At 38.8% G+C, this 144,179-nt stretch overlaps 3 protein-coding genes across 10 annotated transcripts; all 3 read left to right on the forward strand.

The window, feature by feature from the left end:
• Positions 1–9,277: 9,277 nt before the first annotated feature.
• Positions 9,278–75,241, forward strand: chd6 (chromodomain helicase DNA binding protein 6). Of its 5 annotated transcripts, none has more exons than XM_079840134.1 (39): positions 9,278–9,415; positions 13,354–13,405; positions 33,791–34,299; positions 36,300–36,447; positions 38,449–38,598; positions 38,705–38,770; positions 39,098–39,156; positions 39,620–39,737; positions 40,145–40,231; positions 40,319–40,453; positions 40,651–40,772; positions 41,823–42,066; positions 44,326–44,502; positions 46,780–46,923; positions 49,608–49,863; positions 49,995–50,205; positions 51,788–51,983; positions 52,128–52,292; positions 52,915–53,094; positions 54,819–54,929; positions 55,194–55,396; positions 55,647–55,846; positions 56,839–56,998; positions 57,264–57,353; positions 57,467–57,570; positions 57,808–57,937; positions 58,041–58,116; positions 58,205–58,268; positions 59,792–60,047; positions 61,701–61,909; positions 62,000–63,859; positions 65,126–65,265; positions 65,363–65,395; positions 65,503–65,718; positions 66,717–67,193; positions 67,763–67,996; positions 68,862–69,005; positions 69,095–69,199; positions 71,314–75,241. In XM_079840134.1, exons 2-39 carry the CDS (start codon positions 13,379–13,381, stop codon positions 72,355–72,357), a joined length of 8,850 nt encoding a protein of 2,949 aa, XP_079696260.1. In that variant the 5' UTR covers positions 9,278–9,415; positions 13,354–13,378; the 3' UTR covers positions 72,358–75,241. The 5 variants fall into 5 exon arrangements, with proteins under 5 accessions (XP_079696260.1, XP_079696256.1, XP_079696257.1 ...); XM_079840130.1 differs by lacking the exon at positions 9,278–9,415 and adding an exon at positions 9,630–9,705; XM_079840131.1 differs by lacking the exon at positions 9,278–9,415 and adding an exon at positions 9,630–9,705 and having other exon boundaries at positions 58,220–58,268.
• A 2,537-nt stretch (positions 75,242–77,778) lies between these two features.
• On the forward strand, positions 77,779–105,587 carry rbl1 (retinoblastoma-like 1 (p107)). 2 transcript variants are annotated; one of them, XM_079841876.1, is made up of 22 exons: positions 77,779–78,054; positions 80,837–80,970; positions 84,481–84,681; positions 84,764–84,828; positions 89,223–89,351; positions 90,286–90,431; positions 90,540–90,604; positions 90,708–90,894; positions 92,175–92,341; positions 92,499–92,611; positions 92,705–92,808; positions 93,008–93,145; positions 94,722–94,886; positions 95,004–95,139; positions 96,002–96,238; positions 96,344–96,534; positions 96,634–96,810; positions 98,056–98,127; positions 98,271–98,355; positions 98,934–99,085; positions 99,188–99,349; positions 103,551–105,587. In XM_079841876.1, the coding sequence occupies exons 1-22, from the start codon at positions 77,896–77,898 to the stop codon at positions 103,719–103,721; spliced, it is 3,156 nt and encodes a 1,051-aa protein (XP_079698002.1). In that variant the 5' UTR covers positions 77,779–77,895; the 3' UTR covers positions 103,722–105,587. The 2 variants fall into 2 exon arrangements, with proteins under 2 accessions (XP_079698002.1, XP_079698003.1); XM_079841877.1 differs by having other exon boundaries at positions 77,785–78,054; positions 98,937–99,085.
• A 1,783-nt stretch (positions 105,588–107,370) lies between these two features.
• LOC307140695 (uncharacterized protein) lies at positions 107,371–119,913 on the forward strand. Of its 3 annotated transcripts, none has more exons than XM_079840366.1 (4): positions 107,860–108,379; positions 112,060–112,238; positions 113,515–113,830; positions 118,536–119,906. In XM_079840366.1, the coding sequence occupies exons 2-4, from the start codon at positions 112,064–112,066 to the stop codon at positions 118,837–118,839; spliced, it is 795 nt and encodes a 264-aa protein (XP_079696492.1). In that variant the 5' UTR covers positions 107,860–108,379; positions 112,060–112,063; the 3' UTR covers positions 118,840–119,906. The 3 variants fall into 3 exon arrangements, with proteins under 3 accessions (XP_079696490.1, XP_079696492.1, XP_079696491.1); XM_079840365.1 differs by lacking the exon at positions 107,860–108,379 and adding an exon at positions 111,109–111,227 and having other exon boundaries at positions 118,536–119,913; XM_079840364.1 differs by lacking the exon at positions 112,060–112,238 and having other exon boundaries at positions 107,371–108,379.
• The last annotated feature ends 24,266 nt before the right edge of the window (positions 119,914–144,179 follow it).

The following is a 144,179-nucleotide window of genomic DNA, read 5'->3' on the forward strand; positions in this document are numbered from 1 at the left end:
TGGTGTGAAATCGTGCCCTGTTATGCGTGTCACCAAATGTAGGAACTGTATATTTGTTCTTGGACAGTAATGGTGGAAATGTTCAGTAGCTTTTTAAGTAGTCAAGACCTTAAGGATTGTGTCTGTATAGAAATTTGCACTGGAGTAAAAATTCTGGCAAATGTAAATTCTCTCCTTCCTCAAATAATGTCACATCTGCCCCCTGCTGTTTGTAAACTATCAGCACACTTGTGTCCTGTTCCAGCTGTTTTAAAGATGTTGGATTTGAGGTTTAGGCTTGAGAACACAAAGAAAGAAATAGAAATATGTAAGTTTGAAGTATGACTAGATGAACTGCAGGAGTGGTTATGGTTTGAATATTCTTGAAGCAATGAACTTCTTCAACTCGTGCCAGAGACACTGGGCTCAGAGCCAGTGAAGGAGAGGCAGGGAGCTTTAGGGGTTTGTTACGTGCTCCTAAACATTTCCTTCATGTATGTCATCTTACCTCTTCACCACTCTAACAAAATATGCATATAAACATGATCTGGCCCCTGAAGTATTTGGACACTTGAATTTTATTACTTGAAATCAAGCACCTTTTGCTGCAGGATTATTTCTCTTCATGAGCATTTCTTTCATCAGCTGGTGTGTTTAGTGGAGGTATGAAGCAGGTGCAACCACAGGTGGAGTTCATCAGCTATGAACATGTTCCACAATATGTTTTGTATTCATTTGGATCAGTATATAGGATTAATTTGATTTTTTTTTTTTTATTTGCTTGAAAAGTGTCAGCTGATCTGCATATATGAGCATATATTGTAGCTTGAAATAAAAAAATACTCAAATGAAGGGGGTCACACATTGCATTACTTATTATTTGAATTTGTGCATGGATGTTGTTGTCCACCACTGTGTGTGCTTTTCCGAATAATAAACCCTGGACTACGAGTGATGTGAAGGATCTGCTAAACAGAAAGATGGCGGCGTTCAGAGCGGGAGACAAATTGGAGTTGAATCGTGTTCAGAGGGAGCTAAAATGTCATAAAATGAAGATGGAGCAGAAGTTGAAAGATAAAAAGTTGTGTGAGGTTTGGGATGGTATGAGAGCTATTACGGTGTGCAAGAAGACTAATTGGTGTTGTGCAGGGCGGGGGGTAGAGAGGGCAAACAAATTTAAAGGGTTTGTTCACCCAAAAATTAAAATTACCCCATGATCATTTACTCACCGTCAAGTCATCCTAGGTGTATATGACATTCTTCTTTCAGACGAATACAATCAGAGTTATATTAAAAATGTCCGGCTCTTCCAAGCTTTATAATGGCAGTAACTTGTTGGGTCATTTTTGAAGTCCATAAAAGTGCATCTATCCATCATATAACTGCTCCACACGGCTCCGGGGTGTTACTAAAGGCCTTCTGAAGTGAAATGGTGCATTTGTGTAAGAAAAATATCCATATTTAAAACTTTATAGACTAAAATATCTAGCTTCCGACGGTCGACTTAGAGTATGACGGTGAAAGAATAACCCCTGACGCGATGTACAGGAGCATCTCAAGCTTGGGCAACAAACTCAAGCCCCTCTTCTCTTGTACCAATCCTCCGACATTTCTCTTTAAAAATTCTCATTTTAGACTCTAATTCATGACCAATGTTTTGTTTTGCTCTATCATCTGCGCTTCTGTGTTCCTCAATACGCATACGTCAAGGGTTCAAGGGTTACTCTTTTACCGTAAGTCGGCCTTTATTAACCCCCCGGAGCCGTGTGGAGCAGTTATATGATGGATAGATGCACTTTATATGGACTTCAAAAATGACCCAACCGTCACTGCCATTATAAAGCTTTTTTAAGAGCCAGGACATTTTTTATATAACTCTGATTTTATTCATCTGAAAAGAACGTCATATACACCTAGGATGACTTGAGGGTGAGTAAATCATGGGCTAATTAACATTTTTTGGGGAACTAACCCTTCAATACATTCTTTAATAAGTTTGACTGCCCTGATACTGATGTCACAAGCTGCCAATCTATCACCTCTGCATATTTACCATTAAGTGTAGATCACACCAGCATTCTTACTTCCTTAAATTCCTCAAGTTTTACACCTGTGTTGGACGAACCCCTCCTTCAGACTGCTATTGCAACAGAAAGGAACCCCCCCCCCCCCCCATCCATCCCATCATTACTCTGGAGCAGGTTACCAAAGAACTGAGAAGACTTCATTCCAGCAAGGCTGCCGGACCTGATAGAGTGTCACCAAAATGACTGAAGGCTTGTGCAGCTGAATTGGCAGTGCCTCTACATTATCTTTTCAATCCAAGCCTGTGGGTGGAGAAGGTCCCTTCACTCTGGAAGACGTTGTGTATTACACCAGTCCTGGAGAAGACACACCTAAGCGGGTTGAACGACTATAGGCCGGTTACCTTGACATCGCACATAATGAAGACACTAGAGCGGTTGCTCCATCTGCTAAGGCCCCAGGTCCACCATGCTCGTGACCCCTTGCAGTTCGCTTATCAACTGAAGGTAGGAGTGGATGATGCTATTCTCTATCTGCTACACAGATCTTACTCCTACTTGGACAAAGGGAGTTGTGCTGTGAGTGTCAGGGTCCTGCCCTGACAGCCTTGTCTGTCTTGTCTCTGTTCAATGTTTCTTTGTTTGTCTTGTGTCTGACCACATGGCTCTGTCTTTGTTTGTGTTGGCCATGTGCTCCTCTCGTCCCACCTCCTTGTTTCCCTTTACCACACCCCCTTGTTTAGTCCTTGTTTGCTTAATTGTGTTCACCTGATCCTCATGTGCTCTTCCTTTCCCTCTTGTCCTTGCTGGTTCTTTGTGTGCATTTGTTTTATGCCGTGTGTCTAGCTAAGCTATTCCTAGTGATTCGTATTTGATTAGAGTCCTTTGCTTTATTTTCCCTAGCCTTATTTTTTGGATTTCTCTAGTTTTGATTTTGTTCCTGAGATTTTACTCTAGTCTAGTTCTTGTCTTTATTTTTGGTCTAGTCTCCCTAGACTTATTTTTTGTCTTGCTTTTTGTAGCTTATCTTAATTACTTTATTTTGTTCCTCTCTAGTTTCCTGTAAGAGTGCAGTCTTGTTTTATTTCTTAGTTTCACTCTTTTATAGAGCTCGGTTTTATATTATTTTTCCTCTTTTGCTAGCTTCAGTTATTATTTAGGTTACTTTGTATTCTTTATTCTTACGTGTAAGTTTGTCTGTTCTCTCTCGTTGTGCGTGCGTGCGTGTGTGCGTGCGTGTGTGCTTGTGCGTGTGTGCGCGTGTGTGTGCGCGTGCGCGTGTGTGGCGTGTGTGTGTGTGCGTGCGTGCGCGTGTGTGTGTGTGCGTGTGTGTGCGTGCGCGTGCGTGTGTGTGTGTGCGCGTGTGCGTGTGTGTGTGCGCGCGTGTGTGTGTGTGCGTGCGTGTGTGCGCGTGTGTGTGTGGCGTGTGCGTGCGTGTGTGTGTGTGTGTGTGCGTGTGTGTGTGTGTGTGCGTGTGCGTGTGGCGTGTGCGTGTGTGTCTTGTGTGTGTCCCTGCCCTGTGTCTGGAGTTTCCCCTGGTCATTGACTCTCCTGGCCTGGCTACCAGTCTGGTTCTGCAGCAAGCCACGTCACCAACTGTCAAGCCTGGTTCCCTGACCCGCTTCCTTGTCTCCATCGTTGGCCATCACATCCTTGCTGTCTCTACCATGACCAGCCAGTTCTCCCATTGTGTCCTGCCCCTATTGTTTGGACTTTGTTCCTGTTTCACCATTCTTGTCATGTGTCCTACATTGTTAATACATTTCTGCTCATTCTGCATCTGGGTCCTCACTCTCAGTATCCTGACAGTGAGGATCATATCCAGTGCATTTAACACCATACCGCCCCTACTGTGAGATGGTGGTCCAGTGGGTTAAACCATGGATCTGATGTGCAGAAGGTTGCTGGTTCGATCCCAGAGGTCACCACCAGTGTGTCCTTGAGCAAGGCACTTTACTCCATGTTGCTTCAGGGGGATTGTCCCTGTAATAAGGGACAAAGTAAGTCGCTTTGGATAAAAGCGTCTGCCAAATGCATAAATGTAAATGTACTTCTGAGTGAAAAGCTTTTAGATATGGGGGTGGACCATCACTTGGTGAATTGTATAAGGGACTATACCTCACTGGGAGACCGCAGTATGTCAGGCTGAGTGATTGTTCTTCAGACATGGTGTTCAGCAGTACTGGTGCACCACAGGGAACGGTGTTATCCCCTTGTTTGTTCGCCCTCTATACTACTAACTTTAAGTACAATTCTGAATCCTGTCATCTGCAGAAGTTCTCGGATGATACTGCAACTGTGGCGGGTATTAATAATGATCAGGGCGGGGAGTACAAGAGTTTAGTGGAGCACTTTGTGACGTGTTGCAGGGTTAATCATCTACAGCTGAACACCTCCAAAAATGATGGTAGTGGACTTTTGGAGGCTCACACCGCACTTGCAACCGCGATCTCCATAGAGGGGGGTCGATGTTGAGCTCGTGAGGACCTATACATATCTGGGACTGTATAAGTTGGACTGGTCTGAAAGTGTTGACTCCCTCTACAGGAAGGGGCAGAGCAGACTATATTTCTTGAGGAGGCTGGGCGTCCTTTAACATCGACCATAGACTGTTGGTGATCAGTACCGATCTGTTGTGGCCAATGTCCTCTTCTATACTGTGGTATGCTGGGGGGGAAGGGGTTAAAGGGTTAGTTCACCCAAAAATGAAAATTCTGTCATTAATTACTCACCCTCACGTCGTTCGAGACCCGTAAGACCTCCGTTCATATTCGGAACACAAATGAAGATATTTTTGTTGAAAGCTGATGGCTGAGAAAGGCCTCCATTGGCATTCAGTACACTTATACTCCCAAGACGGATAAAAGGCACTCAAAACATCGTTACAAAGTCCATCTCACCACAGTGACTCTACAATAATCTTACGATGCGACGACAATAGTTTTTGTGCGCAAAAAAAATCAAAATAACACTTTTATCCAACTTGTTACTGCCTTCCGTGTGTGCCTCCACGACGCATGCGCGAGAATATGACGCAGATCCGGCGTTCGGACAGATGACCCAGAAGTGATTTGTTTACAATCAGAGGAAGACGCGCGTATCTAAGCTGTTGGATTCTACATTGATCGTGGTTTAGGTCTCGGCGTAGTTCTCAAAATGGGGTTAGAGTGTGCATTTCATGGAATCCCGAGCCCCGGCGCTACGTCATATTCTCGCGCATGCGTCGTGGAGGCACACGCGGAAGGCAATAACAAGCTGGATAAAGGTGTTATTTAGATTTTTTTTTTGCGCACAAAAACTATTGTCGTCGCATCGTAAGATTATTGTAGAGTCACTGTGGTGAGATGGACTTTGTAATGACATTTTAAGTGCCTTTTATCGGTCTTGGGAGTATAAGTGTACTGAATGCCAATGGAGGCCTTTCTCAGCCATCAGCTTTCAACAAAAATATCTTCATTTGTGTTCCGAATATGAACGGAGGTCTTACGGGTCTCGAACGACATAAGGGTGAGTAATTAATGACAGAATTTTCATTTTTGGGTGAACTAACCCTTTAAGAAGAGAGATGCTATGCGGCTGCTGGTCAGGAAGGCTGGCTCTGTGGTTGGTATACAGCTGGACCCCCTCGTGCCAGTGGTTGAGAAAAGGACTCTGAAGAAACTCTTATCTATAGATAATGCCCATCACCCTCTATTTAGCACAATCTCTAGGCAGAAGAGTGTGTTCAGTGGCAGATATTGTCTCTGCTCAACGGACAGGTTGAGGAAGTCTTTTGTCCCTCAGGCCATAAGGCTATTTAATTGCTCCCAGCGAGGAAGGGGTGTAATTAATTGTGTATAAGGCCAATACAGTTAAGTAGGATCCTCCCTCTCTCTCTTTCTCTATCTCTATCTCTATCTGTTGTTTATATATTTTTTTTATCTGGGGATTTTAGATGGTTGTTACTATTGCTGGTGAGTTTTTATATTTTGTGAGTCTGTGTGTTGTGTTTTCTTGTGTTGTGTATAAGCTACTGGATGCTTTGAATTTCCTTTGGGATTAATAAAGCATCAATCAATATATAGGGGCCTACATATTAGTGCTCTCAAATCGATTAATCGCATCCAAAATAAACGTTTGTGTTTACATAATATACTGTTTGTGTATACTGTATATAACCATTATGTATAAATGCATGAATTTATAAGAAAAATTTATTATATATATATATACAATATATATATATATGTGTGTGTATTATGTAGTTATTTAAAATATATAGTTCAATTATTTTTTGTAATTAATTTAGACATTATACTGTATGGCAGACAGATATTCATTAAACAGCATATGTATATATATATGATATATATACAGTACATGCAAATATTTCTTAAATATATAAATGTGTGTGTGTGTATTTAAATATACATAATAATTATACACAGTACACACACGTACAGTATAATATGTAAACACAAACATTTATTTTGGATATGATTTAAACGCAATTAATCGATTTGAGAGCACTAATGTATTATATATATATATATATACATATGTTTTAAATGTTTTAATAATATAAATTAATAATTATAATATTATTATTGATAAATTATAATAATTTCGTATGCATTTTAATGATTAAAATGTAAACATTTTGCTAGGCTACAAGATTTTAAATGGCCATGGGCAGAGGACATACAGAAGTGAACTCGACTTCTTAATAGTTCAATCGTTCTTTCTTTGCTTCCATCTCTTCCAGTCAGTTTACCATATGTGCAGCGATGGAACAGATGGTTTGGAAATCAGCTGCTGTGAGGAACCTCAATCAGTGTGAAAGTGAGACACGAGGGGAACGTCCTTTCACTGCAGCGCTGAATGAACACTACCCCTTAAAAACAGACTCAACAGAGGTATTCCATGTATTTGCCCTTAATGTTAATGTGCAAAATGTGCATTTGTGTCAATGAAAGTGAGTGGTTCGGAGGTAGTGTTATAAAACACAGGGCTGGTCTGATCTCTGTGGCCTTGAGCGAGAGATTGCTTCAGGTGGATTTGTCCTTGAACGCATACTGTGAAGTATATGCACTATATACCTACAACTTTTTAAAAATAGTATGCGAGACAATATGCATAAACATTGCATACCGTAGTAATGCTCTTATTCAGAAAGTGTCATACCATTATTATTATTATTATTATACCAATATTATTATACAATTTTAGAAGTATCATAAAAAGGTCATGACTGTGGGATGTTGCATTCTGCACTTTTCAATACAATTAGGCTACTCATTTAGTGCACTTCAATATATGTTGAAAAAAATAACTTACATCCTATATGACTTGCTTTGTAATAGTTTATTACAATATTAAGATATGCACTTTCTGTAATAAGAAAGCCTCTGCCAAGCATAAAAATGTCAATTGCATGTAAAAGTAATTTATAAATTAACAATTGCTGAGAGCCTAAGGTCTCTTTACGGTGTGCTCCTCAAAGTCCTCGAGTCATTTCAGCAGAGTTTATCTACAATGCTCTTGGCAGAGTTTTATAAATAAGGTTTTTTGGCTCAGCAGTCCACATGTAACTCAGCCCCGCAAGAACACGATTACAAGCCGAAACGACTGCCAGAAACCTTAAGCGGAAGATGCCAAATTCAGCTTTTCTGTCATTTCCTGGAAAGAAGACAGCACTCAAGTTTGTGCCAGCAGGTTTAATGCTCATAAATGGGACAGAATAAAGTAGTATAGGAATTTAGTCAAGTTAGAGTTAACATCCACACATCCTTTGAGACTGACAAAATAAAAGGTAACACTTTAGTTTAGGGTCCAATTCTCAATATTATCTAGTTGCTTATTATTAACATGCATATTACTAGGATATTGGCTGTTTATTAGTACTTATAAAGCACTTATTAATGCCTTATTCTGCATGACCATATTCTACATAATCCTACCCAATACCTAAACTTAACAACTACCTTACTAACTATTAATAAGCAGTAATTAGGAGTTTATTGAGGCTAAAGTCATAGTTAATAGCGAATATGTGTTCCCCATACTATAGCGTAACCAAATAAAATGTTTTATTACATGCAAAAAGTGCCAACAACTACACTACACAGATTTTTAATACTTTCGAAAGACGTCTCACCCAGGCACATATATTAATATAAAAGCATTTATTTGATCACAAATACATTAAAACAGGAATATTGTGATATATTATTAGCCTACCATTTAAAATGAACTGTTTTATTTAAATATATTTTAGTTTATTCCTGTGATGACAGTCGATCCTTCAGAAATCATTCTAAAATATGATGATTTGAACATTATATGTCTTTACTGCAATTTATCCACCGATTGTGATTCATCCTTGCTGAATAAAGCATTCATTTATTTCAAAACTAACTTACAGACCCCAAACTTTTGAACAGTAGTGTATTTATATGATGGCATTGTTGTCATTCCTAAAAAGTGTCAAGAAGCACCACCGGATTACCAAAGTTTTTATACATGTCATTACCAAGCTATTCTGGACATGCACCATGTGGTACAGTTCAAAGTGCCATAGTATTAACATCTGATACCCGTAGTCTTACACCATGCAATTTACTGTACATGGATGGCACTCAAAGAATGCATAGATGTCCAGAAGACCATGTCCAAACAATGGTACCATTATAGTACCATGGTACTTTTGGGTTAGTGCAAGACTGAATTACAGCAATGGCATATCCTAGGCTGTTCGAGTCACAACGTGTAGATATTTCTGTCTAGATAAGTCAGGATACTCAAAAGAGCTTCAGGAAACCGAGCACATCACAAGGACATATGCAGCTTCACCCACACGCTTCATTATAACCCCTGCTATTCTCACATCCGGGATATGAAACATGAGCAAAGACGTGGAATGTTACATTTTTTTCCCTCTCTCGCTCTTTCTCTCTCTCTCTCTCTCTCTCGCTCTTTCTCTCTCAGGCGCCGTAATGATGGAGTAAAAAGCATCATGATTGGTGGATGCAAGCGAGAAGAAAAATAAAACCCAGAACGTTGCTTTTGCACTCCGGACGCGACGCGACAAACGCGAATGAATCCCAGCGCGTGCTTTCGGTCATCGGTGAAGAACTGAAACAGAAAAACCTCTTGAATTACTGCAAAAACATCCACATCCACACAAGGAGCTAAAAGTACACAATGGTCGCTGGCGATATGTGTCTCTCACACAAGCTTGGCGCAGCGTCGCTTGCGTGACAGCTCGCTGGCCAATAGGAACGTCCAGCGGCCCAGCTGCGCTTAGAAGCGACCAATGGCGAGCCGCGGAATGCGGGCCTAAGCGCAGGTTAGGCTGTTGTAGCAGGCGGCCAGCGCTAAACTTCACCAAATAATAGCTGTTTGTATTTTGGCTGCCGCAGTAGCCATTTTAGGTAAGCACATTTTTAAACTTTTTAATTTTAACGCGTCGCGCGCAAAACTGCATGGGGTAGGTGGCGCACGGACGCGTCAAACTCTCGCATCCCCTCATGAATGAACTGCTCTTGTGCGTTAGGATTAAAGAAATTGCTCTGAGTTTTTTTCCCTTCCCCGACTCCCACCCCCTCTAATTTTTTATGCATTTTTCTAAACTGTCATGGCGTTTAGTGTCCTTGGAAATAAATGCGGAGAGAGGAACGCGTAGGTTTTTGCGCTAACTGATGTCCGGAGCCGGCGTGTCCAGGTAGGTGAGGTCGCGTTTGACGGTCCCTCCGCGGAGTTTGAGTGGCTCTTCACGCGTGTAACGCCTGAAATATAGAGCACCGTTGCCGTGACATTACAGTTAGCACGCTGGCTAGCGCCCTACAGGGGCTAATGTATATGGGACACGATGTTAGTGTTTTTATAAGAGTGTTTTATGAGGCAAGTTTGGCATCTGTTGAGGCACAAAGCATCCCATGACTGCTGGGAACAATGTAACTTCTAGCACTCATGTGGTTTACTTCAACCCCTGGTTTGTGCTACATCCCTATTGAAATGAACGTGTTATTTATTGATTTTTTTTTCTCACTTATAATGTTGTATTACTTTAACAACTTTATGCTTTCCCTTTTTTTTGCATTGAAAAAGCCTCACAGCTTCATTGACACCTGTCTTAACTCCAGGAATGGGTTAGTTAGTATCACCATCTGGCTTATAATGTAACCCCTTTGAAATTAATAAGTTTATACATATACATATTTACATCACTTATGATGCTGCGTTAGTGTCAACACTTATGCTTTTCTTTTTATATAATATAAATGCATCACAGGTAGATTGACAGCTGTCTTACCTCAATCAGTATCTTAGTTTGTATTTGGGGTCCCACGTGATTTATGATGTAATTATGCGATTATTATAGATTAATCTAATTTATAACGTTGCATTACTGTAACATCTTCATATTTTTATTTTTAATTCAATATCAATGCACCACAGGTAGATTGACAGCTGTCTTACCTCAATCAGTATCTTAGTTTGTATTTGGGGTCCCACCTGATTTATGATGGTATTATGCGATTATTATAGATTCATCTAACTAATAACGTTGCATTACTGTAACATCTTCATATTTTTTGGTTTTATTGAATGGCAATATATCACAGGTAGATTGATCGGTCTTAACTCCAGGAATGGGTTAGTTAGTATCAAGGGGCCCATCTGGCTTATAACGTAACCCCTTTGAAATTAATATGTTTATACATATTTACATCACTAATGATGTTGCGTTAGTGTCAACACTTAAGCTTTTCTTTTTATATAATGTCAATGCTTGACAGGTAGATTGACAGCTGTCTTACCTCAATCAGTATCTTATCTTGTATTTTGGGATCCCACCTGATTTATGATGTTAATATGCGATTATTATATATTTATGTCGCGAATAACGTTGCATTACTGTAACATCTTTATAGTTTTATTTTTAATTCAATGTCAATGCACCACAGGTAGATTGATCGGTCTTAACTCCAGGAATGGGTTAGTTAGTATCACCGGGGCCCATCTGGCTTATAATATAACCCCTTTGAAATGAACATGTTTATACTCAATACAATGATGCTGCGTTAGTGTCAACTCTTATGCTTTTCTTTTTATATAATATCAATGCACCACAGGTAGATTGACATCTGTTTTACCTCAATCAGTATCTTAGTTTGTATTTGGGATCCCACCTGATTTATGATGTTATTATGCGATTATTATAGATTCATCTAACTAATAACGTTGCATTACTGTAACATCTTCATATTTTTATTTTTAATTCAATATCAATGTATCACAGGTAGACTGATTGGTCTTAACTCCAGGAATGGGTTAGTTAGTTTCAGGGGTCCCACCTGATTTATGATGTAATTATGTGTTTATTATAGATTTATGTCACTAGTAATGTTGCATTACTGTATAATCTTTATAGTTTTATTTTTAATTCAATGTCATTGCACCACAGGTAGATTGATCTGTCTTAACTCCAGGAATGGGTTAGTTAGTACTGGGGGCCTGGAGCCCTTTTTGGTTTATGATGTATGGCTTTAGAAACGTAGTGGATTTGTCACTAATGTTGCTTTAGTCAAACACTTTCTTTTAAATATATATACGCATCACAGGTAGATTGACAGCTGTTTTACCTCAAGCAATGGGTTAGTTTGTTTCAGGGGCCTCACCTGGTTTATGACGTAACAAATTTTGCAGTACTGTGAGAAAATATTTGTATTTTTAATTAAATGGCAACGCACCAAATGTAGATTGACAGCCAGCGTAACTCAAGGAAAAGGTTAGTTAGTATATTGCTTTATAATGTAACACTTTTGAAATGAACTCGTATGGATTTATCACTATTGATGTTTCATTTGTGTCAAAACTTATGCTTTTCTTTTGTAGATTAGATTGACACCTGTCTTGCAACAAGCAAAAACATAACTGTGATGCACAGTAATTATATTAAGAAGAAATGTATCAAGCTTTGACATTAAAACAACATTATTAGTGGCAAATCCATATTATCACCAGAACCTACCTACGATCCTTGACACTAACTAACTAACTAACTAACTAACTAACAAACTAACTAACTAACTAACTAACTAACTAACTAACTAACTAACTAACTAACTAACTAACTAACTCAACTAACTAACTAACTAACTAACTAACTAACTAACTAACTAACTAACTAACTAACTAACCTTTTCCTTTTCTATATTTCTATATTCATGTTAGTTAGTGTATAGGATCCCACGTAGGTTATGGTGATTATATGGATTTTTGCCATTAATAATGTTGTTTTAATGTCAAAGCTTGATACATTTCTTCTTAATATAATTACTGTGCATCACAGGTAGATAGACAACTGTCTTACCTCAAGCAATGGGTTAGTTATGATCAGGGGTCCCACCTGGTTTATGATGTCATTCTGTGATTTATAATTAATTTATGTCACTAATAACGTCGCTTGCATTGCTGTAAAAAAGTAATGTTTTTATTTTGAATTCAATGGCACGTGTCTAACTAGTATTGTAACAGTCCTTGGGTTAGTTAGCATTGGTTTTAGTGAATGTTTGGAACTATTTTAAATCATTTGAATGAAACCCATTCATTCAAGAGATTGAAGTTAATTAAACTTCTTTCCACTTATGCAGCCTATTAGTTGTTATAACCTGCTATTAATGCAAGTCAAGTCATTTGTTTGTACAAAACGCTTTTGTTGTTATAAAGTAATGCCTTGGGATTAAGGCAAGGCAAGTTATTCAAATAATAATTCAAAGTGCTTTACACAGAAAAGGGAATTAAAATAAACACAAAATAAATGTAAGGAAAATTTTAAAAGGAATTAAAAGAGATACAAAGATGATACAGTAATACAAGGAATTACAAGAGTAAAAGATGATACATAGGTAAACTTCTCATCTGGTAAAATATTTCAGAATAAATTATGTTTGTCTCTTGTATTTAATTAATTTCCGCACTTGCTCTGGGACTTCCTCATACTGGTTGTCTCTTTCTCTGTGGATTTCTTTCAGGTGGAGGACTCATTACTTGTAGTTGTACCCCAATGCAATATGTTACAATAGCTTGAACAATAGTTATGTATAGTTAGTGTTGTGTAAGAATACATTTATTTATATTATATGCATTTGTTATAATCTTAAACATTATTAATGTCTACTGCATTATTCTTCTGATATGCACCTTTCCCACTATTTATAAGATGACTGAGCTGCCTTTTAAACGTTTTACTGTGTATTCTTCTCAATTTAAATCACAATCACTTTCTAAATTATGTTAGCGGTTGTTTTATATGCTTTGTTGCATAATTTCTATATTAATGACTCCTTATGTCTCTGCATTCCAGACGCAGACACAAAGATCAAGAAAAAATGAAAATACAAAAGAAGGACAAGCAGGTGAGTGTATCACGTGTTACTTTCAGACACTGTGTGAGAGTTTCCTCTCCTTGCACTATAGCTACACTTCTTGACTTCAATATTTATAGTTGCTTGAGTTCTTTCCCCTTACTTAGCTTCTCAGGCAGGTAAACTTACCCTAATGATAACTTTCACTAGTGCAACACACTTGAGACTATAGGTTTACGTTTAGGATTTGAAATCTGAAGAAGGCTTGTGACATTTTTTTGATAACACGGTTTCCTCCCTGAAGATAGTTTTGCTGCTCAGAGGTTGTTTTTCACAGTTCAGGGGATTTTTGAGTTCTCAGTTATGTTGCATTGCAGTATCAACTTTGTGATGTGTGTAAAAAGTAAAAATATATTGCATAAAAAAACGCTAGATGGAAATGATTAGAAGACGTGTGCATATACTTTGATGCACATTTACCGAATCCCTCGATGCGCAACAAAACACTCACGTGACTTTGCCTCAACAGAGGAACTTACCAGTGGAACAATCATTGCACAGCATCTCAAATGTTGGTTTGATCATTCGGAAATGCCTGAACCAAAGTCTGTCATCATCAATATGATTTGGTATAATGACCTCCCAGAACTGTCTGACATGATTGCGTTCACAAACACCAGGCATTCGAATGTGAGAACATGACAGTGTTTCGTCTGCGCGCTCTGAGTCATTTATGATGTTGGGAAAAAGAGCCACAGTGGCTTCCCCGATTGCAGCAACTTCTAATTTTGTTACTGATATCCAATTTCCGAGGAAGTGACGAGGGAAACGCTGCTTTATTCGCAAATGTTTTATACATTTTTTGTTCATGCAGAACTTTGGATGGAAACAGTTGTTGCTACCTATAAGTTCTCTTTTGTGTTTTTTTTCATTCTTGTGGGCTATAAAGACACTTTTAATCCTTTTTCACAATTATACCAGGGGCATAAACTTATAGCCACTATGTTAAGACTGTAAAGCCTGTCGTTTGCCTTAAAGTCCCAGTGAACCGGAAGTTGCAACTGATTTTCATTCAGTGATGTGACGTATTTCCAAGTGAAACGTAATATTGAATAGAGGGCAGGGTTTTCAGCGCTCCTCCACTCCATCTCTCGCTCATAGCAGACTAACGGTTGGAGTGGAGAGGTTAAGGATATTCAAACCCAAGCCGTCATCGGAAAGGGAACGCCATTCCAGACCGGAAGTTACTTTTCAGATTTTTATTAATGATTACCACGGCAATACATTTTTTTCTGTGTATTAACTTGCACAGATTAATTGTTCGCCCTAAGACCTGTAATGTGTGCTGACAAAGTAAATAAGATCGCTTTTGATTTCATGAGGACTTTAAGACCTAGTTTGACCAACTAGTAGTTTGCTAAGAGGCAACCAGTCTTACCTTTTTATGTGATCGCTTTATACTTTTTGTTACAGTCTGTTAAAGTATTCTGTCCGAAACTTTGATTTCTGTAAACTCACAAAAACAACAAAACGTTGTGCTTTTGTAAAATAATGAAAACAACCAGGATGCGCTTTTAGGGTTGGGTACTGAAACCTGGTGCAAATATGGCACGGGTATAACCGGTATTTAACCAGACCGAATCAGAACGCAGATTTGCATGACATGTCGCCATGGAAAAAATAAGGCGATGCGTTCTAAAATATTTAGCCAGAGAATATGGTCATAATTCTGCAAAATAAAGCTGAACCTTGAAGCTGGTTTGTAGCATACCAAGAATACAGACGACTGCTGTTATTATTGTAACGGTTATTTAGTGTTAAATTAGGCCTATTGTAGCTGGGTTAGGTGGCTTAGGTTTAACTGTGAATTGTGTTTTGTATCCATATATATTTAAGAATTCTTTAAACTTTTAATAAATTGTTTAATTTAAAGAATAATAATAAAAAATCAATATAAAGCCATTCTTTAATGTCATCCACCATCGTTTTGTGGCTCTTTTTTATTTTAAGTATCCGTTTAGGCACCGGTAACGTTTGAAAAGTATCGGTTTGGCACCGGTATCAACGATACCCAACCCTATGCGCTTTCTGCTGGTAAACCGAAACTCAGCGTATACTTAAAAAAGTATATTAAAAAGATTGAAATGTCTACTTTTAAATGAACCAATTCAAGTGGAAAACAAATATTCTCAGATTATGTAATCCAAATTAAATGTAGGCTACATATAGGCACGTCCACTGCAGAGATGATGAGTTAGCATCGTCGACTTCATCTCTGCTGCCGAAAACACTGAAAACAATATGAATAAATTATTAAAATGTTTCTTTGCTGTTTTTTCACGCCACATACATAATCATTACGTTTGCCGGCTTGCTGTGGCAAGCTTTATGCATGCATTTGATATTATATATAGGCAATTAAAGGCTCATTATTATGATTCATGGCTTATTAATATAAACACACGATTAGTCGACTAATGACTTAAATATATGACTACTAGTCGACTAGAAAAATCTTTGGTTGGGCAGCCCTACTAGGCTAACTTTTAAGACTAGTTAAGACAATGTGCCCTTTTAATTTGAGAAGTTTTACCCTTTAATTCAGTGTAGTTTTTACCCCCAGAATTAGAATCTGATGTGTAAATAAACTCCTGTCAGATTACAGTCTTAATTCTGAAGCCTTTTGACTAGATACATTCAAACTAAATGCTACAAAAGGCCTTTCTTTGCAGTGATTGCTGAGGTGTGTTCTTAAATAAACAATTCTGTCGGCTGCAGGGTGTTATAGTTGTGACGCGTTAAAGCAGGTTGCCGTGTTATCTAGAATGTGCATGTGTTCATATCTGCGTTTCATAAGGCTTGTTTGAATGTGGCTCATTCAATATCAGAATTTGTCATAACTTGGTCACAATTACTGGTGACTTTTGACTTGATAATTCAAGGAAGATCATTTCTTCATAACATAAGCTTAGAAAAACCTGTGATGCATCACACATGTGGAACATTTCTTTGAAAACATTGGAGGTAGTTTTAGAAGTTTTCCTTTCAAGAAGAATCAAAGAGTTTTTATAATGCCAGTTAAACACCAGGCAGGAGAACGTCTGTTTGCCCAAACTAACCACATCACTGCTATTACTCTTGCTCTCAGCTGATGCTTGAGTCAGATGCTCTCTAGAAGAGTAGGTACTGTCAGTGGAGGCTGGATGGTGCAATGATTGCTGTCCTATAGGTAAATGCTAAGATTTTGAATTTAATATCTGTTGGCATGAGCTGCAAATATGCTGTCTGCAGCACCTACATGGTATGACTTAAACTCAGCGTAAATGTTGCGCGCAAAGTTGCAAGAAGTTGACTTGTAATTTGTAATTTTGGCAATACAGTCACATCGGCATTTACTTGACATTACTGCTACATGTCTAATTAATGTGCACCATCTGTGCCTGTCATATTGCAGCGTTAGAATATAACTCTCCTATTAAATATTGGCTCTGTATACACTTGGTATTAACACTAATTTTCTGTGATCCAATCGCATGTGGTCAGTGAAGACCTGGTATTAGCACGCATCTCCAATACATCTCCTTTGACTACATAGTCTACATCACCTACTACTTCAATGTTGTACTGCATATTAAAGGGATAGTTCACCCAAAAATGAAAATTAGCCCATGATTTACTCACCCTCAAGTCATCCTAGGTGTATAGGACATTTCGGTCGGTCGAAACTTTACTTTATAAAGTTTTAAATATGGATAGTTTTCTTACACAAACGCATCGTTTCGCTTCAGAAGGCCTTTATTAACCCCCCAGAGCCTTGTGGAGCAGTTATTTGACGGATAGATGCAATTTTTATGGACTTCAAAAACAGAGCAACTATTACTGCTATAATAACGCTTGGATTAGCCAGGACTTTTGTAATATAACTTTGATTTTATTGGTCTGAAAGAGGAATGGCAACGTTGGCAATGTTTTTCACAGTTCTTCTGTAGCATTTTTGGATATGTATGTGTAGCAATGTTTGTTCGTGTGGGAAGAAGGAGGCGGGAACCGGCGAACGTTCAACATACTTTTAATAAAATAAACAAACACAAAATGAAAGTAAAAGCGGCAGCCCCTCACGGACGACTGCCGCACACATACATAAACAAAACATAAATAAAAATACAACTTAAAGTCCAGGCCTGGTCCTCTCTCGTCCTTCACTGGAGTCGCTCGTCCTTTTATGTCTCCATGCTCCCTCATGAGAGGACTCGAGACCGGTGTGCCTCGCAGGTGACGTTCATTCTCAATCACGCACACCGATCTCGCTCGCTCCTCCCATGTCTCTCGCTCGTCCACCTCCCCACAGTATGAATACTTAATTATTTGAACAATAAATAATTAATGGATATTTGTAAAATAATGACTCAGTTCCTCTTATATTGGAATGTACGATTTAATATAAAAAAATTTTTTTTGTGTCCTGCAAAATGCCAGTAAATATTATTTGATGCAACATTCAATTTTTATATTTACGTTATCAAGTAGTGTGTTTTTTCTTAGATCTGTGAAAGTTACATAAAACATGATAAATGTAGAGCTGCTCTCTATTAGTGGACTAAACGTCAGTCGCAAAGAAGAGTCTTAGTCGACCAAAATTTGTATTAGTCGGTTAGTCAAAGAAGAAAAAAACTCGACAGGAAGTGGTCCGTAAGGGACAGATCATTAGCGGTTTGTCCTTGTTGTATGTCGGGCAGGAAATCCAAACGTTCGCCTATCACCCATCGCCCTCAAATATGTCTTGACATTTGAAACATGCAAGTAGTAGCAACTTTACTTAGACGCTCGCTCTAATGGTAACCTAGATAAATGTGCGCAATTATTAGGCGCATATCCAAGTGTTTGTGTGGAGTGGGGAAGCTAAAGTATCAGCCGGCACGATCACTTGCATTTTTTTCCGGAAACAACTTAAAGAGCCCCTATTATGGATTTTTAAAAAATGACCTTTCATGTAGTGTGTAACATAGCTCTAAGTGAATGAAAACATCCTGCAAAGTTTTAAATCTGAAAGTGCACCGTATTATACAGTTATTGTCTCTCAAAAGTAAGAGTCGACTCTGAGTCAATTAAATTAATTGACTGAATTGTCGTTTCGTTGTGATGTCTAGGGCTCTAATCAACCAAAGAAAATCTTAGTCGACTGAAGTCCTGAAATTTTAGACTAAAAATTTACTAAAAATTACGTTAGGAAAAAAAACGTTAAATGAATTAGCTGCGCACTCTGCACAGTACTTGGTAGCCTTGTTGTCTGCCTAAATTAATTATAAATAAACATAAAAAGCTAGTAGGCTATTTGCAGTATATTAAATCGTTTTTTTGACCTGATTATTTTGCACTGAAATGAGTCTGTCACACGAGTCTGACGGCTCTGACAGCGTTGCATCACGTGCACCTGCACAATATCATAGCCTATGATTTCTGAAAATATAGTAGGCTACTATGTTGTCAACGTCTCCGGTTACGTATGTAACCTAGGTTCCCTGAAAACAGGGAACGAGACGCTGCGTCAGCTTGACGCTACGGGGAACGCCTCCAGCGTGACCGGTGTCTGAACTACTATCGAATCACGGCAATCCTATTGACCGGCGACAGCCTATGATGTCATCAAGGTGCGACCAGGAAGTATATAAGGGCGCCTCACAAACATGACACCGCTTCTTCGTCTGAAGGGACTGTTTGGCAGGCAGGCCCTGAGGCATGGCAAAGCGACGCAGCGTCTCGTTCCCTGTTTTCAGGGAACCTAGGTTACATACGTAACCGGAGACGTTCCCTTTCGAAAGGGAACTCGCGCTGCGTCAGCTTGACGCTACGGGGAACGAAATACCAACGCCGCCATGCCGAGGGGAGTGCATGCCCACTGGCAGTGACAACTGTCAGGACAAGCAAATTCAAATGAAATGCCTGAACCACTCCCCCTCTGGTCACACAAGGCTGTCAGTGACAGCATTCCCTACGGTCATAGCCCGAGCTATAAGCCTCGTCAGGAACCTTAGTGCGGCTGCACGAGGTCCTATTCAGGCCGCTCAAAGGCCTGGATCCAACCCATTCAAAGGAAGGGGGCTCCTTTAAGGGAATGTGGCTAGGGGGCCCTAGGGCGCCCCAGCCAGCCACTAACGCCGCCAAGGCGGCCTAACTTGGTGCCTTTTTCAACGGGCACTTCGGCCGGGCCATCCTTGTCTGTTCGAGAACAGAGCCTCTGGATACTCGCCTCCTGAAGAGGCATCCAGTCCAAGGGACTGCAGAATGGCAGTGTCCTCCTCGAGCCGGATCTCAGAGACGGGCATCCTGGAGAGCAGTACTCAGCATAGCGCTTTCGACCCTTGCCAGCGAGGGGAGTTAATCTGCTCGATCCTAGGATCTACTGAGTTATTATCAAGTAGAAACACTCAGGAGGCCAGACTGGCCTAAAAGCTGATCTAATTGGGAGGCCTCGCGAGGGGCCTACGACCATCTGATCAGGCCCAGGCAGCTTCGGGCTCACAGACGACCCTCAGAGAGAGGGGAGCTTAGGAAGGGGCTGCCCGGTAGGTAAGCCAGGTTGTAGGCTAGATTCCCTCCCATGGGAACCAAGTAGCAGAAGCGACCTCAGTCGCACCAGGGTAAGACCATCCTCAGATGCTGCCAAATAAGGGGCAGATACCACTAGCTGTCAGCATATGCCAGTAAACAGTTCTTGAACTGAGAACCCAACCCCTCAGGGAGGCCTAGTGAGGCCTATTACATGATAGCAGTACATGCCAAATGCTCGAGGAACCAACTCGGGAACTCGACTAAAGGGAGGCCAGATGAGGCCCACCACCATAATAGCAGTCGAAGCCCACTGTCGATGCAGCTGGAAACAGGAGCTCATCCCCTCAGGGAGGCCTGGAGAGGCCCGCTACCTAATAGCAGGCTATGCTAGCCGCCCGAGCATTCTGACTCGGGAATTCCCCCTCAGGGAGGCCCAGTGCGGCCTATCGCCTGGTAGCGAGCTCACCGGGAGGCAGAGTAAGGCCTACCATCTGCCAGCAGTCCATGTTAGTCCACATGACTGAAACCTTGGGGTGTGCCATCAGGGGAGGCCCGGCTTGAAGCCTACTCCCCACGGCAAACCTTCAGGGGGGCCTGGTGAGGCCCGCTACCTGGAAACCCCACATGCCTGCTGCCAGAGGCATCCTGGTCCCGGGGCTCACCCCTAGGGACGGTCAGGAACTCACATCCAGGGGAGGCCTGTTGAGGCCTACTACCTGGCAATCCCACATGCCTGCTGCCAAAGGCATCCTGGTCCCGGGGCTCACCCCTAGGGACGGTCAGGAACTCACATCCAGGGGAGGCCTGGTGAGGCCTACTACCCGGTGGCGAGCCACAGGGAGGCCTGGAAGGGGCCTGCTGCCTGCTCGCAATCCACGCTGACCATCACGGTCGACTGGCGACTGGCGTCCGTGGAGCCCATCTTCAGGGAGGCCTGTCGGGCCTACTACCTTACAGCAGACCTGCGGGGACGGCTTCCTGTTGTGGCAGGCATGAAAAACTGGCTGCTATAACTCCTGGACTGACAGCGGCTTCTCTGCTGGCTGACAAGATAACAAAGAAAGGTTATTAGTTGGTAATTCTGCTACTTGAGGCCGACATCGTTGGGGAGTAAACACATAGCAATCAAAAGGGGCCGACTTTGCAAAAGGCCTACTTTCCAAGGCTGACTACCTATCTAGGTTGCAGCTATTAATCGCTAACCTCCCCAACATCGGGACTCACTCGCAAGGAGGCCTACTGAGGCCTACCACCTGACCCGGAGTCTACTGCCCAGACTGCCCGAGTTGGCTGCTTACAGCCAACTGGCTTCCCCAAGGTCTCAACCTGGGGCTAATCCATCCCAGCGGCCTACTTTCGGGCCTACTGTATGACAGTTGCAGTCTTACCAGCAGCGCCTACAAGCTCTGGAACCTAATTACATTACTCATGACAGGGTACTCGGCAAAAACAACGCCCTGGACCCCCTAAGCGGGGGGAGTACCACGTACGCCACCTACCACATGAAGGACCTAGCTTAAAAGCGGCCTACCATTACTGCAAGGGCGTCAGCCATGGCAATGCTCTGGCTTCAAGGGAGCTCACTACCAAACCAACATATGACAAAGGTTACGAAGTGCTGCTCAACCCGAGCCATGGGTGAGGCAGAATGATACAGAGCTAGGAGTGGGATACTCTAATCTACCCTGTTTTAACAGAGGGGTACTGCCACCTGGGCAGGACATATACACAGGGCCAGAGCCTGCCAAAAACTGGCGGCTTTTAAGAAACTAGCTCTGGAGGGCAGGGTTGAGCTACGCATACAATCTCTTCGTACTCGAACGAAAGATGGCCTAACCCTGCCCCACGACCACTGGCTAAGTCGCTATCAATTCTGCACAGCACCAACCTGCATTACTAGTGAAAAACCCCAGAACGCAGAGAAGGGTGCGGGCCTTGACCGGACGACTCTACATGAGAGGAGGCTTACATTAGGGATATTCAAAAAACCAATTCACTTATTGAATAGCTACCCGGGGCGCCAACGCATTTAGCGGACGCCACCGTAATCCCTAGAAAGCCTAGGCCAATCTAGATCTATACCCGAGACCCGATAGGGCCACAGGACACTCGGGCAGAAGTGCCAGTCATATACTAGATCTGGCCCTAGATCTAACTGTAGTTCTAGCGTAGTCTGATCCTGCATTCTCAAAAAACTTATACTGAGAGAGGATACAAACCGCCTTACCCCGAGGCGGCTACCAGTTACCAGCTTAAAACTAGGAGAAAATACACGCCTAGCAATACGCTACACACCCGCAGGAATGAGCGACGCCTTCCCAGAGATACTCTTTTTTTTTTTTTTTTTTTACTTTGGGAGGTTAAAAACTGTATTCAACACAGCGAGCAGTTACAGCTCTTAAATATAACTCTCGTATCCTTTGCTGGCTCTCTACTAGCAACACTAGCTCACCATGGAGCCCAAGCAACTGGTGTAAAATGACCGTTCTAGCCATCCTAACAGGGGAACTACAGGCCCTACAGAAATATCCAACGATCCACAGCGATCCCCGAAGCCCTCTACAGGGAGCATGAGTCAGAAAAAATATTTATTTTTTTCCCTCTTATAGGGGACTTACCCGCTCGCCTGCGGCGCGCCATGATATCCACCCACAAGTTTAATTCACCACATGAATGCTTAGGTGTACCACTACCATGGGCCAGAGGGGGCGCACTCACAGACCAGCCAGGCGGGCCCTAGCACATCATCGCGGACCCACCTAGGCCGGATATAAGAAGCGCCTGGGGAGAGAGGAAGAAGAGGAGTGAGGGTCAATATCTTTCTTAACTCACCCTCCGGGAGGAGACCCATCATGAACGCTGACTGCGTTTTGTGATACACAGCTCTTACTTCTGCCGGGAGTCTGCCTCTCTGTGCCCCACCCTCGACTGTGGGGGGGGGGGGGGGGGGCGCGAGAGGCAATGCTGGCCCTCGGGCCCCGTCACCGGTCCTCGGACCGTGACGCCTCCCGCCTGCCTGGGACCCGGATCTCAGTGGTATGCAGGTCCTCAGACGCTGCCAAATGCGCTATTCCTCCGCGATGCTGGCCCTCAGGCCCAGTCTCCGCCTGCTGCGCAACCACCGCATCAGGGAAACATCCCCTGATCGAGATCCCTCAGCAAACCAGCCTGGTGCGTATGAAAAACCCTGAGTTTGCACAATAATAAAAGGGAACCATAAAAGGGGATGCCTTAATTGTGGATGGATGCGCCTGCAGTTATAAAACGAGTATTACACTAAAACATTGAAATATTTTGATATGTTCATATAGCCTACTCAAAACAGACAGGGAAACCTAACGCAGACAAGTTAGCTTACCGTTTTTAGGTGATATGACATGTTTGTCGTCGAGCTGTGATATGCAAACTGTTGCTTGCAAAATTTGCATTCGACTTTTTTCCCATTTTCTATTTAAAAAAATGCTGCTACACTGCCGATGTCTTTGTTGATATGGTAGAAGAGGACTGACTAGGAAAACGCTCTCACAACTAAATAAATAATATACAGCAAAGGAGCCTACTTCAATCTGTCTCTCTTCTCCAGTGGATTGGGCTAATCCAAAAGAAGTGAAAACAAAGGGGGTGTTCTGAAGACAGACTGTTACCTGTGAAACAGGGGTGCTCTGAAAACACCCCCATTAGCAATTAGTGCTTTCCACCTGATGAAATGAACGCGGCAAAACTGCAGAAATGAACGTGGCAAAAATCAACCAATCAGAATTTTGGTTGAGCCAGAACATATCGACTAATAATCGACTAATCGACTGGGAGATTACAGCCCTAGATGTCACGATGAAACATTAGCATATTGTCCGTCCACTTATTGCACATGCAGACATCAGGGAAAACTTGAACCACCTCAAACGCAGCAGCGGATACTGGATAGCATCATGTCGAGAAGACGCTGTGCTCTACAATGTGTTTATTGTGTTTCATATTGTGTAGGTCTCCGGCTAACCAGCTAACTCACGTAATTACTGTCTTACTGAAATACTACTGTAAATGGGCTGCAGTATTACCTAAAACTGTGTCTATTAATGCAGATTGTCTGTCATTCTTACTACTACTGAGTAAAGATAAAGGATGGAGCAAGATTTGTTTTGCAAACGTTAATGTTCACATCAGCTGGGCTAATGTATGCACTTATTGATACAGTTCCCACATGTGCACCGCAATGTATTAGCCACACACACACAAATGTTTGTTTTGCTATCTAAGTGAGGACATACCATAGGCGTAATTGTTTTTATAATGCACAAACTGTACATTCTATCCCCCTACACTACCCCTACCCATCACAGGAAACATTCTGCATTTTTACATTTTTAATAAAACATTGTTTAGTACAATAACAACAAAACATGCTTTTGTAAAATAAAGAAAACAATCAGGAAGGGCTTTCTGCCGTCTCGATCTCCGTGAACTGGAGCGCATCACCAAAATGAACCGAAACTCAGCGTATAGGCTACTTTCCTCAGATATTTCTATGGAAAGCTTGAAATGTCTACTTTTAAATGAACCAATTCAAATAAAAAACAAATCTGATTGTAATCTGTATGAAAGGTGCATTTGTCTCTAAAGACGCGAGTTGAGATGGTGAGTCAGCATTGTCTACTTCATCTTTGCAGTCGACTCCGAAAACACTAGTTTATTAATAAATAATTAAAATGTTTCATTGATGGTTTTTCCCAACACATTCATATTCATTACTTTTGCCGGTGCTTTGTTGCAAGCTTTATGTATGTGCTCGAGCGCCGAATACGAAAATACGCATATATTAAAGGGTTCATGAACTGGCTTTTTGAGGTCTATACTATACTGTCTATACTATACTGTTGTCTGAGGTCAACTTATGACGTTTGCGTGGTTTTTACATTCAAAAACATCATAATGAATAAGAAATAGGCTATATTCTACCCTGGTTTTGAGGCGCTCTCAAGAAACACTGGGTTTTGATGGGCGTGCAGCACTGAAGACTTGGAAGTAAACAGTTTTGCATATTTAATGAGCTTCAGCTCCCCTGTGAGTAGGCTTCATGAGGAATTGTTTTGAAAGCATGTGAGAAACGCCAAACAAAATGATTCGTCCCACAGGGCTCGCAACATATCTTTATCAAACAAACACAATGATTTATCTCTCATCCACCCGCGATTGATTGGAATGTTATTTTTGTATTACTTGACCCACCCGATCGGTGGATATAAGTGCAAACCGTGCATCACACACACACGCGCCAAGTGCGTTGTAGACTGCATGTTTAAAACTTCTGCGATTTTGTATTTTTCCTTCAAATATCAAGTCAAGAGAGTGAATGCACATCAAGAAAGGAATGTTATTTCACTATTTAAGATAGCCAGTTGACAGGCCGGGCTTACGTTTTGGTAGCCCGTCTGGAAAACACATAGCCCTGGGATGTTGGGCTGTGCGAGCCCTAGCCCATACATGTCCGAGTCGGATCCCGATTCATAATGAACCAACAACACCACAAATAAAGGATTATTCTGCCTTTGACAGCGTGCTAATGTTCAGTTAGACACGTACACATAATAAATAGATATCAAACAATCTGTAACAATACAATACTGTCACATATAAAACACATTTTTACTCACATAAGTGTGGTTAATTAGCCTGATGTCGTCATACTCAATTCTAGTCAGAATATGAGTCTAATACTGCTCCGTTGGGCTGTGGTTATGGGGCGTGTTTCAACCGAACGTGGAAAGACCTCAATTGGATAGACCTACAACCAATCAGAGCAACGGAGCGACGCATAACGCTAGTTTTCAAATGTCAACAGAACTCAACTGCCCTGTGTTGCCAAGTCCGCGGGTTGAAGCGACCCCAATTATATGATATACAGACCCAGGAATGCGCATTTTAGCTGGCAGCCCTGCCAAAATAACACACATTTTACCCCCCAAATGCTATTTTTTTCCGGAGAACCCCCCGGAAAGCTATTGGGCTTGTTTTTGGCTAGTTTTGAGTAGCAATTGGGCGGGTTTTGTTGTAAAAACTTGGCAACCCTGTCCGCACGCTGGAATAAGTAACGTTGGAAGAAAAAGATGTGTAAACGATCTTTGCCGGTGTTGTAAAAAAAGAATTTAAGGACACACAGAGTACTTACCAACACGATCATCATTTCTGAGAGAAATGGTAAAGGTGAATGCATATACGAACAAGATGATTACGTTACTATTTATCATCTGTCCATCATCGTCTAAAGCCCGCCCTTCAGAACAGCTTCTGGTCGGGCATAATTACTCCTCTATGGATCAAGTCCAGACTGAACTGCCCGAGCTCAAATGTTGTGGACAGGGCTAAGTTCGGCTGGCATCCAGGCTAGTGGTTAATCTCATCCTGTCTGCAAATCCAGTCTCTTGTTTACAAACGACTCAGTGGTTAAATGAACATACGTACATGCAATCATTACGGAATCCGAATGAAGCTTATGCGGTATGTAGGCTTGCTACGATAGTCGGTGTTGCCGGTGTTACCGGTGTCCAGACTCAACACCGGTTACATCACTTGCCCACCGTGGCACCGCCCACCGTCTTTTTGATTTTTTATAGTAAAAAAATAATTTAGTTCAGTTAGAGAACAGACAATACAAATAAAAACTGAACGTATCTGCTTAATAAAGCAGGATCCGACCGTGAGTCTCGGCAGCGGCAGGAGTCATTCATCAGATTTAAGAGTGAGGAGCTGACGGAGATGATCGCGGAAGATTTGGTTTCAAAGCGAAACGTAAAAGCGCCTATTTAAGGGAGTTTGTCATTTGTTTTGTTGTTGTGTTTTTCATTAAAAATAATAGGCTAATGAACCCACAATTCAAGCAACCCGCAGCCGAATTGGCGCTAATTCAAAACCGAAAATAAAATGTGCACGGCCACACAGAGCGCGCATTGTTTACTTTCGCCTGACTCCGCAGTGCGAGCCTCCGCGCTACGCTGACTGCGCGCATTTATTTTTTTCCGCGCGCACCGAGTATAAACAAGGCTTTACGGACGAACTGTTATTCATTCATGGCGTGCATCTCAATCATAGACTGATCAATGCTTGATCAATGCTTGATCAGTGCCCTGACTACTGAACTAGGGAACTGATTGAGACGCACACATGGCCTCACAGAGCGCGCATTTACAGATGAGCTGTCATTCACGGTGTGTGCGCACTTGCACGTTTTCAGTTCAGAGCGGTCGTGTGCATGTTACTTTCGGTTAGATAGAATTAGTGATTTAAAAGCCTTCGGTGATACCGGTATTACCGGTGTTGTCACACATCAATTAACCGGTGGGGAAATTTCCTCACCGTCACATCCCTAGCGGTATGTTTAGAAATGATATCCTGTTTAGCTCCATGTAGGCCTGTGTTATGTTAGTGGCATGAGTCGGTGGGCGGGGCTACAGAATCAGGTGTTGTTGTTCTTCTGTTGAGGCGGTGCTTCGCTACACTCAGACGTCATAGCCGGGCACATTCTGAGGTCGATCGTTTGCTGGGCCTGGTGTCAATAAAAGCTTTTCTTTGACTAACAAGGAAGTTTTCAGCTCTGAAACTTACAGGATATTCTTATATTACCATGACCTTTTATATATCAAAAGCTTAAAGGTCCTGTTCTTCGTGATCCCATTTTTCAAACTTTAGTTAGTGTGTAATGTTGCTGTTAGAGCATTTATACTACCTGTAAAATTATAAAGCTCAAAGTTCAATGCCAAGCGAGATATTTTATTTAACAGAAGTTCCCTTTCAAAGCCTACAGCGAACGGCTGGTTAGGACTACATCCTGGTATTTCCTGCTTTATTTACGTCAGTAGAGCAGTATGCCGACTAACCTCCGCCCACAAGAACACGCGAAAAAGGGGGCGTGGTCTTGTTGCTCCCGCGTGGAGAATAGGAAGTGTTGCGTTCGGTTGCGTTCGTATAGTTTGTTTGTTGCCATGTCGTCGAGACGCTGTTATTTTCATCCCGGAGTCAAGTCACCTTTGTTTGGCTTTCCCAGGGACGCTGTACTTAGAGATCATTGAGCGCATGCATCCCCGTTATGGTGAGAGGCGTGACCTTTCCGGTAACGTGCGCTCTGCGTGCGCTAAGCTGCTGTCGAATCACAACACGGGAACCGCTGGCACAATCAGAACTCGTTACGTATTTCTGAAGGAGGGACTTCATAGAACAGGGAAATCTTTCAAGCCGTTTTGAGGACAGTGAAAACAGCAGTATACAGATAAGTAAATTATGTGAAAAATACTGTGTTTTTTTACACGCGAAACATGAACACATGTTATATTGCACACTGTAAACACAATCAAAGCTTAAAAAAAACACGAAAAACGGGACCTTTAAGGGAAAGTTGATTTCTCAATTCAAGGCTCATTTTGGTGTATTCCCCCATATATTTAAGTAATTAAATGAATATAAACGTGTGATTAGTCAACTAATGGCTTAAATAAATGACTACTAGTAGAGAAAAATCTTTAGTTGGGGTGGGGACAGCCCTAGATATATCATAGTTCTGAAGTCTGAGAGTTTTATGTAACTCTTGTATGTAATGAAATTCATGGAATTGATTTAAACATAGTAAAGTGTTAAACAGAGCTAGGAGCGATTATTGTCTTAGAAAGTGCAAGGAATATGTGTGTGATGTGAGTTTGAAATCGGCGGAAATCCCCATTGTGGAACTGCACATGTACTCAGAAAATTCAGTTAGTTAACCTTCATTCATCTGATACTTCTAGGTGAGGACGTTGAGATGGTGATAATGTTTAACTTTGTTTAAGGTGTTTCTTTGTTAATGTTTGATTGGGAATCAATGATATTCTCTTGCAATTCCCCATGAAATCCAACTTAAGTACTTGTAAAGATGTTGTAGCATTGTGTAGAAAGATATTCATGCAGTTTTTATGATTTCCCTTTCAAGTTGTGTCTCGATGCAATCTCTCTTCCGGCTTGTTTTGATTTTCAGGCTAGCAACACCCAGCTAATCATGCTAATTGTCAAGGAATCATTGGCTGCGCTTCGAAACGTCAGGGAAAAACGAGGTCAAAGTTGAACGTTGCCGCAATATGCTTTGAGTTTGATGCATTGGTGCGTGAAATCAGTATTTAAATTTGTCTTAAAGTGTATTTATCTGTGTAGTCAAGATTTAGGAGAGTTCCCTTGATGAAAATTTAATAAAATAATCCACAATGCATTTTAAATTTTGATCAATTGCCTTTTATCATGGATCAGGCATGTCTATGTATTCCAGTGTGCCTGTCTGTTTCAACAGACCATAGTAATTAGTAAAAAGAATCAGTTGTGACATTTATGAGTTGTGAATAAATTCCAGCCAGCGTTGTGATCATGCATCAGTTAGGCAGAACATAAATCAATGTCAGCATCACTCAAATTCTTCTGTCTCTCGTGCTCCCCCTTGATAACTATATCTGCGTCAGTAAATAAATATCATTGTTATATTTGTCGTGTTGTAGTAAGTCTTTCCTGGTCTCAAGAAAGTTTTCACCTTTATGTGGAAAACCACCCGAGGACTCTTCTGTGGAGCTGTCGGATTGTCAGCCGGATCTCAGAGGCTTTTGGTGTACTGTCAGACACAGAGGATCTAGACTCAGTGCTGGGATCTCTGGAAGTGAAGAATGGTTGTGTGTGTGTGTTTTAATACAGGGATCTGAGTGTGAGGGTGATTTTGTTACTTGTTGTCTTTTTAAGTGATTTGTGTGATGATATTGAATGTGTTTCTTTGTGGTCAAGCCAAAGACAAATTTCCGCTTGTGGACAATAAAGTGACTAACTAAACTAACAAAAAAATCAGTTATTTGATTTTGACCAATTTGAAATCACTGTAGGTTTATAAAAAGTGATTAACAATTCTGATATTTCTGCCCGCTGTCATTAATCTTGTAGAAAAATGACCACTGTTCTAAACACTTCGGTTAAACATGAAATATGATATGAGTGAATTCATGTTTCTCCTGATCCTTTGATCTAAAGACTTTTGTCCAAATACGTGCAATTCATTTAGTAGATTTCAGCAAGGGTGCATTAAATTTATCAAATGTTTTGTTGAGACCCCTGCCTTCTCTTCTTCTCTGTCTGTTTTTTATCACAAGAACACGTCGTCTTTCCATTCAATAGATGGTGTCCTACGCATCTGCCTGTGGCCATCCAAGTGTGCAATTTATTAGTTTTTTGTCTGAATCCATGAGCAAAACAATATGGACCTTATTTAGGGAGGTTTACAGATGTACAGAGCAGTTAAAGGACAAAAACAATGAATTCTTTCATGATTATGCTTTTTGTTATTGCAAATAGCTTGACTGCTGTCGTGCATTTGGTGGAGAGGTGGATGCATGTTAGTAGGAGCGATGTGTGTGCATGTTTTATAAAGCACGTTTGAGCAAGGTGTGTTCGGGTTTGGATCTGGCATTGACTGAACTGCAGCTGTCGCGTTTGGGAGTTGGGAGTTGGTATTGATTCATAGGGAATTTGATTGCAACGTGTGTATGTGTGTGCGCTCGCGGTTGGCAGATTTGCCTGGCAAGCATGCATACTGCAGCACGTCACGGGAATAGTCTGCAGTGTTTGCTTCCGTGCCTTGGTTTTGCGTGCATGTGTGTGTGTGTGTGATGCATAGAGAGAGCATTAAAAAAAGGTCAACGCAAGGGCAAAAGTGAAAAGAGCAGTCCAGTTGCAGGAAGTTGCCGCTTACTCTTCATGTGTCTGTGCAAGTACAAAAAGTAGTGTTTTTTCACCCATGTAGGTATTGCTAATATTACCGTCTTCAAGAACAATAAGGTCGATGCTTTTTAGACCCCAGAAAGGAAAGGGTTACCACGGAGACTGCGTGTTTACGTTCCCGCTTCCCACAGCTTGGTCCCGAGCCTGTTGCCATGACGACGGCCCTGATTCCAGCCCGCTTGCTTTGGAAAGCATGTGATTCATTGACATTATCCCCATACCTGCCTGCAGTCGCATGCTCTGTCGGGGAGTGCGTATGTGTGTGTGTGTGTGTGTGTGTGTGTGTGTGTGTGCCTGCACATGCGCCCGCTGTTCCACGTGTGCACTGCAACACTAAGGTGCAGTTAAAAATAAACGGGCCTCGCGGAACAAGAGGTATGGGGCTAAATGTGTACCAGAAATAAAGAATCACAGACAGCAGTGAATTATGTTTAATTCATAAATGTGTTTTCCTTTAGAAGTAGAAGAACATTTTTAATTTAGTCTGCCCTATAATGTGTAATTTCTTGGGATTATTTTTTATGATAAGGCACAAACTGTATGTAAATAGGAGTGAATAAGGAAAGCTCAATCACTTTTTGCCATAAAATAGCCTGTAATACATACTTTACCCTGCTGATAAAAAGCTTAGGGTGTATTAAAACTTGAGTGCCCTTTAAAAGAGCTGTAAGTGGATTAAAGGCACAATATGTAACACCACTAGAACAATGTTATATATTTTGCTGACTTGTATCCAAGAATGGGTTAGTAAAATCCAGAGAAATTAGCTATTTTAACCAGGACGCTAATCAATGACATTATACCCATGTCACCCTCGATTTCCGGTTTTATTTTGTAGAAACCATGGAAACCCCGAAGACGCTTTAATATATGATGCGTTTTATTAGACAGGCGAGCAACTGTTTGGATCATTGATGGACAGAAACTAATGATTGTTCTCCAGCTCAACACAGTTAGTCTTATTGTTTAAATCTGGTGTTGTTGATTTACCGCGAGTACATGTTTTACCGCCTAATATGATCTCGCTCACTGCAGTGTGAACAAGTGTCTCATAGTAGCGCCGAGTGAACACACGGAGTAGCATTATAACATCACTTTAACACACTCAAATGTGTGTGATATGATAAAACAGCGCTGCGTTCCCCCACACACACATGAGCGGAAGAAGCGGAAGCGCTCGTCTGACAGAGTAAAAGCACTGCTCTCGTCTCTCATTAGCAATCGCTCCAGCGCCTCGTTCAGCTCCACCTGCTTCATACTACAGTAACGCTAATAAATCTGTAATACATGAGCTCATCCATGAATATGATTTCTGCACGAGTCCCGTCGGATTCTTTTCCACCGGCTGTAGAGGTGAAGACAACAACTCCCATGATCCCTAGAAATCAAGGTGTCATCAAGCTACGCCTTTGTTTTGAATAAACCTCTAGCGGTGAAAGTTACATATTGTGCCTTTTAAAAAGTAAACCAAATGGAAAAAAAAACCAGTTCATTTTGCATTCACACTGTCCATTGCCTTGAAAGTGGACGCGGATCTCTAGTCTATTTTAGCTCAGTATATTGGGTGTGAATCTTCATTGCCATTGGTATCAACATTTAATGCGATTATAAGTATCATGTCAACGATTTGATTCGATATCATGATGCGTTGCTTCATGTTATTCCTGAATGTAGCACACATCAAACACAGCAGACGACAGGACCATTTAGAAATAATACACACTAGTGAATACTGCATGAAACTGTCAAGTAGTGTACTTGAGTTTCAATAATGCTTACACGCGCTTGCACGCACACACACACACTCACATGCAGCAAATGTTAAAATAATGGGTGCATTTTTTTATTACTCGCTTTTGTGTTTCGCCTCCCTCCGCCATTTTATGCTAGCACAAGAAGTGCGTATGCAAAGAATGACGTCAGAGAAACGTCAGTAGGCTATAATCAATTGTGGTCTATTACTGCATCCATGCAAAATCGTTCACGTCCGCATCACGGTGCATCGTAGAAACGATTAATTTCAACACCCCTATCAGTATATATAATCAGGGCTTGACATTAACTTTTTTGCTCACCAGCCACTGTGGATAGTGGTTTTCCAAAGTTAGCCACTAGCCACTCAGCATTTTCACTGACCAACATTTTGCCGTTGGGAAATTTGTTGCTGGCTATATGTAAATGACCACTGCACACACCCATCAAGTCTACATGAAATGTATAACATACATGACAGGTCATCAAATAGGCCTATTTAGCTCTGGTACGGTTGTGTGTAAAGCTCCTAATCTAGACAGAGAAACACTAACAGTTGCTTGTCTGAAAAAAAAAAGAATTTTTGGTGTACATTTAATTTATTATATTATATATAGTATTTATTCTCAAGCAATATTCTCATCAGTGTTCTATTAGCTATGACATAGGCCTATTTACATTAGCATATGTTGTGGTTGAGCCCATACAGTAGCCTGTGAAATACATATCCATATTTCATTTGACAGTTTATTTGATTAAATATCAAAAATCTAAAAGGTGTGTATCATACCTGACACCATGCACAGAGGGTTTTCAGTCATTCTCTTCAAATGCTATTGATTTCAGAAACTTGTATACCAATTGACCCTAAATTCGTGAATTTCGCAAGTCCAACGTCAAGCCAACTTTATGCCAGTCACATCAGAAGCGCTATTATTCTGCTGTGATTTTTGTTTGAAACTATTACTGAAGTAGAACAAAAATCACTGTATGATGAATGAATCTCCTACGTATAGCGCACATACATCTCTGCTTTGTTGTTTATGATGAGAGTGCAGATTTCAGTGAGTGAGAGCGCCTCTGATTATTAGACACTGATTATTTGCATTCATAAGCTCGAAAGAATCGCATGGGTTTGGTTATAATGCACAACACGATTATAACAGATGCCTTTTGAGGAAACTCCAATAAAATTCAACCTGTTAATGGTGTTAATGTCAAGCCTTGTATATAATATATGATAAACCAGCATGAAAGTGCCCAAAACATATGTTCTATTGATAACCAGCAGATGGTTTGACTGATTGGGACAGTCTTAGATCTGTGTGTTTCAATAGTGTTTAATTAGGTTTTCTGTTTTTCCAGGTGTCTGCCGCCCATGTACTAAAGCACACTCCATCCGCCGCTGCCTCGAATGCCTCTGACCAAAACGCACAAACTACATTTCCCATCGGCCACTTGGGCAAAGAACAGTTACGGATTATCGGAGGGCCGCCCAATCATTGCATGACTCACACAAAGGCGGGGTCTGCGGCCAGCAGTCACAGTCTCCGGCCTTCATCAATCAACAACGAGGAGGATGATGGAGGGGGCGGGACCAGGGTGAAGAAGAAACGAAGGAAAAAAGACAAGACAGAGTCAGAGTGGAACAAAGATGTAGAGAGCAACGCTAAACCAAAGAGAAGGGAGCAAAAGGAAGGGAAGGAGCTTCTTCCGAGAAAGTCAAAGGCGGTGAAGGAACAAAAGGACCATAAGAGGGAAGCGAAAGGTCAAAAGGAGGTCAAGAAGGTCAAGAAAGGTCAAGATGTGAAAGTGAAATCACAGCCCAAGAACACTGCAACACATCCGCCCTCCAAAAGAGGGAGGAAGCCAAAGTGAGTTGGTTAAATGATAACAGTATTGTCATTTTGGGGTCTGTAAATATACATACACAACGTTTGTACATGACATGAATGTTTTCACTCAGTATTTTTGGTCTAACTCTAGCGTTCTATATGTGCTTTATAACAAGACCATAATAGCAGGTATATGTAACACTAGGGGTGTAACGGTACACAAAACTGACGGTTCGGTACGTACCTCGGTTTTGAAGTCACGGTTCGGTACGGATTCGGTACAGCAGTTTTACAAAATTGCTTTTTATTAATTTTTATTCAACAGTGGTTTAATGAAAAAAAATTGTGTCTGTCCTTAAATTAATTCAGTTATAACAAAAAGTTTCTTAAAGATAATGCTGTAAACTATATAGGGAGCCCTTACTTACATATTGCTATTAAAGATTAACAACAGAGCCCAAACTATTAGCCTAAATTCAGTTGCTATTTATTTTTAGATATAATAATCAACACTCATAAGCTTCACATAAGGCAGTTTTTGCAGTAACTTCTAAATCGAATTATTATAATTTTTTCTCCAATTTTTTGTTGAAATATAATCATTTAGTGGCTGTAATTTTAATGACAGGTTTATTTAAACATACATTAAATAAACAAGACATCACTAACAGGCTAAGTAGTATATAATGAATATATATAGGCTAATATAATGAATATATAGGCTAATATAGTGCATGTATTCAGTGAAAGAGTTAATCTCTCTAACGTTAGTGAGCTAACAGCTGTGGACACTGACTTCTGAGGTAAACGTGATTCTACACGACATTGTTTACCAGCTGTTTTATTGTCTTTCCGCGGTTGAATCACCGATGGAGTGATTACACAACATATGATACGTTTCAGTAAGTTGTAATGTATCCTCAACAAGATATTAATTTATATTTATTCTCTTCCTGATCGCGCCGCGTTCACTCGCGCGGCGCGCGCTGCCGTTTGAAGTTGAACTGATACGCGTCTATCAGTCACGTAACATTAAAGAGCATTAAAATGCATTTATCGTTTGAATTTCGTGATAAAATGGACTGAATACTCAATATGTTCGTGTGGGAACTAGGATTGAAGTGTGTTCCGCGCTTTAAACAAGCCGACTGTTAACTGTTAAAGATTGCATTCATAACCGTTCGGTACACGCGTGCACCGAACCGAGAGCCTTGTACCGAAACGGTTCAATACGAATACGTGTACCGTTACACCCCTATGTAACACACTTGGTGCCTAGTTTACTAAGAGACGTCTTAAGTGAAGGCAGCAAACTAGCTTAATGTCAGTAAATCACTTTTAGTTGCTGACTAACAAATGTTAAAACAGTCTAATTTGAGTAAATTGCATCTTTTGTTTGTGACACAGTTTTGCATGTATCGTCTCAGCGCTGTTCTTGCTACGCTCAATCACAGGCCTTTTCATATCTTGATTGGGTGAAATGTGATACAGGGATTGTGGGTATTACAAGGTGAATGCAGGTGCTTATGGGTTTCCAATTTGAAACCAAGGTCGAAAAATGAAACCTGCAACCATGTGAACTTTTGGTTATTTCATAGCGTATTTGGAGAAATAAAGGTGCGTTTTTAATGCATGCATTCATAAGGTATTCAAATACGTAATTCCCCCAGATTTGCAAATAAATTAATGACACAATTATGGCTCTTAAAAATGACCCTCCGGGCTCATCAACTCATCATCTTTTATGGGATACGTTCCCTTTTTAAACTTCCTTCTCCATTTTGTGGTTCCCTTTCCACACTTCTCTCCAACAGTAAAGCAATGAATTGATGCGATTTTATTCAAGTGCTGTGCTCCAGCAAAACTCTTGTGCTGCTTGTCCACTTATAACCCAGGAAGCGTCTGCACAGCAGATGTTTTGTACCATAATATGGCCTGATATTTGTCAGTCAAAGAAGCCCCTGAATGGTTTGCTATAAGATTTGTCAACCTGTGCAAAGTAAGATGGATTTTAAGAGCATTTTCTCGCTGTTATGCAGAGAGCAGGGTGCCATGCCTCCGGAGAAGAAGAAGAAGGGAAAGAGGAAAAGTGATGCTGTACTTGAGATGGTGGAGAGTGATGATACAGCCTCTCTCAGCACGCTTGCCACCGGCGGTGAGGAAAGCACCGACCCTATGGATAACACTGTGAGTTTTCATGAACCGATCTACATCAGGCCTTCGGGTTTCTCCTGTGATGAATACTTGTGCATCCTGCTGTGTATTTACACACATGCAAAATATTTAAGATCATGTTCAAAGTTCTGCATTTAAAGGAATATTCCAGGTTAAATATGTTACACACTGGCACATTATTGATTACCACGGAAAATGATTTCAACTTCAACTAGGGATGTTCAATTTTGCTTCCATATCAGTTGTCGACTGCTATTGGTTATCGTTTTTTTTGGGTTGATATTGTGTATTTAGTTGTTTATGTCCGTTTCCTGCTATTTTTTATATTTACCGGTAGTTTACTTTGCAGTTATTTAATGTTTATTAATTAAAAATGCTGTTAAACATATGCTGTTAAATTAATATCTGTCTGCCATACAGTATAATATAATGCCTAAATTAATTACAAAAAAATGTAACTATATATTTTACATAACTACATAAAAAAATAAAAAAATAATATATATATATATAGTTTTTTGCAATTGATTTGGACATTATATTATACTGTAAATTATATAGAGAATTATTACCAATTAGTGTTGGCCATAATTTATAATAATAACTTAAATTTAAATTTCATAATCCTTAATCATTTTTAAAAGGAAAAAAACCTACAAAAGAAAGAAAACATGGTAAGAGTAATTTTCAGGCAGGATAAATGTTAAAATACACAGTATTTTAAAGAGTGTATTCAGAAAATGTGAACATAAAATGTGTTATGAGTAGGGTTGGGTACCGTTCACATTTTAACCAGTACCAGGACCCAACGGTACCTTTTTCCGGTACTTTAGGGCTGTCATCAATAATTGTAAAGAAACTGTAAGTCATTTATAGAGGTGTTAGTGACATTATGTCAGAGCTGCCCTGGTCTGCCATTGTCTGTGATTTTTGTATACTGTAATATTTACTAGTAAATAGTAGGCTAATAGCTACTTAATTGAATTAATAAAAACAACCATATTCATTTTTTTCTTTTTAATTTCATTTCTATGAAAAGATTTCCCACAAATTATGTGTTGTGTATTTTCTGGTAATCAAATGAAGACATAAGACATTAATTTAATTTATCTTTTCATTAAATTAAACTTTTTTTTTTGTCAAACAAAGTGCTGCACCACTCAGCTGTATACTGTTCAAATTAAAACATGAAGAAAAAATTTAATTTATTACTTAAAAAATAAAGTTTTGATAATTTATTATTATTATTACATTAGTGTTAGTATTATTATTACACTGAGACGAAAGAGATGGAAACATGCAACCTTCACACGCGATTCTGAGTGAGTGAGAGTGTGTGTGTGTGTGTGTGTGTGTGTGTGTGTGGACTGGTAATCCCTACGTTGTGGGGACATTTGCTGGTCCCCATGAGGAAAACATATTATAAATCAGACTAAGTGATGTTTTTTGAAAATGTAAAAATGCAGAATGTCTCCTGTGATGGTTAGGTTTAGGGGCAGGGGCAGTGAAGGGGGATAGAATATACAGTATGTACGGTATAAAAACCATTACGCCTATGGAATGTCCCCACAAAACATGAAAACCCAACGTGTGTGTGAGTGTGTGTGTGAGAGAGTGTGAAAAAGAGAGAGAGATAGCGTCTGCACGATTCAGTCACACAGAGACACGCAGGATTCGTATTTACATCTTTTTGCGGTTTAATATCCACAGACACTAGTCTATATCACCAGATGCGTTCTCAGGTACCCAAAATTGGTACGGATTGATTTAATGTGAATCGGTACTCGGTAGTACCGATGTAATTCGGTCAGTGCCCTTAAAAGTACCGAGTTCGGTACCCAACCCTAGTTATGAGTAATCTAGTTTGATTTGAAATCACTTACTGATCGGTTACGCTATACCAGTAATCTTTAGATATGCACAAGAATTTTTACACAAACTAAACAAGCAAAATTATTCTTTCCTCCTTTTTCATTCCTTCCTTCTTCCTTCCTTCCTTCTTGCTCTGTGCAGAAGAGGCGATCAGGGCGCCAAGTGAAGCGGCGGAAGTACAACGAAGATCTTGATTTCAAGGTCGTGGATGATGACGGGGAGACCATTGCCGTGTTGGGCTCGGGCCGAATTGCCGCCATGTCTTCCTCTACCCTCGCCTGGCAGGCTGAGGTAACTGTGGCAACATCTGCCATAATGCCACATCACAGACCTGCCCTACTTCTGGAGGGGCGGAGCAAACACACACTGGATTAATTCCCACCTTCTTTCTCCCCAGGAACCCCCTGAAGATGAGGCTAATATTATTGAGAAAATACTCTCAGTGCGAACAGTCAAGAAAGAGGTAAAGTGATCAGAAGTCCACAATAATTTAGTTTGTTATATAAAATTAAGCAACAATATTTCTTATTTGGCCATGAAGTTTACTATAAAGTGTGTATTTAAAGTGTTGCACAAAATGTGGTGTTCAATGATCGATTCTTAAACCTTTATATTTTTTCCACCACCACATTGAACATTTGATTAAATCCTTGATTTACACCACGGTGCTAAAAGAACAGAGTACTGAATACACCTAAATGCAGTACTCTTTACACCTGGGGTGCAAATCACATCTGCCTAAAAAACATATTCTCTGTGTTTGAGTGTTTGATCTATGGTTTTCATTTAGACGTCCCCTGATGAACCACCAGAAGAGTTGGAGGAGTTTTACGTCAAGTACAGAAATTTGTAAGTGTACTCATGCGACTCAAACTGCTGTTACCTTTTTGTGCTCTCAAACTCTCGAACACTCGGCTTGTCAAACTGTCAGAGCAAACGCATAACTCACCTTTATTGTGTAATGCATTGCTTCAAATCATTTATGCATTAAATTATCCTTCTGGTAGAGTAGCAATACACTCATGAAATGATTTGCTGAATCAACAATGAGGTGATTTACAACCTCTTTTTCTGGTGTAGTTTTGGTGCACTACAAATAGGAACAAGTTACCGGGTCAAGTTATGCGTTTAAATGTGACTTAGACATGTTCTTGACAAGTTTTGTGTGATACACACACACATATGGATGGAGAAACGCTACAAGGACATATTGTAAACACAAAACTATTTTAATTCAAATGCATGCATGATAAATACATTCAGTGTTGTTTACAGCACATTGTCAGCTATGAAAGCATTTTCTCATTGCCAGCTCCTATCTGCACTGTAAATGGGCGACCTTGGAGGAACTGGAGAAGGACCCACGCATTCACCAAAAAATCAAGCGCTTCAGAAACAAGCAGGCGCAAATGAAGCACATTTTCACAGAGGTGTGTCTGCCAAAACATGCTGCAGTTTGTTTGTTGCTCATTTAAATATAACCTGGAAATGAATCAAATATAATTATGATGTAAAAGCGAGAAATTTCGTGCAAATACTTCACCTTTAAATCTATGGCTTTATGGACCACTTTTCTGTCAATATGTGTATTATTTAGGGATGCACGATGTATCGGCCACGGTGTAAAATTTGGCCAATATATTAAAGCCGATAAATAATGGATTACTTCCTTCAGCTGAGACACTTAAGATGCACACTGTTCACTATGATGGGTTTGAAAATATCGGTTATCGGCTTTCAAATATCGGTTATCGGTATCAGAGAAAATGTTCATATCAGTGCATCCCTTGTATTATTTCCCTAAATATGCTTGAGATGATGATGTGTTTCTCCTCAGCCGGATGAAGACCTTTTTAATCCGGATTATATTGAGGTTGATCGGGTTTTAGAGATCGCCATCACCACCGATACAGAAACAGGAGAGGTCAGGCACTCTTCAAATGATCTCTAAAAACAAACCAGTGCTTGTAGTGCCAGTCTTTTGATGTTTGGTTTGTCTGCTTGATAACAGGAAGTTACACACTACCTGGTGAAATGGTGCTCTTTGTCATATGAGGAGAGTACTTGGGAGCTTCAGGAAGATGTTGACCCTGTGAAAATCCGAGAGTTTGAAGAACTCAAGAAAATTCCAGAAATTAAACACGTGGTAAGTACTCAAATGCAAATGAAGGGTATTTGTTTTCCAATTTTTCTTATTAAGATAAGATTTATTGGACGCGATTCCAGAGCGTATGCTTGCACATGGTTCAGCTCTGTTTTATTGCATTATCCAAAACATGTTTGTTCTTTATAGTATGTATCTTGAAGGAAGTGGCGCTTCTCTTGTCCTTTGTAATAATACAGGAAAGGCCTCTACCAGAACAGTGGCAAAAACTGGAGAAGTCCAGAGAGTACAGGAATGGGAACCAGCTCCGAGAATACCAGTTAGAGGGAATGAACTGGCTTCTTTTCAACTGGTACAACAGGTAAAAGAGACTTTTAAAATCAGCTCTTGTAGGGTCAACACAAAATAATGATCCTAGTTTAAGATATAAAGTGGCTAACATAGCAGAATCAGAAAGAGCTTTATTTGTAATAACAGTAATACACCTCCAAAAAATATATTTTAAAATTAATTGCATGCCATTTAGCAACACAAGTCATCAGGGAAGGAGGGGAATGCTAAACGTTACTTAAATTGTAAAATATGCATGAACAACAATACTGCGGCATATAAGCATAATAAAAACAGCAACGTAAAATGTTGTATCCCACAGTAACGTTAATAAAACTTTAATACATTAGCTCACCCATGAACATGATTTCTGCCCCGTCGGATTGCTTTCCTTCAGCTGTCGGGATGGCAACTCCCATGATTCCACGCTCATTCACAGCGTCTTCAAGCTACGCCTTGTTATTGTTTTGTAAAGGCAACCTCTAGTGGTGAAACTTACATTCTGTGCCTTTAAATTTGTTTGTAAAATAATATAAAATAGGACTTTCAAGAAATCAAATCAATACTGATTAATCTATATATATTTTTTTATTAATTCAACATGTCAATTTAATCTTTTTTATAAAAAAAAACCCACAAAAAATTAAAACGAGCAATATATTGGTTTCAAAAGCCACTTTTTGTGTTTATATAAGGATTTTGTCAATAACAATGCAATGTCTTTATCTTTTATCTGACGTCTTTTATCGTTAAATATATTATTATATATAATACATTTAATGAATTTGAAAATGTGATGAATTTGGTTAATTTATAACCAATTTTTTTTTCATTAATTAATTTACAGCCCTAGCTCTAAGCAAATGCAATTAGCAACAATAAGCATATTTATTATTAATCTCGTGATCTTATGTTACCTAATAAACGCCTTAATAAAAACTACTGTATATAAAAAAATATGATTAGTGATCACAATTTTAGACCGCAGAAAGATGCTCATGCGACCGACTCTATATCCTGTTCCTCATAACTGCAGTCTGACGTGATTAATGAACACCTGACCATGTTTCTCTTGCTGTAGGAAAAACTGTATTCTGGCTGATGAGATGGGGCTGGGGAAGACCATCCAGTCCATCACGTACCTTTTCGAGATTTTCCTCATGGGTCTGAGAGGACCCTTCCTCATCATCGCCCCGCTCTCCACCATCACCAACTGGGAGAGAGAATTCCGCACATGGACCGAATTGAACGTCATTGTCTATCACGGCAGCCAGATCAGTCGGCAGATGATCCTGCAGTATGAGACGTACTACAGAGATGAACAGGTGGGTCCAAAGGAGTGATTCATTTTGAGTTGTGATTTCAGAGTCAATAGTTGGTTGAACAGAAGGACAGTATGGTTAGATTCACCAACATAACCAAATAAATATTTAAAGAAATAGATTTTGTTTGTAAGGTTGCATTAAATCAGAGATGGGCAAACTCAGTCCTGGAGGGCCACTGCCCTGCAGAGTTTAGCTCAAACCCTGATAAAACTCACTTGCCTGTGGGTGCGTCTCAATCAGCTGCCTAGTTCAGTAGTCAGGGCACTGATCAGGGAGTCAGCCCATTGACTTATGTCCTGATCAGTGCCCTGACTAGGGGTGGGCGATATAGCCTCAAAATGATATCACGATATTTCAAGAATATTTGCGATAACAATATTTATGACGATATAGAAAAAAAATATATGGTTAATACGTTTTATTGGTTATTGCAGCTGGTAGGCAACAGCATGTATTAGTGCAAACAAAACCATAACATAACATTTTAGTTTAACAATAACTAATGTAATTTATGCCATGCTCTGTCTGAATTTTTTATTCTGATTGGCTTGAAGGTGTGCAATAAAATCGTTTAATGCACAGGTAGTTCCAAGTCAGATGAATCCTCGTTCTATATTAATGTGCTGTTTTCATTTCAGGTGTGTTTACACAGAGCACTGTAATCGGTTTAAAGGTCCGAAAGTCCAAATGAAAATGCTGCATATAAACACTGTTTTCATAAGGATACACACATTTTTCTGAAGTGTTAAACTTTTTATTTTGTAACAAGTTATGAAGATAATGTTGGAATAATGACACAGACATAGCCTGGCCATCTCATCTGACAGTGTTTGTCCCAGGCACTTTCTACTTCAACTGCGCCTGAGGTGTTTCTTACAGCAACACCAGATCGGTTTAGATAAAGTCTTGTGTAAACTGTCCACAGAATCATTCAATCGGAATGATTTTAATCGGAATGACATAAAAGTGTGCATGTAAATGGGGCAATTGAAGCGCACACACACACACACACGTGTCACTCGCATTGAGAGAGCAGAGATCGCGCTGCACATTCATGAGCACAGAAACTTGATATTAACGCCGCCCTGCGATAAAATAGCTAAGTTACTGGATCACTACATTTATATTTCTCAGCAACGATGGGGTTACATCGCTATTTTTCAGTATTAAACCCACATCATCATTAAGAGAGACGCTGAACAGACGCAGTCACACAGGTACGAATTTCTCTCTCTCGATGATTAATCCAAATAAATTCTATAATCCATTCATTCAAATAAATTTAATCTTACGCACTATATCTCTGTGTCTGATTCAAAGAAGGCAGAATGCTAGATCTAACCAGCCGTAACTGACGAAAATAACTGTAAATGTTACCCTTCTGGTCAAATATTGCGCTGCAAACATCAATAGCAGCTTTAAGTTGTCAATTTTTAGTCAGTTGTCAAGAGGGCTGACCTCTTGTAACCAAGTAGCTCCCTTTTTAGGTACTAAGTCGTTATCGGAGGCTGACATGCTGCTCTTCGTGTATACTCTGACAGGTGTTGTTGTTGTGCGCGCTAGGGAACGTAAATGCGCCATACGCCATCGCGTCGCTATATCATTGATATCACGATATGACACTTTTTTATCATGTAAAAATGTATACCGGTATTATCGTGGACGGTATGATATGGCACACCCCTAGCCCTGACTACTGAACTAGGGAGCTGATTGAGGCGCACCCTGTAGCTTTCAAGTAATCCTGAAGGCATTGATTAGGTGGTTCAGGTGTGTTTGATTAGGGTTGGAACTAAACTCTGCAGGGCAGTGGCCGCCCAGGACCGAGTTCGCCCATCCCTGCATTAAATTCAAAATTCAAAAATGACAGCAAAGAAAACATTTATAATGTTACAAAAGATTTATATTTCAAATAAATGTTGTGTTCTTATCTATTTTATTTTCTATTTTAATAATAATCAGCACAACTGTTTTAAACATTGGTAATGATAATAAATGCTTCAGCATATTAAAATGATTTCTGAAGGATCATGTGACACTGAAGACTGATGCTGAATATTCAGCTTTGCATCACGGGGCAAAGTCTGCAGATTCAAATAGGAAACAGTTATTTTAAATTGTAATAGTGTTTCACATTATTAGTTTTTACTGTATTTTTTATTAATTAAATAGTGAGCATAAGAGACTGTCGAAAACCTGACCTCAAACTTTTGAATGGTAGTAAAATGCATTCACTCAGTCTTTCTTTTTCTCCTTCAGGGAAACATCATGTCTGGTCAGTTTAAGTTTCATGGCGTGATCACTACATTTGAAATGATAATGGCTGACTGTCCAGAGCTGAAGAAGATTAACTGGCGCTGTGTGGTGATTGACGAGGCCCATCGCCTAAAGAACCGCAACTGTAAACTGCTGGAGGGACTCAAACTCATGAACCTGGTCAGTTTAATATGCTTGTTTTTATTTAATTTTTTGGGTCATTTGTGGGCCGGAAAACTTGCAGACAGTTTGCAGACAGTTTTTTCAAGGTGTTCAGGTTTAAGTGCAGAAATGGGGAAGTGAAGCTGTCTGCGAGATAAACTACTGTGCTATCTCTCTTGCACACATCTCATTTTGCTGCCGAGTTCTGCTCCACTGCATTTACATACGCACATCCTCTCTGGACACAGAATGAGTAATCTCATCTCACTCGCTTTACATATCACTGCAGCGATGGCCAGTCTGTACAAACTTCATTTGACGCAGTGCTGTGTTTTTTTTATTAGTTGTCCACAGATGTATTTTGATGTACAGTGGCCCCAAAAAGTATTTGGACACATAAGGCGTATGATGCAATAGTGAATGACAACCAGAAAGTGTCTAAATAGTGTATTTGTGGTATTTTTATTTATTAAAAATGATCCAAAATCCATTTTTGAGCAAGTAGATAACAAGCCAGTGTTCAAAACGATCTCCTTACCTTAGCCTGATTCACAACGGTAAACTGGTAATAATGTGTTATAATTTGAGTGGTACTGGTAGCTTTCTGTGGGAAATTCGATCATGCCGCCGTTCGTCTTTGCATCATTACATCATGTCTGAATGCATAAAGGAGGAGTCCGGCTAGTTGGCTAGCACATGTGAGGATGCTGCAGGTGGCGGATCATTTAAAGCCTTTTCTCACAGCAGCTGGAATAATCAAACGTATCATTTTGATGGCGGATTGTAATCCAGAAAGGCCCAAATTACATCATCAGAGACAACTGGAGATTCACCCGTAGTCAAAAGCAAAAGATTAGACTGTACAGAAATTGAAATCTACCGATAATGCTAATACACACTAAATGCACACAATAACAATTTGAGAACAAAGTATAACAATAATCATTTGCCACTGTTTGATGAGATATGAGCTGAGCGATCGTTAGATTTAATCACCGTTGGTGCGCAATTTATTGTAATGCTTTTTTATCTCAGTTGGTCAGAACAAAGGACATGTTACTTACTTGTTCAGATGACACTTACCGGTGAAAATTAATATTTTGGTCATACTCCAAGACGTAGAATCTGTGATTGTGAAGTACAGTATCCACACCGGTGTGGTGACTGACAGCCACACATACTCCTCAAAACATTACATTCATTCATGCTGAGGAGCTGTAAAGATGATAATTTCACAAGTAACTGCAATTGCAGGTTTCAAACAGAGATGGTGACAAAGAGGCAAAACTTACAGAGTGTAGCTTTAAAATGTGTAAATAAATGCCACTCGATTTGATATATTTTATCTAATGAATTCATTTATCTTTAAGTGAGACTTCAGTGTCCAAATACTCTTTTGGTCCATGGTATAGAAACCCAGCAAGCAAGTCTCAGTTAACTTGCCCTGATACAGTCCGGCTATGAGTACCCACTTCTAGTCAAAATAACCTTGAATGTCGTTTTTGCCAAAATAACTTGTCAAGTAAACTTTATTTATATAGCGCTTTTTACAATGCAGATTGTTTCAAAGCAGCTTCAAAGTGTTAAACAGGAAAATAATGCAACAGAATTTGATCCGGCTGTACAGAAAGGAGAAAACGGGAATGTCATCAGCTCATTTCAGTTATCATACAGTGACAATGTGGGCATTAGATCAGTAATTTAGTTGATATGGTTAATTTAGTTTACTAATTAGATTTATTTGGATATTTAGTTGAAAATTTAGTGTCCCCAACTGAGCAAGCCAAGCCAAAGGTGAAAACTTGTGGGATGTTTGATATTCCATCATGTAAGCGAAGTCAACAGTGATTACAAGGTGTTTGGTTTCATTTCTTTGATATGTTCATGTTCTTGATGGCTAGTCTATTCTTGGGCTATGGTTAGACGTGTATTACATTTTCACTGACAGCCCACATTTTGCCTTGTTTTAGCCTAGATGTCGGGGCTGTGTTTGGACAGCTATTAGACATCTTTTAAGCACAAAATTGCTTGCTGGGAATATTCTTTCTTGTTGAAGCCAAAATGAGTGATACTAGATAAAATCCAGTTTAATATTTCCCAGTCTTGTTCCTCCATCTTCTCCCCATAATTTCCTGTGCTATCTTTCACCATCTATATAGATAAAAGTATTAAAAAGTAAAAAAATAGAAGTATACAGTCGCCTGAGAGAGTTAGTATAGATATCTTTAAAATGTACATACATTTTAGTGAATCAGTAGGCTGAACTTAATGTTTCTATGCCTTTTCTCCCTCAAGGAACATAAAGTCCTTCTCACAGGAACCCCTTTGCAGAACTCAGTTGAGGAACTCTTCAGTCTGCTTAACTTTCTCGAACCCTCACAGTTCCCTTCTGAGACCACATTTCTGGAGGAGTTCGGAGACCTAAAGACGGAGGAGCAGGTGAGAACTAATCCTCAAATGCTTGATAGGAAATTTATGATCGTGCCTAATGGGCTGTATGGAGTAGATAAACATTCACACACCTTCACCTCCAATTATCCGAGCCACCTGGATTCTTGCTAACATCCTAATAGGGCTGCCCTCGAATAAGGATTTTTCTAGTCGACTAGTAGTCGCTCATTTAAGCGTTTAGACTACTAATCGCGTGTTTAAATTAATAAGCCATAAATCATGATAATGAGCTTTTAATTGCCTATAAATAATACATAAGCCCTATTCGGACAGTAATTGTTTCTCACGTGAAAGTCTGTAAAAATAAATTTGTGATAAAAACTTGTGCATTCGGATGGTGATTTATTCATGGTGGAGGAGCGAGTTTTGTGATCCTGCCGACTGGGAATGTGCTCACGTGGTCAATAACATGATTTTATGCTGTAAATAAAATGTAATATGCTTGGTATGATAAGAATAAATGCATATTTAATTTAATAATAGGAAAATAATATCCTAATTATCATTTAATTATTTAAATATGTTTAAAAATAGGAAGATATATAGACGCACATTATAGTTAAAATATAGTCTTGTATTTTATCTCAAAATAAAGGATGTCATTTTATTCCACATGGAAATGAGCGGAAATAAGTTAATACAGCCTCTTATTTACATGAGGTTAACATAATGCTGTTTGGTTATTTTAACATATATAATTGCTGCCGTAATAATGGCCCATTTCAAATGTTTACGTGCTTTTCTTGCGTCTAGCGGTGATGAAATATATTGCTCTTGTAAATACTTGCCAGTATTTCAGTAATAAAAGTCTAGATCTTTAAAATGCATCCAAATTACAGCATAGCACAATCGTATGGTGCTCTGCAGTGGTCAAAAAGGATATAAACTGAATTTTGAAGTGTTATATTCTTGAAAACTCAGAGATGTGGATTCGGATTGGAATTGAATTACCACACAACCTTGGTGTTTGTCAGAAAAACAGTAGGTAATTCGGCTGGGGATTTTTATGCGGGTGGTGGGAGAAAAACACTGACATTTTGGATTCGGACGGCAATAAAATCACTACCCCCTGTAAATTATGAAAATACGTTACGACCCCACGAGAAACAAATACCTATATAGGCTATAGTCTAATCAGTGCTCAAATGCATGCATAAAGCTTGCCACAGCGCATGGGCAAACATAATGATTATGAGTATGTCGTGAAAAAACAGTAGTCTACTCGTCAACTCTGCAGTGAATGCATCTATATGCATGTTTACAGATTACATGAGAATATTGTTTTCCACTTGAATTGGTTGACAATCACTTGTCATTTCAAGCTTTCTACAGATATTTTTCTCATGTCTGTGAGGCAAGTAAAGCTGAGTTTCGGTTCATTTTTGTTATGAGCTCAAGTTCACTAAGACAGAGATGGCAGAAAGCGTGTCCTGTTTGTTTTCTTTACTTGTGAAAGTTGCAACCACTTACATGTTTCAAGTGATAAGCCATATTTGAGGTCGATGAATGATGGGCAAATGGATTTCCTGCTGTTAACGATCTGTCCCTCACCGACTGTGTGATTTAATTTTGCCACTTCTTGTGTTTTTTTTTTCTGCGACTAACCAACTAATAAAATTTAGGTCGACCAAGCCTCTTCTAGTCAACTAACAGTTAGTTGGGCAGCCCTACATCCTAAGTTGGCAATACTGAAAAACTCAAAATAGCCAAATAAAGTGCTGCAGGGATGACAAAGTTAGCATCACAGTGGTTCCCTCAACAAAATGCCAATAGGATTTTTCCATTCGTTTTTGGATTTGTGCGGAAGATAAGTTGTGACCATGAAACATTAATGATTCAAGATAATCGTCACAAATTAAAACAACTGAATTTAGAAGCCTAAATGCAATCAACTGAAAAAAAAAAAGGTTAAAAAAAGCTATAAACTAACTACACCATGGTCACAGGAGCTTTTTCTGTCTTTATTTAAAATATACAAGTTGGAAAGTTTGAGCTAAAGGATTAGTTTACTTCAGAATTAAAATTTCCTGATAATCTACAACGGGTTGAAGGGCCAAATTGCAGTTTCTACATGATCCCAGACGAGGAATAAGGGTCTTATCTAACAAACGAATCATTTTCTAAAAATATTAATTACATTTCTATACTTTTTAACAACAAATGCTCGTCTTGCACTAGCTTTGCGACGCGCCACACATTATGTAATCATGGTGGAAAAGTCACGTGTGACATAGGCAAAAGTTTTTTTGTTTTTTTTTGGCCTACATCACGTGACCTTTCCACCATGATTGTGTTTATACTTTGCAAGAGCATGAGTATAAACACAAGGTTGTTCAAGTGGACTAGTGAGTAGATGATTTTACCTGTTCGCCGCAATGATGTTTAGCCACTCATTGAGACACTTGTTAGCAACTACCTTTTTAATAATTTTTTTAAGTAAAAGCTTTTTTAAAAAAAAAAAAAACAAGTGGGGTAATACTGATGTATTTTATGTCATAGTATAAAACGTGAAAATATCTTGAGCTCAGACTTTATTTCAGGCATTTAACCAAAACCCATTGATTTTGGGATGATGGAATCAGAGGTGCAAAAGTGCATGGCCTGATTATTGTTGATTTAGATGATGATAAATGTGCCCAGCTTTGACGTGAGAAATATCAACATTCCCACAGGTAAAGAAACTGCAAGCCATTCTGAAGCCCATGATGTTGAGGAGACTGAAGGACGATGTGGAGAAGAATCTTGCCCCTAAAGAGGAGACAATCATCGAGGTGGAGCTCACCAACATTCAGAAGAAATACTACCGCGCCATTCTAGAGAAAAACTTTGGCTTCCTTGCCAAGGGAGCGAACCAGCACAACATGCCCAACCTCATCAACACGATGATGGAGCTTCGCAAGTGCTGCAATCACCCATACCTCATTACAGGTGACATCTGGGGTTTAGATCAAGTGTGAATATGACAATTCTTGAAATATCCTGGTTGCCGTTCTCTACATCTCAGTAGTCACACCTCTAATTTGTAGTGCTGACATACTCTCCCATCTACCTTTCGTCAGGTGCTGAAGAAAAGATCCTTGAGAGCTTCAGGAAAACCTACAGTTCTGACGCTGTGGATTTTCAGCTGCAGGCAATGATCCAGGCCGCTGGTAAACTAGTGCTTATCGACAAGTTGCTGCCCAAACTGCTGGCCGGAGGACATAAAGTGCTGGTGTTTTCCCAGATGGTTCGATGCCTTGATATACTGGAGGACTACCTCATTCAGAGGAGGTGAGACGGCTGGTTATTACACAGTGACATTAGTCATACTTCTATAAAAAATATTCAGCTGTTTTTGAGGCCGTGAATGAGAAAATAGACTGAAAAAAGAATGTCAACATGAAATAAAAACCCGGTTTTCATCACTTTTTGCTTTACTTCAAGGATAGTCATGAAAAACTGAATTTTAAAATAGTAAAATTTGATATTTCAAAGCCTTGAAAGGTTGTGGAAATGTATAAAATATGAAAAAGTCATATCGTTTTTTTTTGTTGAAATTCCTGTTTATGCTCATTTCGAAAATGTAGAAATTCATTGGTCAAAACTTATGGGAACCCCGTATCTTATTTATACATTATTCCACAGAAAAGAAAGTATGTTTTTATTTTTTTCATATAATTATTTTGCTTCCCTCGGAAATATGTCTCATATACATACGGTTTGTTTCGACAAATATCTAGTTTACTCTATTCATTACAATATATATGTACATTTAATGTAAACATACACCACTGTTCATACGTTTGGGGTCAGTCAAATTTATGTTTTTGAAATAATTTATTTAGCAAGATGCATTAAATTGATAAAAAGTGACTGAAAGGCTTCCATTGTTATAGTACATTTCTATTTAAAAAAATGCTGTTCTTTTGAAAACGTATCAGTTTCCACAAAAATATTAAGCAGCCCAACAGTTTTCAACATTGATAATAATAAATTTATCTTAAGCAGCAAATCATCAAATTAGAATGATTTCTGAAGGATCATGTGACACTGAAGACTGGAGTAATGATGCTGAAAATTCAGCTTTGATCACAGGAATAAATTACATTTTACAATATATTAAAATAGAGAACATTTATTTTAAATTGTAATAATATTTCACAGTATAATTACTGTATATCAAATAAAAGCAGCCTTGGTAAGCATAAGATACTTCTTTCAAAAACATAAAAAAATCTTACCAGTCACAAACTTTTGAATGGTTGATTACATTAACACACACACATGCTCATTCTATATACCCTAACCATTAACAACATGTATTCTTATTTCACTTATTTCTGTGCCTTAATTTAATTATTATATTGATTAATAATACATTGTTAGCTAATCTGTGTGCTTTGTATATGTGCATTTCTGAAATGCCTAACGTGGACAAATCACTTTAAATTGCAATGTAGACACATGCATTTTCTGTGAAGAAAATACAAATACAAATAAATGTGAATTGAATTTAATTGAAATATCACTATTTCAAAACATAGGGCTAAAACAGCAAACAAATATGACCGCTAGATGCAGGAAATGTCGGTTACACTTTAGTATGGGGAACACACATTCACTATTATCTATGGGTTTTGCCTCAATAAACTCCTAATTACTGCATATTAATAGATAGTAAGGTTGTCGTTAAGTTTAGGTATTGGGTAGGATTAAGGGATGTAGAATGTGATCATGCAGGCATTAATAAGTGCTTTATAAGTACTAATTAGCAGCCAATATCCTAGTAATATGCATGCTAATAAGCAACTAGTTCATAGTGAGAATTGAACCCTAAAATAAAGTATTACTGAAATTTGTATGCTGTGTGTAGGTATACATACGAACGGATTGATGGGAGAGTTCGGGGGAATCTACGGCAGGCTGCCATTGATCGCTTCAGCAAGGTGGACTCCGACCGCTTCGTGTTTCTCCTCTGCACACGAGCAGGAGGTCTGGGCATCAACCTCACCGCCGCGGACACCTGTATTATATTCGACTCGGACTGGAACCCGCAGAACGACTTGCAGGTGAATGCGCAGCGTCTTTTATATATCCAGTGGAGCGGACTCTCTCATTTAGCGATTTCCATCACATATATAAAATACCTTTTATCAACAAACAAAAGCCTTTCCAAGCCTTTTTTTTAAATAAACATGCTTTGAATTTCACAGGCTCAAGCTCGCTGCCACCGGATCGGTCAAAGCAAAGCGGTGAAAGTGTATCGACTTATCACACGGAACTCGTATGAGAGGGAGATGTTTGACAAGGCCAGTCTGAAGCTAGGATTGGACAAGGCTGTTCTGCAGGACATCAACCGCAAGGGCAGTCTCAATGGGGTGAGGGATCCACAACATTCTGCCAGTGTTGATTTGATAAAATGTATCAGCCTTAATCAAAAAAAGAAAATGATATATCCCAAACTGGGGTCTGCTAACCCCTGGGGTGATGAAAAGCTAATCATTTATCAGAGAACCATAAACATGCAAATGTGTTGTTCAATTATTTAAATATTAACTTAAAATCTCAAGGGAACTCAGCTGATAAAAAAAGGTTTGGAATCCCTGCTGTAAAATCTCTCCAAGAAACACATCTAAAGAGAACATCAAGACCCATCGTGATTTTGGAAAGTTTTGCTTCCTTTTTTCCGCTGAGATAAAACAGTTAGAAATGAAAAAGACTCTATTGAGCTTTTACAAGACTGTGTATGTCTTTTTATTTTATTTTGTTTGTTCATGTAAAACAACAACAACAATACAACAATTTCAGTAAGAATATTTTAAAGAGTATTTTGCAGATAAATTCACTACTTGTGTTCAGTGAGTTTTAAATTTTGAACCTTGGGCAGACAGAAATGTAATGGTTTTATTTCTTCATCAGAGGTGTTATATTTCATTTATGTCATGGCTTGGTACACTGACTAGGACAGTATTGGCTAATTACTGTACCTTCCTCTTTCAGGTTCAGCAACTGTCTAAGATGGAGGTAGAAGATCTTCTCAGGAAGGGGGCGTACGGGGCGCTCATGGATGAGGAAGATGAGGGCTCTAAATTTTGCGAGGAGGATATTGATCAGATCCTGCAGCGCCGCACACAGACCATCACAATCCAGTCTGAGGGGAAGGGATCAACTTTTGCCAAGGTATACATCCTGGGATACACTACCGTTTAAAAGTTGTTGTTTTTTATGTTGTTCTTTATGCTCACCAAGGCTGCTTGTATTTTATCAAAATTACAGTAAAAAATATTTATATTTTAATATATTTTATTCCTGTGATGGCAAAGCTGTATTTTCAGCATCATTACTCCAGTCTTCAATGTCACATGATCCTTCAGAAATCATTCTAATATGATGATTTGCTGCTCAAAAAACATTTATATTATCAATGTTGAACACAGTTGAGTTGCTTAATATTTTTGTGGAAACCATGATACATTTTTAAAAATATCATTTCAAATAGCATTTATTTGTTAGTTTACTTAGTTTACTTAAAAATGAAAATTTCCTGATAATTTACTCACCCCAATGCCATCCAAGATGTTCATGTGTTTCTTTCTTCAGTGGAAAAGAAATTAAGCTTTCTTGAGGAAAAAAGATTTTTCTCCACATAATGGACTTCAATGGCAACCAAAATGTTGGAAGTCCAAATCAATGCAGTTTCAAAGGGCTTCAAAGGGCTTTTGCTTTCTGGCGAAACCATCGTTTTTTAAAATATACTTTTTAACCTAAATTGCTTTACACGAAAAATAAAAACACCACGGATTGCGCAATCCAGTGTTTACAAAGCACTCGTGTGAGGACTAATACATCCATTAGCAAAAAAGGTTAAACAATGATGTCGGGTGATTTTGAAGTTGGGAGATGGAGTTTTTTTTGTAAAGGGTTTTTTGTATTGGTCTTCGCACATTCGCTCGGGGCGGTACTTCTGCTTACGTCTAGCGTGACCTTTCCGACGTGATTGCGCAATCCGTGGCACATCTCAGAGCAGCGCAAGATGAGCAATTTAGGTTAAAAAGTATATAAATGTAAAAATTTTTCTTCAAAATGGCCAGTTTGGCTAGATAAGACCCTATTCCTCATCTGGGATCATTCAGAGCCTCTGAAGCCCTTCCTTTGAAACTGCATTGATATGGACCTTCAACCGTTGGTTGAAATTGATGTACATTATGTGAAAACAAATCCTGGAATGTTTTCCTCAAAAACTAAAAAAATTTTCCGACTGAAGAAAGAAAGACACGAACATCTTAGATGAGATGGGGGTGAGTAAATTATCAGGACTTATATTTTCATTTTAAAGTGAACTTATCCTTTAATTATAAATGTCTTTACTGTCATTTTTGAGCAATTTAATGCATTCTTGCAAAGTATTAATTTCTTTAAAAAAAAACGTTACTGACCCCAAACTTTTTATCTGTGTGTGTGTGTGTGTGTGTGTGTGTGTGTGTGTGTGTGTGTGTGTGTGTGTGTGTGTGTGTGTGTGTGTGTGTGTGTGTGTGTGTGTGTGTGTGTGTGTGTGTGTGTGTGTGTGTGTGTGTGTGTGTGTGTGTGTGTGTGTGTGTGTGTGTGTGTGTGTGCGTGTGTGTGTCAGATCCACAATCCATCTCTCTATATAAATGTCTACAAATGTTAGATTGGGACTTTATGTGCTAAATTGAGATTTGTAAAAATGTTGTGAGATGTGATATGGATCAAATCCAATGATCAGTGTTTTTTCTTGGTATCAATTTTTTTGTCAGTAAAAAGGGAGGTTATGCAATTGTAAAAGATGAATAAGTATTGCATGTATCAGTAAAACACAGGCTTTTACATGTGTGATCTCTGTCTTGATAAAGTGCTTATAATTCTTTGTTATTTACCAATTCCAGGCGAGCTTTGTGTCTTCAGGGAACCGTACAGACATCTCTCTGGATGATCCAAACTTTTGGCAAAAGTGGGCCAAAATTGCTGAACTGGAAATTGACTCAAAGGCAGAAAAGGTAAAAAATGGTTTAAAAGCTAAAGCTTTGAATATGAGCTCACTGTGATTCAGGTGGTGTAGTGCCAGAGAATCAGCTCATAGACTTCACCAGAGAGAGAGAGAACGGGTGGTCATTTGAATATCAGCTGAGTCAAAACAGATGGCTTGCATTAATGTGTGATTGTGAATGTGTGCGCTCTAGACTGTTTGCATATTGGTGGCATTTAAGGAGAGAAATATTGTGACGGCAACACTTTCTGACTCACGTCTTTGTCTCTGCCAGGAGAGTCTGGTGATCGACACACCTCGCGTACGGAAGCAGACGCGTCACTACAATTCGTTTGAGGACGATGAACTGATGGAGTTCTCCGAACTGGACAGCGACTCAGAGGAACGACCCTGTCGCACAAGACGTCTCAGTGATCGCAACAGACGCTACCTCCGAGCAGAGTGCTTCAGAGTGGAGAAAAACCTTCTTATTTTTGGGTCAGTTTCATTTGCTTTTGGCTGCCGACTCATTCCTTCTGGGACACCTTCTGTTGCCCTATAACAGGCTCTGAATCAAATTACTGTTTTTAAACAAGTATTACAAAAAAACTCAACATAGACCGTTTTCTGCAGTTTCATTTGCCGATCAAGCAGACCATATATTGAAATAAATATTGTAGCCATAAATTAGGCTATATGCAAGCTATACATCTCAGACTCTGATGAAATGTCTTTGCTTTTTGTTCAGGTGGGGTCGCTGGAAGGATATTCTCAATCATGGGCGTTTTAAATGGCACCTGTCGGAGCGAGACATGGAGGTGCTGTGCAGGGCTCTCCTGGTCTACTGTGTTCGCCATTATAAAGGAGACGACAAAATTAAAAGCTTCATCTGGGATCTGATCACACCCACTAAAGACGGACATAATCAAGCACTGCAAAACCACTCAGGTTATTAATGGATTATTTCACAGCCTCAATCATTTTTTTTTGCATCAATTCATACATTTCTTATGAATTAATCTTCTTTATTTGCGATTAACCATAATCAATTGACATTTAAATAGAACAATAAATTAATCATTTAATAGTTAACATTCATATTACAACTGCACCATATTCTGTTTTTTTAAAGGTTTTTATTCCATTTTAAAATGTAAAAAAATTAGTGCTGTCAAATCGATTAATCGCGATTAATCGCATCCTAAATAAATGTTTGTGTTTGCATATGTGTGTACTGTGTATAATTATGTACACATAAATACACACTCTTTAATGTATATATTAAAGAAATTTTTTCATATATATATATATATATATATATATATATATATATATATATATATATATATATATATATATATATATATATATATATATATATATATATAAATATAACACATCTTTATAATGTATACATAATAATTATAACACAGTACACACATATTATACAAACATAAACTTTTATTTTGGATGCGATTAATCACAATTCTAAAATGTAATGAAATATACTTAATTCATTGATTAATAAATACTATTTTTATTTAAAATATTTAAATTTACATTTTAATTTGTTTGCTACTAATTCAATTAATAATTAAATTGATCATTAGTTTAATTTAAACCAATAATCATTTTAAAATGTAAATAATAATCGTATTAATGTCCATATATAATAGTGAATACATCCACAAGTTACATCATGAAGGCTTTCACCGCTTGAATGATCACTGAAAACATTTGTGCTGACATTGATCAACAGTCAGTATGTTTAATCAATAAAATGAATGAAAATTAAACGTTTATTAATCATAAGCATCCCTAATTCTTGATTATTTGTTTATTTAAATCGAATGAACTGACTGGATTTCATACAATTGTTGCATAATAACAAAAAAAGTAAAGATGTAAAGAATTGTTATGAAATACTTGCGTTTCACCAGGTCTGTCTGCTCCTGTCCCGCGGGGTCGTAAAGGCAAGAAGCTGAAGAACCAGTTGAGTCCACCTGAGCTTAAGAATGCCGACTGGCTGGCCCACTGTAACCCAGAGGTCGTGCTTCAGGACGACAGCTACAAGAAACACCTCAAACAACACTGCAACAAGTAAGACTTCATAAATACTACAAGCATGTTCAAAATTACATTCTGTGATGCATGCAGATAAACATGTAGAAATTGTGTAATGTCAGTGTAGCAAAAATACATTTTGCTCCCTACATAAATAGTGAGTACTCTAATCGGGGTGCATAATTAAGATTTTCCTACATCCTGCAAGTCATAAAATATATTTGATCTCATAATACTGAAATAATAACAATTTATATACGAGTTTTAATTGTGTGATCATCATGTATCCTGACATGAACAGGGTGCTACTGAGGGTGCGGATGCTGTACTATCTGAAGGTTGAAGTGCTGGGGGAGGCGGCTGATCAGGCTCTTGAAGGGATCCCAGCCAGGTACTACATGGCCTACAATCCATTTTAACCTCATGAATACTCACTGAATTCTGTATAAAGCAGTTGTCATTGTACAGTAGCCTAATATGTAAGGATCTGTGTGTTTTCTGCAGTAAACTGGAGGTAACCCTGCCTGACATCGACTACATCGAGATCCCAACTATTTGGTGGGATGCTGAGGCGGATAAATCACTGCTTATTGGAGTTCACAAACATGGTGAGACATCATCATAAAAGAATGGGTGTAACCGTCACACCCAGTTTTGTGATGCAATTCTCATGCAAACACAATATTGCAATGGAAATCTGTGCGGACACACATACAAACAGGGCATTTTTGTTACTTTTTAGCAAAATGTGATGCATTTGAATGCATCTTTTTAAATGCTTTAAATGGCCATATGGTCTATATGCTTTCATCACATGCACTAACTTGTCCTTGTGTCTCATACAGGGTATGAGCGGTATAATGCCATGCGTGCTGACCCTGCTCTGTGCTTCCTGGAGCGGGTGGGTATGCCTGATGTCACTGCACTGACAGTAGAACAAGGTGGAGCAGAAACCGCTTCCGATGCACCTGATAGGTAATATCCTTTGAAATGAGCAGCGTAGTTGTGTGTGTGTGTGAATATAACAATTGCACCTTTTGATTCTTACAATCCTAAACACGTGTTTCTTCTTGTGCAGTATCAGCAAGAGTGATGAAATTAAAGAGGAAAACGACATGAAGTCTGAGGAATTAGAAGAGAAAGTAGAGATCAAGGTAATAACTGGAAGTCAAAAGAATATGAGGCCAGATTAATTTGGCTAAGCGTTTTAACCAAATGCTCAGACTGTTAATTTAAGTAAAGTTTTCTTTTACAAAGGAGGAGCCCATGTCAGAGGAAACAGGGAAAAATGACACTACAGTGACAGGTATTGAAACCCTCCTTGTGTATTTATTCGTTCATGCATGTTTTGAAATGTAACGGTTACTGTTGTAACTAAACCTTTAATTGTTTGTTAATACTTTTTGGGGGGTGGTCACACTAGCTTTTCTGCATGCAAAGTAATGTCGCACCCCGGATCGCACTTAAAGGGATTGTTCACCCAAAAATGAAAATTAACCCAATGATTTACTCACCCTCAAGACATCCGAGGTGTATATGACATTCTTCTTTCAGACGAAGAAAGTCTGAGTTACATTACAAAAGTCCAGGCTAATCCAAGCATTATAATAGCAGTAATAGTTGCTCTGTTTTTGAAGTCCATAAAAAATGCATCTGTCAGTCAAATAACTGCACCACACGGCTCTGGGGTGTTTATAAAGGCCTTCCGAAGCGAATCGATGCTTTTGTGTAAGAAAAATATCCATATTTAAAAATGTATAAAAAAAATTTCCCACGCCATCACTTATCGAATAAGGTTTCATTTGTCTGATAAGAGGTAAAAAAATAACACATACTGTTGGGTTTCTCGCAGAAACCGATCGTTTCGTGTGTTAAGACATCAATGTGTCGCCACGAGCCGCATGGTTTAATAAGGATTCGTATGTCTGTGTGTTTTTACTCTCATTGCTCTCATACTCTAAAATATCTCCATTGACATGCATTATAAGACTATAACACTGCAACAGTTGGAGTTAAAAATCTTCATTTGTGTTCTACTGAAGAAACAAAGACACCTACATCTTGGATGCCCTGGGGGTAACAGATAAACATATACATTTTGTTTTTAGGTGAACTATCCCTTTAAACAACAGGATGTGATGTCACACTCCAGGAAATCTATTTTGAATATATTCTAAATTATTTACTTTTGTAACACCTTCCAATACTGGATAAATTGAGAAAATTTGCCAGCCATAAACTATAAATATATATTTCGCATTCTCTTGTATATTTCTGCCAAATATGAGGACATTTTGTTACTAGTTGTCTTGCCATTTTGAGCCATTCATTTTGGTTCTGAAGTTTTAAGACAATTAACATTTTGACATACTACCTTTCGTCAATGATACACAACAGCTAGTGATCCTTAGTAGATCTTTTGCATCTCATATGCAGACTTTTGGACCCTGCTGGAAATAATTTTTCTCCATTTTCACACTGAAGGTCAGCTTGAATCCTCTATTGGACAGATATTATAATTTTAATTAAAAAAATTACAGGTCAGAGTTCTCAAAACTAGTATGCAACAAAAGACAAACATTTTCAAAACAAAATGTACTGAACTGCTCACTAGCATTGGCATCCGTATGAATCCAACACAAAACCTAAAGTGACCGCCCCTTAAGATGATCTTACTAGATTGCAACATAAAGCATTTGAGTAGCAGTAGCAGTATTTTCGTTAGCTATTTGAGTAGCAGTATTTGCTTTAGCTATTTGAGTAGCAGTAGCAGTATTTGCTTTAGCTATTTGAGTAGCAGTCGAGTCTAAAGTTGCATTTCTTTTAAAGGGGGCTTTGCAGCATCTCTCGCAGGAGACTTAATTACGGAGATGATGGAACAGGGGCGGATACAGTGGCCGGCAGGCTCGGCTCTTACAGCACGCCTACGCCGCCTCATTACTGCATATCAGCGCTACACACGCCGTGAGCCGCTTCGTCATGATTTCCTCTTACACGATGGACTTGCACCTGTGACATGGCAAATTGGAGAGTTTAGGCACTGCACAACTGAGCCTGACCCACTGTTTTTGGAGTGGCAACGAAGGTATGTGATGTGACGGCAGTTTTGTTGTTTAGTCATGGTTGTATTGCTGATACTAATGGTTCAAGTCATGTTGACATGATCATGATAGATGATGATCACACAAGATCTCAGGTTTTTTTTTTTGTTATGCTGCATTCACACCAAACGTGAATAGAGTGTCAAAATCGCATCTACCGTGTCTAGTTGGACGCTTGAACATTTTGAATCCGTTCGCGCGTACACAGCAAATTGGCGTACACGCGCGTATAAATTGAGCATTTGAAGCGAAATAGACGCGCGTTCAATGCAACACCACTCTGCCTCTTTTCATTTTCATTAAACATATATATTAAACATTAATAGCCACACAAATGTGGTCCAGGCAACTCCTTACATTATCTTCACTGCATGTATATTTAAATATCCTTAAAAAATAATGTTATGAAACTTCTCTTTGCCCTCAGTCAAAACGATTAGGCAGACAACAAATTATAGATTCATGACACCAAAGATTGGCCGTTAGATCCACACAAGACGAACCGCTACAGGACATCAGAGTCAGCGGCAAACGTCAGAAGGACTGGCCGAGGAAAGACTGCTCTCGCTGGGGTTAATGAGCGCTGAGTGCCCGGTGATCGCCTGGATCTCACAACTCCAAAAACGCAAGAATATATATTTTTTAAAATAGGCGCTCTCTTTATAAATAAACCACAGATTTGAGCTTTAAACAACTACATTCTCACCTGAAAAAGTCTTAAATCCTCATTTTGTGACACAATAGTTGTATTTTTAAATTATGCAGGGTTTCTCATCACGTCACTTTACCACGTGACAGCAGCAAGCAGGCTCCTGATTGGTTAACGCGGCGCTAATTGACGGCAAAGTTCAAATTTTTTAACTCAGCGTCAGACGCTAATTCGCTTCAAAGTAGGGCTGAAACGATTCATCGAGTTACTCGATTAACTCGATTGCAAAAATTCCTCGAGACAAAAATTCAAGATTTTTCAAGATGCTAAATTCGCGTCCAATGCGCCGCGCAAAACGCGTCTATCATGCCACAGGACCTCCAGACGCGCGTCAACGCGCCTATACATTGACTTAACATTGAAATCACTCGCTCATGCCGCTCTATTCGCGTTTGGTGTGAACGCAGCATTAGACAGTTAGCGCAATAAAACCCTCTTGGAGAATTTGTTTCTATTAATGCCTTTCCTTTAAAACATCACAGTTTTCAGTTGAAGTTTTTCAGCATCCCGCCAGAGCATTGTGTTTTTAAAAGTCACATAACACATAGTCACATTTATGTGACCCTGTCACATAAAAAAATCTATTTCATTGCACCCCTAGCTGTTTTTAAAATGTGTCTTCGGTAAATGCCCCCCTAAAGGCTCCTGATTGAGGTGAGGTGAACCTGAAACCAGACTAATTATACAGGGCTTTCATAACACTAATTAGTTAGCAACAACAGCAAACCCTAGAGGATTACTGGTTAGCATAAAATCCTGGAGGACAATAAAAAACACAGAAACGTGTTGCAAGATCATTGGAAGAATAGTTTTTTGGTCTGCATCAGGTAAGAGGTTAATAGTGTATCTTGAAAATCTGTTAATTCAGTATTTGAGGCAGATTTTGAGGTTTATGTTCTGCTGAGATAACACATTGCCTTTAACACAGGTGGACACGTCGTGAGCAGGCTGACTTCTATCGCACAGTCTCCTCATTTGGAGTAGTCTATGACCCAGAGAAGAAAATCTTTGACTGGGGCCAGTTCCGTGCCCTTGCTCGATTGGAGAGGAAGACGGACGAAAGCTTGGAGAGATATTTCCACAGCTTTGTATCAATGTGTCGCACTGCGTGTAGACTGCCGCCTAGAAAAGATGAAGGTAAAATGGATATTTGAGTTGATAGTTTGTAAAAAGATTAATAGCAGCTCAATCTGTCATAATGTATACACAAATTATTGTCTCATGTAGGTACCGTTGATCCTTCGCTGTGTGTGGAACCCATTACAGAAGAGCGAGCTGCCCGAACACTATACCGTATCGAGCTTTTGAGAAAGGTCCGTGAGCAAGTATTGCGGCACCCACTCCTGGGGGCACGACTGCAACTTTGTCGCCCTAGTCTGTACTTGCCTGTCTGGTGGGAGTGTGGCAAACATGACCGTGATCTTCTCATTGGTGTCGCTAAGCATGGCTTGAGTCGAACTGACTTCTATATCCTCAATGACCCACAACTATCCTTTCTGGAGGCCCATCGGAACTATGTTCATAAAGAAAACCACAGATATCCAGTCCCAGGCTTGCCCCACCATCATTGCTGCTTGTATGATGCCAACCTTGGACATTGTCAGTCCCCACAACCTCCGGACTATCACCACACACCTTCACCCCACACTCCAACACAACTTGTCCATACTCATGGGCATCACCAGCCCACAGAAGCGGTGGCGTCGGAGCCAGGAAGTTCCCTGGGTATAGGTGCAGGAAACAGGGAAGGATTTTTGGACTGCCCTCCTTTAGATGACTCACTGGAATTGGGGTCTTTACAACATGAAGGCTTGACATCAGACACACTACATAGCAAACCTGGTAAAGAGGCCTTCAACGGATTCCCCTTCAATTCTGCAACTGGTGGGCAGAATATGTTAAATTCGTATGGTGTGCAAGGGGAGCTCAATGGGGCTCAAGGAGACATGGCGGACTCCATAGCTGGGAAACTTCGCAGCGATGTTCTGGTGGGAGAGCAAGGGTCCTCGGAGGAGACTGGCTTAATGGCTCCTTCTGTGGAACTCGATGAACTTCAAACTCCATGGGAAAGCTCAGACCATGTTGAAACCTCTGACATGTTCAACGAGACTGATCCCATTTTGGGAGCACAAGCTTTGGAACCCAGCTTTCTGGATGCTCCTCAACCAGACGATGGACATGAGGGTGATGAAACACTAACTGACTGTTTGAGCATGCCCAGTTCGGACTCTCAAAGCAACCCTGTTGAGCCACTGGCACCGAGCTTCATGCTATTCAAAGACCTCAATGTTGGAGAGGCATCTGTGGATCAGACAGACCTGTCAGCCAGTCTTCCAGAATATGTTCCACCACCTCTTGGTCTCGCGGATGTGAGTCTCGACCAGGCAGATCCCATTAGTGAGGATCAAGAGGACAAGCTTAGTGATTCCAACATCACTCATGGTGTTCCCAGTCCAGGAGGAGCTGAAAGCATAGGGTTCAATTTTGAGAAAGAAGACCTTTCTCCAGTCAGTCTGAAGACTAAGGATTCTCAAGATGAAATTGACAAGATGCCTTCAATAGAGTCTCCAAGGGAAAATTGTCTTGAGGATTCTCAGAAAGGGGACTGCAAGGTGACATTTGATGATTCCAATGAAGGAGACTTGAAAGATCCTTGTGAAGTGGCCTTGGACGAATCTTATGAAAAGCCTCTAAGAGAGCCAGAAAAAGTGCCTTTAGAGGAGTCGTATGATTTGACTTGTGATGAAACCCTACAGGAACCTTGTGAAGGATTTCAGCAAGACGCAGCGGAACAGCAATTGGTGGAAGAACCCTCTGAAGACCCAATAGAAGAGTGCAATCTAACTAACACTACCCTCTCTACAGATTACCCTTTGCCTTCTTCACTCCCATCGTCTCCAACTACCTTACCTGACACCTCTGTATCTCCGGGCCTTGATGCAGTCCCAAAACAAGAGTTCCTCATGGATCCAGTGGTGTCAGATGTGAAGCCTGAGCCAGACAGCACTACACAGACTCCTCACCTTGAGCAAACTGAGGTTTTGGATCTAAAGGACAAGATAAAAGACGAAGGCGCAAAGACACCAGGTATTGTGGCTGTAGACTTCAGCTTTCTACCTTTTTTATGTTTGGTTCTTGATTCTGTTGAATACTGACGGATGTAGTAGGTCTGTTGACCACATTCGTTTTTCTTGAAGGGATAGTTCACCCAAAAAGTAAAATTACCACATGATTTACTCACCCTCAAGTCATCCTAGGTGTATATGACATTCTTCTTTCAGATGAATACAAATCACAGTTATATTAAAAAAAATCCTGGCTCTTCCAAGCTTTATAATGGCAGTGAATGGCTGTTTCTGTTTTGAAGTCCATAAAAGTGCATCTATCCATCATAAAAGTGCTCCACGCGGCTCCGGGGGGTTAATGAAGGCTTTCTGAAGAGAAGCCATGCATTTGTGTAAGAAAAATATCCATGTTTAAAACCTTACAAACCGTAATCTCTATCTTCCGCTAACTGTCTCTCGTGAACGTGCGTACAACAGTTAGCAGAAGTTAAAGATTACAGTTTGTAATAGTAATTTAATTGTAGTTTATGGACTTCAAAACAGAAACAGCCATTCACTGCCATTATAAAGCTTGGAAGAGCCAGGATTTTTTTTTATATAACTGTGATTTGTATTCATCTGAAAGAAGAATGTCATATACACCTAGGATGACTTGAGGGTGAGTAAATTTTCATTTTTGGGTGAACTATCCTTTTAATACTTTGCTACATTTTTCCCAAAACTAGTAATGGCAGCTTGGACTGTTTCCCCTTTTGGTGAAGGACAGCTTAAACCAGCAAAGCTGGTTTGCCCGTCTTAACTGGTGTGAGCTGGTCTTGCTGATCCCCTGTTCTTAGCCTGTAGCCCTAAGCTGGAGTTCAGCTTGTTTAGCTTGTTGGACAGCTGTTCTCCAAGTGTCCAAAAACTAGCAAACCAGATCAGCTTGAACAGGTTGAGAGGCTGTTTAGGCTATTTTAAGCTCACTTGTTTGGTACCATAAGGATGTACAAACCAGTTTTAAGTCCGAAAGCAGAACAAATTGCTCCTGACTGTTGAATTATTGAAAATTGTTGATGTTTATCATTAGCTATTTGTAATTGTTGACGAACACTAGACAGATTTGGTTGATGGAATCATCACTTAATATTCTCCATGCTATGTTACTCGGCCAATTTATTAAGACAGATTAAATGCTGATGAATGACTGTTTCTCACTATGTTTTTAAAACCCAAAGAAAACAATTGAAAGGGAGTTTTATTTAGTCTCTTTGTTTTGCAGCATGCTTTAAATACTGATTCCCTTTTTTAGCATTGTTGGGAGATGTTGATGCACCACGCTTTGCGCTGCCCATGTGTGAGATGGCAGACAATGTCCATGAAATAAGGGAACCAACCATTGCTCAGCTTTTACAGGAGAAAGCACTCTTCTCCTTCTCAGAGTGGCCTAAGGTATTGTCATGTTTCCTGTTTGTATTATTGTCTTTTACCATGATTCAATAATTAGTTATACTGAAAATAGATATTGAATATTTTGCATATTCTACAGAACATGGGAAAATCTTGTCTTGAAATGCAAATGGTAAAGTTGGTTTCAGCCCACAGCATACCACTAGACATGTATCAGTCACATATTGAGGCAGCTTGATCAATTTCATACACCGTGTCTTGTGTTTTTGCTCTCTACAGGACAGAGTGATCATCAACCGTATTGACAGTATCTGCCATACTATCTTAAAGGGGAAGTGGCCTTCCTCTAGTCAACAGTACGACTCTCCCACCACATTGGCTAACACCTGCATGCCCAGCAGTGCCCACCAGAGGGCAGGATTTCTGCAAACCAGAATGCCTATATCTCAGAGCCTTAACTTTAACCTTTCACACACAGTACCCCACTTACCAAAGGTAGGATCACATCCACAGACAGGACGTTTTTCAAAGTGTCTGCAAATCTTTAAAGTATTACAATTTGAAATGTCTTAAATTCAAAGCAAGTTTTGGAAATATCATGAAATAAATTAAATGAAAAAAAAAGTGTGATTTTGAAGACTTTTCGAGATCTCATATATACATATATATACATATATACAGGGTATGCATTGATTTCACTTTTCCACTGGAATACACCCCCCTCAGCCGGACTGAGTGGCAAAAGATCTGGTGGATTTAATAGGGGAAACTGCGAAAATGCGAGTAAAACAAACAATTATCAGTTTAAACTAAAGACTGGACTCAATATTGTGTTTCTTATACCTTACCAAAGATCCCATGATCCATGGATATTGACATGCAACCAGGATTGTGTTTCCTGACATTTATATGAGCCTGATTTCGACGCCAGGGAAAAACATTAAGCAAATAAGCAAAATTGCCTGTGAATGCTTTATATAAATACAATATATGTTGGTATAAATCTGGGTGATTACTTTGATTAATGTTACATATATCGGTATCGTCCAGCCCTAAAACTTTTAAAGTTTTTGTCAGTGTTTATTTAAAAACATCCAATCAGAATATAAGATGGTAAATATTTAATTAATGAGTTGTCAATACAATATATAGGGTATGATTTTACCCTAAAATTCATCATATTGGCACAAAATAATAACTGCAAATCCATGTTTGTCTGCCTGGAGTCCAGTTGTTTCTGTGAATTGCAGCGATATTTGCTTCTCTTTTCTGTAGGTTTCGTCAGTCTGTAAAAATATACCTCCGATTTCTTGTCAAATCTGTTTGTACAGTCAATCTCAAAGCTCTTTCCCATTTCAGATGCGATTTGTGTGGGGTTTTTTTTGTGTGGCATTCATGGGCATAACCGCAGTCACTCTGGCCAATGGTGACGTCACGTGCATACCCTCCATACACACACAGTACCATTGATTTTCAACTCTTGTCCCCAACAGGAGCGGTTAGTTGCCCCATCATTTCTCCCCGAACTCAAACGCCCCAGACGTGGGTTTGAATTCGAGGCAGAAGTTCTTGCCAAACCAAGCCATCTTGGAGAAAAGATCCAAGTTGGCATGCCTCATCGTGCTAATGCTCTCCTCCTTAATGGCTGGCAGGATGCCGCTATTGACCTCTCCAAACCAACAGAACTAACAGTTGGTGGAGACAGTGGGCCAATCAGTCATATGAGCCACACTGTCCAGTCTGCGCCCCACAAAATAACCGGGATAGGCTCCATACAAGGCTCACTGGGATTGGATATGGCTGGTATTTTGCAGGCTGGCTTGATTCACCCTGTCACAGGGCAGATTGTCAACGGCAGTATTCGACGTGATGATTCAATGTTGAGACGGAGGAGAGGACGAAGAAGAAATGTAGAGACTCCTGATCTCGGCTTTATGAAGGGGCGAGCCATGAACTTGCCTGAACAACAGGTTTGTGGAACCACTTATCACTGAAATTGCATGGATACAATAAGACACCCGAAAAGGAAAATGTCCCTTGTCATTCTAGCCTCATAGTATTAGTTTTGTGAAACTAATCTTGCCAAGAAAAAAATAGCCCCAGCAAAGATAAAAGTCTTCATTAGAAGTCGAATGGGCTGCTTTCATGTTACTTTTTGGAGTTTATATTATAAGTAAAAAGTATATATATCACGATTAAGATGGCTTTATAATAGTAGCAATAGCATTTTTTACAGAAAGTACATTTTTGGATGTTTTTTCCAGTTTTACCAGGAAGATATTTAAAATATGAATTACTGTTGATTGGAAATAAACTTTTATTTTAAACTCAATCTTGCCATGAAAATAGTGTTTGATGCTGATATGACACTAAAATAAAGAAATTAATTAAAATAGTTAATATTTAATATTATCAATTATTGATTGAACATTATTAATGAATGTTTAATATTAATTATTTTATATTATTTTAATATAAATAAATAGAAATTATTAATATCACTGTCTATTTATGTGTTTATCTTTTGTAAATCACACAGTGTGGGTCAGAGAGCATCAGCCAGCCTGTCGTGTCCTCAACATCCTCTCAGTCAGAATGCCCTCCATCCACCCCAACTACACTTCCTACTCACCCTCCAGCATCCTCTCCAGCTCCTTCTCCAGCCACGGAGACCCTGAGTGTGAGCGTGGACAGGGAATCGGCCAATAAAGGCCTAATGGAGTGGCTCCGACAAAACCCCAACTACAGCATGGAGCTTTCCGCTTTTCCATCGGTTAGTCAGAAACAGAACAGTTTTATGTTGTCAGACTAAAAAGTAATATTTCTGTGACATTATAAACAATCTTGTTTAAAGATAACATGAAATCAAAATTGACCCTTCCGAATTCACGTTGCTCTTGTTATTGGGCATAATTGCGTGCACATTATTCCCTAGTTTACACAATCCATTAAATTCCCATTGAATAAAATTATCACATTTCTTAGTAGTACTTCACATTACTGCTAAAATAGATGTTGACATGTTGACTCTCGTATCGTCTCTTTATTTTTGTTTACTTTAAAGGAATAGTTCACCCAAAAAGGAAAATGATCCCATAATTGACTCACCCTTAAGCCATCCTATGTGTATGTGACATTCTTCTTTCAGACGAATACAATCTGAGTTATATTAAAACATGTCCTGTCTCTTCCATGCTTTATAATGGCAGTGAATGGTCAGAAAGCTTTTATTAACCCCCCAGAGCCGTGTGGATTAGTTTTATAATAGATGGATGCACTTATTTTAATTTTTTTTGTGTGGAACTTTTGGGCTACCATTCACTGCCATTATAAAGCTTGGAAGAGCCAGGAATTTTTTTTTAATATAACTCCGATTGTATTCGTCTGAAAGAAGAATGTCATATACACCTAGGAGGACTTGAGATTGAGGGTGAGTAAATCATGGGCTAATTTTCATTTTTGGGTGAACTGTCCCTTTTAAGGTGCTTTAAAAAGGTTGACAACACAATTTTTTCATCCAGAAAGATTTTTGAATGATCCTAAATTTGAATGTTAAATGTATGCAGCCTTAATATAAACAATATAATTGACATATAATAAATTACTATAATCTAGTTTAAATTGCATGTCTTTCTTAGTCTCAGAATGCAAACATGTTGCACGGTTTCTTGGAGCGTCCAAAGCAGAGAAGGCATCGCTGCAAAGACCCCACCAAGCTCGACGTCAGCTCTCTAACTGGAGAGGAGAGAGTCCCGGTAGTGCACAGAAACACAGGCCGCAGGGTAACACAAACATGCACACCATTTTTTGTTTTTGTTTGTTTCCTTTTTGATTTCATTTAATTTTAATGCCACAATTCCTCTGGTTGCAGCTTGGAGGCGCTATGGCTCCAGCCATTAAAGAGCTCTCCCGATGGCTGGATGCAAATTCAGAATACTCTGTAGCTCCTGATTGGGCGGATGTGGTGAAGCATTCAGTGAGTCATACATATTCTGTCTAGAAAGAGACTGGAAACTGTAAGCTGTGGATCAGAAGCTGTTGCACTGAAGCCACTTGTGAATATATAGTTTGTAGTATAACTGAACATATCCTAATTGTCAAGGTTAAACAGCTAAATGTTGTCTAAAGTTTAAAGGTTCAGAATAGAGATGACAGATTCGTAATAAGATCAGTCTTGCTCAAGCACCAAAAAAAACATTATAGTTTCCCTTGGATGAAAAGCAATGTCTGCTAATCTCTTGATACCATTTCATAGATTCTGTGTTCATGCCATCTGCATGCAATTCCTCATGGGGTGTCTGTAATAGTCTATGCTATAGTCTGTAATACTCTATTGTGTATTAATATGTTATTATTTGGGTAAGTAGAGTAGGTTTACGAATTCTGCAATTGACCAATCAGAATCAAGATATCCAGAAAGTTATAAATTATATTGTAGTAATTCATTTCTAATTCATTTAATGTAATACTCTTTAAACTTTGTCATATAGTGTGCAGATTTAACTTATCTTAACCTTCCTGAAATAAGTCATTTTTTGACAAAAAATATTTTTTTGCACAAGTCATCTCCTCATGATGCTGGCCACCTCTGGTAAAATCGCCCACATCCTCAGTTGAACAGATCATGCAATTCTACCCCTGTAGTATAATGGCCTATGTCAAGAGTGTGACTAAATTTTATTTTGTCTAAGTCAAAAGACAATGAGACGTAGGCAATTTGACAAGTTTTTCAAGATGGCAGCTGCATCAAGAAGAACAAAAATCTACTCAATCTCTTAATTATTGGTTCAGTTTTTTTGTGTGTTCTGAGAAACCTGAAAAAATTATAGTTTCCCTTGGATTAAAAGCAATGTCTGCTAATCTCTTGATACCATTTCATAGATTCTGTGTTCATGCCATCTGCATGCAATTCCTCATGGGGTGTCTGTAATAGTCTATGCTATAGTCTGTAATACTCTATTGTGTATTAATATGTTATTATTTGGGTAAGTAGAGTAGGTTTACGAATTCTGCAATTGACCAATCAGAATCAAGATATCCAGAAAGTTATAAATTATATTGTAGTAATTCATTTCTAATTCATTTAATGTAATACTCTTTAAACTTTGTCATATAGTGTGCAGATTTAACTTATCTTAACCTTCCTGAAATAAGTCATTTTTTGACAAAAAATATTTTTTTGCACAAGTCGTCTCCTCATGATGCTGGCCACCTCTGGTAAAATCGCCCACATCCTCAGTTGAACAGATCATGCAATTCTACCCCTGTAGTATAATGGCCTATGTCAAGAGTGTGACTAAATTTTATTTTGTCTAAGTCAAAAGACAATGAGACGTAGGCAATTTGACAAGTTTTTCAAGATGGCAGCTGCATCAAGAAGAACAAAAATCTACTCAATCTCTTAATTATTGGTTCAGTTTTTTTGTGTGTTCTGAGAAACCTGAAAAAATTATAGTTTCCCTTGGATTAAAAGCAATGTCTGCTAATCTCTTGATACCATTTCACAGATTCTGTGTTCATGCCATCTGCATGAAATTCCTCATGGGGTTTCTGTAATAGTCTATGCTATAGTCTGCAATACTCTATTGTGTATTAATATGTTATTATTTGGGTAAGTAGAGTAGGTTTCTGCAACTGACCAATCAGAATCAAGATTTCCAGAAAGTTATAAATTATATTGTAGTAATTAATTTGTAATTAATTAAATGTAATTATCTTTAAACTTTGTGATATAGTGTGCAAATTTAACTTAACTTAACCTTCCTGAAATAAGTCATTTTTGGAGAAAAAAATATTTTTTTGCACAAGTCGTCTCCTCATGATGCTGGCTACCTCTGGTAAAATCGCCCACATCCTCAGTTGAACAGATCATGCAATTCTACCCTTGTAGTATAATGGCCTATGTCAAGAGTGTGACTTAATTTTATTTTGTCAGAAAGTTATAAATTATATTGTAGTAATTCATTTCTAATTAATTAAATGTAATTATCTTTAAACTTTGTCATATAGTGTGCAAATTTAACTTAAATTCATTCAGTATATCAAAGATTGTATTAATGAAGTATAACACTTGTTGTTTTTATATCCCAGGGTTTTCTACCGGAGGGCAAATTTGCACGCATCCTCACTGGACCCGTGTGTCGGGATCCCGGTCCACGCAGAAGAGGCAGGCGACCCCGTAGCGAGATGCCCAAAGCCCCCGAGCTCCCCGCTGGCATGGGTCCGCTCTTCATGAACGGTGGGCTCATTGGCAGTATGGATCTGGTTAGTTTACCCAATCTCCGCAATGTCCCTGGCATCCCGCTAACCGGTATCATGGGCTTTCCTCATGGTTTCGCCACTGCCGTAGCATCAGGAGACGATGCCAAGAATGGACTCGGCATGCTGCCCATGATGCTCCACGGCATGGCGGCCGTGCAGCCGCCCATGTATAGCGCTCACATGAGTGGGATGATGAGTCAGTCACTGTCCACGGCCACATCCACCATGTCCACCGTAACCGCTTCCTCCACTTCAGCGAGCGTAACTTCTACGAACTCTGCAAACGTAACCTCAACCTCAAGCCCGGCGGATAGTTCGGATACTGCACCTCAGCGGGATAACACGGGCTCTCCGATGAGCTTGGAGAACTGGAGTAAGGAGGATGCAAAGCAAGGAGGGGAAGAGAAAAAAGTGTCCGCTTCGGTGTCTACGGCTGCAGCCACTAGTAGTAGTAGTAGCATCACAAGCACTGGCAGCCATTTGACCTTTAACCCCTTTCTAATCCCGGGAATGTCACATAGTCTGTTGTATCCGCATATGTTCTTGCCACCAGGCAGTATAATGGCACTGCCCACTATGCCTGCAGCAGATAGCACGGGCAGCCCGAAGAGGAAGAGGAAGAAGGTCAGGGAGGAAGGACTGGTGGCTGGCGAGGAATCCAAGGGGGTTAAAATCGAACAGACACCCGAACGAAAAAGCCAAGAGGGCGGAATGGAAGAAGATGGACATGACGTAATTTTGGCTCTGGTCAAAGACCCTTCTAACCATATAGAAGATCCTTCCGAGGATAAAAGTACTGAAGAAAAGGAAAAAAAAGAAATGGGAGAGGAACCTGAGCAAGATGCTCAAGGCCCGTGTGATGGTGGAGACTAGAATGCATCCTCACGTTTGGGCCGCAGTACTTTTGTGTGTGTCGTGTCGGTAAAAGTTTGTGTATAGGACTTTGATTATCAATGTATTATTGTTTATAGATCTGCCCTTGTAATTTCACTGACATCTACTCTACCTTCTGGGTGTGTGCTAAAGAAATAGACACTTGAAGCATGCAAACGCTCAGAGGTCTTGAATCCAACAAAGGGACAACATCATCATTGGTGTTAGCGTGTTCCTTCTGCATCATGGAAATGGACACTCAGACGGTTCTGTCTATTGACGGAGAACACTCTTAGTGACCCCCCCCCCCCTCGATTAGGTGTTATTCACTAGCATCTTTCACAGATTCTCAGAAAGTGGTAGGATGTTGATATTGTGCAAAAAACAGACAGCAGTCTCACTCCATAATGATGGTTCGGATCATGCTCTTATAGTTGCATAAGACCTAGATTCATGTTTTGAAACACTCGGAATAATGTAAAGGAAACACTCATCCCATTGGTAGATTACCAGCAGTGCTGCGTCTGATATGTTCTCGATGGACCACAGTATTTTGTTCTTAGTTGCTTGCTGCTATGTATTCATTTTAGTGAAGATTTTAACCTAAATCTTTTACAAAGCTATAGATGGCATGAGTGCAACATGGTGAGTGCAATGGAAACTCAAAAAAAAGAGCAAGGCTTGAAGTTGATGGCAAAGAACAATCCAAAACAAAATTGATTTGTCTGTGGTTTTGTTTGTCTTGTTGTTTTTTGGTATCGTTTCCACATTGTCGCGTTGATAAGGTGCCCCCGTTGCGATACTACTAATCATTTTTATAGATGGTTATATATACCTGGGGGTGCTGCAAGTCCAAGGGCGAAGCATTAGTGCCATAGATGAGACTCGGTTCTAAAAGGTTTTGGTACATGGGCGTACAAAATAAAAGCCTGAGACGAAGCGTTTGTAGCAAGAACTGTGTTTTAGTGAGTTTAAAGAGATATCATCATTTAGTCTTTCAAACATGTATGACCGGCATTCTTCTGTGGAGCACAAAAGCATAATGCTCACATTGCGCTTTTCCATACAACGAAGGCATAAAGTGGCTTTCAAGCTTCAAAAACAACAATGCAACTACACCATACAACTACTTTTCCTCATGCGAAGCTATTATGTGATTGGGAAATATAATGCATTATTAATTTGGACTACTTGCTTTTGTTTAATGGGGAAGTGCATCTCCCTTTTTGTTTCACTGAAGAAAAGCAAGTCACGCAGGTTTGGAAGTGAGTAAATGATGCCAGAAAGGTTTGTTTGGGGTGATATATTTCTTCACCCTCTATACAACCAATATATCTCCTTTTTTTCACATTCACTAAAGCCCTGTGGGTTTGATGGGGTTGACAGGAAGACGTCAGACCGCTTCGTTCTCCTCATGGGTTTCATTGCTCTTGTTTTCTCTGGTTCATTTGAAAATACTGTACAGTAAAACCGAGCGAGATTTTTGACAACATGTAAATCTAACTAGCTGTATATTGCTGTTACTTTTGTTTACAAGCACACAATGTTATTTTTTTTTTCCCTTGCCAGTATGTTTCATATTGGGGGGATGTGTAAAGAAAAAAATCAGAACTAGTGTTTTTTTATTTTTATTTGAAATACTTTACACTAGTCGATAACCAGAGATAATTTAACTTGTTTTCTCCCCCAATCGCAACAGGGTCTCTCTTTTGTGGGAGTAGTCATTTTCCACCTTCTCATCTTACTCATGTTTTCAGTTTTCGGATGTGAAAACATTTTTGCACAGTCTTTTTGGTGAATGTTTACCTGTAATTGTGTTCCGTCTTGTTTGTTTGTGTGTTTGTGTGGACGCATGCGCACGCTTGCACATGTCACTTCCTGTACATTTTGACCTATGTAAACCTGTACTGTATATTTCTTGTCTAAAAAAAAAAAAAAAATCATGGTCACCTTCTAAAAAATCATGCTGTTGTTGCCTTGTCGCACTATTTGTGACGCCATGTAATTTATTTTGCTTTTATTTCTCTTTTTACTTTGCCAGATTCACCTGATACGACATTTCCCTTTTCTCATCACGTCTATCTTATTGTGTTCACTTTGCAATGCCTTATTTAGCATTTTATATATGGATGTGTGTTACATCTTTCTGTTGGAAAATATATATCAAAGTACTCGTGTACAGTGTCAACGTTTTGGGAAGCAGTCTCTGTCCTACAAGTTAAAACGCAGACGCTCTAGTTGTACAGATACTGGCCTCCGTGAAGTTTAACACCCTTCAAATAACATAACCAGGTCTATTTCCTCTCTCAGCTCATTCGAAACAGTATTGCAAAGCACAAAAATGTCTCATTGTTACTCTGAGAGCTAAGCTCTGATCTCTCTGTTGTCCCTACGCTGCTTTCTCAGTAACATTTGGTGAACACAAACCCACAGACCTCGTCTAGATGATTGCGTTACCCTCGCTTTTTGACGTTTTGATAAGTCGTAACTCCATTAAAGGCCTTCGACACTTCAAGGAGAAGCACAGCCAGTATATGTACAACTGGAGAGTTCAGACTGAGAATGCTGCATTGCTGGTTGTAAGTGTATTGATTTGATAAATGTAGCGTTTGAAAAACCCAACCATATTGTTGGAAACTCAAACACACTCCTGTTTAAATGGATTTGAAACATGGTGCAGTACCTGGGCCCATTTGAAGATCAATGAATTCAATTCTGCGTCCTAATAACACTCCGAATAACCATTTTTGTCTTTCTCCCCTAGCTCAAACTGTTTGGTAATTCATCCAAAGGTCTGATCAATTTCAAATTTGACCTGTATTTATTGTGTTTTACTGTCTCAAAGTTGTCTCCTTGTGTATTGCAATGTGTACATAAACTTGCTGTCTCCAGGTTTTGGATGTTTTCCTATATTGGATTTCAACACTGATTTAATTTTACTTTCCATAAACGCTGAACTGTTCTGCAAATGGTAACGTGGACTGTATCCATGTGTATAAATATGTCTCTGGATAATTGCTCCTGGAGTGCAAAAAGCCTCGCCCCTCAGCCCCTACCTCCATCTTTCATGGATTAATCAAAGGGAGATTATTGCAGTAGCTTTGCATAGTGCATTTCCGATGGGGAACAAGAGAATTGTTGGGTACCACACGTCGTTTGGTCAGACTCTGTCTGCATTCGATATTTCCAATGCTTTTAAATATGCACGCAGTAGGAGACTGGATTTTGCTCGGCCACTGTCAGTGTTTGCATGCCAGGACCTGCTTATAAGACCAGTCACAACATTTGAACCAGTTCCCATACCTAGGTGTGTGCAAGGCGGGCCACTATGGAGTGTTTCATATAGCAGAGCTGCTTAGCCAGACCGAATAAAATCCAGGGTCATGTCCTCAGTGTTCAAGGCACGTTAGAGCATCATGCACCGTGTAGAACTGCGCTTTCATCTCTATTGAGCCTATGTTGGAAGTTCTGTTCCTCAAGATCTTGTAGAATAACATTGAATGGATTTGATACAACTAATAATGGTCAGTGTTCATGACGAGGAAGTACTGTACGTTCGTAGTTACATTTGAAGCAAGTGCACTATATTGGGATGATTACACAAGACAAAAAAAAATTGAACGTATACTCTTGGTATGAAATATGCAGCAATGCTGAGAGTTGTGGGTGTTTTTATTATTTTATTTTATTTTTTTATTTGGGATATTTTGTTTTGTTCAAATAGCTCCTGTACACCGATGTGGACCAATCATATAATTCAAACCATGGTATGTGATCTTTTATTGTGCAATAAAAGATGACTTTCAACTTTCAAGTCAACAAGTCTGATATTGATCAGTTAGCTGTTGCATGCACATTACTTTTAATATCCAGGCTTTTTCTAGTTTTAATTGTAGATTTTCTGATATTCATTGTGTAGCATGTAACGATTAAACATATAACAAATGCTATATATTATAAATATAGGTTACACTTTATTTTAAGGTGTCCGTGGTACAGTGTAATACAATTGAGTACTAAGTAATAGTAATTAACATAAATATCAATGTTACATGTACTATATAAAATTAGGGTTATGGTTAGTGGCCTGTTACTATGCATGATTGACTGTTATTACTACATGTAAAATGCGTAACAGGGAAACTGTAAAATAAAGTGTTACCTAAGTATAATTATAAATTTGACCCTGGACCACAATGCCAGTCATAAGTCACACGGGTATATTTGTGGCAATAGCCAAAAATACATCAAATGGGTCAAAATATATTATACATTTTTGCTTTTATGCCAAAAATCATTAGGATATTAAGTAAAGATCATGTTCCATGAAGATATTTTATAATTTTTCTACCGTAAATATATCAAAAAATGTATTATTAGTACTAATATCCCTTGCTAAGGACTTCATTTGGACAACTTTAAAGGCAATTTTCTCAATATTTAGATTTCTTTTTGCACCCTCAGATTCCAAATATTGTCCTATCCTAACAAACCATTCATCAATGGAAAGCTTATACAGCTTTTAGATGATGTATAAATCTAAATTTTAAAAAATTGACCCATATCCAAGGTCACACATAATTGTAATTAAATTACACAATTAAGTACTAAGTAATAGTAATTAACTATATGTACTTACTATATAATTAGGGTTATGGTTAGTTGCATGTAACTGCACAATGGACTGTTATTACTACATGTAAAATATGTAACAGGGACACTGTAAAATAAAGTGTTATCTAAGTATAATTGTAATTATGTATAACTAAAGTATTCACTGATAAACATCAAATAATTCAAGACAAGTATAAGATCAAAGCAAAAAAGTTGTGAAATTCACAAATATTACTGCATCAATTCTCATAACATTTATGCACTATGTGTTGCAGAATATCACACAAGTAAGGGATAAAGTAAAACAGCGTGTATTCATATCCTTTATATTTTGTATAATATAAACACTGGTGGTTTAAATCCTCTTTTTTATTTATTTTTTATTGTATAACAAGAACAACACATACAGAGGATCACAGTGTATTCAATTATTATATATTACATTCATTATAGCATCAAAGGAAACAACAGAATGAATTAAAAAATATATACAAAAACTTAGAAAAAATCGAAAAAATCTAAAATTCTATACATCCGTTTCGCTTTTTTATTTAAAATGATATGTTAGGTTTATTTGTCCATTTCTGTTTGTGTACATGGTATTTTCCATACATAATTATTAAGTTAACCACCAAATTTTGCTCCAAACTCTTATTTTTGTATAACAAAAATATATATTTACCAGATATATTTCGATTCTTGTGAATTTAAATATCCTCCATGCTACCTCGCCGTTCGTCTTTGTTGTTGTAATGACGCCACCTCGTCCTGTTCACCCATTGGCTGAGAGGAGCCAGTTTTCGCGCCATTCGTATGTCTCGGCATTGTGGGATAGCATCAGGAGGTCGGCGGCGCTCGGGGTCAACTCCGTGTTTTACCCAAACACTTTTCCTCGGATATTAACGGATTTTACGGATTACAGCGATGCGGGGAGATGAAACTGATTCGGAGTCGGTTAAATCGGACGATGGCTCGATACGGAGGAACCTCGAGGCGCTTTGTCAAGAGCTAAATATGGACGAGGAGACGCAAGCAGAAGCGCTTCAGAACTTCAGCTCCATCTGGAACACGTACACGCTAGAGGTTCGCCGTTAATAATTCACATTCAAACAACAACAACCAAACGACAGGAACGGTTGACATCTCGCGCTCTGCCTTCAACTCGCCCGTGTTTTCATGCAGATATATAGTCAAAATAACCAGTGCCAGTTAGTAAAGCTTCCTTTACAGTCCCTACAAGTACGGGATTTACACTGGTGTTCTCTCAAGTACCATTACATATACCATGTTATTTATATGGCACTCTCAAGAATACCATAATACATATAACGTTACACAATATACCATAGTAGTAACGTTACCAGGGTATTTTGCTACACTAATTTCAAAGTGGCGTTGTATTATCGTCTAATCCCATTGCTTTACCATTGTATCACCTCAGTACCTTTTGCCATTGTACTCAAAGTACATCAAACACCACAATATTCAAAAATATGTCAACGTTATGATACCAAAAACAAAAAAAACTATGGATTTAATGTTCTGCGTCTAAAATGACAGGCTTCCATGATATGTCACATGACATAAACAAGGACAAGATGAGGAAGTCGTTTCAAGGGAATGTTGGGAAAGATACATTTTTCCACACATTTCTTACTATCTAGATGTGATATCTGACAGATACAGATGATCTGTGTTTAGTAAACGTCTCTATACATGAATGTAGTGTTGGGTAAGTTACTCTAATAAAGTAATTACTAGTTACTAATCACATCTTCAATAGTGTAATTAGATTACTGTACAAATTACTCTCTCCAAAAAGTATTTAATTACTGCTAATTACTTTCCAAATCCTTGAGATAAGCGATTCAAAGGTAGACATGAAATGGCTCTTTTAATTCGTTCAAATACATAATATGAACCTGCATCAAGGGTTTGGTGATTATTTGGTGATAATTATTCTTATTAACTGATCAAAGTATTACAAATATGAGAAGGATAGATAAAAACATGCATTTTAAAGTTAGACTTTAAATTTTGATGTTAATTCCACTATTGTATTATATATATATATATATATATATATATATATATATATATATATATATATATATATATATATATATATATATATATATATATAGTTCTACAGTCTATACACAGTATTTAGTTCAAGTACATCAGAAGTAACTGTAATTAAATTACACAAAAAATAAGAGTAATCCCTTACTTTATTTTTTCAAGGGAAAATTAATTAAATTACAGTAACTAATTACTTAGTAACTAGTTACACCCAACACTGCTAGTTAGTTACTATTATTCAAAAGTGTAATTAGATTATTGTACAAATGACTCTCCAAAAAAGGGATTTAATGACTTATTACTAATTATTTTCTAAATCCCATATCAACCTCGACTAGTATTTAGTTCAATTACATCAGAAGTAACTTTAATTACAGAACAAATAACCACAATCCCTTACTTTACTTTTTCAAGGGAAAAGTAATTAAATTACACCCAACACTGCATATATACTAGTGGTGTTTAGTCAAGATTTGTCCTGTAAAGACAGAAAATATTATTTGTTTTATAGCTGAAAAGTTTATTGAACCTTTAGACAAAATACCAAAGAAAATAAATGATTAAAATAAAAATAAAATCATGCTTTTATGGCTAATATAGTTAGGATATGGAGCTCTTAATTGAGGAGGAAATAAATTATGGTTGATAGTCAAGTAAACATGAGTTATTTCAGTCCAGAAAATGTTCATCTTGAAATATTACTACTAACAATATAAAAGCTTTTCTTATGTTTACTTAATAAAAATAATAATGAAGATATCACCGCAGAAAGACAAGTCTACCATGACCTGGTGGACATTTATTTAGCATGATTAATAAAGGTCTTTTACGTGCTAAAAAAAAAGTTTGAAACGTCAATTAGAGGGCATTGTAGAAGATTGTGCACAAAAAGTTTTTATCATGTTGGTAATTTACTCTATGGTATGCATTATATTCTAACCAAGTTTTTATTACATGAATTAGCATCAAAAAAATATTTTTTTGGGGGGTACTTTGCTAAATGGCAACACTGTACCACAATGGAAGATGGTAAAAAAAAAGAGAAAACTTTTCTATTTAAATACACGTTTCTTTTAGAAATTGGTAGAATTTGGAACTTATGCAAACCAGAAATAAGTAGATCCCTATCATTTAACCTTCAAAATGGCTAACTCATCCTCACTCTCATCACATGGAAGAGCTAACAATTTTATGAAAAGAATAAATTATTTGGTTATTTATACATAAATAAAACTATAATACAATAAACGCTTCAAATCAATGAATAGCTACAATTGATGCTTCTATGTATAAAAAAATCCCAGTGGGGAAATACATTACTGCAATTCCACTGTGGTACAGCGTTGCCATATGGAAACATTAATATTTGCACAATTTTGGAAAGATGCTGCCAAAAATTCCCCTTGAGAAGAGATGTTTAGAAATGAGGTTAATAGAGCTATTTCTGGAGCACTTCAACCGGTGTCGTCCGTGTGAGGGTGACCGGGGGAAAGAGTTTTAGAGGGACTTTCAAATGTCATTTGACTTAAAAACAGCACATCATTGGACTACCTTAAGGCCTGCCCTTTTAATTCCCATAGTGCAATATATTGTATTTTTTGCTAAATAACAAGGAACTGAGTAGAAATTAATTGTTGTCTTTTGGCAACTCCGTACCATAAAGTTTTAATGGCCTTGAACATTCATGTATCAAATATGATACATTAGGCTTTATGGGGTTAATTCAGCTGTATGAGAGATATTAATAATCTGTATATCTTAATTTGTGTCATGTTTGTCTCAGGGTGATGTTGTGCACTGGCTGGCCTGTTCTCTGTACGCCGCCTGTAGGAAGAGCTCTATCCCTACAGTGGGACGGGGCGTGATGGAGGGCAACTGCGTTTCCCTTACAAGGATCCTGCGCTCGGCGAAGCTCAGGTAAGGAACTCAGACAGACATGGACAGATGCCTGCGGGATGGACATAGTGTTGTCAAAAGTACTGACCATGATACCAAGTCAGTACTGAAATTTTAAAAATGTGACTTGAACGCTGTTGAGTGGAATCATAAACACCTCTGACTGGCCATTGTGCTCACACACTCATCGGATGTGTCTGTGATTGGCTACTAGGGCTGTCATTTTTGAGAAAAATCAGGACCAAACTCAGGAAACCTAACAAAAATACTGTTCGATTGAACTGCGTGTGCTTGGTTTGTTACCACAGTTATCTGCGTGCTTCCTCAGCGATGAACTAGATGATTTTTTTAATATATATTAGTTTGTACGTGACTGTTTTAGACCCGTGTTTAGACCCGTGTTCTCTCTTGTCCGACCCGTATCCGACAAAGTTAGGATGTTTTTCACCCGTTTCAGCAATATTCGCGGGTACCCGCACCCGTGCAGGACTCTGCATGGCACTTTAAAAACCGGATAGTTTATTTATAGTTCGATTACGGATATTTCACGTCATGTTCGAATGCATATTCAAATATCGAATAAAAAGTGACAGCCCTATTGGCTACTATGATCAACGCACGGGAGCGTTTGAAAGCACAAGCAGGCGTCCAGCGGACCGGTAGGCTGAAAGGCGCCGGCATTCAAGCGCTCCCGTGTGTATCTGTGTAAGCGCTCTGTTAGGGATGAAACGATTACCGGTTTCACGATAAACCACGATAAAATTTAGTGACGGTTAGTAATATCGTATACAATTTAATTATCATTAAAACCGCGTGTGATTATCACGATTGTGAAAACTCGCGGTAAATCTTGTCCAGTCAGCGACAGTCTGGCGCAACGCACCGCTGTTTTTTTGAATGAGAAGAAATGGCAGAAGGCAGTGTCGACAGCGCAGGGAGATTTTTCGGACTTCTAAAAGGACCAAATCTGAGGTGTGGTCATATTTTGGCTTTAACAAAAGTCCTGAGGGAAACTTAATCGAAGATGGTCACCCTGTCTGCAGAACATGCCAGAAGAAAGTCACTGTAATAGGGGGAACACTTCAAAACTACGAACGCAAGGCAAGTGGACTTTGACCTCAATACCAAAACTATGTCTGGGAAATAATAACGTGAAGCGAACGAACAAATTCAGACAAGACTAGGGTGACATTTAAGGGATAATAATCAGGGCTTGACATCAACAACCGCCATTTGCGGGTGTAACGTTATTTCGGCTGAACACTAGCCACTCTGGCTATTGAACTTATTATAGTCTTCTCAAAAGCCGTCCGTTATAATCACGTTGCGCATTATAACCACTCACACGTGTTTCTATTGAGTTTATGAATGCAATGTCTCATAATCAGAGGCGTTCAGATTAGCAGAGTTTTGTTCAGAGCGCGCGCCGCGCTCACTCGCTGAAATATACAAGGCAGAGATAAACGTGCGATGTACGCAGGAGATTCACGCATCATACAGCGGTTGACTGTTTTTGTTCTATTTCAGCAGCGAGAATGGTTTAAAAAACACAGCAGAACCACAGCGCATCTGATATGACTGGCATAACGCTGGCGAATTTAGGGACCGTCTCTAAAGTTACACAACATTGGTAACGTTATACACGTTTCAAACTTCAATAGCATTTGAAGAGAATGACAGTCATAAAACTGACTGTAAAGTGATCATTTAGGTGTCAGGTATGATGCACACATTTTGATATTTAATAAAATAAACTGTCAAATCATATGGAAATATGGATATGCATTATTTCAATAGGATACTTACACAAAATTTGCTAGATTTAAATGCATCATTGCTGAACACTGATGAAATATTGCTTGAGAATATATTTACAGAGATAATATTAGAGATTATATTTACAAATGATTATTATTAATGCGTTGCCATTGACTACGGCCATTATAAGGAAGGAAATCCCACGGAATAGAATCTAGCTTAAAAAAACTGCATAGAGCTGCTTTATTTGTTGTTTGTTGATTTTCAAATATAAAACTTGTTGAAATGTTTTAAGTGTGTGCATCTGTTCTTTTTGAACACTTTCATCTCATTTGAACAAAACCGTGATAATATTGATAACTGTGATAATTTGGCTCACTATAATCGTGATGTTAAATTTCCATACCGTTTCATCCCTACGCTCTGTGTGAAAAACGTCTTTGATGTATATTTACAACATGTTTTTGAAGCACTGGTCATTGTAGCCAATCACAGACATAGTTGATGAGCACGATGAGTAAGAGTAGTAAGAGGTGTTTACGATTCCACTCAAAACGTCACATTTTTCAAATTTCTGTACTGACTTGTTGGGGTGTGACGAGATCTCGTGCCACAAGATCTCGCGAGACTAAACTGTAACGAGATTTCTGAAAAGCTGTCTCGTGTCATAATGTCATGATGGAGTGTGAGCGTGAAGTTAGGATAGAATAGGCCAAAACTACGTTTACATTACACATCCACTCTAGGTTTGCTTTTTATATAAATAAAAACTATCTAATTCAGGTGGATAACAGTTGCTTCAATTCCATCAGCTCACCCAACACGAGCTGTTTGAGTCGTGCACGCAGCACTGTTCACGTGACGAGAAGACATTGAGCCTGTTATGAGTGTGCGTTACGTGTGTTAGTGAAGCGCTCGCATTGTTCAAGTGTGTGTTACATGTTAGTGGACTCGGCCATGGTGAGTTTATATTTTAAAATGCGCGTTCAGCACCACCGCTCCTTATTCCCAGAGTACACACGATTGCGAAATTCAAAGTGAAAGTAAACGCAAGCACATTCAAACGCGATTTCAATACGTTACCGATGTTTGAAAGCGGCTCCTTGAGGCACCCAAATATCTGCCGATATAAAAGCTATCCCACTGTAAGCATCTCTTAGCTCTGTATCATGCTTGAAGATAAATTTGGTCTCTATTTGCACTTTGAATATTGAGTACTTTAATTATGGTTATTGTTTGCACTTAATATCTATGATCAATTTGTGGGAAGGAGTTCAGTTAGGAGGTCAGAAGAAGCCCATGTGCAGTTTTATGGTCAGAAGAGACAATCATACAGGAAAGAAGCCAGTCAGTTGTGTTTTGACAACCTTTACAGTGCTTGAGTATTGTTGTCTTTTACTGCATATGATAATTCATACTCAGGAAGTACAACTGAAATGACATTCATTACAAGATGATGAGTTAAAACTTTTCAAATGCACCTGCAAACAATTTTTCTAGTCATGTATTTCAATGTTGAGGATTTCTTAAAAATACTGTGTAAAAATCTTGTCTCGTTCTCGTGAGATAAGTGTCTCGTCACAGCCCTACTGACTTGGTATCGCGGTCGGTACTTTTGACAACACTAGATGGACATCATCTGTTGTGAATTTCAGTTTATATAATGAAAAGGTTTTAGTTTTAAACGGTAAGAAGAGAAGCAATATGATCAATGCCAAGAGCAGTTATTTCATGCATTCAAGTCATGAGTGTTGTGTTATGTCTTTCCTCTAGTTTGATCCAGTTCTTCAGCAAGATGAAGAAATGGTCGGACATGTCGAACCCCTCTCAGGATTTCCGTTGCCGCATAGGTCGACTAGAGCGCAATTTCGAAGTTTCAACAGTGATTTTTCGTAAATTTGAGCCAATATTTCTGGACATGTTTCAGAATCCTCAGGGCGAACCTCCTCGCCTGCCTAGGAGCCGCAAACACCGGTAAATCTGCCTGCCGTTTAACTCCTTTCTCAGCTTTCTTTTGAAAAAGAAAGTGGTTACAAATATATCTCTTTCCTTGTAGGCGTCTTCCATGCCACATCAGTGACGTCTTCAAGTTCTGTTGGACTCTCTTTGTGTATACAAAAGGTAAGCTGACTGAAAGAAGCCTTTTCTGTTTAAACTATAGACCATCATTATAGTTTAGATAAGACGACTGGCACAGTCTATGTCAAATCATGCTATTAGCAACATTAGTTAATTCATTCACAGTAATAATGAACTCATAAATTGTGTGAAGTAGGGCTGTACGATTAATCGAAAAATAACCGAAACCGACATTCAGATCCTCTAACCGACGTATTTTTCCCATGTCGGTTATTTTGGTTTACGTGACTCCGCCCCGTCAGTCACATCAAGTGCAGTTTTCAGGCACACAGAGAGAAGCAGGAGCAGTTATCTGTGTTTATAGATGCCCAGAATCACTATAGTAACTACATGTTTTACACAGTTTATATACAGGTCAGTTAATCACCGTTCTTATAGCCTATACGCGCTGCCGCCGACACACACACACACACGGCGCACGCAAGCCCCGAAGCCAGATCGCTTTCACTTTCGTGCTCATAAAGTTTGTCAAGTAAATGCGTTTTAAAGGTGTGTCAGTTTCAACATTTAAACGCGCGCGCGTCCTCAACTGTGTCTTCACAAAGCTTTGTCATTTGTATGTTTTAAGCCCTGCCAGTTTGAACATTAAAGCGAGTTTAGAACATCAGATGTGTATTATGTTGAACTAATGCCTGAAATATTGTGACAAACGAACACTCAGACAGAAGCTCGCACATCACGTGAAGATCGCGCGCAAAGCAGCGCAGAAACGCAGTGTCAACACTGTCCTGTGACTAAAGTAAAGTCACTAAAGTAGCTTAGAAACTCAACTGTTATAGCATATATTTTAATACCTTTGAAGTAGGCTAAGTAAAAACCGCAGCTTCATAATGAATAGAGACGGTAATGAGTAATTCACACACAATCACTCTCTCATTAATGCATTCAAATAAATGTAATGTAGGCCTACAGTGTTAATGTATCTGTATCTGATGTACAAGCAGAAATCTGCTCCATAGACAATAACTACTGAGAGTGAACCGTTTCCTTCAAGTGTTTTAAAATCACAAAGAAATGCACTTTTTCATTAGAAAAAAAAAATCCACCTTTAATAGTAGAAAATATTTACAGTAAAAACCTTATCAGGAAATTACTGAATCTTACGAGGCAAAAAAAAAGAGCAAATAATCGTTCATTAATTGTAATCGAGGTAAAATGTTCAATTAATCGAGGTTTTTATTTTTGGTCAAATCGTTACAGCCCTAGTGTGAAGGTTTAGCATCAAACAACTGAACGCGTGAAGTATCTTATGTTCACCATGGCTACATTTAATTGATCACAATAACAAAAAAAAACGTTAATATTTTGAAATATTACTGTTTCTGTGATGCAAAGCTGAATTTTCAGCACCATTACTCCAGTCTTCAGTGTCACATGATCCTTCAGAAATCATTCTAATATGATGATTTACTGCTTAAGAAAGGTAGCACTTTATTTTTACAGGACGTGCACTTACGTGTACTTGGAGTACTAGCCTAAAAAAGTAGTGGCCAATACAAGATAACTACATGGGTTAAGGTTAGGTTTAGAGGTAAGTTCAGAGTTAGTACCTAGTTATTACCCAGTTATTATAATTACTATAAGAAGTACATAGAATGTACATGTGGAGAACAGCATCGTCAACTTCATCTCTGCAGCTGAAACACAGAAAACATTATCAATAAATTATTAAAATGTTTAAACAGTCTCATTGCTGTTTTTTCACGCCACATTCATAATTATTACGTTTGCCGGCGTGCTGTGGCAAGCTTTGAGTGCATTTGAGCGCTGATTAGGCTATGTATTATATATAGTTTATTAATATAAACGCGCAATCAGTCGACTAATGGCTTAAATCAGGGGTGTCCAAAATCCGGCCCGAGGATGAATTTCAAACGGCCCACCGCGTGTCTATTAAAATGTATTATATGTGGCCTACCACGCATAATTTACAAATCGTGCAGTTTCACAATGACAACACAAGGTGGCAGTACGAGATTTTAGGCCAGGGACACATTTACGCACAAAAGCGGAACAGCGCTACTTGTGCTCTACGCAACTCACGAGCTCTGACTCTGAACAAATGTGTTTACTTGCTGAGTGTTTCGATCACGCGCCCACTAAACAGCCTGTGAGAAGCGTTCGAGTTCGGCGTAGAGGTCTCCAGTAAAAGCTGCAAATCTCAGTGATTTAATTTAGTTAAAAGTCAGTTAAAACTCCGCTGACTTAATCAACAACACTAACGTGCAAATCAGGAGAAACACTGAGCCACAACAATCCAGTTAGAATACTTTTCAAACAACAACTCACCAACGTTTATTATGGATTTACTGTGGTAACAATAACTGTAACCGTGGTAATTTGTCAGAAATCTAGGTTGATATCTAATTTTATAAAAAAATTTATGTAGACATGTATTAAATGAGCAATAAAGGCCAAATTACAGACATTTTTGTCATAAACGTGCAGTTTTGTGCATTTGTATTTATGTTTATAGACTAAATACCATAAAGCCACTCTAGATATAGAAATAATATTGTTTTACTTTTTGCCATGTGTGATGTGTGCACTGCAGAAAATGCTCTTATTTAGTATTTTTGTCGTTTCTAGTCTAAATATATAAAAACATTCTTAAATCAATATGCATTTACTAGATAAGTTAAATGACATAAGATATTTTACTTGCTTTCTGGAAAATAAAATTATATTGAAGTGAGTTTTTGCTTAAAACAAGCAACATTATCTGCCAGTGGGGTAAGAAAAATAATATTGTTTCTGTTTGCATTCTTGTTTCTGTCCCAAACAGAAACAAGATTATTTTTCTTACCCCATTGGCAGATAATTTTGTTTGTTTTAAGCAAAAACTCAATTCATTTAGATTTTTTCCCCCAGAAATCAAGTAAAAATATTGCATGTCATTTTCCTTAGTAAAAGCATCTTTATTTAAGACAGAAATGCTAAGTAAGAAAAGCATTTTTGCAGTGTGGTTTTACCTGTGGTGATCTAAATAGAGTTCTCAACTCGTCATTTACCCTGGCTTAAATGAATGACTACTAGTCGACTAGACAAATCTTTAGTCGAGGGCAGCCCTAGTCTCGAAAACACACGCGAGAAATGGAAAGGGAAATGACGCGTGAAACAGAAGTTGTTTATTTGAAAATAGACGTCAGCAAGAAATAAGCGCTGCAAGCTGTTTCCGCGATGATCTGAAAAACGCAGAAAAGGGAAAAACAAAGATTATGGGTGAAAGAATGGATCAGCACGTGGGCAGGAGGGATGGTCTGTGCCACAGAGAGAGTTGGAAGCGAGTAAAACATGTTCATAATGAAAAAGTGGTAGCACTTTTACAATAAGGTTCATTAGTTAACATGAACTAATAATGAACTGCACTTATAAAGCATTTATTTATCTTTGTTCATGTTAATTTCAACATTTACTAATGCATTATTAAAATCTTGTTAACATTAGTTAAAGCACTGTGAACTAAAATGAACAGCTGTATTTTTTGTTAACTAATGCTAACAAAGATTAACTAATGCTGAACTAATGCTGTTCATGGTTAGTTCATGTTAACTAATGCTAATACAACCTTATTGTAAATTGTTATGGAAAAAGTAGCTGCCTGCTCGTGTTGTGGTTTGGCAACCCATGCCTTGCTCTCTCATTGGCTGTTGCTCGTCGAGTCGCTCGACAGCTCCAGATATTTATCATGCTATATATTTGTCTGGCATCGGCGCAGTGTTAATTTAGTTGACGAATAATTCTCGTCATAATTTTCGTCAACGACCTTTTTTCACTGACGTAAACGAGACGATAACTAAATAAAAACTAGTGATGGATGACAAAAACTATAACGAAAATCAACTGTCAATGTTTTTAAAAACAAACAAAGTGATTTGAGCTCTTCGCTTTGACTGTCAAATGACAGTCGGTTATGTAATACTTAAATGCTTAATGTATTACAATTTAACTAAACTCATTCGATTTTAGGAGACTAAATCTACTATAGATTAACACTGCATCTGCGAGGCGTCAGAATCGGTCTTAAAATCCTGTAGTGTGAACTTGGCATAACTAGGGAGTAACCCTGAACCTACCCCTAAACCTTAACTTAACTTATGTTGTTACCTTACACTACTCAGCACTTTTGTAGGTAAGTACATTAAACGTGCCCGTACTGTAAAATTTCATTTTCTTATCAATGTAGAAAACAGTTTTTATAAAGACTGTGATGTACTTGCTGAATAACAGCATTCATTTATTTAAAAAAACAAAATCTTACAGATCCCAGACTTTTGAACAGTAGTGTATTTTAATCTACAAGCATATTTGACCGATGTGGCCTGAACTTTCTTGTTGACTTATCTGAACGCTAAAGTAAACACATTTTATTTCAGGTAACTTCCGCATGATTGGAGATGACCTGGTAAACTCCTATCACCTCCTGCTCTGCTGTCTGGACCTGGTGTTTTGCAACGCTCTCATGTGCTCCAATAAGAAAGATCTCATCAATCAATACTTCAGAGGTAAAGTTCCCTTCCTCTTGCTCTGGGAGAATATTTTACTTGATTGATTGTTTTCTGTTAACAAATCATTATCCCTGAAAAGGCAGACAGAGTAACAAGTGAGCCCAATGATTGCGTTACCAGTTTCTAGCCAAGGTAGTGCACTTAGTTTTGAGATATTTTTGATTATTTGTTAATGTGCATTTGACTGAATAGGTGAAGTTGCAGTGCATTTAAATCCGTACAACTTATTATAACTCCTAATTAATGACCATATGTAATGTTCAAGCTCTGTTTTCTTTCCTGTATTAGTAGGAAGTTAGAACATATCAAAGCGCTCATCCCCCAACAGCTTTAGTTTATGTGACTATAACATACTTGACTGTTTCAGTCCACTTTATTTAGTCAACTTTTAAGAGTACACTAGCATACACATGCCACAATTTAGGACTAAAATAGTCCTTAACAGAGTTTCATTTCAGGTGGCCTTAAAGGGTTAGTTTATAATCAGATTTACACAAGCAAATCATTTGGGGCACTTGCATTATATTGATTTGCTAATTGACATTTAGTGGTTTAAATCAGGGGTTCTCCACCCTGGTCCTCGAGGCCCACTGTCCTACAGAGTTTAGCTCCAACCTGGATCAAACTCACCTGCCTGTAGCTTTCTAGTAATCCTGAATATCTTAATTAGCTGTTTCAGGTGTGTTTGATTAGGATTGGAGCTAAACTCTGCAGGACAGTGGGCCACGAGGACCAGGGTTGAGAATGCCTGGTTTAACTCCTTCTTCAACACACAACAACAATCCTGAATAAATCTCGTACACCCATAATTTTACTGTATTGTGTTTTTTTTTTTTTATCAGACTCAATTACAGACTTTTGTAGGTTGATTTGTGTCTGAAAAATAAACATGTAAATGCTTTGTTGAGAGTCTGTTGCTTACTTTCTGTAGGACTGCCAAAGGACACAGAAAACTTGGAGGAGATGCCCTGTGTCATTGACAAGTTGTGTGAACTGCATGATGGGTTGGTGGTGGAGGCCAAAGGCATAAAGGAACACTATTTCAAACCCTACATAAAGACACTATTTGAGAAAAGAGTGAGGAATACACACTTTTACAACCAAATCACACTGCAAGAACAACACAATTGCTGGTTTACACGCTTCCCACATTCTTAAATTATTCCCTTGTTTTGTTTTTTTCAGATATTAAAAGGTGATTCTGACTCTCTGACTGAATTACTGGACACCCCTAATTTCCAAGACAACAAGTAAGCATATGCCATGAAATGTATTTAAATACAAAACAAACACGTACAAATTAATGTCTTTTTTTAAGTATGCACCTGTATATGAGTCTTTTTCTCTTTTCAGTAAAGCCATAAATCGTGAGTATGAGGAATATGTTTTGACTGTGGGGGATTTTGACGAGCGAGTGTTTTTGGGGGCCGATGCAGATGAGGAGATCGGCACACCACGCAAAGCCACCGCTGAGCCTCCGTCAGGTCAACTATCCGCCCGCATGCAGGTGGAGAACAATCTTCAGCAGCACTTTGAGAAGGTACTGAAGCTTTCTCTCACTGTTGCTACATTAGAGTAACATTTAACATCCTGATCCTCACATATTCATATAGAGTGATATTTAATCGAGCTCATTGTTTCTGCCTTAAATTATACATTGAGCATGTTTACATGCACACCAGTACACTGATTACTCACAAAAATCTGCTTATTGAAATATGGTTATCCAGGTTTACATGCAAACCAATAAACCGACAATGCAAGTAAACCGTGTTTACAAGACTTTATTAATAAATAAGGTTATTTCCTGGTGATGGCATCAAAATGCAATAATTTGCGTATCTCAGGCCAAGTATTTCGTTTATGTCCATTGTGATGTAAAATAAAGCATTAAAAACCGCAGAAGAGTATTTCAAGCAGGAAACTTACGGCTCATATATTATCTTCTCATACAGTTACAGATGCAGCACTTCTTCTGCTGCATGAGATGAGAGCACTTTTATAATTCTAAAGAAAGAGTCTGAGTTTACGATATATTTCCTCCCCTCTTGCTGCAAAACACTTGCTCTGTCTGGATGCGCTTTAAATCCACAGTAAGGACGCGTTCCTGTCACATATCACACACTTCAATAAGCCGACAGAAAGCAGGCTCATGCATTTACATGCTTCGGTGTAAGGGGCAAAAATCTAGCTGTGATAAATGGTTAATGCTTAAGCCGTTTCTGACCTTACTCCAGTAAAGAAAAACGGCTTAACGTGTTCTTGATCATGTGCATTGTCAGCTTATTAAGCATAATCTGGTTAAGAATGTGAATGTAAACGCACTCATTGTTAGCTAACTTTGTGATTTGTATATGTACATTTCTGAAATGCATTACTTGGACAGTCACCTCTGATAACAGATCACTCTAAATTGTAATGTGCACACATGCATTTTCTGTAAAGCTGCTTTGAAACGATATGTATTGTGAAAAGCGATATACAAATAAATGTTAATTGAATTGAATCTAAGTTTGGGGTCGGTGAGATTTTTAAAAAGTGTTTAAAAGAAGTCTCTCACCAAGGCTGCATTTATTTGATAAAAAATACAGTTTTACAGTCTTTAGAATGTAATTTTTTCCTGTGATGCAAAGCTGAATTTTCAGCATCATTACTCCAGTCTTTAGTGTCACATGATCCTTCAGAAATCATTCTGATATGAGGATTTGGTGCACAAGATGCATTTGCTAATCATATTAATTATTATTTTTTTAATTCTGACCCCAAACGTTTGGATGGTGGTGGATGTCCTTTGACCTATCGTGCTGTGTTTTTGTGTAGACACGGTCCCTTGCTCCCTCTACACCTCTAACGGGTCGACGGTATTTGAAGGAGAAAGAGGTGCTGGTCACCCCTGTTTCTTCAGCCACCCAAAGTGTGAGCCGACTGCAGAGCATGGTGTCCGGCCTACGAAACGCACCAAGCGATGCTCTGGTCCAAATCTTTAAGTAAGTATCAAAACCAAAACCAAACCATGCACAAATAGTTTGATTTATGAAATTAGACACGGATAAGTATGCATGTCCATCTGAGCATGCGTGACCCATCAGGCTTTGGCTTGTTGTCTTATAAAGATTGTGTTTCATTTTCACCATGATTTTATAGTTCCTGCTCTCGAAATCCCACTGAATCCATTATGAACCGAGTCAAGACAATGGGAGACATATTTAAACAGGCCTACACCAAACCCACAGATGACCTGCCAGGAGCACATATGGGTAAGATATGCTGCACATCTAAGAAAAGATGTTTAATAGAGTCAACGAAAAGTCCATCATATCATGTAACTAAGTGCAGGTTCTTGTGTGTAGATTTCGCAGAGAATCGTCTGAAGCTGGCAGAGATCTTATACTTCAAGATCCTGGAGAATATCATGACTCTGGAGATGAAGAGATTGCAGGGCAAAGACATGGCGGTAAGTCCCTGTGCCTGCTAAATAATATAAATGTGCTAATATATAATATCAATTTAAACTCTTCCCTTCTGTTTATATCACCAAACAGAAAGAGGACAAATTGACAAATTCTTTTACAACGTTCTGTATCTACAGCTCTCACGGTCTGCTTTTGTGTGAGATTGTCATTTTATTACTCTCTCCTCCTGGTCTCCATCAGGTCCTGTTAGAGCAGGAAGTGCTCCATTGCTCTCTGTTGGCGTGCTGTCTGGAGGTGGTGCTGTTTGCGTACAGCTCTCAAAGAACTTTCCCATGGATTCTGGAAATCTTTCAGATCCCGGCGTTCTACTTTTACAAGGTACTGAACAGTGTCAGCTAGGGGTCAAACGTATCGTATTTGATCCACGGCCCGGCACGCATGTGATTCGTGGATTAATTGCAAAGTTCAACCATCATAGAGTAAAAGTTTATCATTTGCACGTTTTGTTTAAAACTATTTCAGTGCAAGAAGAGGTGAAAGAGAACTTAATTTGAACTTAATTACTTGTGCACTCAGCCGCAAACACACAGTGAGGCGTTTCAGATCAAATTGATCAAACACAAATTGATTCCTAAAAAAATGGTGGTAAAAGTGGGCGTGGTTTAGCGGTAGAGTGGAGGGGGACGAGGGGAGACTGACAGCACATCAACGGCTTCTGATTCAGACAATTTTATTTCGCTCTCATTAAAAGCATCAACGCTTCCCACAAATGCATGCTGCAAATGACCATTAAGTTACACGCAACACAATATACACATGGTTTTGTAAGCTCACCGTATACACAAATACATATATATCCTGTGACACCTATAATTCAATGGACAATTACATGCACAGCCATTCGCAATTTGTTCTCTGCATCAAAAATGTATATGAACATGCTGTTGCATCTTTGATAAGTTTTGAGGCTTATTTTGTGTTGTTTTTATATGCCGTTTAGTCGGTTAAATGGCCGTAAAGAGCGGTTACACTCACAGTGTGGATGAATCGCGTTCGTGTGAAGACTCAGGATCTATTGAAGAGAACGTAGGCAACGCAGAAACTCATACAAAGCGGAAAAAAACACTTGTTTTGATCCATTAATGCATCTCTCACTTACTGTGTGCGATCTCACTCAGTCAGAGGAAATGCCTATCAACTAATCAATTAAGCAACGCGTCTTCTCATAGGACAAAGACACGCAGTCTCATGAATAATTATGAGACATCGATGAGTCATCGCCGTACTATAGTACGAGAAAACGTCACATCCTATGACGTTGACATGAAGACGAATTTAAACCAGGAAGTTGAAAATAGAGCAAAAAGGTTTAAAATTAACTGGTTTTCTCCCACATTCAAAACAAACAGATGGTAACATTGTCTTTCATGCTGTTCAACACGCATACTTCTGTTAAAATCATCAATTCATGACCCTTTAAGTGATTGTAAACAGCTGAGAAGGAAATATAATGTGTATCATATTGGATCCGTGCATTAAGTCTTAAAGTGACAGCATCCTTTAAATACCTGTCAATAATGTTAATCAAACAACAGATGAAAGCTTTAACATTCATACAGTGAACCCTATATTTACAATTAGGCCTAATTATTACATGTCTGTACTTGAATACACTACAGTTAGACCTTACTTCATTTGTAACCGATCCGTGACTCAAAAACTGTATATGACCAGAAACATAAGATTAGTGATCCATTGAACCACTATTGTCAGCTCATTTTCCGCTTGCAGAGGCACACTTCAGTTTTAGGATGTGGTTTTTATCCTTTTTAGTGTTTTTAGTGTACTATTGCGTCACATTGCAGTGTAGAATTGGATGCGTCTCTGAAGCTCACAAACGGCTTAGTGCTTTTAAAGGAAACTGAAACTAAATGTTCATGATGTGTTTGTGTAGGTGATTGAGGTGTTCATCCGCTCAGAGGAGGGTTTGTCCCGAGACATGGTTAAGCATTTGAACAGTATCGAGGAGCAGGTGCTGGAAAGCAAAGCCTGGACTAGAGACTCAGCCCTGTGGAACGCGCTTAACAAAACGAACAATAAAATCCCTACTGTGGAAGAGGTATACACACACACACAAACTGCTTTGTTGGGTGAACAGCTTTTAAATTCCTCTATAAGTGTCATTGGGGCCCTTTAAATAACACATTACCTGTTGTTTTGTGTGTGTGTTTCTTAGGTGAATTTTCCCAGTAATTTTGACACAGGCAACAATGCAGGCGGTCCCACTCACCTGCCGTTGGTGGCGCTATCCCCCATCATCCACCCTCGAATCAGGGAGGTCCGCACAGGCCTGGGCTCCAGCGCACGCAAAGGTACTATACATCTTAAAATGAGGCTGGCCTCTGTGATGATTGGTTTTAAGACCCATGAATGTTTATAACTAAGAGGGGGGGGGGGGGTATTCTAGAGAGCATTTGATTGGATAAATACTGGATTATGAATATATTTGGTCCATTTACCATTTTAAAATGCATATATAAATGTGTATATATTAGGAGTGTACCCTTGTGTCACGATTTGATGAATATCACGAGACTGAACTCTGAATTATTGCAATACTCTAAGACATATGGTAAAAGGTTGACAAAATGTACTGTTGATTAAAATGCTAAATTTGGTATTACATTGGGGGTGGAAATGGCTTGGACTTGGTGCTGGTAACCCAATGCACAGGACAATGGTGACAGGACAAAATATTCATAATTCTGAAGCTGAAAATACAGAATTATTTTAGATGAATATGCTTGAACTCTGTCACTCTGTGTAATGTAGGCCACTTTTTACTGGAAATGTAAGACATTTGGCATTATTAAGACCCACAAATATTCCCCAATTGCATTATTATACATTATATTCAACATTATATATATATATATATATATATATATATATATATATATATATATATATATATATATATATATATATATATATATATATATATATATATATATATATATATATATATATATATATATATATATATATATATATATATATATATATAGTTTAACTTTGTAAAATAGGATTTTTCCTCACAAAGTACTATTTGTCTTAATTTTTTCAATACACAGACTTAAAACCACAAAAAAGGCCTCCATCTTAGATTGGCTTTGTTTGAATATTGAATCGGATGTACTCATTTGAATAATGCTTCTGTCCTTTCTCTCTTAGACGTCCCTCAATCTCCCATCTCCCTCCACGACCGTTACAGCTCTCCAGCGGCTGGCAGCGCTAAGAGACGCTTGTTTGGTGACGACCTTCCACCTCAGTCCCCAGTGAAAAGAATCTCGGTCACTCCCATCAAAATCATTCCCAACACCATGGAAAACAACCATAACAACACCACCACAACGACTGTCCTCTCAATGGCAACCATAAACGGCCAGCAGCTCACTTTTCCACTGCCAAGTACCACTCTTTATTTTTTTAATCTTCTTTTAGCAAGCAAAACATTTCCCAAAAAGATGTTTGTTCGATGTTGTTGTTGATGTGCTGGTGTTCTGCATTCTTTAGTGATGAAAAACGAGACGGGCGGCATCACAGTCATCCAACTTCAGGCCAATGACATGAATCCTCTCACCGCCCAAGTCTTACTGACTGCCTCCCCCAGCCGAACCGCAGCTCCTCCCGCCAGCTCGGACACACAACCTCCAGCAGCCAACAAACCCCGCCGCACCGGATCCCTCGCGCTATTCTTCAGGAAGGTGTGGAAAAGCGTTCTTTGCTTGAGCTTTTTAACGGCTGGTATTGAATGAAGATCTTTGTTACCTGAAGTGTATATATTCTGTTGCTCGTTCTCTCAGGTGTATCATTTAGCCAGCGTGCGTCTGCGAGACCTGTGCCTGAAGCTAGATATCTCATCAGAGCTGCGAGGGAAGATCTGGACGTGTTTCGAGCATTCTCTGCTGCACTGCACTGACCTGATGAGGGACAGACACCTGGACCAGCTGCTGCTCTGTGCCGTCTACATCATATCAAAGGTACATCTTTTAGATGCAGGTCTCTTTTGTCCACTTTCAACCACTTCTGTCTTGATTTTTTCAGGGGAGGATGTAATATGGGCAGTTAAAGGTGCACTATGTAAAAAATAATTCAGTAAAATATCCAAAAACCACTAGGCCAGTGTTCTATATTTTGTTCAGATGAGTGCTTACAATATCTCAAATGTTTCCAACTATTTGTAAATCGTGAGAAATTGTTATTTTAACCAAGGAACGGGACGTGTGAGGGAATCGCCTGTCAACTGCGTCATATCTGCGTTACCCTCAGTTTCTGGTTTTATTCTGCAGAAACGCTTTACTCTCACTGCAGTGTGAACAAGTGTCAAGGCAGCCACAGAGTGAACGCACAGAGTAACGTCATAACATAATTTTCTACACACTCAGATGTGTCTAATATGATAAACAGAGCTGCGTTACCTCATACTCATGACCGGAAAATGCGGAAATGGCGCCGGCGACTGTGTCATAATAAAAGTCCCGCTGCTCGTGAGGCGTGTGTTGCGTTCATCTTATTAGCAATCGCTCCAGCGGTTCCTCAGCTCCACAACACTCGCTCCTGCTTCTGCTTCAGACTACAGTAACATTAATAATCACATCCATCAACATGATTTCTGCCCGAGTCTTTCCTACCGGCTGTGAGGTGAAGACCACATATCCCAAGTTTCTGCGCTCAAACTTGGCGTCATTAAACTACACCTTTGTTTTGAATAGGCGACCTCTAGTGGACAAAAAAAATTACATAGTGCACCTTTAAATGTATGGGTATTTTTCAGAGCTTTTGATATAATGGACCTCGTGCAATTTACATATGAACGCAACTGGAGATGACGGAAAAACATACAGAGAGCAGCAGCTTTCGATTCGGCTCTGATAGACACAAGAGTGTGTGTTAGAAATCAGGAAAGGTTAGAAAACAGTGTGCTTGGTATGTTTTTCATCTTCAAACCAAACTTGGGTCTCCAGTTGACTAGTGTGTTTCCCATATTGTTTACGCGTTAGGTCAGTAGGCAGAAAGCAGACGTCTTTTGTGACTGTTCAAACGCATTCGATCACATGAGTGTTTACACTACAAAAACAATCCGGTTGAATGTTTTTTCCACTACTTCTGGAAGTGCTCAAAAGTTGACAAGTTCAAAACCTTGTTGTTTACACCTTTTTTTTTTAGCATCGTCCACTTGTGGAAATATAACATTTTCTTTTTTCATTTACTTTCTTCTTCTGCAGATCACAAAAGAAGAGCACACTTTTCAGGACATTATGAAATGCTACCGAACCCAACCTCAGGCCCACAGTCACGTGAGTATCAACAGTCTTGGTCTTTACGATCCTGTGATGTGGAATTGCACTATATTTTTTACAAAATGTCAAAAAGCTTGGAATTTGAGCTGTGATGAGAGCACATATGAGGGATCCACAACATCCTGTTCATGTGTTTGTAGGTGTACCGCAGTGTTTTACTGAAGAGGCGTCCCAGAGAGCAGCAGACAGATGAGAACATGGAAGTGGATCCGCCAGCAGACCAGTGTAAGAATGATGTGGACCGTCCCAGATGTCTTTTTGGCTTTTTTAAGCACAATATACTGTATTACACTACTGATCAAAAGTTTGGAGTCCACATGTTTTTATTTCCCCCAAGAAATTACTATTTATTCAGCAAGGACACATTAAATTGATCAAAAAATATTTCAATTTAAAATAGAAAAACATTTTTTTACTCTCTTTTCATCAAAGAATCCTGAAAAAGGTATTATGTTTTTGATAATAATAAATGTTTCTTGATCATCAAATCCTCATATTAGAATGATTTCTGAAGGATCATGTGACACTGAAGACTGCAGTAATGATGCTGAAAATACAGCTTTGCATCACAGGAATAAATTACATTTCAAAATGTATTCAAATACAAAAACCTGTTTTTTAAACTATTATATTTCACATTATTACTGTTTTATACTATATGTAATGAAATAAATGCTTTTGTGAGCATAAGAGACTTATTTAAAAAAACAAACAACACAAATCTTACTGATTCCATTCTTTTGAATAATTGAGTATATGTACAGTATGTGTTTATATAATGTTTTTATTTACGTTTCTGTTAGCAGCCAATGAGAGGATGGAACAGACTGACAGAACAGAGGCTGACAGCGAATCAGAGGAAAGAGCAGACCTCATCCAGTTCTATAACTCTGTTTACGTGTTAAAAATGAAATCATTCGCTCTCAGATATGCACATTCCACGCTTGATAACAAGGTTGGTGCATTGCTTTGCTTGGTTTGAAAATGATGTCTTTTAACGTATTTTAGACCGTTTGGAAACCAGTATTTCACTCTTTCTCTCTGTTTCTCTATAAAGATGGAGGCTCCTCCATTATCTCCATTCCCATCGGTTCGGGCTCAGCCTCTCTCTCCTCGCCGTGTTTCTCAGAGACACTCCATCTTTGTCTCTCCTCATAAAAACGGCTCCAGTCTCACCCCCAGTGCCTACACATACAAGTTCACTGGCAGCCCATCAAAGGTTAGTCAAACTTTAGGATGTCACAATTAAGGGGTGGGCGATAAGGCTGGGCAATTTTATTGATTCTGCGATATAAATCGATATTTTTTTCTCCCAAGAAAGTATCGATTTTTAAGCCGCGAGTATCGATACATAAGTCCCATTCAAATCCCCGTGTTTACCCCCATTTGCGTTGCAGGAAGAGCGATTTGGTCAGCCAGCCGCTAGTATCGCTGTAGAGCAAGTTACCCGTACTACTAACTTTACACAGACGCCGACCTCTACCTCTTCTTGTTTACGGAGTCAGAGCGAAGATATTAAAAAAAATGGCGGCGAATATAAATCCAGCACCTTCATGCTTAAAAGCAGATGTGTGGGAGCACTTTGGGTTTAAAAAGAAGAAGGAAAGCGACGACGACTTAGACTCAGGGGTCAACAACATGAGTCGCCCGCAAGGACCACACGAGTTGCCCGCGGGTCTGTTCTAAAAATAGCTCACCATAGCGTTCAGTCGCTTCCGTGTTAATTTAAGCGCAGGGCTCCAGACTGAAGCCGAATATATACTAGTGTCTGTAAATAATAAACTGCAAAATTACTCCTGCATGTTATGCGTCTGTGTGGATGACGGGCGCAGCGTTTGCGCAATTGCTCTTGTAGTCTCTGCCGACACGAACGCATAAACCGTCACTTCATGAGAATTTACCGTTTCATTTGAGAAAACTGGGTGCGTCTCAATCAGCTCCTGGTTCAGTAGTCAGGGCACTGATCAGGACATAAGTCAATGGGCTGATCCCTGATCAGTGCCCTGACTGAACTAGTAGGGAGCTGAATGACTGAGACGCGCACCCACTGTCATATCATCGTGAACACAGACACTGGTATTCACGGCAACCCGTCAAAATAAAAGTTCGGTTTAACGTGAAGAGATTGACTACAGATGGTAGCCTACAGTAAATTTAGCTACGTCTCTATGTAATAATAATACGTCTCTACTAACAATAATAATTATGAAATAAATAATACTAATTATATAATTATTAATGGTTGCTTATTTTTCACCTGATCTTTCATTTATAAACAATGTTTACTTTTAAACAGCATACAGCCTTTACATGTTTATGTATTATTTACTTATGATTATCATCATATATAATAAAACATTTATTTAAAAAAAATATATAGTTGTATTGTACCCAGGGCTTAAAAACGGAAAAAAATATCAATCGGTTCACTCCGAGCAGAATCGATATTTTAACGTTTCCGTTTTTGCGTTCCTCATTAAACATTACTGTTCCGAAAACGGTTTGATTTGAAAAAATACCGGTTAATAACGTTATTTTAATTTAGCCTATACTTTAAACAAATATGTATAAATAGACTTATTTTTCACTCAATAATAATATAACGCATGGTAATTAAACTTGAATATTTATTTCATAACATTTTTAAAACCACAACATAAATACATGCATTAATTACAAAGCATAAACAGCGGACCTGTTTTAATGGAGCGTTAGACAATCGAAAGTGGTCCTCTTATGCTTAATTCTTTTCAGAAGAGTGATAACATTCTTTGTACACAACTTTTTTTCAACACGACTTGTTTTAAAAATTGCATGAATAAAGAATAAATAAACTGGATAACCATTGCTCCTTCAATGCACCGTCAACTGCTAATTTCAAAGCAAACACTGCGCAACACGTCCTTGCATCACATAATCAGATTCAGTCAGCTAATAAAGCTTGATCATTTAATGCAATATAACATACCATTTAATACGAAGCATCAACCGTCTATAGAAAACATTGACCTGTCCTGTATTGGCAATCTGAAAGACTATAGGAAAAATGTTTGATAGATGCTAGTAGGATAGGCTTAAACGGAATCCATAAACTAGCTTAAATCAGTCTATTTGAGCTTAAAGTCCGTACTACTTATTTAAATGTTCGAAAAGAATGTCCTCCAATACCTGCACATTCTTTGTAGACCTCAGCGGGGAAAGACATGTTCTTGAGGCATGAAAATGCGCGCTCTACACTGACTTGGGTTACCGGTAGATTCATAGATGATGGTGCGAGGGCATTTCACTCACGCTTGATCCGTCAACGTCACATGCTGTACTACTCTATTCATGATTGGTCACTGCCAAATTAAAATATTAAAGAGAACGATAAAATAACGTTATTAACCGGTTAATGGTCATTTCAAATTAACGTTTCTGTTCAGAACGATTCAAATTGATTTTGATTTCGTTTTCGTTTCTGTTCCTCTTAAAATTTCGTTCGTTTCCGGTTTTCGTTTTCGTTCCTTGAACCGGTTCAGAGCCCTGATTGTACCGACTACTGGAACTACTACTATACTCTTTCAGGTGTAAAACAGTTTGGATAGTTGTTAATATGAGAATTATGATGCATTATTTAAGAGTTTTAAGTATTATATAACATGAGTAGCTCTCTTTGACTTTCTTTTTTAAAAAGTAGCACTCAAATGAAAAAAGGTTGGAGACCCTTGACTTAGACAAAGCATTGCGGTTGATTTGCAAGCTGTGTGACACAAACGTGAAATACTCTGGAAATACTACCAAATGTCAGTGTCAAGCTAAAAAAGCTGTCAAAGAAACCGTTCAGAACAGGCCACTTGCTGCAACTTTTAAAACTCCATTGTTAATTGCAATACTGCACTTTATTTACTTTTCAAAGGCTTGTAAGCTACAGTTTGCACTGTTTCAATAAACGGAACTAATTTTCTCAACACATCTTTGATTCATTTTGTCCAGCATTTGCAAGCTGTAGACTCTCTGTCCAGTCAGAGACATATATTGTGTAATTGATGATTTTAGTTTTCAGTTCAGTTAATTCAATCCAAGTAAATGAAACACTCACAAGATGTCACCAAAATCACTCTGTCCCCTTTAAATCTTTCAGAAAATGTAAGTGTATCGAATTATATCGAATCGTATCGTTGGCTGAATATCGTGATATATATCGTATCGTGAGCTGAATATCTCGTATCGTATCGTGAGATTAGTGTATCGCTACAGCCCTAGTGGGCGATATATACCTGTAGATACGATTAACCAGTAGAAATTTGTCAAGCGGTAGAGATCTCTATCACGGTTGCGCTCATGACGTTGCTGTGCTGCATGGTCACGAAAACTTATCACTTGCATGTCTTTTTTTAAGCATTGAAAACAGGTGATTTTTAACCGCTGAAGCGCAATTAGCAGCGAAAGACAACTCATTTCAGTATATGCGCACTCTCTGAGAGACTGTTACTCGGCCACTGAGTGCTTTTTGCCTAATTGAGCTTGAACAGTTAAATACACATACCTAGGTGTCAAAGTGACATGTATTTGCAAGTAAACAGTCATTTATATCTTAAGTGAACGTCTTAAGAACTGAGAAAAAACAACATTGGATCAGTGCAGTCGGTCTTAAAGCGACAGCGTTTTAATTTGCCTGCTGTTGTTATTAATGCTAATCAAACAACAAAAAAGAAATCTCTCACTGCTCTTGACTGAATCACTTTTGCAACTTTAATAAGAACAAATGTATATTTAATTTACACAGTAAGACTATGCATTTTTATTTACACGTTTGATTAATAGCCAGTGATGCTGATATGGCAATTAACTTAAATACTACTACTATACATTTAATTAGCTTATACATTTATGTAGTATTAGTGTTTTGTCTAGTGTTTTTCAGGCATGTCTATTTATCATTGTTTACTTGTCTTCAGTAAGCCTGAGAATTTTTTTTAATGATACTGAAAATGCTGATAAGATTTATGAAATTTCAGAATATCATAACCTTATTTAAAGCAAAAATATTGTGTGTGTGTGTGTCGTTAACATGCAATAAAATTAGTCGTCATATGATATAAGATTTTGGTCATATCGCTCATCCCTCTGTACAACACACAATAATTCTCTTAAAGGAATATTTCATGAAAAATTTTAAATTGTTACAATTTATTCATCCTTATGCCTTTCTTCTGTCGATCACAAGCTAGATCATTTGAGAAATGTCCACAGAAATACACACAATGCAACTGGGTACTATTATTAGTCACTATAACTGACTATTACATTATTTATTACTGTTCAATTCAGTTTTCATGTCAGATCACTATCATTTTATTTGCAAACTCTTAATGACCCGTATAATATAGATTGCAGTTTTTCAGTTATGGCTGTGGTTAAAGCCTCTTTCTCTTCAGGAGCTGAGTGACATAAACCAGATGATCCGTCAGGGCGGGGTGAGCAAGAAGCGGGCGTTCACAATGGACGGCGATGAGACCGAGTCTCCGTCTAAATGCCTCCGGCAAGAGAGCGACGACGTGCTGCTCAAACGCCTCCAGGATGTGGTCAGCGAGAGAGCGAGTCTCTGACCTGTGGGACCCCAGACCCCGTAAAAAGCCAAAAACTCTTCCTATGTGCTGCTCAACGACTCCAGGATGTAGAGAGAGATGCGACAACAATCAGTCTCTTATCAGTTTAGAATCGAGCACATTAATTATGTCACAGAACAACAACAAAGCCAAAAACCATCACATGCAGCTCCTGTATCATGACCGAGTTCATCAACCCCATGTGGGGTTTACTAAGATCAGGGAGATCAGTACAGATTTGTACTGAATCACAGAAACATTGATCATGTTTTTTTATGATTTGCATCATCCTCCATTATGAATCATTTCTTTATTACAGAGATATTCTGTAGCTGTTGCTTTCTCAATCAAGAGTCATCGTTTTTTCAGTAGATGAGTCGCTGTCTCATGTTTTTAAAGGAATCTCAGTCGATTATCTCCCCTCACATTCTGCAGCAATATGAAAGGAAAATTAAATCAAATATAAGATTGATTTGTTTTTTTTAATTCAAATGATATACTGGCACAATGTACTGGGCAAATGTAACCTTGCGCGTGTGTGAGCATGTGCTGAATTCAGAAGTCGGAACTGCATTCTAGTATACTACTCCTACTACTTTTACCGCATCTTTCTATGGCAGAAATAGTATGAGTAGCATGCGATTTCGAATTCAGCGCGCGTGTGTGTGTGTGTGTGTGTGTGTGTGTGTGTGTGTGTGTGTGTGTGAGAGCAGTGCTGAATTTAAAAGTCAGAACTGCATACTTACTCATGCTACTTTTACCACATCTTTCTATGGCAGAAATAGTAAGAGTACCATGCGATTTCGAAGTGTGTGTGTGTGTGTGTGTGTGTGTGTGTAGTGCTGAATTTAAAAGTCAGAACTGCATACTTACTCATGCTACTTTTACCACATCTTTCTATGGCAGAAATAGTAAGAGTACCATGCGATTTCGAAGTGTGTGTGTGTGTGTGTGTGTGTGTGTGTGTGTGTGTGTGTGTGTGTGTGTGTGTGTGTGTGTGTGAGAGCAGTGCTGAATTTAAAAGTCAGAACTGCATACTTACTCATGCTACTTTTACCACATCTTTCTATGGCAGAAATAGTAAGAGTACCATGCGATTTCGAAAACTGTGTGTGTGGTGAACCAACACAAAGGTCATTTTAATGTTTTGCAATCCTCCTGCAAATGCTCTGTATTCAGATGTGTGGCATCTACACCTCTCAATTAATGATGTATTATGTCTTTTAAGGTTCGTGTTTTTTCTCTTATCGGAACAGTTTTTTGTTTTCTGGGCATGTTTACAGTGCATTTTAACATTTTAGATGTTAAATTCGTTGATGGATTTTTCCATTGTCTTGTGTGAGGTGTACAATAACTTGCTTAACACCGTTTGTCTAACAGTTGTTGCTGTTATAATTGTATTATTTGGTTCTGCTCATGTTTTTCAGTCAGGTTTATTGGTCAAAAGGTGTGGCAGTGAAATGCTTTTTTCCTTCGAATCATGTGCCCACTCCAGTGCTATCCACAGCAAGCCGTGTCTGTGTATCTCAGTATTGACGGTTACGTTGGTATTGAAATTAATTTTCGTACAAACCTTGTTTATGTTCTTTTGCCTTCACCTAACTTGATCTCTGACATCCACACTGTTGGTGCTTTGTATTGTAGCTCTGAAATATTCTTTTATGTTTGCTTATGAACTCCATATTTTAAGTTTAGAAATAATTCTTCACGTTGTATGTTTTCCCACAAAAAAATCCTTGCTTTTTTCATTGACTGTCTGTAATTTATCTTTATTGTATTTGTTGGTTTGACCAATCAGCTGTTGGTCTGTTCTGCAGTCAGTGCCTTAGCATGTACATAACAATAAAACATGTTTTATCAATTCTCAAATGAGTGTTGTCTTAGTTTATAGGCCGTGTGCGTGCTTCAGAAGATTGCGTGTGAGACTGTTTTCAGGCTCATTTCTCCAGGTCTGATTCTGAGAAATGGGATATATTTGTGGTCTGGAGAGCTGCAATCCAACCATAAACCCAGGTTGGATAACTTTGGCAGATGCTCAATGAATTGGGCTCTAAGGGTTCATGTTCACCTGAACAACTTTTAGGAAAATATATGTAGGGTTACCTGGATTTCTGGGTAATGTTCCTGATATCCTTTGACATTGTTCACCTCTCCATAGCACGTTTAATGGTTTTGCTCTTTTGTTACTGAACAATGGTAGCCCAAAGTCATGTCAGGGGGGATATTTGGTTTTAATGACCCTACAAGCTTGATGAAACCAAAATATTAATTAAATACATGATGAGGCATAACATTATGACCACCTTCCTAATATTGTGTTGGTCCCCCTTTTGCTGCCAAAACAGCCCTGACCCGTCGAGGCAGGCTGTGGTATCAGTTATTTGAGCTCCAGTAGCTCGTCTGTTTGATCGGACCACACGGTCCAGCCTTCGCTTCCCATGTGCATCAATGAGCCTCGGCCGCCCATGACCCTGTCGCCGGTTCTCCACTGTTCCTTCATTGGAGCACTTTTGATAGAGACTGACCAATGCAGACCGGGAACACAAGAGCTGCAGTTTTGGAGATGCTCTGACCCAGTCGTCTAGCCATCACAATTTGGCCCTTGTCAAACTCACTCAAATCCTTACGCTTGCCCATTTTTCCTGCTTCTAACACATCAACTTTGAGGACAAAATGTTCACTTGCTGCCTAATATATCCCACCCACTAACAGGTGAAGAGATCATCAGTGTTATTCACTTCACCTGTCATAATGTTATGCCTGATCTGTATTTATCTGGCAAAAAAAAAGAAAACTACAGATACAGGTTTCATTTAACTATGCAAAAAAAGCATAGAAACACTGACTACAACATAATCAGTTATTAATATTTTGTTGTTTCTCTTGTTTTTGCATGTGTTCATAATTCATTTGTATGATAGCCTAGACAAAAATTATGTTGCACAATTTGCCATGTTTTATTGCTTTATTACAAATAAAACACACAACTATGCAATATGTTAAGAAAATCTTTAACAAAATTGTTAATAATAGGGTTTTTATTCAAAAATTGTTTGAATAAAGGGTGAAGATCTGAATTTCCCTAGGCTAGGCCTGGCAATCACTTTTGGTCACTACTGTATGTCCAACTAGTTATAATTTAAAATAAATGTTTTCTTATTCCCCCAAAAATGCGCTATGTACAATTTATTATATTGAAAACAGAATTTAAAATAAATACATAAAATAAAACACAATTTAAAATAATTCTGACATAACTTTAGCATAAACTACAAAGGTAAAATCTAAAAGAAAAACAAATACAAATATGTATTCATACAAACGCATATGAACGCATATGAGATGCATATGAAAGCATCTTTTACTGTGAGCTTACTTCTAAATTTTTCTAAATTCCTCCTATAACCCAACAAGATGTCCTCTTTCAGTGTGATTTAAATTCACTCTTCTCTGATGTTGTAAATGTTGTTTTATTTATGGCTTAATATTATATCCATCCTGTGAAATATTAACTCAGATTGTAGCTAAATAGAGTTTAGCCATAAAACAAATAGCTAACACTAAAGATATTTTAGTGAGCAACCTATTTTTGAGTACTGAACTATAAAATGCAACAAAAAAGTAACTGAATCAAGAAAATGTTGAATACATATATTTAATTCCCTTCAAATACAATAGGTTATCAATAAGTATTAAGACTTAATAAACACCAGTTTTATAAAACTTTAGCAATTTTTTCCTCAGCAGAATTGAACCTTATTGTAAAGGTAAATTGAAAAAAATGGAAACCCTCCTTTAATATATTTCTATGTGAGTTCAGAGCTTGAAATGCCTCAAAACAAAGTCTTTATTCCTCTGTCAAACTATTTATTATTTTAGTATATTTTTCTTTGATGTATAATATCGACTACCTGTTTGTTCTCACCTTTGCTCGTTTTTTAAAATTCATTCTCAAATCTGTCTTATGTACATTCTGCAATAAAAAATAAATAAATAACGGGAAAATGTAAAGATTCGTGATATTTCATGTTCTGCCGCTAGAGGGCTGCCGCGCACCGTCAGTCTGAGCCAATCACAAAGTTCAGAACGAGTGACGTAAATACGTCGTGTACTTGCTGGCCTACGTGCGCGCGAGTCTAGAATCAACCGATGTTTTGAGTCAATGAATCCCAAACGTGATTCCCCAAGGCTTCCACGCCGCGAAATGTATGAAGAAATGTCGGTAGAGAGAAACTGGACGGACACCGAGACGAGGGCCCTGCTGTACATCCGACAGGACGAAGAAATCAGCAGGCAAATCAGCGGGACCGTTCGCGATTCTCTTATTTACGCCGAAATATCGCGGCTCCTTCGGGCGCAGGGCATCCACAGAACCAAGCGACAGGTCACCACCAAACTGAAAACACTCAAGCAGAAGTTCCTGAAAATACATGAGCATCACAAAATCAGCGGCCACGGCAGAGTGTACTGGAATTATTACGACCTCTGCAAGTCCATATGGGGCAGCAACCGCCCAACGAACTCTTTACACCTCCACAATAGCGTGAAACTCGAAGAGCCCCAGAGCACATCCATAGAGGACGCGCGCAATACGAGCACGAGCACTGACGTCGAGGTGCCCATCAGTCATGACGCGGAGACGGATGACATGACAGAAGGTGCGTTCATGCGTGCTGTATGTTAAAGAGATAGTTCACCCAAAAATGAAAATTAGCCCATGATTTACTCACCCTCAAGCCGTCCTAGGTGTATATGACATTCTTCTTTCAGACGAATACAATCAGAGTTATATTCAAAAATGTCCTGGCTAATCCAAGCTTTATAATGGCAGTGACTCTGTTTTGATTATGAAGTCCATAAAAGTGCCATCTATCCATCATATAACTGCTCCACACGGCTCCGGGGTGTTAATAAAGGCCTTCTGAAGCGAAGCGATGCGTTTGTGTAAGAAAAATATCCATATTTAAAACTTTACAAACTGTAATCTCTTAACTTCCACTAACTGTCTGAACGCGGAAGCGCAGAACATGGAGCAAACAAAACTTGGCCTGTGTCCGAAATCGCGTACTATGTTGAGGAGGTTCTACATTTGAATTTGAACGAACTTCGCAACCGTTAAAAAAAGTATGTTCTATATAGTATGAATGAATAAATGTAGTATGAATGTAATGCGGACGTACTACATCCGCCATGTTGCCATGATCATGTGACCTTCCATCACCCATCACCTCCATTCATAAATCGTCTCCCGTGGCCTCATGGGATAGTAAAGTGTCCATCGTATGCGCACTTCAGAATCTCGCCGGAAGTAGTAGGTCATCCGGGTACTTTTCGGCCACTGTTTTTCGAATACTATGAATTCGGACATACTACTCTGTTGGCGTACGGTTTTTCACATACTATATAATAGAGAATAGGGCTGGGTATTGACACAAATTTCACAATTCGATTTCGATTCACAAGCTTTCGATTATTTTCCATTCAATTCAATATCGATTATTTTGGATATGTATCAGGTATAATACATGGAAAATGTTCTCAAGGAAAACTAATTTCGGGACTAATGTTGTAAACTATGTCAGTTGATACTACATTAGCCTACTAATATTGAAGGTGAAAATGAAATGATTTGTATACAAACACTTAAGTGACATTAAATTATGTTTTTTTTATATATAATAATAAAGTTATAATATTAACTTTACAATTACATAATCATAATTCTACTCCAATTAGTTTTTTTGAAATATAAACATTTAAAGGGTGGATGTCATAAAAATTGCCAGATTTATTAAAAATTGAAGAACATTGACAATGAATATCCTATGTAATGTGGTGCATATAATTAGCAAAATGCTCCTCTCTAGAGTTAATTTTTCTAGCTGACTAACGAGTTTATGGACACTGGATATGGTTTTTCTGAGGTAATGACGTTACGTGACATTTACTTGTAACTTACAATGTACCATTACAATGTAATGGGTTGTAAGTCATTTTACTTGCATCTTTCTGCGGTTGAAACACTGATTGAGCGATTCTATGTGACATGATACGGATTTCGGTAAGTTGTTCTGTATCTTTTGACACACTTTCAGAAGCTCATTCGTGTTTATTTCGCGCTGTTACTGGTATTAAAGCGGAAGAGAAGATCCGTTCATGTTTGCTCTGCGCTGCTGGTTCTCTTGAGCTGAGCTGCGGCAGAGCGATCTCACACCACAGCGCCAAAAGCGGTATTTATGTTTTTGAATTTCATAAAAAAAAAATAGACTAATCGATTCTTGGGATTTAAGAATCGATATTGTTTTGTAAAAGTGAGAATCGATTAAAATCGAGAAATCAATATTTTTTACCCAGCCCTATTCAATTTCGGACGCAGCTTTGGTTCTCACGAGAACTAGCATATTCTCACCGGGCGTTCTACGTCATACGCTGGAACGCCAGTCTCTTGTGAACGCACGTACGGCAGTTAGCGGAAGTTAAAGATTACAGTTTGTAAAGTTTTAAATATGGATATTTTTCTTACACAAATGTAGCACTTCGCTTCAGAAGGCCTTTATTAACCCCCCGGAGCCGTGTGGAGCAGTTATATGATGGATAGATGCACTTTTATTGACTTCAAAACAGAAACAGCCATTATAAAACTTGGAAGAGCCGGACATTTTTAATATTACTCTGATTGTATTCGTCTGAAAGAAGAATGTCATATACACCTAGGACGACTTGAGGGAGAGTAAATCATGAGCTAATTTTCATTTCTAGGTGAACTATCCCTTTAAATAGAACGCAGTCTGCAAGGTAGTATACATATTGTCACATGACGTCATCTGCATGCTTAATTCAGTGATAGATAGTGTGTGTACTACACACTGTATTTCGCTTACTACAAAAACTGAAACAGTGTGCAGTGATAAACATGTCAACACTGCTGTAATATGACGGATGTCCAATATGGTTGATTCACTTTTTAAATTGTCCAAACAAATAATAAGTCAAGGGGAGGCTGTGTTTTGCGTACAGTACTAGCTTTATACTTCATAGTGTACACTTTGTAAATGTGTTTAAAATAGTTTAAGTATGCAGTATGTAATGTAACTAATCTAAATAAATAGCATGAAACATCTTTTGAATGTTTAATTCCACACGCAGTGTCCGGTTATCATCATCTCAGATGTAAAATAGGGTTGCAAAATCATTGTGGGAATTTTCAAAGTTGGAAACTTTCCATGGGAATTAACAGGAATATATGGGAATAAACTGGAAATGTGCAAAATTGCAGATAGCAAAAAAAAACCACTATCATAAAACAACCAAATGTAATGCTAATTCGGTGGAATTTCCCGTATATACCTCAGTCACATGCACACTACTTCCTACAGGGCTATTTAGGCCACGCCCCCTGCATGCACGGTGCATTCCTCCATCACATGCTCAGATCATTTCTAAAATCACTTCAGCAGGACTAGTGAGACACTACTTCACTTGAGCGTAAGGACTACATTAAGTCAAGTAAGTTTTGATGACATTACTAGGGCAAAAATATTTGATCTGTGCTCTTAATGTTTAACTAGCAAATACTACATCAAAATGTGTTTATACAGTAGCAAGCTAGCCAGTAAATCAAAAATGCTAAATGTGAGCTAGCTAACACAATTGACACTCCTTGATAATTTAAGAGGCTAGCTATCATGGTGCTATCTAGCTCAACTGTGATGTGGCTTCTTCTGCTAGTCAGTTTCCTGTTGTCATACAAGAATGTAGTAGGTTATAGTTTGATTTAGCATGCTAATTGAGGAGTGCTCATCTATTTATCTAGCCTATTTCTATTCTTTTGTCCAGCATCAATTATATAATGTATATATATAACTGATATATTGGCTGATTAATATACATTTTTATATAATTTTTGAGAGCCTAATTACAAAAACAAAAGTCTCACCATTAAAATCCATGTCCCAAACACACAATTATAATGATGTTCTCTTTATAATTGTTTGTAGCCGAAATGACAAACTTGTTGCACATTGCATTGCACTTCACTGTATTTTTTCAATCATATTTCAAGCCATTCAAACCCATCATGGTGAACAGTGTGCATCTGAAGTGTCTCAGCTGAAGGAAATAATACATTATTTATCAGCTTTAATATGTCGGGCAAATTTTATTATCGGGCAGATAACGATAACATTAAAAATGAACACATATTGACTGAAACCAATATGGTGGCTGATATATTGTGCATCCCTAATATATATATATATATATATATATATATATATACACATTGCATTGCATTGCATTAGTGTTTTTTTACCAGGTTTTTTCTAATCTTATTCTACAGAACAATGCCACGTGCACCATCTGATGTTTGGATACATTTCACCTCAGCCAATGTAGAAGGAAAGGCTGTGTACGTTTGCAATTACTGTGCAAAGACCTATGTTAAGAACGCCACAAAGATGCAGCAGCACATAGCCAAGTGCCTAAACTTTCCACTGGGCTCAAAACAAGCTATCCCAGGCAAGAGCTCCTCTGCTTCCACTCAGACACCCTCTCATCAGCTCCTGCTCACTCTGCACACACAATCTTTATATTTATGTTTGCTTATGGTAGTTTCTATAACTTGGAATATTTCCAAAATTCCCCAGCTTGACCTTGCATGGAAAGTTTCTGGAAATTTACCAGAAATCCTGTAAATTCCCCTGTAAGTTTCCAACTTGGAATATTTCCAACTTTCCCCAGTTTAACTTCCCATGGAAAGTTTTTAGACATTTCCCAGAAATTGCAACCCTAGATGTAAATATGGTTATTTCCTGTTTTTAATACAAGTATAAACATACGTTTAAAAACAAGTTATGCAAATAGGTTTGAAGATCTGATTGATTTGGGTTTCCCAAGCTAGTGTTTAGACTTGAAAAGCTAATCATTATCTCATTAATTACAGCATCAAAATGTGAAATTTAAATGAAAGTAAACGCTAATCCAAAAAAGTCAATATTTGATTTGTTTAACTGCATGTCATGTGACATTTAACATCAGAGAACATTTTAATAATAATTTATTGAAATATCAGCTTAAAATCTCAGGGGAATTCAAGAAAATTATTTGTCTGCAAGATTGTATGCTACTTTGTCACATGACGTCACTTGCATGCTTAATCATTATAATTAGTGCTTACTGTACACTGCATTTCGCTTACTACAAAAACTGAATGTGAAAAAATGTGTGCAATGATAAACATGTCAAACACTGTATATTGCCGTAAAATGACCTAATTTGCATGTTAATTTGGTTATAATAACCAAATTAGGTCATTTTACAGCAATATTCAGTGTTATAAATAGGGCTGTCAAAAGATTAATCGCGATTAATCGCATCCAAAATAAAAGTTTGTGTTTACATAATATATATGTGTGTGTACTCTGTTAATTATTATTTATATATAAAAACACACACATTCATGTATATATTTAAGAAATATTTGCATGTATATACATTTATATAATCTATAATATATATAAATACAAATGTTTTATATATAAAAATAATATTTTTTTCTTAAATATATACATGCTTGTGTGTGTATTTATATATAAATAATAATTAACAGAGTACACACACATATATTATGTAAACACAAACTTTTATTTTGGATGCGATTAATCACGATTAATCTTTTGACAGCCCTAAATATTAATAATAATATTGTATGTGCAATACGATTGTTTTATATTTTCAAAAGGACAAAAAAACAATGAAATGAACATGCGTAGCTGACTGTGCTTTTATTTTTTAGTTGTCGCTCAACCTGTGAGGAAGAAAGCCAAAAAATTACTGACTCCCATTACTGACACAGTAAGAGATCAAGAGCTTCTCCATGTGCAGAACCAGAGGGAGTATGAGGAACGGTTGCGAAGGGAAGCCAGAGAAGAACACAAGGAGGAACAGGCCAGTCTGATGGCCATGTGGAAGGAGATGATGGAGTTTCAAGGAAACCTCTTAAGGGAGTTTATCCACCGGCCGTCCCTGCCTTCACATCCATCTTACCACAGACACGCTCATCACAACCAAGAACGCTCTACTTTTCCCAGCACTAGCCACATGTCGCCAGGGTATGACCACAGAACTCTTGTCCTGTTTTGTTTCCTAAACCTCAGCCTCATTTCTAATCATGTCCAACTTTCTGAATGCAAGCATTTGGCATGATAATGTAGTGCACATGACAAGGACATTTAGCATTTTCCGTTTTTTTTTTAAATAAGCCGGGTACACAACACACTGTACACATTCTAATATTTACATTTGTGTCATCAGCAGGGCTCGACATTAACGCTTGTCCGGGACAAGTGGATTTTTTCAAGGGGCAAGTGAAAAATAATTTTACTTGCCCGACAGACAAGTATCCTGATAAAACGTCATTAAAGCTACACTATGTAACTTTTCCGTCCACTAGAGGTCGCCTGTTCAAAACAAAGGCGTAGTTTGATGACGCCACGTTTGAGCGCAGAATCTCGGGACATGTGGTCTTCACCTCACAGCCGGTGGGAAAGAGTCAGGATAGGACTCGGGCAGAAATCATGTTCATGGATGCGATTATTAGCATTACTGTAGTCTGAAGCAGAGCAGGACCGAGTGTTGTGGAGCTGAGCAAAGGCCGCAGGAGCGATTGAAGAGCGGGACTGTTATTATGGCATAGTCGCTGGCGGGACTTTTATTATGACACGGTTGCCGGCGGCACTTCCTCTTCTCCAGTGCTGAGTGTGAGGTAACACAGCTCTGTTTATCGTATTAGATATATCTGAGTGTGTTGAAAAGGAAGTTATGACGTTCGCTCGGCGGCTGCTATGACACTTGTTCACAATGCAGTGAGAGTAAAGTGTTTCACTGAATAAAACCGGAGACCGAGGGTGACGCAGATATGACGCAATCAACAGGCGACTCCCTCACACGCATAGCTCACACGTCCCGGCTCCTCGGTTAAAATAGCAATTTTCTCACGATTTACAAATAGTTGAAAACATTTGGGATATTCTAAGTACTCAACTGAACAAAATATATAACACTGGCCTTGTGGTTTCTGGATGTTTTACTGCAAAAATCCTACATAGTTCACCTTTAACAAAAATAACTAGGGAATCACCCAAATGCAAGAATGATTCTGCATTCATTACTGTAATTGGCGATCGTCAGTGAATGATAATAATGTATAATGAACTGACGGTAACTAACACACGCTCGCGCAGCCTCTCGAGGAGAAATCGAAACATGTGTACCGCTCACACAGAGAAACTCAGTTAACACACTGCCGTAAAAATGTAGAAATGTGGAGTTTATTTATATTTATAATATGATACAGTTGCAACGTCACATTCCCAAGAGTGCTGTTTTCCTGATTTCATATGACAGTTCCATAAACAATTATTAACATTAAGTCACTTATATTTTAGATCCAATATTGAGTGTTTTTGTTCTATTTCAGCAGCGAAAATAGTTCCAAAAGATCACAGCAGACGCGTGTCACAGCAACAGCGTGTTACTGAACGATTCAGCATTTTGAATGAATCGATAGAATCAAAGATTCAATGAATTATTCGTAAACTCATTCTTGAATGAATCAGTGTTTGAACAAATCGACTCAATGACTCGCTCATTCAGACGGCCACCTGCTGCCACCTACTGGTGATTTAGTTTCATCTTTCCAACATTTCTTATTTGTATATTTAAAACAATCTCATAACATTATTTAATGCAGTTGTAATTTTTCAGTGTAAATTATTTAATTTTACTGGTAACAGCCAGTGTTGTCTTCTAATTTAATTGATTGATCCAATTTAAGAATATAAAAGGAAATCTGAATCATAGCCTATATTTAATAAGATTAGGGGAAAAATGCCCTTTATAAAAGGTAAAAATATCACAAATATGCATATGTCAAAACTGATTGAACACTGGTGAGAATATTGCTTCAGAATAAATTTTATTTACAACACACACGCAAAAAAAAAACTTTTTTTTTCCGGACAAGCACATTTTTTGCTCGGACAAGTGGATGACAGATTTACTTGTCCGAAGGACAAGCACGTGAACATGCTTAATGTCGAGCCCTGCATTAGTTTCTGTGCTCCTATTATTTTTTGTGTTGATGTTGTCGTAGAAGTCGCACTGCAGGACGTTCTGGCAGAGGTCAAATTTGATCACAATGCTCATTAATCTGCTGTCGACGAACATGTCAAACTAGCAATCAAAGATGGCAGACTTTAGCCTAGGATCAGAGGAGTTATTTAGGATTGGTGTCAGACGGCCAAATCATGGCTAAAATCGTACAGTGTGAACCCGGCTTTAAAGGGGCACTTCATCTATTATTTTCTCACTCTCATGTTTCTTTCAGACGTAAGCTGTTATTTTGCTAAATTGTATCTCACAATAACAGTTAGTTTTTCAGGTACTCCAGGTCTATTTAACAGTAGCATTCAAGTAAAAAATGGAAAATAAGAATTAAATGTGTAAATGAAATGAACGTTACCAGTCAAGAGTTGGGAATAATTAAGCTTTTTTATGTTTTTGAAAGAAGTCTCTTATTCTCAACAATCGTCAATCGTACTGTTTTATTTGATCAAATAAAACCGTACAATTCTGAAATATTATTACAATTTAAAATAACTGCTTTCTATGTGAAAATATTTTAAAATGTTATTTATTCCTGTGATGCCAAGCTACATTTTCAGCATCATTACTCCAGTTTTCAGTGTCACATGATCCTTCAGAAATCATTCTAATATGATGATTTGATGCTCAAGAAACATTTCCTATTATCATCAATTTAGAAAACAGATGTGCTGCTTCTTATTTTTGTCTAAACGGTGATACACTACCATTCAAAAGTTTGGGTTAATAATAATACAAATTATATATATATATATATATATATATATATATATATATATATATATATATATATATATATATATATATATATATATATATATATATATATATATATATATATATATATATATATATATATATATAAAACTTAGAAAATGCAATGAAATATTATTTTAAACTGTCTATTCATCACAGAATCCTGAATAAATGTGTTTCATGGTTTCCACAAAAACTATTAACTGATAAATTACCGAGGCCAAGCGCAAAGAAGAAGACAAGACATGCCAAAATGGCTGGGAGTGTCAGATAAACGGCAGCAATGAGCAATTAAACACATTTTAAGATGAATTTAGGCAAAAAGGCTGAAAAGGGCATTGTAGTCTATGGGCATGTCATGTTTTGTTCTATTATAGCGCCACCAAGAGGCACAATCCCACCATTTTTTTTATGTGTCCTCGTAGTGAGCTCATAAATGTGTCAATTTTGGTGAAAATGTTTCGGAGTTATAGACATTTATATATATAAAAAAAAAACACACAAAAAATGACTGACACCTGATTGGATTTTACTACCCCTTACTATCAATATTTTGACATTTGGGCAATTAGTGTAAAGCTATCGACCTATGTTTCTGAACTTCTGACGCTGGTTTCGTCTCGATCGGATTAGCGGTTTCGAAGATATCAGCTAACGTTTTTTTAAGCGCTAAATTACCAAGCTGCACAAACCATATGCCGAAACCTGGCAAGTCTGGTATCGTTGGACTCGGCAAGGATTCAAGAGACAAAAAAAGTTACTCCCATGAAAATAAGTCAACCACACCCAAAGTTATAAGCATTTGAAGAAAACAAAATACACTAGGTGGCGCTGTTTCAAAACTTTTCAGGCTCCTTCAAGGCATCGTGCTGATGACCCATACCGAGTTTCCTAACAATCTGTTTATGTGTTCATAAAATATAGCATTTTAGCACATAATTCAAAATGGCCGATATGTTAAAATTGGATATCAGTCGACTCGGCATGATGTCCTGAAAGGAGACCACGTTTATGGTTAGCTGTGCCAAAACGCTCCATGTTGCCTCAGGTCATGCTTGTGATGACATGTACCAAGTTTGGTTTGAATACGATAAAGCGTTGCGGAGATTTTGCCTTGCATGTATTTTCGCAACCGCTGCGTAAAATTTGTTTGTGCATTTATAGCAAACGATTTGACGAATCAACTTTTTGTTGGCACCACCCGAAGAGGATCTGGTCTAGGTCGAGTGCACAAAAGTAGTGTTTTACTACTAAAAACTACTAGTTTACTACTTTTTTTGTGTGGAAAATTCAAGGAATCAGAGGAAAAACGAATGTAGTTTCTAGCCATTATGGCTCAAAAGTTATTAGCATAAATATGAGTGACATTTTGGACAGGTGGTGGCGCTAGAGGGAATTAGTTAGAGACTCCAAATTTGGTGTGGTTAGTATTGGTAGTGACCTCTGTCAGTGTACTAAAATTCACAACTTTCCCGCAAGTGGTTCTATGGGCTGCCATAGACTCCAATGGCGGAATAATAAGAAATCTAGCCTTTGGTGCTTGGCACCTAATAATTTAAGCACTGATAATAATTAAGCAGTAAATTATCATAATATAATAATTTCTGATCATGTGACACTGAAGACTGGAGTAATGATCCTGAAAATACAGCTTTGGTCACAGTGATATATAACATTTTAAAATATATTTAAATAGAAACGTGTTATTGTAATAATATTGCACAATATTTGTTTTTGCTGTATTTTTTGATCAAATAAATCCAGCAGGCTACTATTAAAAACAGTGGGTTTCTAAAAACCAATGGGTTTGAGATAACATGAGGGTGACAATTTTCACGTGTAACATATATTTACCAATCACCATTTTGCTAAATTAACAGCTTTGTCCTCTCACAGAGCTGAAACTGAGAATGAAAGTGCATTCTCGCAGGATGAAGAGGAGGAGGAGGAGGAGAAATACATTATTCCAGTTGAGATTGCACCGGTGTTGGACGCTCAGCCAGTTAACAGTGCAAACGACAGCCAATCAAACACAGCAGAGACTGGTTCACCCCCGCCTACACAATCAGCAGGGAAGAGCGATCTGGAGATGGCCGTGCTGCGCAGACAGGAGAGAGTCCTAGAGCTTCAGGAAGAGTACTATTCACTCAAAATCAAGCATCTGAAGGACAAGATGGCCGTTGGTTTCGGGACAGAATGATAAAGAGGAGTATTAACTGTTTGCTTGATTGGTCAGAAAAGCTGCAAATCTAGATGTTCTCAGCCGGACTGTGGAGAATAATGTTGTGCACCTCATGTTCCTTTACACATTTGTAATCCATATTACATATTGTGGCCTGTAGATGGCAAAGCGGTTACTTGTTTCTGGTGCTGTCACTAGACATACACTGATCAGGCATAACATTATGACCTAATATTGTGTTGGTCCCCCTTTTGCTGCCAAAACAGCCCTGACTCGTCGAGGCATGGACTCCACTAGACCCCTGAAGGTGTGCTGTGGTATCAGGCACCTAGATGTTAGCAGCAGATCCTTTAAGTCCTGTAGGTTGCGAGGTGGGGCCTCGTTTGTGGCAGATGCTCGATTGGATTGAGATCTGGGGAATTTGGAGGCTAAGTCAACACCTCAAACTCGTGCTCCTCAAACCATTCCTGAACCATTTTTGCTTTGTGGCAGCCGCATTATTTGAGTTACAGTAGCTCGCATGTTTGATCACAATTTGTCCCTTGTCAAACTCACTCAAATCCTTACTCTTGCCCATTTTTCCTGCTTCTAACACATCAACTTTGAGGACAAAATGTTCACTTGCTGCCTAATATATCCCACCCACTAACAGGTGAAGAGATCATCAGTGTTATTCACTTCACCTGTCATAATGTTACGCCTGATCGGTGTATCTTAAGAGATTTACAGGCAGGGCTTGTTTTTACTTTAAACATATGAGTATTTCTATACATTTATTCACTGAATAAATGGAAGTTTACCAGCAGCTGTTGGACTTTGTGGCATTATTTTGCCTTTAAATCAGAATTGTACCATTTGCTTTTTGTAAAAACTGATTTATGTTATGTAACACCCACTTTTCACAATCATTTCCTAATGGATAAAAGTCTAGCTCTGCCTCGATTAAGGCTCTGTTTTACACAATACAGCAGTAAAATGGGTTGTAAATGCAGTTTGTTGTTGACTGTAGGAGCGTGAGCTAGACATGAAGTGTGTGTGTGGAGAGGACGTAATGTCTGTTACCAATATTTTTCATAAAGTCAATGAAAATCAGTGAGCTGTCTGCAAGCAAAGGTCATTTTCATAGAAATGTTTAAAGCAGAGATTCACAAACCCCTGACAAATATATCATAATATTTCAATCATTTATTAACACATTTGCATGTTCACAGTTCTGTGATGTCAATTGACATGCAAGTAAACAAAATATATATTTTAAATGCTTTATTTGATAGATTTTATTTATTATCAAATATTGATAAATATTTATTTATTGAGAAGTTATTTTAATTTGACATTTTTATGATTAATTAATTGTTAGCTTTCAATATCACACAAAACCCCTGCAGTTCCTTAGTCACCATGAAATCAAAATGGACAATTCTTGGGTTTTTTCTGGAATATTGTAGTATTTATTGTAAATGATTTATCAATGCACATCATTTTTTTAATTAATGTGCCTCATAATCTTTCCCCTCCCTCTTGCATTGACATCTTTGCTCTTCTCTGATGATGTGTTTTCAGGCATGAGGGCGGGGCAACCTGTCACTCACATGACATCCACCAATAGCAAACCACAACCATCCAATCAATTCCCCATGGAGAAAATCATGTCCTGCCTACATTTTTTTTCTTGTTCGAGAAGCAATTTCACTCAGATATACGTCACAATAGGGAAGAAAAGACTATCGCAACTTCTGTTTCATGCCGATTTTAAAGATACTGTTTACCCCCCCAAACAAAAATCAGTTGTTCCAAACCCATATGCTGTTATTTTATAGCTATTACCACATCAGTAAAACTCTAAAAAGCACCCAAAAATGCCACAAGACGGTTTCATACAGAAGACATATATTATAGCACACGAGTATTTTGTGTTCCCTTACTTCTGTCAAACTCCAAAAGGTCTTTTTGTAGTGGGTCACTATGAACTGTTGGTGTATGGCGAGAGCTTTGTAACAGTTCTTCAAAAATGTCAACATTTGTTGTTCCACAGAAGAAATAAGAGCACACAGATTTAGAAAAAATCTTGGTTCATTAACACTCTGTTTCTGTTTCACTCTATTTCCGCTTCCATCTCTCTCTCGTTCTCCCTCCTGCTATTACTTCTCACAGAAAGAAATTACATTTACTTGACACAGACCTCTGCCAAAATTGGCTTGGATTTTCACTTTCTTTACTGTTGCTTTATATATATGTATGTACGTGTTTTAAGCTTTTTTTTCTGAACATAAAATTAGAGGGAGGAGGTCAGTTGATACTTTTATCCGAAGCATTGCATTTAAAGTGCACATTTGATCAAGTTCATGCATTCCCAGGAAATAAACCCATGATCTCTGCCTGCGTTTCTAGCACCGTGCTCTACTGGATGAGCTACACTCTAAAAAATGCTGGGTTAAAAACAACCCAAGTTGGTTTGAAAATGGACAAACCCAGCAATTGGGTTGTTTTAACCCAGCGGTTGGATTAAATGTTTGCTTAAAACAAACTAATTGCTGGGTTTGTTCATTTTCAACCCAACTTGGCTTGTTTTTAACCCAGCATTTTTTAGAGTGTACAGGAAAAGAGCTATTCATTTTAACTGTAAAGGTACACTATGTAACGTTTGGCCCCCTAGTGGTTAAACAAACAAAACTGCATGCATTTTCTCCACTAGAGGTCGCTTATTCAAAACAAAGGCGTAGCTTGATGACGCCTCTTGGGATCATGGGAGTTGTTTCGTCACCTCTACAGCCGGTGGAAAAGAATCCGACGGGACTCGGGCAGAAATCATATTCATGGATGAGCTCATGTATTACAGATTTATTAGCGTTACTGTAGTATGAAGCAGGTGGAGCTGAACGAGGCGCTGAGCGATTGCTAATGAGAGACAAGAGCAGTGGAGCTTTTATTCTGTCAGACGAGCGCTTCCTCTTCTCCCGCTCATGTGTGTGTGGGGGAACGCAGCGCTGTTTATCATATCACACACATTTGAGTGTGTTAAAGTGATGTTATAATGCTACTCCGTGCGCTCACTTGGCACTACTATGAGACACTTGTTCACACTGCAGTGAGCGAGATCATATTAGGCGGTAAAACATGTACTCGCGGTAAATCAACAACACCAGATTTAAACAATAAGACTAACTGTGTTGAGCTGGAGAACAATCATTAGTTTCTGTCCATCAATGATCCAAACAGTTGCTCGCCTGTCTAATAAAACACATCAGATATTAAAGCATCTTCGGGGTTTCCATGGGCGGGTGTGATAGGCGACACATGGTCCGTGTCCTGAAATTGCTTATTTCTCTGGATTTAAACATTCTTGGAAACATTTAGGATAATGCAAGTACACAAGTCAACACATATATAACAGTGTTCTAGTGTTTTTTTTTTATATTTTAGACATGCTACTTCCTTGAAAATAAATTCCAGCACAGCGCTACAAAAGCTGTAATGAAATGACCTTTCACAATAGATAATGCTTTACAATGAACTCTATTAGAGCTACATATAGCAATTTATCTGTTCAATAAAATACCTTACTCACCTTTTGAGTAATAAAAACGGCATCTCCACGTCGCTTTTACAACATTTCAAATCCCTCAGTTTTCGCCATCACTGCCAGTTTTGATTGTGGATGTGATGATACACGCACAAGCGCGTGATTGGTGATGTATGATAAATTTAGTTCATTTTGAACAAAAAAGTTACATGGTGTACAAGGTTGGTCAGTTAACGCACAACCACAGTTTATTTGCCTTGAAAAGTCTCACCACTGATTGCATAATTTAAACAACTTTACAGCTCACATAGGCCTGTCGCAATAATCAATATATCCATATATCGCACAATATATGTACATGACCTCAATTATTTTTTGTGATGCAATATATCGCCCATTATGTTTACATGATAATGAATGTCACCAACATTTTACTCGTTTGTGCTGTATGTTTTCCGTGATGGAGGCGAAAGTGGTTCTCGGGCAGTTCTTTCATACGCAAAAAAAATGCGCCATTTGAGGCGTTATAGTGTTTTCCAGAAAACTACTGACAGCTTGGAAGAATAAGCCCAAATCGACTCGATTTCAAAGCCGCAATCCACTGTATGACGAGTGTTAAAGCCGTTTCACAAGGGAAAATGTTTATTTACTATTTATTTTTTATTTAGGATAATGTGTTTTTTACCCTTAATTTCCATGATCTAAAGAATTAAAAGGTTGTCATTTGAAAGTGTGTAGGTCTACTTGCATTATTATGCTGTTATATTTGGATTATATATTCAGTGGCATAAAATAGTCTTAAAATGACAACAATATCGTTTATTGCAATTATTTCTGCGACGATATATCGCGAAACAAAAAGTGGTTATCATGACAGGCCTAAGCTCACATAACTTTTTTTTTTACATTGAAGAATCATAAGTGCTCTAAAAAAATTTGAGATGAGCTCAGGTCATTCTCCATAGAATATGCTGTAGGCTACACTTTTTTAGGCTACACTGAGAAACAAGTTGAAATTGTCTGTGGTAATGGATGAAAGGCTGTAAATGTCGTCCACAGACGTTGACTTTTGTTCAACTTTGACGATTGAAAGTTTGTTGGAAGCATTATGTCTGCAGCGGGAAGTACATATTGTAACCTGAAAGTATCTGTCAGATAAAACCTGGTACATCTCAAAATGACCAAGAATGTTCCATGAAATGACACCCCTGTGAAAGCACAACGTAATTAATAAATAACTGGAATAAATATATAAGAACCCCACAAGAGTTCTCCCGTGGTTTTACAGCGAGAGGCTGATGAGAAATGTCAAACATAATGGCCATGATTTTGTGTGAAGCAGCTGCTCTCGGGTCTTGCTGAGTGGGATTACACTTAACACTTCCCTCCAGGGTGAAGTGTCGGCCTCAGACTCGGAAAGATGACTGACTGTTAGCAAGTGCTGCAGTCGAACTGAAAAACATCTTGACTCTTGAGATCCTTCAGAGTTAGTCTAGGATGTTCGGCACAGTTAGATCTCTAAAGTCTACGATTGAATGTTCTTTTAGAAAGAAAAAACCCCCACATTAATACTTTACTCTGAGTGATTTCATCTTTGTGATGTTATTGTAAATTTATGCCCCGTTTACAGGGAATTCCCAGGCAAACGCTTCAAAGTAAACGCTTACATCGTGGGAAAATCCAGTGCTTGCTTAGTTAAAAAAATTCATATGCATTTTACTTGAGAATGAATGAGAAATTCAATGCTCTGTCAGAGTTTATATTAGCGCTGTCAAAATTAGTGCGATTCCTTTTTTCAGTTTAATGCAATTAACGCAGCATCTGGTTTTTTTCCCGTCATCCTTTGGCTACACTGTGAAAAAAAATCCCCGTAAAATTTACGGTAATAAACCGGCAGCTGTGGTTGCCAGAACTTTACCGTAAAAAATACGGCAGTAACGTTTTAGGTTTTTAGGGACAGCACCATTTCATTTAAAGGTTTATAATGTAATAATTACGGTTAAAAAAAAAAAAAATTACAGTTCAAAACCGCATAATTTAAAGGTTTATATTGTAATGATTATGTTTACACTGTAAACAATCTACGGTAAAAAAAATATTTTATGTACCTTTGATATATACGGACAACCACCAATCACAGTGGTGATGAGAATCACATGATGAATCAAAGCTCATCACAAGCAGCTTTTAAGAGGGCAATACTAATATATAGAAGGTGCTCAGTGTCATTCACACAAACACTAAACACCATCATGATACATTTACATTTATGCATTTAGCAGACGCTTTTATCCAAAGCGACTTACAACTTGGGGGTACAATAAGCGATTGGTCGTGAAGAGTCGAGTGAGTGCAACAAGTGCCTGAAATACTTGGTCCGTGTACATTTCTCAGTGTAGCACAGGCTAGAGTAGGGAGGGAAAGAGGAGGAAAAGAGGAAAGGAAAGTTCATGTGGTAAAACACATGAAATTTAAAAAATGCAATAAACATTAATTTAACAACATCAGAGGTAACATAAAACCCTAATGTACATAACTGATTAGAAAAAACAAAGAAGAAACATAGTTATTGCAATGAAAATACATCAAATGCGAATTGTCACGCAGGGAATGTCAATTTACGGGTTTTCACTGTAAATTACACAATGACTTGTTCTTTTTCACTTCCAAAAACTGTAAATTTAACGGTATTTTACTGTATTTATTACGGTATTATAAAATGTACGGTTAGATCTATTACAGTCATTCACCGTATATAGTACGGAAACCAATTAACTGTTTTTCACCGTAGAATTTTTACAGTAAAATACTGTTAAAATCACAATAATTTTTTACAGTGTATGATCACGGTCTGATTCATACAAATGCTTTTAAACCATTCAAGAGCGACAAGTCAAAAGAGAACGTGCTGTCTGTGAATGTCCTGAATGTCCTACTGGCCTTCATTCATAAAAAGATGCCCTTACAACAAATATTTTAAAATACACTGTCTTTAAAGGTGCAGTGTGTAAATGTTAGCAGAATCAAACTGTGAGGTTGCGAATTGGAACCGCTCACCCCTCCCTTTCAAAGCACATAGAGAAGCAACGGTGGCCGACACAGGACAAAGATTAGCAAGGAGTGACTAGCACTCTGTAGAGAAGTTTGTCCATTTAGGGCTACTGTAGAAACACGACGGCGCAAAATGGCGACTTCACTGTAAGGGGACCCGCTGTGTGTGTAGATAGAAACGGCTCATTCTAAGTTAATAAAAACATAAAGGTTCATTATGTAACGTCTTTATACACCACTGAAAACATTGCATTTCTGTCAATAGATCCTCATAAATACTACACACTTCTTTAAGTTGTTTATAGGGGGAGAGTGGGGGCGGTTGCAACACTTTTTACATTTCCTTCAGTTTCTCAGCGACTGTTTGTATTAGAAAGACAATATATATATATATATATTAAACCCATATATGTCACCTACCTGCCCATACTGTTGCAACATGTGTACATATGATAATATGAGAGTAATTTGTACTTTTGTACAAGTAATTTTGTCATTTTCAAATCTTTTTTGTTTGTTTGTGAACCACAGTTCATGGAGTTAACTTATTAGAGTAAAAAAACAAGTTTGTTTAAAAAACACCTTTGTCAAAATCCCACAAAAATGTATATAGGCCCAAATGTAGTAACAAGCAGTAACAATTTCATAACACCACCAAAAGCATAAACTGATCAAGTATTCACAATTCCCCAACTGACTCACAATTGTGGCAAATGTAAATGGAACCACCATCATTGCAGTCTTCATGAGCCCATGCCTTGCAGTTGCAACACCATGTGGGGACAGTTGCCCTGGCAGCCATCTTAAAACTAGTGATGCTAGCCTAACACATTAGCTTGAACACATTGTACCCAAGTCTTTTAAGAGCTAAGAAACTGCACATTCAAACTATAAAACTATAAAGATCAATACTTAAACAGTTTAGGCAGTATGACAAAAAAATCTAGTTGTAAAAAAAAGTTACTTTTTTAACTTGAATTTCAGTTCTCCCATAAGGAAGTTTAGCATGTGGCTGTTAACTTCCAGAAAGAAGGAGGGGCATACTGAGCATGTGCAGTAGGAGTGTCAGACTCCAGCTCATTCCTGATTGGAGAAATCCCACTCTCCCTACATTAATGTGGAGAGTAACTGTGAAATTATTACTATTAATATAAAAATATTAAAAACCGATGTTTGTAATTGCGATTAATTACAATAAAAATGCAGTTAATTGTTGTAATCACTTGACAGCACTAATATATATATATATATATTATTAAGTGGCACAACTGTTTTCAACATCAATAATCAATAATGATACATACAATCTATTTCAAATAAATCAAATAAATATTTCAATAATATTACTGTCACTTTTGATCGGTTTAAAGGGGTGGTAAAACACGATTTCACTTTTCTAACTTTAGCTAGTGTGTAATGTTAGAAATGTTAAAAAAACAACATCTGCAAAGTTACAACGTTCAAAGTTTAAAGCAAAGGGAGATATCTGCTTTTAAAGGAATCAATTTCTAAGGACTACAGCAAACGGCCGGTAGGAACTACAGACATTCCTCCAGGGTCTCTGACATCACCAGCCCCAATATTTACATAAACCCCTCCTCCGAGAATATTAAATAAGGGGGGCGAGGCCATTTTTTATTGCTGTGGGGAAGAGAGAGTTGGTTGTGGTATAGTTAGTAGGCTGGAATGTTGTTGCCGCAATGCCGACGAAACGCTGTTATTTTCATCCGGATTGCAGGTCCACTTTGTTCAGCCTTCCCAGGGACGGGGGAGTTAGGCATCAATGGTTAAAATGTATTTCCCTCATAATTATTACCCAAATCTCGCTCTCTGTGCTGCACATTTCACAGAGGAAAGCTTCCACAATCTTCCTTTGCGAGTTCAATGCAGGATTCGCACAACGGCTTGTCCTGAAAGATAAACAGAAAACAGAAGCTGTTTACGGGCCATAACCTGTAAGTATGATTTATTTTTCGTTGATGTGTTTTCCTGTAATAGTTCGGATTGTTAATTGTACGTTGTAGCAAGGAAGTAAACAAATGACAATGCTGTTTGGCTCTGCTAACCAGTTTGTTAAATGCTCATTCATACTTAATGTTATCCGACAAACACCTAACATTACAAACTTTTTAAAAATCTCAACAGCGAAGTTGTAAATTATTCTTTGATTAGAGCTTTTATGTTTTGTTTATCTACAGGCATGCTAAACAAGGTTCTGTGTGTGATTTGGCTACTATAGTAAAGCCAATGTTTAGTGTTCGTTTTGGGTTAATAGTTCTTGCAAACGATATTTGTCTATAATCGTTCTAAAAATACAAAAGTAACCGTGCCATTCAGTAGCGATCACTATAGATCCGCAGTCTTTACTCTTGAGGACTGAACAGGTTCTGCTCGATCATCTTCACTAAAATTGTCTGGGTCTGATTCGGGCTCAAATTGGTATGGTTTTATTGATGCCATTGTTTCTAATACTACCAAAGCCAGCCTCCGGCTAAAGGTAAGGGGCGTGACGTTTCCGACAAACGTGCACTAGGCGGTTAGCAAATCACAACACACTGGGCCAGCTAACCAATCTCAGCCCATTGCGTATTTTTGAGGGACCGGCTTCATAGAACCCGGAAACCATCAGACCGTTTTTACAAGGAGACAGAGCAGTGTAGAATAAAGGTCAAATATATGAAAAATAATGCAATTTTTTAAAAACGAAGCATGAACACGTTACAGTGCACCCCGCAAACACAATCAAGCCTTCAAAAGAATGTGTTTTGCCACCCCTTTAATGCATCTTTGCTGAATAAAAAATAGTAAAGCCTAATTAATTTTTAATGTATAAAAGTAGCCTATATATGTATACACCATGGATTTATGGTGTAAAAATTGGAAATTTTTAGATCATGTTGTTAGTTCGCTGTCCTTTGTTAACAAATTCACCCTTACTGAAGTGTTACCAAATCATTTGGTTCTTTTATTTTCAGTTGTGCTGCTATTATCATAGCTGGATTCTTCTGTGAAAACCAACAGAGATATTTTGTTTGCTTAAATATTTAATAAGTCAAGGGTATTGAGATATATTATTGTGTCTGTTGAAGTTTTCCTAGACGATGGCCCACACAGAATCCGCGCCCACTGAAAGCTCAGCACAATTGGACCGACTGTCATTCACAAATCTCTGTGCATCCCCCGCCTCCTCCTTTATGACGTATTTTTGGAGTATTCTGAGCACATTTTACTATTTGAATCCATTGAACAGATGTAGAGAATCTGCCTGGGCCTCATTTAGCAGGAGCATTTCACACGGGTCACCGGCCGCTATCAGGTTAAACAATGGCAACCGCATCAATCTGCAGGCTGTGCCAATGCATTCTCTGGATCTCTTTCCATCACTCCGTTTGCATTCCTGTGTGTCTTAATTTCTTTTTCCGCTGAACTATTTGGGCAAACTTGAAGGACGCCTGATCCGTCGACCCCGTGTTCCCTGCAGATCTCTGCGAGTCGTCGGTAAAAGGCAGCACACGGGCTGTGCTCATCCGGCAGCTTTAGGTGGCTTTGTGACTGTACACGAAGGGATGATATATCCGCACAATTTCTTTGTGACATTCAAGAGCCCAAATATAACCGGCGGAGTCAACTGTGACAGCGCAGCATTGCGAGAGAGCTGAGAGGCGCAGCAACAATGACTGTAAACAACTTTGAACATTCGCAAGACCCCCTTGTCACACGTCCTGCTCCTCGACAGACGGAGGTAGTGACACTTTTGGTGGGGCGTTCCATTATAATGAGGACTAGCCTATTCTTGTATGTTAGTTTAATTTTTGTTTTTTTCCTGTCCTCCCATACTGTCACAGGAAGGGTTTGACAATCCTTGTCACATGTAAAGGTAAAGCTTTGCCTTCCGAAAGGCCATCTGTATTTAGAACAAGTTTGACGATCGCACCGTGACACACAGTTGAATCTGTCACCTGCTTGGAGAAGCATTTACATTTGCAATATTCCCAATTCATTTTACAAACATTTTAAAACCCACTTTCAGTGGAGAGGATATGGGATCGTTTTAAGATGAAAGCATGTCAAAAAACACTTAACCACCAGATTGCATAACCTCAATACTGGCCCCTATGACCCTCAACACTGGTCATAACTTCTTTAAAAAGGAAGTTGTTTACATTAAAAAAAGTTCGATTGGAATAATTGGATTAGGTCCTAGCCCGATCTGCCGGCGATTCGATTGAGCTTGGTCTGGTGATAGCCACATCTCAATCAGCTCCCTAGTTCAGTAGTCAGGGCACTGATCCATTGACTGATTCCCTGACCAGTGTCCTGACTACTGAACTAGGGAGCTGATTGAGACGCATCCAAGGTCTGATTGCTAGGTGGTCAGACTAAAGTTCTTAAAGGGATAGTTCACCCAAAAATGAACATTCAAGTTGTCACCCTCAAGTTGTTCCAAACCTGTATTAATTTCTTTGTTCTGCTGAACACAAAGGAAGATATTTGGAAGATTTTTTGTAAACGAGCAGATCTTTGCCCCCATTGACTACCATAGTATCCCCCCCCCCCCCACTATGGTAGTCAATGGGGGGCGAGAGCTTGGTTACAAACATACTTCCAAATATCTTCCTTTGTGTAAAGCAGAACAAATACATTTATACAGGTTTGAAATAACTTGAGGGTGAGTAAAGGATGACAGAATGTTTGGGTGAACTATCCCTTTAAAGTCCCCCTGTAGTCATTATCCCTCAGTAATTTTATCACTTTATCTTCATCTTTGATCACCAAAATGACCAAAATTTTCCTGTGAAAATAATTTCTCCATGCCTTAAAATTGCTTGAATTCTGGGGAGACTTTCCACAAGGTTTAGGAGTGCGTTTAATTTTTGACCATTCTTCTAGAAGCGCATTTGTGAGGTCAGGAACTAACCATAATCCCCCCTCCACCAAACTTTACACTTGGCACAATGCAGTCAGGCAAGTCCCGTTCTCCTGGCAACCGTTAAACCAAGACTCGTCCATTGGATTGGCAGACAGAGAAGCGTGATTGGTCACTCCAGAGAACACATCTCCACTGCTCTAGAGTCCAGTGGCGGCGCGCTTTACCCCACTGCATCCCACGCTTTGCATTGCACTTGTGATGTAAGGCTTGGATGATCTGCTCGGCCATGGAAACCCATTCCATGAAGCTCTACACACTGTTCTTGAGCTCATCTGAAGTTCACAGAAGTTTGGAGGTCTGTAGATATTGACTTCTGCGCACTGTGACCCTCAGCATGCGCTGACCCCACTCTGTGATTTTACGTGGCCTATCACTTCATGGCTGAGTTGCTGTTGTTCCCAATTGCTTCCACTTTGTTATAACACCACTAACAGTTGAGCGTGGAATATTTAGTACATTTCACGAATGGACTTTACACAGGTGGCAACCGATCACGGTACATCGCTTGAGTTCTCTGAGCTCCTGAGAGCGACCCGTTCTTTCATAAATGTGTGTATAAGCGTCTGCATGCCTGCTTGATTTATACACCTGTGGCCATGGAAGTGCTTGAACACCTGATTTCAATTATTTGGAGGGGTGTGCCAATACTTTTGGCAATATAGTGTATTTAAGAAATGCATTTTTTATTCTTACAAAGACCATGTGAAGCTGACATGATGTTAAATAAAGCTCAGCTTTGATGTATTCTAAACGTATCTACTGTAGATTCAATCTGGATGTCTATATTCTGATTCTAGTTTGAAACGGGCAGGTGTGTGCCTTATTGAGACAGGGAAACATTCGTCATGGTTGCATCACCGACAGAGACTTCACATTAATGCACAGACAGGACACCCTATTTGACACTACAGGACGGGATTCGTAGGAGAGGCCATTAGATCTGCAACACTTTATAGATTGATTCTCTCTCTTTCATTTTTACCTTCATCTGCTTCTGAGCGATTAAACACTATTCTCAATTGATTAGCCTCTATCTGAATGAATGCAGAAATGGACACGACCCCTATCCTGACTGAGAGCGGGCCGTGTTTTCAACCGAGCCGTGTAATAAAATGACAGAACTTCCATGGTTTAAGTTTTCAATCTGATACTGAAAACAATAATCTCTCTATTGGCTTCTATAAGGTAAAAGCTGACACAGCGGTCTGGCTAAAGCAATTGTTTTTGATTTGAGGAAATTATAACCAACCTGTCATATAGTTATCAACCGAGATGCAACTGAGTCAGACTCTGTTAAAAGATTTACCTTTGACTTTATTGTATTTTTTCAGTGGTCACTGTGAGTTGTGCTGGGTTGTTGTAATTTTCAGCATTAGATGGATTCTCCCGGTAGGTTGGATTTTTTTTTCTGCTCTTGTTTTATTGAGCAATTTTGGATTGTTATTAGGATTTGCATATTTGATCGGGCCTTTTGCATCTTGGCCTATGATTGTCCACTTCCTGATACAGCTCATAGGATATTTGATTCTGATTGGTCAATTGCGGCATTGAGTGATTATGTTTTTGTATAAATTTGCATATTTGACTTTTGAAAATAGCTACATACTGTTCATGGTCGGATTGCAGAATAATAATCAATCTATCTGTCTGTCTGTCCGTCTGTGTGTCCGTCTGTCTGTCTGTGTGTCTGTCTATCTGTCTGTCTGTGTGTCTGTCTATCTGTCTGTGTCTGTCTATCTGTGTGTGTGTGTGTGTGTGTGTGTGTGTGTGTGTGTGTGTCTGTGTGTCTGTGTGTCTGTCTATCTGTCTGTGTGTCTGTCTATCTGTCTGTGTGTCTGTCTATCTGTGTGTGTGTGTGTGTCTGTCTGTGTGTCTGTCTATCTGTGTGTCTGTGTGTCTGTCTGTCTGTCTATCTGTCTGTCTGTCTGTCTGTCTGTCTGTCTGTGTGTCTGTCTGTCTGTGTGTCTGTCTGTGTGTCTGTGGCTGTGTGTCTGTCTGTCTGTCTATCTGTGTGTCTGTCTGTCTGTGGCTGTGTGTCTGTCTGTGTGTGTGTCTGTCTGTGTCTATCTATCTATCTATCTATCTATCTATCTATCTATCTATCTATCTATCTATCTATCTATCTATCTATCTATCTATCTATCTATCTATCTATCTATCTATCTATCTATCTATCTATCTATCTATCTATCTATCTATCTATCATCTATCTATCTATCTATCTATCTATCTATCTATCTATCTATCTATCTATCTATCTATCTATCTATCTATCTATCTATCTATCTATCTATCTATCTATCTATCTATCTATCTATCTATCTATCTATCTATCTATCTATCTATCTATCTGTCCGTCCATTCCATCCATCCATCTATCTATCGTTCTATCTATCTGTCCATCCGTCCATCCGTCCATCCGTCCATCCGTCCATCCATCCATCCATCCATCCATCCATCCATCCATCCATCCATCCATCCATCCATCCATCCATCCATCCATCCATCCATCCATCCATCCATCCATCCATCCATTATTTGATCTTACCTAGGGCACCATGTGAGTCAAAGCAGTGCTTGCAGTAATTTTCTTGTCTCCTCCACTTCTATTAACCCTTCTCCATCGCCTCTAACCGTGACTCAGGGAAGTAGATTGTTGGTCTGCAGGTTGCATTTTTCCATTTGTCCTTTGCTGAGCCTTCTTGTGGCCTTGAGAGTAGCACAAGGCAGATTCATTGATTCGGTTGACCTTGAAGTGGTGTTTCTTTAAAGTGGTCATGATAAGTTTGTGATCAGATATCTCTCCGGTGGCTGATTGTGTCATCAGGACTCGCCTAGTGGTACTGTGATGTAGTATATCAGTCACTGATACAATCTCTGACATTACAACTTTAGGTGTACTTTAGTTAGTGTTGCCTTCCTTGTTTTTTCCCCCCGTCACTAACTAAATATATGGGTAATGTATCAGGTGCTTAAAACAAGTTATTTTATTGCACTATATTGCACAATCCAAAAGAACAATATGTCTGAAACAAAACCAGACAATATCCAATATTCTGAGCATAATATTTCTTACTTTTAATTATTCAAAATAAAACGAAGAGCAATATATTCAGCTTTTAGCCCTTAAATTAGTTGGGATTGGGAAAGACTATTTAACTTATGAATGCAATAAAGAAAATAGGAAAACAAATGAAACGCTCTGTGTTATTGATCTTGCATTTTACAAAGACACTATCAAATAAATATTAGAACACCCTCTCATAACTTGGAAGGCTGAATCGTATTGGTCTAGCATCTTCACTGCAGTCAATTTGTACCCAGGAGAGCAGCTCAAAAAACATAAACAACTTTTGTGCATGCGTATACACAGAAATCTATGCAAAGTTTTATGCTTGAATCCCCAGGTTTGATAGCGTCTCTCTCATGCGCCTCCAGCCAGGACTGTTTGCACATGTCCTGCATCTTATGATGGAAAGAAGCTTTTTTTCGGTTCAAATGAAATGCGCATTCCATTGATAGAGAAGATAGAGATTTTGATCCTGTCCGGAGGTGGAGGAAGTCTTTTTCTTGTTTGTCAATGTATTTAGTTTTAGTTGACCGAGCAATTGCCTACATGTCAAGAAAAGACTGCTGCAGTAATGAGTTTCTTCAAGTTCACTGATGAAGTCTAGGTATCAGGGAGAGGAAGGAGAGAAAAAGAGGGAACAGGTAAACAATCAAAGCTTAACCATATACACACATGCATAAAGAGTTGTGTAGTCAAATGCAAAAAAAAAAAATGATTATAAATAGATTAAATAAAGCGGTCATGATTAATCTCATTGCATTCTTGCTGATAATGTGACTCAATCGCAAAATGTTATTTTGACGGAAATAACATCACAACATTTATTTCCATCAAGAGAAGCATCAAGTTTTGCTCAAGATCTTGTATTGACAATGCAACCAGCACTCTGTAAAGTCTCCTCCAGATCATCCCAAACCTTTCAATGAATTTAAGGTCTGGATGCCAATTCATGTGTGCAAATGATTCTTCATGCTTTCTCCCAACCATTCGTTCACAATTTGAGCCTGATGAATCTTGACATTGTCCTCCTGGAATATGACCATGATGTGTCTTCCTACATGGTTGTTTAAAGGGGCCATGAGAAATAAAATTTTCCTTGAGCTTTTGACATATAAGAGGTCATCACACTCAGAACTAGACTTTTATACATGGGGTGGCCAAGGCTATTTTTGGGGTCCATAGACCGTGAAAGAATATCATGTGTAATTCTTATTTGTTTTCATTGTTTTGACCGATGTAACATGTGTTCTAATAAATAAGCAACCACAATTGCAGATACCAGTGAAATTTCACAATTATCAATACCAACTGATATCCCACAGCAAAAACTACAATATTTAAAACATTATTGAATACAAGTGAACAGTCAGCAATAAAGTTAGAACAGTGCTAAGAATTAAGTTTCCGGTCAAACGGTAGGCCTAATTCAGGTACAGAAACTGAATCATCAGCATCAAAAAAACAAAAAAACAAATGCATGTTAAAACTAGCTACAGAAGTCAAGATCAGTGGGGGATTTTTTTCTTTTCTTTCTTTTGTTCTTTAATTAACTTTAATGACAGACGGAAGGATGTAGGCTATAGGTTGCTGCAGTCACTTTAAGAGCAAATGCACAATATTAAATCTAATTCATAGACACGCGTCCGATTTCATTTGTCAAGTGCTTACGTCCGGTTAAGACATAACCGACTGTGTTTACTATGATACTCGCTATTTTTGGCATACCTTTATGTAAATTGTCCATTCGAGCGCAAGACGTGCTCTCTGTGTTCACGCTATTGATGAAGCACCATATTCCACGCACTAGACGCGCCTCATCTCATGTTTAAGCCGGTGATGCAAAACAGTGAATCTAATCACCATACAGGCAAAAAAATTCTATACATACTATAAGAAGATCCTGTAAGTTTCAGAACTGAAAACGTCCTTGTTAGTCCAAAAACAGCTTTTATTGTAACCAAGCCCAGAGAACGACTCGTTGTGGAATGTGCCTATTTATGACATCATAGATCGGTGAAAGACCGCCTCTGTAGAAGAAGATCAACACCTACTTCATCATCGCAACTTTGGCTCCGCCCACTGGCGTGTTAGTGAGATGATGAGGAGAGAAGAGCGATACAGGACCACTGGACTAAAAATAACATCACCTTCCAAAGGATCCTAATGCTAGGAATGAGCTTATTTATTTTCATCAATGTGAATGTCTCAGCTGAGCTAATATTATTTATTAGTATTCGCTACATTTCACTGTGGATTCTTTGGGAAATCAATCGTAATGTCGGCTTTGCAAACATACTTTACGATATGGACTCGACAGTAATGCCACAACATGTGAGTAGACCGTGTTAATTCTGATACCTGTATATGTATACACTGCCTGCCCCCCCCCCCCCCCCCACCCGAAAAAAGTAGCTGCCTTCAGTGTGTGTTTTTGTCAAATATGAATGCTTTTGAGGTTTAATTCCTTATTTTAAAGTGTTTTTTGTTATTGAATAGATGCCTGAAAGAAATGAATTTGCTTCACTTCTAACATTGTTGGCTCATTTATGTTTAATTGCTTGTGTTTTTCCTCATTTTTCAGTCGCTTTGAACAAAAGCATGTGCTAAATGTATAAATAATGTAAATATTTTTCATTATTCAACATTACTAAGTGCCAACATTTGTCAACAATAGTGAAACCATGATATTATGGTGATTGGGCCATATTTTCACTTTCAAAGAACTGAGAGGTGAGAACCACTGATTTAATCGATGTACAAAGTATTTACCGAACTGGAACCGAAATACAAAATGAGCCATGAGGAATTTGAACCATTACACTGCTAAATATACACATTGAGCAGAGGCTGAATCATGCAGAGATAGGCCATAAAGCATTAGCATATGGTGCTTAGAAGCAGCAGTGAGTGACGGCCCGCTCCTGCTCCACAGACTGCCTTCTGGCCACAGACTGCCACATCCTCCCTGCTGCTCCTGAGGCTTTGGTGCTCGGCTGTGATCCGTGGATCCCAGATTATGGTCTGTTTGCTCGTTCTGGCTTTGACATGCCCAGTTGTCTCTGTACCGCCAGGGGGTAGCAAGTGGGATGAATAGAGAGCAAGCCCATGTTAAGGTTCTTCCCCTGGGGACTGGCATTGGCAGAAATCATGTGGAGCGACAGCCGCACTGCTATGAACACTAATGGTGAGCGCTAGTTTGATCTCGCTGTTCAACTGTCTAAAAAAACGTTTGAATGGGAGTAAATTAGCATTTGAGATTAATTAAATAAGTGTAACTTTTTTTAGGGGTTTTCAAACTAAGTCGATGGAATACATATTAAAAATAACTAGATTGATTTTATAAATTTTTTATCTAAATAAATACATTTGATTAAAATGAATATTAAATCAATCATTTTAATCTGATTTTGAATAAATAATTTAAATAAAAACAAATTTAAATTAAATGAAAAATGGAAATATTTTTAATCTGTGATTTAAAATAAACATGTTTTGAAATAATTCATTATTAAAATAAACAAACATTAAAATATATAATGCATCTAAAAATCAAGTAGTGAGTCGACAAAAAAAACCTTGGGCAATTGATTAATTGCATCTAACATAAAAGTTTGTGTTTACATAATATACGTGTTTGTACTGTGTATAATTATTATGTATGTATATATAAATACACACACATGCATGTATATTTAATATAATAAATATTTATATATACACTCACCTAAAGGATTATTAGGAACACCTGTTCAATTTCTCATTAATGCAATTATCTAATCAACCAACCACATGGCTGCTTCAATGCATTTAGGGGTGTGGTCCTGGTCAAGACAATCTCCTGAACTCCAAACTGAATGTCAGAATGGGAAAGAAAGGTGATTTAAGCAATTTTAAGCGTGGCATGGTTGTTGGTGCCAGACGGGCCGGTCTGAGTATTTCACAATCTGCTCAGTTACTGGGATTTTCACGCACAACCATTTTTAGGGTTTACAAAGAATGGTGTGAAAAGGGTAAAACATCCAGTATGCGGCAGTCCTGTGGGCGAAAATGCCTTGTTGATGCTAAAGGTTAGAGGAGAATAGGCCGACTGATTCAAGCTGATAGAAGAGCAACTTTGACTGAAATAACCACTCGTTACAACCGAGGTATGCAGCAAAGCATTTGTGAAGCCACAACACGCACAACCTTGAAGCGGATGGGCTACAACAGCAGAAGACCCCACCGGGTACCACTCATCTCCACTACAAATAGGAAAAAGAGGCTACAATTTGCACAAGCTCACCAAAATTGGACAGTTGAAGACTGGAAAAATGTTGCCTGGTCTGATGAGTCTCAATTTCTGTTGAGACATTCAGATGGTAGAGTCAGAATTTGGCGTAAACAGAATGAGAACATGGATCCATCATGCCTTCAACTGTGCAGGCTGGTGGTGGTGGTGTAATGGTCTGGGGGATGTTTTCTTGGCACACTTTAGGCCCCTTAGTGCCAATTGGGCATCGTTTAAATGCCACGGCCTACCTGAGCATTGTTTCTGACCATGTCCATCCCTTTATGACCACCATGTACCCATCCTCTGATGGCTACTTCCAGCAGGATAATGCACCATGTCACAAAGCTCCAATCATTTCAAATTGGTTTCTTGAACATGACAATGAGTTCACTGGACTAAAATGGCCCCCACAGTCACCAGATCTCAACCCAATAGAGCATCTTTGGGATGTGGTGGAACGGGAGCTTCATGCCCTGGATGTGCATCCCACAAATCTCCATCAACTGCAAGATGCTCTCCTATCAATATGGGCCAACATTTCTAAAGAATGCTTTCAGCACCTTGTTGAATCAATGCCACGTAGAATTAAGGCAGTTCTGAAGGCGAAAGGGGGTCAAACACAGTATTAGTATGTGTTCCTAATAATCCTTTAGGTGAGTGTAAGATAAATTATATACATGCAAATATTAAATATATACATGAAGGTGTGTGTATTTATATATACATAAGAATTATACATACATAGTACACACAAATATTATGTAAACACAAACTTTTATTTGGGATGCGATTAATCACGATTAATCGATTGCCTGGCACTACATTTAACATAATGGAAACTAATGTTACAATTAATATTTTACACATATTTAAAATTGTAATGCTTTGCCTTTGACCTATAATCTGACTTTAAAATGGCTGTTCTGTGTGATGGCCTGGTCATAATAAGAGCACCAGCAGGTGTTTGTGTTTTAAACAGAGCTGTGGGCTTGTTTATCACCCAAAGACTTTCACTTATCAGTTAATGATAGAGTAGAGGAAAGCCTTTTTAAATGCAAATTTAAAAGTCATTTGCAGTTTTGGGTCGTATCGTACGGCCGCTGCTTGCATCGTTTTTGACCAGGACATCGTTTTTATGTATCCTAATGGTAATGTTCTTCAAATGTATTGTTATTTTAGTAAATTGCTGCCTTAACTACTGGCCAATGTTTAATGAAAGATTATGAAGACAAAATTGGCATGCATTATGCATTTGATCCGAAGCGACTTGCATTGCATTCAAAGCACTCATTCAAGTTCATGCATTCCCTGATAGGGATTGAACCAATGATCCCGTGTCGCAAGCACAGAGCTCTACTCGAGCTACAGGAATGCACAAGAATGGAATAATGTGCACAATAAGAATGCATAAAGTAAGCCAAGGCCATTTTGATTGATCATGTTGATCTGAATGCGCTAAAACCCAAAGGCACTGCATTTTGAAATACGTGGCAAATTATGGCTCCCACTTAATGATTTAAATCTATTGACAGCCCTAATCTTTATAAGCTCTTCCTATAGTCAGTGCCAGGCGTTTTGTCATTTGTCATTATCCGTCCTTTATGATGACTTGACCTGCCTGAATGTTGACGAACTGCGAACTCGTCTAATCCGCGACAGCACAGCTCAGATGGGATAATCTGTTAATCCATTATCTGCTTAGCCACGGAGGTGACTGGCCATGTGTGTGTCACCGGCCCTTATTTAATGATGAAGACACTTTTCACGGGGAGCGAGAACTAAGAGGGGGATTTTCAAGGCCAGGTCCAAAAGCCCCGCAGTGCCTTTTCTCCTGGACAATCCTTGCCTGACCTCTCGACATGATGAAACACTGAATCAGGGTTGCCATTTGTGTGCCCTATTATTGACAATAGTAAAGATCAAAGAAGAAAATCTTGTAAATCCTCGGTGCGATTGCTTCCATGGAAGAACATGTTTTCTCAACTACAAAATGCTGCATCTCGCTATTCACCTTTCATCTCCAAATCCATCTCTCCAAAGTTTCACGACAAAAACACTCTGAGCCAAACCGTTCTTAAAGGCCTAACTGTCAAACTAGGATTTTTTTGTTCCTTCAGGAGGGATTTTATATCTTCTCTCTCAAGCCTTCCCTCGTCTTTCTTTCAGTCACAGTTTGCCGTCTCTCTTCCGTATGCAACTGGAGATGTCTCTCGTTGCACAGAAGTCACAGCGAGAGGTGTGAGCGGGTATTTCTCAGTGAGCAGATTAGTATTAGCTCTGGATTAGCAGAGGCCGTTGCCTTCACAAGCTCCTTGTGTGTATCGTCTAAATATTGCGGCGGGACTGTCTTGTGTGCAAAGCCAAAACATTGAGACGAGTAGCTGTATACACACACATATATGTTAAAACTACAGAAGCCGATTGGTTGCATTGAGCTGTGCTACTTCCTCATATAGGTAAAGACAGGACCATGTTATCCTTTAGCGGCTTTCTTTGACTAGCTGTCTGTGGCCTGTTAACTGACTACTCAAGTCTCTGCAAGACTCTGTGCATTTTGTCAAATATTTTAGTGGAAAAAAGTGAAACATAAATCAAATCAAATAATGTAATTGCATTGGGAGTTGACATTGAGTTAATATGCATATTCAGCTTTGCATCGCAGTAACAAATTACATTTTAAAATATATTTAAATTGATTCCCATCTACTTCAACGTAAAAACTTCAACTTGGTTCTTCAAATGATTATGTTCATAATAATATTTAATTTTTAATTAGTGAGTGTGTGTGTGCCTGAGTGAGCCATGCAGCGAGTGCGCGAGTGCATGCGTGAGCGAGTGAGTTAGTGAGTGTGTGCGAGTGTGTGTGCCTGAGTGACCCATGCAGCGAGTGCGTGCATGAGCGAGTGAGTGTGTGCGAGTGTGTGCGAGTGTGTGTGCCTGAGTGACCCATGCAGCGAGTGCGTGCATGAGCGAGTGAGTTAGTGAGTGTGTGCGAGTGTGTGTGCCTGAGTGACCCATGCAGCGAGTGCGTGCATGAGCGAGTGAGTTAGTGAGTGTGTGCGAGTGTGTGTGTCTGAGTGAGCCATGCAGCGAGTGCGCGAGTGCATGCGTGAGCGAGTGAGTTAGTGAGTGTGTGCGAGTGTGTGTGCCTGAGTGACCCATGCAGCGAGTGCGTGCATGAGCGAGTGAGTTAGTGAGTGTGTGCGAGTGTGTGTGCCTGAGTGACCCATGCAGCGAGTGCGTGCATGAGCGAGTGAGTTAGTGAGTGTGTGCGAGTGTGTGTGCCTGAGTGACCCATGCAGCGAGTGCGTGCATGAGCGAGTGAGTTAGTGAGTGTGTGCGAGTGTGTGTGCCTGAGTGACCCATGCAGCGAGTGCGTGCATGAGCGAGTGAGTTAGTGAGTGTGTGCGAGTGTGTGTGCCTGAGTGACCCATGCAGCGAGTGCGTGCATGAGCGAGTGAGTTAGTGAGTGTGTGCGAGTGTGTGTGTCTGAGTGAGCCATGCAGCGAGTGCGCGAGTGCATGCGTGAGCGAGTGAGTTAGTGAGTGTGTGCGAGTGTGTGTGCCTGAGTGACCCATGCAGCGAGTGCGTGCATGAGCGAGTGAGTTAGTGAGTGTGTGCGAGTGTGTGTGTCTGAGTGAGCCATGCAGCGAGTGTGCGAGTGCATGCGTGAGCGAGTGAGTTAGTGAGTGTGTGCGAGTGTGTGTGCCTGAGTGACCCATGCAGCGAGTGCGTGCATTAGCGAGTGAGTTAGTGAGTGTGTGTGTGCCTGAGTGAGCCATGCAGCGAGTGCGTGCATGAGCGAGCAATAGCATATGTAAGTACGTGAGTGTGTGTGTGTTAGTGAGTGTGTGAGTAAGTGAGTGAGTGTGTGTGTGTGCCTGAGTGACCCATGCAGCGAGTGCGCAAGTGCATGCGTGAGCGAGTGAGTTAGGGAGTGTGTGTGTGCCTGAGTGAGCCATGCAGCAAGTGCGCGAGTGCGTGTGTGAGCAAGTGAGTTAGTGAGTGTGTGCGTGTGTGTGTGCGTGCGTGCGTGTGAGTGAGTTAGTTAGTGAGTGTGTGCGTGCCTGAGTGAGCCATGCAGCGAGTGCGCGAGTGCGTGCGTGAGCAAGTGAGTTAGTGTGTGTGTGTGAGAAGTGAGTGAGTGTGTGCGAGCAAGTGAGTGAGTGAGTGAGCCAGCAATAGCATATGTAAGTACGTGAGTGTGTGTGTGTTAGTGAGTGTGTGAGTGAGTGATTGCATGAGTGAGTGTGTGTGTGACTGACTGCATCAAAAAAATCAGGTATTTCAGCTATCAACTTCAGATATTAATTTCTATTCTACTGGTGCAATAATGTAAAATATTAAGAAATTGTTGTCTCTATGTAGCTGTATGTATGTGTGTGTTCGTGTGTGTGTGTGTGTGTGTGTGTGTGTGTGTGGTGTACCGCTGTGCTATGATGATTTAATAACAGCCCAGAGATGATTTCACTAGCACAGATCAATGTTGAGCGGCCAGAGAAAGAAAATTATTACCCTGCACTCCCAATACCTTTTACTAGAGAAGCCTCTCATAGCATCCCATTGCACCACTTTTATAAAACTGATGTGGAGGGGTGGAAAATCATATAAAAATGCTATTTATTTTTCATCTCCTCTTATATTACACTTGTGCACTTCTCTCCCCTCGTCTCCCCAAAGGTTTCGAAGTATTGTTTGGGATGAAATGCAGACAAATGCTGTGTTTTCTGTGTGCGTATGGCGCACCGTCTAGCGCTCTAAGAGAGATGAATGAAAACCATATATGTGTTTTGACATGCCATTATAAATTCGGAACCTGTATAGGTTGTGTAGTGGTACAGTACAGACAGATTGTACCTTCCATTTCTTAATAGGCCTATAATGCATCATCAGTAGTTTTGGTCCATTTTATTGGAAGAGAAATGATGCACATTTACCCAAAAAAAAAAAGTTTAGCCAACTTCTAGGAGTACACTAGCATACAGATGAGCTCAAAGCATAACAGGCATCGACCAAAAGCCAGAAAACGAAATATATAATGCAGTGAAGGGAAGATTTGACTCCTCAGATGAAAGAAAGCTGTCTTTGTGACACGGACAATGTGAGATTTAACACTCCATTCAGAATGCAAATTAACTCTCAGGTCCTTTGTATGAGGTTTGACGTCCAAAGCCTGATTGCCAAGACTATTTAATTGTTTGTCCTCTCCTCCATGAGTATATTCTCCATGAGCATAAGAAAGAGGCTATTGTATTTATGAAATTCCCTGAAAATTGCATTCATGCAAGTTATAATAGTTGACAGGCAATCATTTTTAAATATGTTCACAGCATCTGCATCATCTGGCAAATATTTACCTGAAATTACGAAAGTTAACAAACTTGAGAGCATATACACACACAGACTAGATGGCAAACATCCTATTCACTGTTTCCACTGCACAGATGAATATTTTTAAATGTGCTTGAACACATGAATTATTCATATAGTTAAAATCTTAATTCCCACGGCAGTGACTGCTAAAATCCAGACTGGCGCACAAAGACGTTGTGATGTTGCGTTTAAACATGGTAATGACAATTTATTTTATTCCTCTACCTCCTACTTTTTCTTGTTCTAAATGTTTTGTAATTAGTTTTTTGTGCTAGATGCTTGTAATCATTATGGAATACTTGAATACTTGGTTGTCTGTGTGTAATTAAATATATTGTTTTTTTAATGTTCAAATTCTTTTTCCTATAGATATTAAAGGGGTCATGAACTGAGAAATCAAATTCCCTTGAACTTTTGACATATAAGAGGTCATCATATTATAATAATATCCTGTAAGTTTAAGAACTGAAATTTTCCTCGTTAGTCATGTTTTTCCTTTTATTGTAACCAAGTCGAGAGAACGACTTGTTGTGGAATGTGCCTATTTATGACGTCATAGATCGGTCAAAGAACGCCTCTGCAGAAGAAGATCAACGCCTACTTCATCATTGCAACTTTGGCTCCGCCCACTGGAGTGTTAGTGAGATGATGAGGAGAGAAGAGCGATACAGGACCACTGGACTAAAAATAACATCACCTTCCAAAAGATCCTAATGCTGGGAATGAGCTTATTTATTTTCATCAATGTGAATGTCTCAGCTGAGCATTATTTATTAGTATTCGCTACATTTCACTGTGGATTCTTTGGGAAATCAGTCGCAATTTCACAATTCATGTACAGTCAGATGTTCTTTGTCTGTGTCAGTAAATCAAACCAGTGACTAAACGCTCAACTTCACATTGAGTCTCTTAGTAGGATGAAAATAATCTGTTATTTAAACTGTTATTAAATTATATATAGAAAGCGATCAAAGAACGCTACCTTTACAATCACTGGAGCTGTCAATCAAACAGCATGAGTTTATCAGTGACTGAGTTCTGGACTCCTCTTATAATCAACGAATCTCTTATTTACATCGTGTTTGCACTGTTAGTTATGATTAAAGCATTCGCTAATGTGCAGAACATGTCCGTGATCGGC

Source organism: Gobio gobio (genome assembly GCF_949357685.1).
Source record: "Gobio gobio genome assembly, chromosome: 17".
Classification (NCBI taxonomy): Eukaryota; Metazoa; Chordata; class Actinopteri; order Cypriniformes; family Gobionidae; genus Gobio; species Gobio gobio.

Excerpts from the sequence above, each read along its gene's own strand:
- chd6 (XM_079840130.1), top strand. The coding sequence starts at position 9,683 with ATGTCCGGAGCCGGCGTGTCCAG. Across the intron at positions 9,706-13,353 it reads TCCGGAGCCGGCGTGTCCAG|ACGCAGACACAAAGATCAAG; the intron begins GTAGGTGAGGTC and ends TCTGCATTCCAG. Across the intron at positions 38,599-38,704 it reads CCCTCGCCTGGCAGGCTGAG|GAACCCCCTGAAGATGAGGC; the intron begins GTAACTGTGGCA and ends CTTTCTCCCCAG.
- rbl1 (XM_079841876.1), top strand. The coding sequence starts at position 77,896 with ATGCGGGGAGATGAAACTGATTCGGAGTCGGTTAAATCGGACGATGGC. Across the intron at positions 92,342-92,498 it reads GCTCTGGTCCAAATCTTTAA|TTCCTGCTCTCGAAATCCCA; the intron begins GTAAGTATCAAA and ends ATGATTTTATAG. Across the intron at positions 96,239-96,343 it reads GCTCACTTTTCCACTGCCAA|TGATGAAAAACGAGACGGGC; the intron begins GTACCACTCTTT and ends TGCATTCTTTAG.
- LOC307140695 (XM_079840364.1), top strand. The coding sequence starts at position 107,884 with ATGAATCCCAAACGTGATTCCCCAAGGCTTCCACGCCGCGAAATGTAT. Across the intron at positions 108,380-113,514 it reads GACGGATGACATGACAGAAG|TTGTCGCTCAACCTGTGAGG; the intron begins GTGCGTTCATGC and ends TTTATTTTTTAG. Across the intron at positions 113,831-118,535 it reads ACTAGCCACATGTCGCCAGG|AGCTGAAACTGAGAATGAAA; the intron begins GTATGACCACAG and ends GTCCTCTCACAG.